This window comes from Lepus europaeus, chromosome 13 (genome assembly GCF_033115175.1).
Source record: "Lepus europaeus isolate LE1 chromosome 13, mLepTim1.pri, whole genome shotgun sequence".
NCBI classification, from domain to species: domain Eukaryota; kingdom Metazoa; phylum Chordata; class Mammalia; order Lagomorpha; family Leporidae; genus Lepus; species Lepus europaeus.
Window position 1 is genome coordinate 39,978,901 of NC_084839.1, and position 114,602 is coordinate 40,093,502.

Below are 114,602 nucleotides of genomic sequence, written 5' to 3' on the forward strand. Positions count from 1 at the left end.
ATTCCATTGTAACATGTATTTTTCTTAGCGCGGCCAGAGACAGGATGTTGCTCCTCTGGGTTCTCCACAGCCAAACAAATTCAGCTTGCCCTATTTCCAGAAAAGGGTGACAGTGAGTAAATGTTGGCGGAGCCTCGGAGGGCGGCGGCGGGCTCAGAAGGCCGCCTTTCATGAGTGACTGTATTCACTGAGCGCTCTTAGGCTGTATTTCTGACTCACAGACGGAAGTGATTCTATTTTGGCATTCTTTCTCTTTTTCTCCTGCTTGGTCTCTACCGACTTGCCGTGTTAAATTATGCAAGTGACTTAAACTCTGTTTATGTAACTCCTCATCTCTGTAAAATAAACTCCGTCCAGCTTGCTTGTTTGCCAGGGCTGTTTGGAGACAATTTTTCATATGCTACGCATCATCAGCTCCCACAGAAGGCAAAAGGAATTTGATGTGTGGGGGTAGTCTGGGATCCAGTCCAAAATTAGTGCTCATCTGGAAGAAATATGGACGCCTGATACTTAACTTGCTGGTCTTTTAGTGGTATCCACAGATGGCCTTTCCTAAAAGGGGCTTTGTAAATCTTTATCTCTTGTGCTTTTTTCTATAGAAGATAAAGTTAAACACACACACACACACACACGCACCCTTAGTGACTGCAGTGAGAAAGTCTTCTGATGTTCTTTATCTACCGTGAATCCAAGAAAGCAGTCGGACCTAGTTCTGTGACCTGGGGAAGGAGTCCCTATACCATCAGGATTCTCTGTCTTTCCCGTTTGAACCCCAAGACTGGCCTCTCAGACCTCAGCTCGGGCTGTGAATTCCAGTCGGACAGAAACGACTCCCAGCTCCTCGCGCAGTTGGCTCTGTGCGGGGCGCCCAGGAGGAGGCACAAAGAAAGGACGCGGATCCTTGCTCTCCCAGCGGTCCCGCAGAAGGAGTCGGGGCCCGAGGGGAAAACGGGGACGGGGTTTCTGCGGGGCAGGAGACGGGCGTCGTCACGTGCGGAAGACGACTTGGAGCTTTGTCTCAGAGGACAGTGAGGGCTTTCGCAGGTGGGGTTGGGAAACAGCCGGGAGACCCCGCCAGGCGACTCGCTCGCGGCGGGGAGCTGAACAGCTGCAGCCGCTGCGTGGGACGCGGGCGGCTGTGAGAACTGGACCTGAGACGGTGGGCTGCGGAAGGCCACCCACTGGAGGTCTTGGGCGGAGCGAACATCAAAACTTCTCTGCAGGACACAGCCTGGCAGGAGGATGGAAGATGCATGGGGAATTGGCGTCCAGGCAGCGAGACACAGCAGGAGGGCGCTCCCGCACTCCGCGCCTGCACGGAGCCAGAGCAAACGCAGCCGGCAAAGGCCACCGGGGAGACCCCTTGCAGGACAGAACCCCGTCTCCGGCAGAGACTGACTGGGTAGAGCCAAAGTTATAGCCACGCCCTCCAGTGACGCCAAGTGCCCGATCTCGACTTCCTATTGGCTACTCTGGCAGCCAGTCCTTGGAGGAGGCGGTGCCCTGCTCCCGCCGGCTCCGGGCTCCGAGCGAGGCGGGCGCAGGCTGAAATCCCGGGAGCTCCACGATCCAGGACGTCGTGCGCTGCCGTCGGGGGTCCGCTGCAGAGGTAGGCAGGTGGAGAGGGTTTCGAGCCCAGGGGAGAGCCCAGCGCCTCCGCCACTCCGGGGGTCCCTGCCCCTCGAGGGCGCGCCGTCCCGGCGGGCTCGCTGTGCAGAGGGGGCTGCGGGCCGAGCTGGCCGGCCGGGCAAAGGGGGCGGGACGGGCTGGCGCTGGACTCGGCCCGGCCGGGCCCCCGGGCTGCTGTGACATCTGGCTTGAGACCCGGGGGCCCGGCCTGGGGGATGCTGCGGCTCGGCCTCGGCCCTGCGGGAGCCCCGCGGTGCGCTCCCGGCCACCCCTCTCCGAACCTGAAGGGACCGCTTGCCACAAACTTGCCGGGGCGTCGAAACCGCGCCGTCCCCGAAGCTGTGGACCACCTGGAAAAGACGAAGCTGTGCGCCGCGCCGCGCCGCGCGGAGGGAGGCAGGTCCCGGGCGCGGGGCTACCTGCGTGCGGGTCGCGGCTGTGGCGCTGGAAGTGCGGGCTGCGTGCGGCCGGAGCGCGGGCGCTGGCCAGGTGGTGAGCACCGCCGTCGTGGGTGCTGACCTGGCCCGGCTAACCCTGAGCCTCCTCAGGGCGAGCCCGAGAGGATGGATTCTTTCATTTCTTTTTCTTTCCTTTTTGGGATTCGTTCAGAGAAAACAGGAAGTGAGAGATTCAGAGAGGAGAGTCTTCACTTCATTGTCAACAGTTTATTTTGTGTCGGTAAATGTTTCCAAAAGGCACGGGGCGGGGGGATTTGGGAAAGCGGTACATAACGTGACGATCTAGCTAGATATTTATTTAGTAATTGGCTGCAGCGCCTGAGGCTGTGCCGTTCTGTAAGGCCGGTGGGAGCGGACGGGGTGGTGAATAGTGTTCAGAATTAGAATTCGCGACTATTCGGCATGGGAGTCTATCACAACAGTTGTTTTATACTTGTTCACGCACTAGGATTACAGAGCGAAACGAGCAACTCAGGTGTCTGGACCTCAGCGCAGACCGTTAGCCAAGCAATCTTCAGTCTTGGATTTTGTAAATTATGACTCAATTAGTAAGGAATGTAGATGTTAAATGCCAATTTAATAATACTCCTGAGGCTGTGCTACTTCACTATAAAATAAATAATTTGGGTAACTAAAGAGATGAATAGGTATGTTTAGCTTTGGGTTTATTTATTGTGTTTTTTGTATCAGTACTCTAGGTAAGGTATATGTGTGATAATTCTCATATTTGAGGTTAACAGTTATCTCTCGATCCAGTTAATGATGAAATTCTTGGCAGGAATAACCACAAATAATGGATCAGTAAATTGTAATTGTGGTCCTAGCATACATCCTTTTAAACTGCTACTTTTTCCTTGTTCATTGTACATATCTGCTCTTTTTTACTGAGGTATAATTCACAAGCCATAAAACGTACCCTTTTAGGGTGTAGACTTCCGTGGTTGCTATGGTTTGAACATGATTTGACTCCTGAACCAAGAGTCAAAATACATCTCTTTTAAGTAACTTGTCTCAGGTGTTTCCTTGTAGTCACCAAGTGCTGGCTAGTGCAGTGGTGTATAGTATATTTCCAACGTTGTGTAATTCTAATTCTAGAGCATGTTCACACCCAGAAAAGAAACCTCCTACTTATCCATGGCCAATCCCCATCGCTGTTTCCTCGCAGACCTTGGCTGCCACTGAACCACTTTCTGTCTCTTTGGATTTCCCTATTCTGGATATTTCGTGTAAATAGAATCATACAATATGTGGCCTCTGTGTCTGGTTGCTTTCCCGTAACATGTTTTCAAAGTTTGTGCATTGTTATAGTATGTTAGAACTGTATTCCTTTTGTTATGGCTCGATATTATTCCATTGTATAGATACATTGCATTTTATTTACCTATCTGATGGTTGATATTTGGACTGTTTCCACTTTTTTGGCTACTATGGGTAATGATAATTGTGAACATTTGGGTACAAGTTTTGATGTGGACATATGTATTCAGTTCCCTTGGGTATATACTGAGCATTGGTATTGCTGGGTCACGTGGTAACTTTATGTTTGCACTTTTAAGGAACTGGTAAATTATTTACAAAGCAGCTCTACCATTTTCACATTCCCACCAGCAATGCTAAGAATTCCGACTTTTCCACAGCATCACCAACACTTGTTCTTATATTGCATATTGTTTTCATTTCATTATAGCCATCCTTTCCAGTGTGACATGGAATGTCATGACTTTGATTTGTATTTATCCTTACGAGTAATGATGCAAGCATCTTTTCATGTGCTTATTGGATATTTGTGTGTCTTCTTTGGAGAGCTGTCTATTTGGATACTTTGTCCACTTTTCAATTGGGTGATCTTTTTATTGTCGACTTATAAGAGACCCTTTAGTATTCTGGACACATTCCTTATCAGACATATGATTTGCCATTTTTCCCCCATGCTGTGGGTTTTTTTTTTTTTTCACTTTCTTGATAATGTTCTTTAAAGCACAACATTTTTTTTTTTTTTTTTTGGACAGGCAGAGTGGATAGTGAGAGAGAGACAGAGAGAAAGGTCTTCCTTTTTGCCGTTGGTTCACCCTCTAATGGCCGCTGTGGCCAGTGCATCAAAAGCACAACATTTTTTAACTTTGATAGAGTTCAATTTTTCTAGTTTTTCTTTGGTTATTTGTGCTTTAGCAAAGAAAGTATTGCCCCATGCAAGATCAAAGCATTTTAGAGCATTGGTTCTTATTCATCCATTTTGTATTAATGTTATGAAATATGAGTCTAAATTCATTTTTCTGCATGTGAATGTCCTAGTACCCCAGAAGCATTTGTTGAAAATACTATTCTTTCCTCCTTGAAAGGTCTTGGTACCTTTGCCAAAAATCAATTGACCCTATGATGTAATGGTTTATCTCTGGACTCAACTTTATTCTGTTGATCTATACTCATATGTCTGTCTTTTTCCAAGTTCCACATGGTCTTGATTCCTATGGCTTTGTAATAAGTTTTAAACTGGAACATTTGAATTCGCCTTCCTTTCAAGATTATTTTGGCTACTCTGGGTCCTTTGATTTCCAGATGTATTTTAGGATCAACTTGTCAATTTCTGCAAAAAATGCTGTGGAATTTTGATAAGGATTGTATTGAATGTGCACATCCATTTGCAAATATTGCCTTCTTCACAATACTAAGTCTTTCAATTCGTGAACTTGCAATTTCTCTCATTTATTTAAGTCTTCTTTAAAGTCTTTCAATGATGCTTTATAGTTGTCAGAGTACAGATTTTCTGATTCTTTTGTTAAAGTCTTTTGTTCATTTCAATGCTATTGTAAATGGAATATTTTCTTAATTTCACTTTTGAATTTTTCGTTGCTGGTGTATAGAAAGACTTTTTTTTTTTTTTGGAGTATTTATCTAATTTCCTGAGGCATTGCCAAATCCAATAGTTATAACAGTTTTTATGTGGATTCCTTAGAATTTTCTGTATACATGATGTGTATCATCTGCAAATAAATATGGTTTTATTTCTAACTTATTTTATTTTCTTATGCTAGAATCTCTAGTAATGTTGGATATAAGTGGTGCGAGCAGACATCCTTGTCTTGTTCTTGATTTTTTTAAAAAATATTTACTTATCTATTTTTTGAAAGGCAGAGTGTGTGTGTGTGTGTGTCTGTGTGGATGGGGAGACTTGGGGGAAGAGAGAAATTGCTTCTATTGGCTGGTTCACTCTTCAATAGCCGGGGCTGGTCCAGGCCAAAACCAGGAGCCAAGAACTTCATTTGAGTCTCCCACTTGGATAGCAGGAACTCAAGTACTTGGACCATCATCTGCTGCCTCCCAGGCACATAAGCAGGAAACTAGATTGGAATTGGAGTAGCCCGGATTCAAACCAGGCACTCCAGTATGAGATGTGATGTCCCAAGTGTTAGCTTAACCTGCTGTGCCACAGTGCTCACAACATTGTTCTTGACTTTAAGGGGAAAACTTTCAGTTACTTATCAATAAATATGATGCTAGTTGTTAGCTTTTTGTAAATATCCTTTATTAGGTTGAGGAAGTTCCCTTCTGTTGCTAATTTGTTGAATGATTTTATCATGAAGGGGTGTTGGATTTTGTTGAAGGGTTTTTGTGTCTTTTAAAATCATCATGTGGATTTTGTCCTTTATTCTACTCATTCATTTCACTACATTGCTTGATTTTCACTTGTTTAAAAATATGTACTCTTATTTTTAACACTGTAGACATTTTATAGTAGAATATAAGCAAGTTCTCTTGTTTACTTTTATTTACTTAAAAGACAGAGAAACAACACTATATATATACTGTAAGCAACAGAAGGAGTCTATTTCTTGTTGATATATATATATATTTGATATATATTTAGAGAGAGAAAGAAAGAAAGAAAAAGAGAGAAAGGGAAAAAGAGAGAGAAAGAAAGAAAAAGAGAGAGCGAGCGAGTGAGCGCTAAATCTTCTGTCTACTGGTTCACGCCCCAAATGCCTACAACAGCTGGGGCTGGGCCAGGCTGAAGCCAGGAACCTGGAACTTCATCCAGGTTTCCCATATTGAGTTTCCCACATCTATCCAAGCACTTGGGCCATCATCTGCTGCCTCCCCATCCAGGAAACTGGATGGGAAGCATAATAGCCAGGAACCAGTTTCTCTAGTATGGGATGCAGACATCCCAAGCAGCAACCTAACCTGCTGTGCCACAATGCTTGCCCTTTAAGTTATTTTAAATGTAGACCAAAAATTAACCAACAAGAAATAGACTCCTTCTGTTGCTTACAGTAGAATAGTGTCCCTACATTTCTATGCAAGGATATGAATGGTTCAAGACTTAAGGATGTCCATTTAGTCCTTTTCATTTTTATTCTTTCATTCATATATTATTTGCCTGTCCACTCTAAAGCTAGTCAGGTGAGAAAAGAAGTGGCAGTAGAGTTGAGAAAAAGTTAGTTATTGACAAACTGTGTTATCTGCTCCTGAATCACTGATGGTAAAGGCTAACACGGTTAAAGAAAACAAAGATAATACCAACAAGGCTAACAGTCTTGGAGAAAGACTCAGAAACAATGAGGTGAGAATTCATAAAAACAAGGAAAGGAGAAGAGAATGCTTTCCAGTTCTACAGTGATCAGTTTCTCTTAAATAATGGCTGGAATTTGAGGTCTCTGGAGCTGGAGACAGTTGGGGTGCTTTTAATACAAGTTGTAGGTTTCGCTTAAATTCTGGTTATAGTTCTTATTAAATTATTGAGTGATAATATCATTGTTAATGTGAAACTAGCATAAACACAAAACAGTAATTATGCTAGGAAAATAACATTTTAATGGGTTTTTAACAGTGCAAAGTTTTGAAATATTGGTGTAAACTTAGGGATGGGGTTATATGACACCAAACACTGGGAAAATAAAGGTGGTTATATTTTTATAAAACAAAAGAATAATACACTTAAACTGAAGCACCATCCTGGGGCTCTCAGAGTTTTGCTGTCACATGTTCTCCATAACTGAGGCATGGCTCCTACAGGAGTTTAACTCCGTGTGCAGATTTGATCAGTTCATAGCGAGGGCAAATCAGACACACATATCAGGCCATTGGTTAAAATAGCCTGATGAGGGGCCAGAGCTGTGGCACAGCGAGTTAAAGCTCCTGCCTGCAGTGCCAGCATCCCATATGGGCTCTGGTTTGGTACTGGCTGCTCCACTTCCAATCCAGCTGCCTGCTAATGTGCCTGGGAAGCAGCAGAGAATGGCCCAACTCCTTGGGCCCCTGCACCCACGTGAGAGATCTGGAAGAAGCCCCTAGCTTCTGGCTTCAGAACAGCTCAGCTCTGGCCATTTTGGCCATTTAGGGAGTTAACCAGCGGATGGAAGATCTCTCTCTCTCTCTGTCTCTACCTCTCTCTGTAACTCTTTCAAATAAATAAATCTTTTTTAAAAAATGTCCTGATGAAACATTAACAGTCACTAAAACTACTTGTATGAATCCCAGAGCCAGAATTAATTATGCTCCCCAAATAGAGTAACCCTTGAGAATTTCAAAACCAGTTTTCTTGCCTCTTCTTCCTTACAGCGTTTCTCTCTAGAATTAGTTTCTTCTAAAAGGAAAGTAAATAACTACGGAAATCACTGATTCCAGAATTATTTAATGGTGGTGATCTCAAATTTCATATTTATGTTTTTTCTCTTCTGACACCAAATAAAAATTATAGAAACTTGTTGGATCATAATAACTCACCAGTTATAAATGCCAGAGGACTTGAGAGACTTAGCCTGCACCTGGACAAATGTAGATTGACAGTGATACTTACACAAATCTCAACCATAGTTGCGGCACTGCTAATGCAGTTTCTTTAGGTTATTTTGTCATGCTACCAACTGAATCAAACTGTGATATTTCTGTAAATTTAAGAGTATGATAAAATTGTGAGTGAGTAGGTTTTCAAACTTTTCTGTTAAGAGTACTGTGTGTGCTATTGTCTGAAATTCTGTTGGAGACGGCAGTGTTTCATCTGATCCTCACAACATACCCATGTGGAAGAATGATCAGCATGCCTCATTTTTCTAGACTGAGTAAACTGAGGTATGAGCAGGTTAAGTGGCAGTTGAACCTCCAAACCTGCCCTTCTGTCTGTCATCAAATTTGTCCCATTAACTCTAACCAGTTCTGGAACGTACCTTAGAATTTAGCACTTGTATCTGAATACCAGTAGATGCTGACTAGGAGGTGTTCATTGGGTGATTTAATGAGTTATCTTACATGCTAATTCTGTCGTCCTGTTTTGAATGCTTCCTCTTTTTTTTTAGGACAAATATGGCAGAGCTTTCTGAACCAGAAGCACCGGTAGATTGGAAAGAGCGATGTGTGGCTCTGGAGTCCCAGCTCATGAAATTTAGAGTTCAAGCAAGCAAGATCCGAGAGCTCCTAGCAGAGAAGGTCAGCTGTTTTCCTAAACCTTTGTTATTCAGTGTCAGCTGCTTGGGGCCTCTTTCATTTATATTAGATAACCTCAGTACTATTGGGGTTAAGCATTTTTATAATAATGAATGTGACTTAACCTTTACCAAATGTTTGAAGCTATATTTGGCATATTCTTTTGCTAGTATTAGGATGGGTTAGACATGAAGACAAAGCACATTTATTTGTAAATGCTGGTAGAATATGTGAGAATTGTGTATGTTTGATGAATGTGGAGTTTATTCATTCCAAAGAGAAAAGCTATAATTTATTTGATTTACTAGAGAAATGTGACAGCATTTTGATCTAATAAATGTTTATGAAAACCATGTTTAAATGACTAAAGAAGAAAATGTCCTGTTGACAGTAAAATGTGTTTATATTGTACTTGAACATAGGTAACTGCTAAAGAATTTGTATTGACTATTTATTATTAAACTATCATTTGACTAGAGTTAAGCTTAATATAATTATATGCTTCTTTCAATAGTGCTAATCATGTAATTAGAATTTCATTTATGTCTTAAGAATTCTGTTTTGGCAAATATGTACAAAAATGAGTAGATCCATTCATTCATTCATTCACTCAACAAATATTCATTGAGGACTAATTATCTGCCAGACAGGGTTACCACAGCTACATACATGAGCAAGACAACCCACGTTCCTGTTTCCAGAAACCTGGATTTTAGATCTGTGTTGTTAGTATGATAGCTACTAGCCACATGGGGCTATTGAACATACCAAATGATGCTAGTCCAAAATCAGATGTGATGCAAATGTAAAACACACACCAAATCTGAAAAATTTAGTATGAAAGAATAAAGTATGTTAGAAAAAATGTTTACATTAATTATATGTGAAATATGTTGGGTATTGGATTAAGTAAACAATATTAAATTAATTTTACCTGTTTTATTTTAGTTTTAATATGCATTTTAGAAGATTTAAAATTATACATGTGGCACCTACTGTATTTCTGTTGAACAGCACTAGATGGATGAATGATAGGTATTAATACTCATTCAAGGCCGGCGCCGCGGCTCAATAGGCTAATCCTCTGCCTGCAGTGCCGGCACAACGGGTTCTAGTACCAGTTGGGGCGCCGGATTCTGTCCTGGTTGCTCCTCTTCCAGGCCAGCTCTCTGCTGTGGCCCGGGAGTGCAGTGGAGGATGGCCCAAGTGCTTGGGCCCTGCACCCACATGGGAGACCAGGAGAAGCACCTGGCTCCTGGCTTTGGATCAGTGCAGTGCAGTGGCCATTGGAGGGTGAACCAACGGCAAAAGGAAGACCTTTCTCTCTGTCTCTCTCTCTCACTGTCCACTCTGCCTGTCCAAAAAAAAAAAAAAAAAAAAAAAAAAAGTCATTCAGAACTGACTGGAAGAATTTATGGGTAGTTTTTAAAGCCCTAGTCTGCATAATTCTTTTGGAATAGAAACTGATTTAGGTATCACATTCCCAAAGAAAATCTCCAATCTTCCTTTTATTGCTAGCCAAGAATCTGTTTAGCACTGAAGTATTCTAATAAGATCCAATGAAATAGCTCAGTTTAAATCGTCATATAGATCATCTTAAATTTTTGTGGCCTCACATCTTTTAAGAGGAAAGACTAAAGTTATCCTACTCACTTTGGGTCAAGGATGACCTAGTCGTTGGTTTGCAGAATAAATCCCCAACATCAGTGTGCTTTATTTGTTGATATTACAACGAAATTATAACTTTAAAAAATCCCAGTTTAAATATTTTCACATTGGGGAAGCTAATTCTAGCTCAAAATTAATGATTCAGCATTTGTCTTTTGCTCTTCTGTCTATAGAAATAATTTCCTATATTTAACTGTGATTTATCTAATGTTTTCCACAACCCTGACCATGCCATACATTGACCTTATTTTCTGGTGGTTGTATCTGTGGACACGTCTCAGCTCTGCCTGCAGCGTCTCAGCAGCGGACACTGCTAACCACAGTCTCCTCACAGATTTCTTGACTTCCATACTCTGTTTTCTTATGGACAAGATCTACGTTAGCATATTTGGGTTCCAATTAGATGATCTTTAAATTCTCAATTTTATGGCAACATTGGTTCTGTTGTTCAGAAAGCATGTTGCAGCATGGTTTTATTTGCATGCCTATTTTATAAATCTTACAGAGCTTTCTCTGTAAGTAAAATTATAAATAACCTTTTGATCATTAATCTGTATGCTGTTAGATTTCATGTTTTCTATGTCAGCAAATGAGTATTGAGAGGCATATTATTTCAAAATTACTGTTTTGGTTGTGGTTGGGTCCTTCCTTCCTTCCCTTCTCTTCCCTTCCCTTCCCTTCCCTTCCCTTCCCTTCCCTTCCCTTCCCTTCCCTTCCCTTCCCTCCCCTCCCCTCCCCTCCCCTCCTCTCCCCTTCTTTCTTTCTTTTGCCTGTATTTTGTATCTGTAACTTAAATCTTTGGATAGATCTGAAAGATAGAATGACTCAGATATGTTTTGTGCATTGGAAAATGGATAAGCATGCCAAGTCACTCATGGTTGCCCAGTAAATGTGTTCAACACCAAAATGGGAATAAGGATTTTCACATTTTCTGTTATGGTCTATTATGAAATATTTTTTCAAGTTTGAAAGTTCTTTTTATGGCCGGCACCATGGCTCACTAGGCTAATCCTCTGCCTGCGGCGCTGGCACCCCGGGTTCTAGTCCCGGTTGGAGCGCCGGATTCTGTCCCTGTTGCTCCTCTTCCAGTCCAGCTCTCTGCTGTGGCCTGGGAAGGCAGTGGAGAATGGCCCACATACTTGGGCCCTGCACCTGCATGAGAGACCAGGAAGAAGCACCTGGCTCCTGGCTTCAGATTGGCGCAGCGTGCCGGCTGTAGCAGCCATTTGGGGGGTGAACCAATGGAAGGAAGACCTTCCTCTCTGTCTCTATCTCTCACTGTCTAACTCTGCCTGTCAAAAAAAAAAAAAAAAAAAGAACTTTTTGTTACTAACCCATGTTTTCCTGAACATATCTAATATTTGTTGATTTATAATCTGTTAAACACGTTATAGGTATACTTTATTTAATCTTGTAATGACCTGTGAAACAACAAATTTTATTGTTTCCACTTTATATATTAGGAAACTGATGTTTACTCTGCACCAGAAGCTCTTCTAAATGCTTTACAAATATATATGTATATATATATTATATATATATATAAACTTTATAACCTTTACAATAATCTTATAAGGTTAGTACTAATATTATCCATATTTACACAAGAGGAAATTTAAGCACAGAGGAGTTATTCAACTTGTCTGAGTTTGCACCAGAAACTGAGTGATGGAGTCAAGATTGGAACTCAGACATTCTATCTTTCAAGCCTCGGTGCTTAGCTGTCACCCTAAATGGCCTTGCTGATCTAGTTTTATTACCACCCTCCTTGCATTCTCTGACTTACCACCCACTCATCTATTCTGTCTTCTCTTCACCAATGAAACATGTAAATCCATCTCTGCTTGGGCTCAGTTCCCTGTATAACTCTGTGTAGTAATAATAATTTACATAACATTACATATTTTTGAAAGCAAACCCTATGGCATTGCTTCTGAGTGCCAATTCAAGTCAAATGTTACATTCCAGAAGCTAGTCTGGTCTCATCTACAATCTTTGATTTTGTGTTAGGACCAGTCTTCCCTAGGGCTTCTCCCTAATCATTCTTCATACCTTCCCCCAGATGGAAGCAGGCCCAAGGTTGAAGATTCTTGAGAGAATACGAACTTGGTTCCTCAGCTCTTTGCCAGGAATTTTGGCCAACGTCTCTTTCCTGGTTCCTAGTTCCGTTTTATTGGATCTGGTTATCGGCAGCTAATGCTAGCTGCCAGCTATGGTTGATATGTCTTTACAATCATTAGCTAGCTTAAATTCCATAATACCCTAATATGTAATCATTATCTCCAATCTAAAGATATTAATGTTAAGGCTGAGAGTATTTGGGTAGTATGCTCAATATCACACAGCTAACAAGTAGCAGAGCTGTCAACATACCTTACATCATTCAGATTTGTTGTGATATAGACACTAGAGTTCCTAGTGCATACAAGTAACTCATCATCATTTTCCTGTATCTTTCTTTTTTTTATAAGATTTATTTTATTTACTTGAAAGTCAAGAGTTACACAGAGAGAGGAGGAGAGGCAGAGAGAGAGAGGTCTTCCATCCTCTAGTTCACTCCCCAGATGGCTGCAATGGCTGGAGCTGTGCTGATCTGAAGCCAGGAGCCAGGAGCTTATTCCTGGTCTCCCACGAGAGTGCAAGGGGCCCAAGGACTTGGGCCTTCATCTACTGCTTTCCCAGGCCATAGCTGAGAGCTGGATCGGAAGTGGAGCAGCCAGGTCCCGAACCGGTGCCCGTATGGGATGCTGGCACAGCAGGCAGCAGCCCTACCTACTATACCACAGCGCTGGCCCCTCCTGTATCTTTCTGATACAGGACACATTGTATATGCCCACAAGGAGATGAGTTAAATCTAATTACACATAGATAGAAGGTATATTTCTAAATATTTTAGGAAAAATGTGTGAGATGATTGTGGAATGTTTTCATAAATAAAAATGGATTTCAATTACTTATACCTTATGTTTTCTGGATATAGAGTCAGAGAATACACAAATTTTTTTAAAAAAACTGTTTTTGCACCTTTTTTTTTTTTTTTTTTTTTTTTGCCATCTGCTTTCCAAGCAACTTAGAATACTGAAGCTTGTGAAGAAAAGGGCCTTATTGAAGTCCTGGGCAAGTGCTGCTGCAAGTGGGAGAGGTCGTTAGAGGAATTTAAGGAATGGTGTTGGAAATATCCTTAGCATGCCAAATATAAACTCTTCAGGGAAGCCGAGGTTTGAGTAGTTTTTCTGCTTTACGGTATTGCTAGCTAGCTTCTGAGTCAGGAAGGAAGAAGGGAAGGTTTCTTTTTAAGTTTAACTGAAATGTTATTTCCTATGGGTTAGATTTTTCAGTGAGGAGGAAAATATGAAAACTTTTCCCTTTGGGCAGTGGTATGTCCCACATCACCTACTGCTGCCTTTACCTGGTGCAGCGTTGCTGTCTGGGGTTTCCTGCTACTTGGCCTTTCTTTCATGCATATGATTCTCTTGAGGCAGTGCAGGATTGACTTACAGGATGAAGGAGTCCCTGGACAGCATAGCCTGAGCTGCTCTCACACATTAGGCCAGTATTAGCCTCATTAAATTTTAAATCCACTCCCCAAGATACTCTGTCGGTAACTTAATGGGAATGCTACATATACTAACAGATTTTCCAGGCTAACTTAAATGTCATTTTTTGGGTTATTAGTTTAATATATTATTTATTGTAACAAAATTTTAAAAATGCCTGTTGGTAGAATCTTTCATGGGATTTATAGAAGAGATTGCTGAGTGTGAAGGCTGTAAGTATTCTAACTAATCAGTTAAACAAGGATACGATGCCTATAATAATGAGAAAATCACTGGGTATTATGGACATTGGTGTTATAGTCCAGGTCAGTGGCATTTGGCACTGCTATTTACAGAGCACACTTTGCAGTATAAGTAAAGCATTAAATGAGGATTGGCTGCTTCGTTTTGGTACTGTGTAAGTGGCCATGGGGCAGTTGAACATAATAAGTTTCATTTTCGTATGGATTGATTGGGGAATTGACTCAAATTTACATTATAGTTCACACTGTAAAAGTAAAAACTTACACGAATATGTCCTGCATTGCTTTTCTGAGTATTTTACATAATGATTTTCCAGCTTGAATGCCTATAAAAATAATCATTTAAGATCATTGTACTACTTTCAGACTATTCTTATGTTTAAGCTGGCTTTAAAGTGTTCTAAGACTTTATTGGGTATGCTAATGTGTATTTTCATCAATGTGAAGTGGTCTGTATTTATGATCTGTCATATACATTGTGCAAATGTAGTGTGGTTTCTCTTTAGTTTATCCTTACTTTAAAATAATTTTTTGGAAAGAGTTAAAGCCTTGATTTATTCATTTTGCTCTTTCATTCATTTGTTCAAATGCATTTATTGAATTTCTGTTACATAGTATTCATTATGCCTGCTTCAACCATTTTTGTGTGAGTAAATAATACACCTAACACCTGGAGAGTGAGTACATAGCTTCTTCCTATCCAGTGGGAGAATTTTGTTAGAATTTAGCCTTGTCTGGTTATCTCCCCCTCTCTCTGTTTCTTTCTGTGATAGGCTTACTGAAAACATGCAACTTAAAATTCTTCCTATAAGGAATGTCAATATGATTTTTCAGTTAACAGTAAGATTCCTAGGCTGAAAGAATAGCAAACTAAAGACAGAAATAAAGACAAATGCTTTCCAGCTAAGAATTCTGTGGTTTTGTATTTTGGGACTGATTTTTATATGGTTCTGTGTAACTATAACTGTATGTTTAGTTTATAATAGTAGAGCAGCTATGGTTCAATGAAAAGAGTACTAGGGAATTTGAATCTGAAGACCGACTTCCCAGTTGTGCCACTGTCTAGGAGCACAAATCTGCACCAGGCATACTCATTCTTAACGTTAATTTCCTAATCTTTAGGTTGGGAATAACAATTTCTGTCTCATGATATGACTGTGAAATAATGTATTTGAAAGTTCCTGGTTCCTGGCCGGCGCCGCAGCTCACTAGGCTAATCCTCTGCCTTGCGGCGCCGGCACACCGGGTTCTAGTCCCGGTCGGGGCACCGATCCTGTCCCGGTTGCCCCTCTTCCAGGCCAGCTCTCTGCTGTGGCCAGGGAGTGCAGTGGAGGATGGCCCAAGTGTTTGGGCCCTGCACCCCATGGGAGACCAGGAGAAGCACCTGGCTCCTGCCATCGGATTAGCGCTGTGTGCCGGCCGCAGTGCGCCTACCGCGGCGGCCATTGGAGGGTGAACCAACGGCAAAAGGAAGACCTTTCTCTCTGTCTCTCTCTCACTGTCCACTCTGCCTGTCAAAAAAAAAAAAAAAAAAGTTCCTGGTTCCTAAACATTAGTTTGAATTTTTTTCAAAGTTTCCTTCTGTTCCCTGAATTATCTTTCTTTCCTTTGTGATTATTTTTCCATTTTAATTAATTATTGCAGGTCCTGAGCTTTTCTCAAATGTCTGATGATCTTTGGTGGTCTATTTGTACTCGTGTTTAAGAATGGGACATCTATAAAGTCGACTGGCAATTGTGTATAATTAGCCAGGGCTGGTCAACTGTTCACTTTGGCTTCAGGGTGAGTGCGTGGGAGACTGTCCTTTAGGTGGTGAGCTCATAAAACCCACAGTTGTTAAAGTAGTCCAAAAATGTATTCCATTTGGAAAGTGAAGAGTTTTTCGATTTTATAGCAGAAAGTAAACACTTTGCTGCTAGACAGTTGGCATGGGATAAAAAAGGTTTCAGGGAATTGGTTCACAGTAAGAGCTACATATTTTCCATTAATAACCACTATTTTCGGTTCAATACATTACAATCCCACTAGGTCTTTAATTATTATTTATTTATTTATTTTCTGTTATAATTTTATTTACTTACTATTTGGCCGGCGCCGTGGCTTAACAGGCTAATCCTCCGCCTTGTGGCGCCGGCACACCGGGTTCTAGTCCCGGTTGGGGCGCCGGATTCTATCCCGGTTGCCCCTCTTCCAGGCCAGCTCTCTGCTATGGCCCGGGAAGGCAGTGGAGGATGGCCCTGCACCTGCATGGGAGACCAGGAGAAGCACCTGGCTCCTGGCTTCGGATCAGCACGATGCGCTGGCTGCAGCGGCCATTGGAGGGTGAACCAGTGGCAAAAAGGAAGACCTTTCTCTCTGTCTCTCTCTCTCACTATCCACTCTGCCTGTCAAAGAAAAAAAAAATAATAATTTTATTTACTTACTATTTTCTTACTTATTGAGAGGCAGAGACAGACGGATGGATGGACAAACAGAACTCTTTCATCCATTGGTTCACTTTCCTAATACCAGTATAATCCAAACTTTATAGAAGGACGAATCAGATATTTGGAGAGTCCTCTTAAGAAAACCAATTTGTGAGGCTGGCAATGTGGTGCAGTGAGTTAAAGCCCCAGGCTGCAGTGCCAGCATCCAATATGGGCACTTTTTTTTTTTTTTTTTTTTTGACAGGCAGAGTGGACAGTGAGAGAGAGACAGAGAGAAAGGTCTTCCTTTGCCGTTGGTTCACCCTCCAATGGCCGCCGCGGTAGGCGCGGTGCGGCCGGCGCATCGCACTGATCAATATGGGCACTTTTTTGAGTACTGCCTGCTTTACTTCTGATCCAACTCCCTGCTGATGCTCCTGAGAAAGCAGAGGAAAATGGCCCAAGTGCCTGGACCCCTGCACCCATGTGGGAGACCCAGAAGAAACTTCTGGATCCTGGCTCTGGCTGGCCCAGCCCCGGCCATTTTGGCCATTTGGGGAGTGAACCAGCAGATAGAAGATCTCTCTCTCTCTCTCTTTGCCTCTCCCTCTCTCTGTAACTTTGCCTTTCAAATAAATAAAAATAAATCTTAAAAAAAAATTGAAGGGGGGCCGGCGCCATGGCTCACTTGGTTAATCTTCCACCTGTGGTGTCAGCATCCCATATGGGCACTGGTTCTAGTTCTGGTTGCTCCTCTTCCAGTCCAGCTCTCTGCTGTGGCTTGGGAGGGCAGTGAAGGATGGCCCAGGTGCTTGGGCCCCTACACCAGCATAGGAGACCAGGAAAAAACTCTTGGATCCTCGCTTAGGATGGGTGCAGCGTTGGCTGTGGCGGCCATTTGGGGAATGAACCAATGGAAGGAAGACTTTTCTCTCTGTCTCTCCCTCTCACTGTCTATAACTCTACCTGTCAAACAAACAAACAAAAAACTGAAGGGCTGGTGCTGTGGCATAGTGGGTAAAGCCATCGACTGTAGTGCTGGCATCCCATATAGGTGCCAGTTCGAGTCCCAGGTGCTCCACTTCTGATCCAGCTCTCTGCTATGGCCTGGGAAAGCAGTGGAAGATGGCCCAATTCCTTGGCCCCCTTCACCCACGTGGGAGACCCAGAAGAGGCTCCTGGCTCCTGGCTTCAGATCGGTGCAGCTCCAGCCATTGTGGCCAACTGGGGAGTGAACCAGCGGATGGAAGACCTCTCTGTCTCTCTCTGCCTCTCCTCTCTCTGTGTTACTCTGACTTTCAAATAAATAAATAAAGAAATAAATACACAAATCTTTAAAAAAATTGAAACCTGACAGCAAAAAAGATGAATAAAAAAAGCTATTTTCTTTTTTCAGTGACAATTTTTTTTAAGCAAAATTGTTTCTCCTGGCAATCTCAGTAACATGCAAAAGGGTAGGGCTCCAGAAGTGCAAAAAAATTCCCTTGAAAATAGAATCTAGTTATTTTATAGGGGTGACAGCTGTCAGGATATTGCCAGCAGTGGAAGAATGTGATATTACCACATGTCTGCCAGCTGGCTTTTGGGTTTAAGAAATATCCTAGAGACATCCAGGAGACATAATACTTGTGCAGTTGCTTCTATATGGTGACATAGTCTAAACACTAACTCAACAAAATGCTTTCCAATAACAATTACCTGCTCATTTAAACATTTGAAGTTTTTTTCACAAAAATTGAAGATGATGTAAAGTTCAGAGAATGCTCCTGAGAAACAGCTATTTACATTTCCAAGCATTTGAGACCTCTTCTAGAATCTAGATTCCTGCAATAAATGATATTTGTAGAAATGCTCTCCTGCGACTGGTGTTGTGGCATAGCAGGTAAAGTCAACGTCTGTGATGCAGCATCCCATATGGGTTCCGGTTCATGTCCCAGCTGCTCCATTTCCAGCCCCCTACTACTGGCCTGGGAAAGCAGTAGCAGATGGCCCAAGAGCTTGGGCCTCTGCCTCCATATGGGAGACCCAGATGAAGCTCTGGCTTTTGGCTTCTGCTTGGCCCAGCCAGCCCTGGCTGTTACAGCCATCTGGGGAGTGAATCAGTGGATGGGAGATCTCTCTGTCTCTTCCTCTCTCTGTGTAACTTTCAAATAAATTAATAAATCTTTTAAAAAAAATGCTTTTCTCTGGACAGGCAGTTGAATTGCCATAGGTAGTAACAGTGGATATTCTGTGCCTTTATCCAATATAAATATGTGAACCACATATATAATTAAAATTCTCTAACAGACACATTTATAAAATGAGTAATAGGTGAAACTAATTTTAATAGTATATTTAAGGCAACTTATTTTCATTATCATTTCAAGAGTCAATATGAAAAGTTACAGAGATTTTTGTGTTTTTGTACTGTTTTATGATAATATCTGCATTATTGAGAGAAGTGTGAATTTTACACTAGCTTGATTTGCACCAGCTGCATTTCAAGTGCCCTTTGACAGCCCAATTCTAGTATTTGTCAACCCCCAGGCTGTTTCTGAGTCACCTGGAGGTGAGAAAACCATGCATCAGTGAAACGATGTGCAAAATCTGTTAGCCAGTACAGGTCCTTCTTCAAAGCTTCCATCTTTTTGGGGAGTTAGTCCTTTAAAATTATAACCATATCTGCACAGCAGCCTTTTACTACTTGCCAAGGGTTACTAGGCATTGCTTCCTGAAGAAGCTGCATGATTGGCTTTGTATTACATACATCTGTTTCCTTCGTAATCCTCTGCATTTTCTGCAAAAATGCCTGCGTATTTCAGACAGTTTGAGAGTAACTTCAGGCTCACACTCTGATCTGCAGCACAGTATTTAGAGCTATGGAGAAGTCTGTTAAGGCTTCTCATCCCCTCCACACTTAAGACAATTCCTCCCTGCACAGCCACATATTTCAAGTCTCTGGTTGTATCATTGTGGCCCCGAGAAAAGTGCATGAAAATTTCAATGGCCCCAAGTGTAGTAGGAAGTGCAAGGAAGAACCTGTCTTTTCAAAGATGTAGCGTGAAGTTTCCTCATCTGTCATTTCCTCACTTGTCATTTCTTTCCGTATCCAACAACCTTTAGTACTGGAGAGCTGCGCTTGGTCCCAGTGTTTGGTCCAAGTCTCGTTCAGTGCAGTCCCACAGCGTTCATGTTCTGATTCTCCGAGGATGATATGGACAACAGAAGTCCTTTTCCTGAGCTCCATGCCTGCCTCTTCTGGAATGTGAGCTGGGCCAAGGCGCCGGTGCTCATGGTCTTGAGTTTGAGCTCTGTGTCCTTGTCAGTCTGGCCAAACACAGCTATCAAAACCCAGGACATAACCCCAGGCAAAACTGAGTTGCACCTCATGGATTGTGTATCCAGCACCTGTATACATCCTTTATGTTAAAGCATTGGCTGTGTTTTAGAGCTCACACATTTTACTTATATTATTCGTTTTAATGTTTGTGTGTGTGTGTTTAATCAAAGCCTCTTTTGTACTCTTCCCATCCATAAGAATATAAAGTGGCCCAGTTTTGATTTAAACATACCTTACTTGTGGAATTTATCAGACTACCCGATTTCTCTGATACCATTGTGAGCTTTTTTATCAATATGTCAAATATGACCCTTGAATTTTACATTTCTCTTAGATTTAATTTATTGTTGTTAATATGGGTTGATCAGTAATTTCTAGCTTCCAATCCAATGAAGACAAAACCTATGAATAAATATTCCTCTGTAATATATGATTACATTGTATTAAAATATCACAACTTTGGTGTTCTGTTTGATCAATTTTTATATATGCAAAGAGTCTTTAATGTGGTAATTGCATGTTACTTATATCTGACAAACTGCTTTAGGTATTCTTAAAGAAATAGATGACATTGTGAGATTTAAGTTTTCTCCAAAAGAGAAATACGAATTTTTACACTTTTTATGTTTCCTAACTTTACAGATGCAACAACTTGAGAGACAAGTTATTGATGCTGAACGTCAAGCAGAAAAAGCTTTTCAACAGGTAGAGTATATTTTTATTTCTGCCTCTATCCATTTAAAGGTTATTTTGTCCAAAAGAGTCATCAGTCCAACTCTACATCTCGTCATTTTGGTTGTTCTTGAACTTCATCCACAGAGAAAATGGAGAGTCTCACTTTGCTTTGCCCATTAGCAAATTTTCAAGGAGAAAAGGAGACTTCCAGTTAGGAAGTTTTATCTTCCGAGGAAATCGAATGATTTATGATAATCCTAATCATAATTGATATATGTAAAACTATGTTCATAGCAGCTTTATTTATAGTAATAAAGAGTTGGAAAAAATATGAGTGCCATTTTATAGTGGAATGAATAAAGAAAATATATCAACTCCATAAAATATCAAACAACCATTAAAGGTCTTTTTTCCAAGGATATATAATTAATATGTAAAAATTCTTAGTTATATTAGAAAAAAAATGTAAAGTTTTATACTTCATATGTTAACAGTTATAGGTGAGAAAAATTGAACATTAAAAAGTTAAAAAACAATGGAGCTGGTGCTGTGGCACAGCAGATTAAAGCCCCAGCCTGCAGCACAGGCATCCCATTACAGGCGCTGGTTCGAGTCCCAGCTGTTCCACTTCCAATCCAGCTCTCTGCTATGGCCTGGGAAAGCAGTGGAAGATGGCCCAAGTGCTTGGGACCCTGCACCCACATGGGAGACCCAGAAGCTCCTCTCTCCTGGCTCCAGATCAGCTCAGCTCTGGCCGTTGTGGCGATTTGGGGAGTAAACCAGTGGATGGAAGACCTTTCTCTCTTTCTGGCTGTATCTCTATCTGTAACTCTGCCTTTCAAATAGATAAATCTTAAAAAAAAAAGAAGTTAAAAAACAAAAGATAAAGCTGAGAGAAAACACCCCCAAATTGTAGTTCAAATTTGTTTGAACTGTAGAATAAGGAATCTTTTTCCTCTGTTTTCATACTGTCTGGGTTTTAAAAGTATGTATTTATTTATATTTGAAAGGCAGAGCGACAGAGAGCTGCCATCCACTGGTTCAGTCCCCAAAGCCTGCAGCAGCCTGGACTGGTTGAAGCCGTGAGGATGGAACTCAGTCCTAGTCTCCCTTGTGTGTGGCAGGGACCCAATTACTCAGGCCATCACCTGCTGCCTCCCAAGGTGGGCATTAGCAGGAAGTTAGAATTCAAAGTGGAGCTGAGAGTGAGACCCAGGCACTCCTGCATGGGATGCAGTTGTCACAAGTAGGATCGTAACTGCTACACCAAACACCTGCTTTTATTTTTATTTTAATTTTTAAAGATTTATTTATTTGAAAGGCAGAATTACACAGAGAGAGGGATATCCATCTGCTGGTTCATTCTTCAAATGGCTACCATGGCCAAGGCTGGGCCAGGCTGAAGCAAGGAGCCTGGAACTCCATCCTGGTCTCCTATGTGGGTGCAGGGGCTCAACCACTTGGGCCATCTTCCACTGCTTTCCCAGGTGCATTAGCAAGGAGTGGGATTGGAAGTAGAACAGCCAGGACTTGAACTGTGGCTCATATGGGATACCAGTGTCACAGGTGGCAGCTTAACCCATTATCCCAAAACACCAGCCTGGTTTGTTTATAAATGATGTTTTGGTAAATCACTTAACCCTTGCTGAGTCTTTTCAGCAGTAAAATTAATTCTTTAGATGGGTCCACCCAGCCTTGGAGTAATGATCCAAAAATCCATAGCTTCTCCTTTTGTAAAAAGATCTGTCATGGGGCCCGTGCTGTGGCATAGCGAGTGAGGCTGCCTCCTGCAGTGCTGGCATCTCAGATGGACACCGGTTTCAGTCCTGGCTGCTCCGCTTCCAATCCAGCTCTCTGCTATGGCCTGGGAAAGCGGTAGAAAATGGCCCATGTCCTTGGGCCCCTGCACCTGTGTGGGAGACCCAGAAGAAGCTCCTGGCTCCTGGCTTCAGATCGGTGCAGCTCTGGCCATTGTAGCCATCTGTGGAGTGAACCAGCCTCTGCCTCTCTGTAATTCTGCCTTTCAATAAATAGGTAAATCTTAAATAAATAAATAAATAAATAAAAATAAAAAAATAAAAAAAGATCTGTCACGTTCAGTTGAATCAAGAATTCCAAAAGCCTTACACAAAAAATTATTTCTTCCAAGAAGTGTGTATTAAATTTCTCCTACTTCCTCTACATTTGTCATGTTTCTTCCTTTAAACTGAGTACTAGCGTGGAATTTGGTTTAGCAGTTAAGCTGCCGGTTAGGACACCCTCATCCTGTATTAGAGTTCTTGTGTTAGAGTCTTCGTTCCACCTGTGATTCCAGCTTCCCGTTAATGCACACTCTGGGAGGCAGCAGGTAATGACTCAAGAAGCGGGGTCCCTGCCATCCACGTGGGAGACCTGGATTGGATTTCTAGCTCCTGACTTCAGTCTGGTCCAGCCCCAATTGTTTCAGGCATTTGGGAAGTGAATCAACAGATGGGAAATCTCTGTCTGCCTCCTTCTCGCTGCCTCTCAAACAAATAAAAATAAACACTACCAATTTTTTTTTTCCCTGAAAGATTTTACAGTAGATTGTTTGGGTGGCTAAATATTTTGAGATAAGCCCAGTGTAGCATAATTCTTGATTTTCATAATTGTAATTGAAAAAGAAATCTTAAAATCTTATTATGCAAAATTTCAACTGCTTATGAGTAGAAAAAATAGTCCACATGGACCTCCATCACCATCTCAGCAATTAGTCAGGTTAGGTCATAGTCAAGGTCTTATTCAACATGTCTATACCTCCACCCGCTTTTTCTCCCCAGTACTCCTCACACTAAATTATTTTGAAACAAATCCCAGACATATAATTTTGCTCATGAATGAAATTGATGAGTAAAATTACAGCAAGAAGTCTAAACATAGACTCTTTAAAAATCATTACAGCAACATCATCACACGAAAAATTACTAAAAATTCTTCAATATATCAAAAGTCTAGCCAAACTTCCCCAAATAGCTCATAATTGCCTCTGGTTTTTGTTTTTTACTTGAAGTGAAATTCACATGAGATAAAATTAACCATTATGGAGTGAACAGCTTGCAGTGTTGTGCATTCGCCACCTCTGTCTAGTTCTAGAGTTTCCATCAGCTCCATAAGGAAACCGTAACTCTATTTAAGCATTTAGTTCCCTCCCTCCCCGCAGCCCCGGGCAACCACTAATCTACTTTTTGTTCCTATGGATTTGCCTGTTCTGGACATTTCATACAAGTGGCTTCATACAATGTATGATCTTTTGTGTCTGACTTCTCTCATTTATCAGAAAGTTTTTAAAGTTCACCCTTGGTGTAGTGTGTATACCCACAGTATGTTTATCCATTCATCTATTGATGGACATTTGAATTGCTTCTGGTTTTGGGCTGTTGTGACTAGTGCTTCTATGAACATGCATGTACATGTATTTGAGTGCCTGTATTAAATTTTTTATTTTTATATATAATATAATTATGTATTTATAATATAAATATACTCACATATTTCTTTATATATGTTTTATATAAGTATATCTATATATAATGTATATTTATATTATAAGATACATTTATATTTGTGTTTAAGTTAGGGTCCAAACTAAATCAACATACTTCATTTGATTCTTAAACTTTTTTAATATTATATGGTTCCTTTCCATTTTTTTCTTTCAATTTATTTATAGAACAAGTTGTGGTAACTTGTGCTCCAAAGCTTTCCATGTTCTGGAGTTGTTTATTGCACCCCTATGGTTATTTAAGATGTTTGTTTCCCTATATATTTCCTGTACAATATAGTTAGAGCCTAAAATTTGGCATTTTCCCCTTTTCTCTCACTGTTTCTCTTTCTTTTTTGTTTTTAAGGTGACTTCTTATATGGTATTGTGCAATTCCGTCAGGTGGCATACAGCATCTGGATACCTCTTTTGTTGTATTGTTAGTCATTCATAATCTTGCTTAGACCAGTTATTTCACCAGGGAAGTCATTCCTTTTGTTAAAAAACAGACTTTTGGGGCTGTAGTTATGGTGTGTTGGATGAATCTTCCACCTGCAATGCTGGCGACCCATATGGGTGCATGTTTATGTCCACCTGCTCTACTTCTGATCTAGCTCCCTGCTAATGGCCTGGGAAAAGCAATGGAAGATAACCCAAGTGTTTGGGTCCCTACCACCCACATGGGAGACCTAGATGAAGCTCCTGGCTCCTGGCTTTGGCAAAATTGCACAGCAAGTGCAGGGTTCTCATATACCTTATCTCACCATGCACACTCTTAGACCTTCTCCACTGTCGACATTCCACAGCAGGGTGGTGCATTTATTACAACTGATGAGCCAAGATTGATGCATCATTATCACCTACCATCAAAGGATGTTTACATTGTTGTTCACTCTTGGTGTTTTGTATTCGGGTTTTGAAAAGTGTATAATGGCATAATAGTGGTTACTACAGTATCATATAGAATAGTTTCACTACTAAACGTCTCTCTGGGGACCGGCGCTGTGACACTGTAGGTTAATCCTCCATCTGCAGTGCTGGCAATGCATATGGGCACCGGTTCTAGTCCAGCTGTTCCTCTTCCGATCCAGCTTTCTGCGATGGCCTGGGAAACCAGTGGAAGATGGCCCAAGTGGTTGGACCCCTGCACCCGTGTGGGAGACCTGGAAGAAGCTCCTGGCTCCTGGCTTTGGATTGGCCCAGCTCCAGCCATTGTGGCCATCTGGGGAGTAACCCAGCAGATGGACATCCTTTCTCTGTTTCTCCCTCTCACTGTCTGTATCTCTACCTGTCAAATAAATAAATTTTTAAAAAAGGTAAGAAATAAAAGTCTCTCACACCCAAAGTCCCTAGGAACCATTGATATTTTTACTGTCTCCATAGCTTTGCCTTTTTCTGAATACCATATTGTTAGAATCATACAGTTTGTAGCCTTTTCAGATTTACTTTTTCTCTTCCTAGTAATATGTATTAAGATTCCTCTGTGACTTTTCATGGCTTGATAGTTCATTTGTTTTCAGTACTGAGCAAAACTTCATTGTGTAAATGTACCACAGTATGTTTAAGGTTATTAGTTTTTTGTTTTTTTTTTTTTTTATTTTTTTGACAGAGTGGATAGTGAGAGAGAGACAGAAAGGTCTTCCTTTTTGCCGCTGGTTCACCCTCCAATGGCCGCTGCGGCCAGCGCATCGTGCTGATCCAAAGCCAGGAGCCAGGTGCTCCCTCCTGGTCTCCCATGCAGGTGCAGGGCCCAAGGACCTGGGCCATCTTCCACTGCCTTCCCGGGCCATAGCAGAGAGCTGGCCTGGAAGAGGGGCAACCAGGATAGAATCCGGTGCCCCAACCGGGACTAGAACCTGGTGTGCCGGTGCCGCAAGGCGGAGGATTAGCCTGTTAAGCCATGGCGCTGGCCAAGGTTATTAGTTTTAAAAAAAGACTTATTTATTTAAAGATTTATAAAGACAGAGAGAGAGAGAGACATAGAGAAAGAGCTTCTATCTGCTGGTTCACTCTCCAAATGGCTGCAACAGCCAGCACTGGGCCAAACCAAAGCCAGGAGCCAGAAGCTTCTTCCAGTTCTCCCACATGGGTGGCAGGGGCCCAAGCATTTGGGCCATCGTCCACTGATTTCCAGTAGCAGGAAGCTAGATCAGAAGTGGAGCCGCTGGAACTCAAACTGGCACCCATATGGGATGCTGGTGTTGCAGGCAGTGGCTTTACCCACTATGCCACAATGCTGGCTTCTACCTTTTAAAAACCAAGATATAATGTAAATAATAGTAAAGTGTAGTGAACTTAGAAATCTTAGTATAAGTGTTTATAATTGACCCTGGAATGAGATATAGAGAACCATTTCATCCCACTGAAGATTCCCCTATTCTTCTCCCAAGTCAGTACCCCTGTCTTCACCAGTAGTAACCAATATCTTCACATCTTGATGTGTGAAGGTACTTCAACAGGTTTGTGGGAAATGGAATTAAAAGAGAAGTTTATTTTGGTGTAAAAAGTTGAATTCTGTGCATAGTTTTTTCTTTTTTTTTATAAAAAGGATTTATTTATTTATTTGAAAGGCAGAGTTACACACAGAGAGAGGTCTTCCATCCGCTAGTTCACTCCCCAGTTGACCACAATGGCTGGAGCTGTGCCGATCAGGAGCCAGGAGCCAGGAGCTTCTTCTGGGTCTCCCACACGGGTGCAGGGGTCCAAGGTCTTGCGCCATCTTCCACTGCTTTCTCAGGCCATAGCAGAGAGCTGGATTGGAAGCAGAGCAGCCGAAACTAGAACCATTGGCCATATGGGAAACCGGCACTGTAGGCTGCGGCTTTACCTGCTACGCTACAGCACCGGCCCCAGTTTTTTAATAGTTACATTTTATTAGCTTCTTGGAGACCCCATGTGTGTGGTTTCTCTGTATTCAGGTTCTTTTTTTCAATATCATATCTATGAAATTCGTCCATGTTATGTGTATATATCACTAGTTGGTTCCTTTTTATTGCTGAGTAGTATTTAATTAAGAATATAATAAGATTTTTATCCATTCACCTGTTGACGGACACATGATTAAATTTCAATTGTAGGCTCTTAGGAATAAATTGCTACAAACATCCATGTAGTTATAGTTTGGTATCTTATTTTTCTCAGGTATACACCAAAGGGTGGAATTATTGAGTCACAGGTTGGAAAACGTGTAATTTAGCAGATGTTGTCAAGAGGTTTTCCAGAGTAAATGTGCTGAGTTGCGTTACTACTGGCAGTGCGTGAGAATTCTAGTTGCTCCTGCACTTCGCCAATGCTTGGTATTATTCTTTTTCATTTTAGCCATTCTTGCTAAGTTAATGTGGAAAAGAACACTAATCTAAATTCTCATCATTGGTTTAATGGAGAAGTGTAACACAAAATGTACCATTTCTGGTTTGAATTTATCTTAGTAAGAGCTTCTTTTGACATTTTTTCAGTAATCCCTGCCTATAAAAAATAAGCAAGTTTTATTATTATTATTATTATTGTAAAATGTCACCAACGGGTCTACTAAGACAGGAGAAGATGCATGTAGAGTATAACATAAGAGAAGGCCAATCCAAGATAATTGTGGAAGTTGTACAGAAAACTGTGGACAAGGCAGATATCAAGGTGAATTCTAACCTGCCTCTTCTCCAGGGCTCCTAGAGTGTAGTTATTCCAATTAGCATTAGCAGTGTTCTCAACATAGAATTATAATCCAGAATTTAAGATGAACTGTTCATTTTTCCTTCTATTCCCACTCTTTCTCCTCCTTTTTTCCCTTCTCCCTCTTCCTTTATTCTTTGAGAGAGTTATGGGACCAAAGGTTGTTAAGATAAGTACTTTGTATACTGAAAGAGAAATAAAGATGAATTCATATTTCTCTGCTTAAAATTTTAACCAGATTTAAATCCAAAGTCTACCACTTATTTAACTGGAAAAGTTTCTTAACCTGAGTCTCGATTTTGTTGTTTATGAGAAATCTTAATACTTGCAGAGCTGGTTGCCTCTGTGTTATGTTAGAGGCTTGTGATACAGGGATTAAGAACAGGCCAAAAGGCCCAGTTCAAAGAAGATCTGCCTCCATCTCTTAGCACGTCTTTGACTTGGTCCTCAGCTCCCTATCTGTAAAATATAGTACGAGCTAATACCTATCTCATAGGATTCTCAGCACATTGATAGGTTACTTTGAGGGAAGTGCTTGGACTGCTGTATTCCCTGGCCCACACAAGTGCTCTGTAAGTGTTAGCTGTTAGGAAGATTGACTCCAGCGTAGGCCAAGTGCCTGGCGTACAGGCAGCCCTCACTAAGTTGTGGTGGTGGAGAACTACCATTAGGAATTGTAAGATCTATGCCTGTTTTTTAATATTCTTTGGCTGATAGTACCAGGTAGTGCTATCCCAGCGTAAAGCCATGACAGGGCAGTCATTACCAGTAAATCATGAACAGCTACTTAAATTCTGTGCCAGACTGGTATGCTTGTGTTGCTCTCTGTCATTCTATGCCAAGCGCCTCTCTTTTTCTGTCGTGATATGAAGAGCTGTCTGCATGCTCTGCACTGTGCAGCACACGTTTTGTTGTCTGCAAGTTTTAGAAGCAACCCAGTGCTACTTGTGATGACTCTTGTGAGGCAGAGAAACAGCAAACAGTGCCTTTAAGAAATGCTGACCTGCAAGTGTCTGAGTAGGTGACTACCACAATTTATTATACTAATCTGTACTGACTGAAGAGGGAGGGGTAATTTCCATTGTAGAAGGGTGCATTTTCATTCGACCTGCAGGGCTTGTTCACTTGCTTATATGTGGTCGGAGCTGAATTTAAAGTCCCCTCTGGGGGCCAGTTCTGTGGCACAGTGGGTTAAAGCCCTGGCCTGTATTGCCAGCATCCCATATGGTCACTGGTTCAAGTCCTGGCTACTCTACTTCCAAATCCAGCTCCCCGCCAATGTGCCTGGGAAAGCAGTGAAGGCTGGTCCAAGTCCTTGGGTCCTTGCACCCATGTGGGAGACCTGGAAGAAACTCCTGGCTCCTGGCTTTGGATCAGTTCAGCTCCGGCCATTGTGGGCATCTGGGGAGTAAACCAGCAGATGGAAGACACCCCCCCATCTTTACATCTCTCTCTAACTCTGTCTTTCAAATAAATAAAGTAAATCTTTAAAAAAAAATAAAGTTCTCTCTTCCCATGCTAATATGTGGACTAGTCTTCTTTTCTGTATTTCTGTAAAGTTAGTCGTTAGTATTGAAGTCAGTTTTGATTTCTAATAAATTGTTACTGCTCGTCATCCTAATTCCAGGCTTTGTAATGATTTTCTATATGAAGCCTGCCTTCATTACATGGAAAGCAAATTTACTTAGTGATTTTATATTTTCACCTTCACCAAGAAGGATCCTACTTCATACACAAAATACTTGAGTTTAGAATGTGATTAGATGGCTAGCGCTGTGGCTCACTAGGCTAATCCTGCACCTGTGGCACCAGCACCCTGGGTTCTAGTCCCAGTTGGGGCGCCCGTTCTGTCCCGGTTGCTTCTCTTCCAGTCCAGCTCTCTGCTGTGGCCCGGGAGTGCAGTGGAGGATGGCCCAAGTGCTTGGGCCCTGCACCCGCATGGGAGACCAGGAGGAAGCACAGGGCTCCTGGCTTCGGGTCGGTGCAGCGCACCAGCCGTAGCAGCCATTTGGGGGGTGAACCAATGGAAGGAAGACCTTTCTCTCTGTATCTCTCTCTCACTAACTCTGCCTGTCAAAAACAAAAACAAAAACAAAAACAAACAAACAAAAAAAAAACCACTGATTAGAGTGATTAACTGATTTGCAATAAATTTCAAGTAACTGGAAAGCAGTTTGGGATTCAAATACCCCTAATTATTCATTTCTTCATTTTAGTTGGGAGCAATCAGGAATCTTTGTCATGCCATTGCAACTTATATAGAAAAATAGAAACTTTCAACCCTCGCTCAAAAATAAGCGTATCTTGGTTACTTCTAGTAACCAAGGGAGGGAGGGATTAGGTTAGAAGTGGGAGGAAGGAAATAGCAATATGGATAATTACCATGGCAGTAATATTTGCAGTTCCTGCTTTCTCCAGTTCGGGCAGGATCATGAAGAATAGCACTGGAAGCGATGTCTGGGGCTTGGAGACCCTGACTTGCTGGAAGGACTCACAGGCCATAGAAAAGTTTCTATCCTCATGGTTGTGGTTGATTACAGTGAAAAGGCACATTAACATCAGCAAAGGCAAGAGGCACATAGGACAGTATCCAGGAGAAATCAGGAAGGAGCCTCCAGTTGTCTTCTTGCAGAAGAGTTGTAGGAGGCTCTGTTTACTCCTCCCATCAATGATGTGTGACAACACGTAGGACGTATTGCCAAGCATGGATGCTCACCAGGGCCATGGAATCCAGGATTTTTATTGGGGGCCAGAAATATAGGCCTGGAGTACCCACAAGGCTGACCTTAGTTACTCAGTCCCCGGACCCCCAGAAGTCAAACTGATCCAGCATGGCCCAGGGCCTCAGGTGAACAGAAACAAGTGTTCACCATAATCACTTTGTTAGTGTTAACTTTCTGGCGTGACTCAACACCTCAGGTGTCTATCAGGATATTCTAGTGGCTCAGTGGTGGTCTCTCAGGAGCAGTTCAAGATCCAGTCTTTTCTTTGGAATGTGCAGGATGCAAGCACCTCAACACTGCTGAGTTAACCTTTTGCTGAATAGGAACTTGGGAACCTCCGGATCAAGAAGGTTTTTGGGAAATGGCTGAGGAGTTTGCTGAGTGGGCAGGTGTAACGAGAAGGGCTCTCCCAGAAGTAAAGGGGAAAAGGAGGTGCAAAACATGAAGCATCCTCTCTGGAGGGGATCCGTGTATAGATAATTGCAAAAGTTTATTTAAGCCCATTTGAATTCACAGATGTTTGTTATTGGCCAATCTCTCAGGAGTTAAAATTCTTACATGGCGCAGGTTAAATGAATGGAAAAGGAACTGGGCTATTTTCCAAGTGGTTGTGGTGAGATATTTAAAAGGTTACTGGCTTTTCTGTAGGCCTCCTAGCTTTTCTGTAGACCTCTTATTCTTGCTAATTACCAAGGAAAACTGGTGAATCCTGTGGAACTTGGTCCTACCAGGAACAGTTAGTAAGTAGGTTGCCTGTGGCTACTTTCCCTAAGAGATTTTGTCACTTTCCCCAGTTTGGGATTCAAAATATTCTTTTTTTTTTTTTTTTTAAAGATTTATCAATTTATTTGAAAGTCGGAGTTACACAGAGAGAGGAGAGAGAGGTCTTCCATCTGCCGGTTCACTCCCCAAATGGCCGCAATGGCCGGAGCTGTGCTGATCCGAAGCCAGGAGCCAGGAGCTTCTTCTAGGTCTCCCACGTAGGTGCAGAGGCCCAAGGACTTGGGCCATCTTCCACTGCTTTCCCAGGCCATAGTGGAGAGCTAAATCTGAGGTAGAGCAGCCAGGTCTCGAACCATCGCCTGTAACGTGCTTCAGGCCAGGGCGTTATTGCACTGTGCCACAGCGCCTGCCCCAAAATATTCTTAACTCCTTTCTTCCTTTCAGTTGGGAACAATCAGGAATCTTTGTCATGCTATTGGAACTTATTTTTAGAAATAGAAACCTTTAACCAGCACTCAAAACACAGAGTCACATCTGGATTACCTGCAGTGGGGAAGGAGGGATGAGGTTAGAAATATTTTTCTTGCCTGGGAAATTCGTTTGTGCAAAAGTCATGGTCAAATGGAAAAAGGGTCAGATGGCAAAAATGCATTCAAAGATCTCTATAGCATTCATTCAGAGAGGGAGAACAACTTTCCAATTAAACACGTTTTTCAGGGAAAAAAAAGAATAGTTCCATATCATAGTTCTCTAGGATTATAGGCCTTTCCCAAAAAGTAACAGGACAATTTTATATGACAACCCAGTAGGGTGGCTTGTGGTGACTTCATAACAGGAGACTGCAGGTGTAGGTCTGGTAATATTTATTTCTGCTCTTATTCAGCTACATCTGTTTTCCTGAGGTTTATGTTCTGTTACTGTGTCCCCAAAGGAGAATGACTAAGTGGGACTTGGGCTTTGTTCTCTGCTAGCTTCCCCAGCTTCAGATGCCCCGTGTGCATCAGCTGACTCCAACTTCAGATGGCCTTTGCTATTTGTTCTCCGCTGTCGGTCCTGCTTGGGTTGTTTTCCATGACAGTATCTTTGTTGCAGATCTATGTCCATGAGCTAATGCAAAATGGATAGTGGAATACATTTTTCCTCCTTTTTTTGGGGGGGGGAGGGGGAATTTGCTTTTATTTTAGTAGTTTCCAGCTGTGTGAGTGGTATTTAAATAGAACCATTTTGGCTTCTGAGTTGAATTTGCATTTGTACAGTGAACCCACAGATGAAACCTGGAATTCATGGTTTAAAAAAAAAAAAAGTATAACCAAACTCACCTTTACAGCTTCCTTCTGAAAACCCCCTCATTAGTCAAATATTTTGAACTATAAGGGATTATTTTTCAGAGGTATTTTTAATAGTTAAATTTTTTCATCTTTAATTTCTCAAATGCTTTCATATTTTTTTCTTTGCCCCATAACCTAAACCATTACTAAAATTATATTCTTCCTATTTAGAGTTTTTGGAATAAAAGTCTCACTTTTTTTTTTTTTTTTTAAAGATTTGTTTATTTGAAAGTCAGTGTTGCAGAGAGAGAGAGAAAGACCTTCCATCCACTGGTTCACTCCCCAGGTAGTTGCAGTGGCAAGGCTGGGCCAGGCCAAAGCCAGGAGTCTGGGTCTCTCATGTGGGTGGCAGGGGCCCAGACACTTGGGCCATCTTTTTCTGCTTTTCCCAGGCTGTTAGCAAGGAATTGGATTGGAAGTAGAGCAGCTAGGACTGAACCAGCACCCATATGGGATGCTGGTGTCGCAGGCAGCAGCTTTACCTGCCATGCCACAGTGCTGGCCCCAAAGCCTAGTTGTACACAGACTCCATATTTTCTTACTGACGTTGACATCTCATGCCTTCCTAATTTGGTTCTTCTCATGAAGTCTCTGCTGAGGCTTCCAGTCCACTAGACCAGTTATAACCAAGGATCAGGTTTGTGATTTGAAGAAAGGTGAGAGAAAATTGAGAACTAAAAAATGGTAACAATATAATCTAAATTTCACTATGAATTGAGTGGACTTATAAGTCCACTTATAAGAAGTCCCTTCCAAGATTTTATATGCTCCAGTGTGCTTTGCAGAAGATAAGCAGAGCTTCTCCATCCTGGATATTAAAATTGAGACATCCCTCCACCTCCAGCCACACACCTGAGCTCTTTTACCCTGCTCTACTTTTTCCCATTACTCTTATCACCTGTGTAATGTCCTGTAGCATTTTTACGTGTTTATTATATTTGTAATCTCTTTCACTCGCTGGAATGTAATTTCTATGTGAGCAGAGATTATTGGGTTTGTAATTCATTGGTGCCTCCTTAAGGCCTGGAATAGGGCTGGCAATTGGCAGGTAGTCAGTGAATATTTGTGGAGTGAATGAATCAATGAGGCCTCATAGCACACACTGTCTTACTGCACCTAGACTCTCATTCTTCTTATTTTTTAATGAGTTTTATCCTTTGGGGCTTTCAGGTTCTTTTGTTTTCCTTTTCCTTTCCATTTCGTATGTGATTCTCTTCATCTAAGTTCAATTTTTTTTTCCCCCTGAAATGTGTTATTCTACCAGGTCATCTATTGTAAGTCTTATCTCACCACTCATCTTCTCTACTTTATATTCCTACTTTGTTTAAAATATGAAAAAAATAAAGATCTAAAGATTTCTGTTTCTATATTTGTATAAACACCTTGCATATTATTGTTGCTCTAATAAACATGTCCATTACTTTATATGATGCCAATATTCTGAGAGCCTCTTATGTACCCCATATGTTGCAAAGGTAAGACCATTTGGAGAAATAATCTTATTCGATCATTCTTAAATGCATTTTGCATCTTGTACTTTCCTTCTATTTTGATACCTTTTAGGAATCTGTATAATGTTAAAGTAAAATTCTAAATTTAATTCTATGATGTTAAATACTTTTATCCTCTGAACGTAGGTACAAGTTATGGAAGAGAAATTAAAAGCAGCTAATATTCAAACCAGTGAATCAGAGACAAGGCTATATAAAAAGTGTCAAGATCTGGAGTCTGTAATACAGGAAAAAGATGACATCATTCAAAACTTGGAACTGCAACTCGATGAGCAGGTTAGGAAGAATTTGATCATGAAAGAGTTCTGTGTGTATCCTTTGTGCATAATCACAAAGATTAAAAAGAGAGAGCATAAAGTTCTAAATTTATAGGAGAAATTCTTACTTATTTGGTCAACCCGTAGAATCGTATCATGCTAGTAAAATGGCATTTACTGGAAGTCTGGGGTGATTCCAAGGCAAAATGTGACAGTGCTCCTTAACATTCAAATTAGGTTTAAGTTAGAAACTTCTGGTTATCAGCAAGCATCTATGTCCATAAAATGTGGATGGCTGAATTTGCTTTAGATTGTGAGGGTGTTGGAGATGTTTATAGAACATTGTATTTTCAATATTTATGTTTGATGCTAATTCTTTTGCTGAGAAATGTCTACTCAGTTTTTAAGCTATTTGAGATCAAGTGTAGAATTTAGTTTATTTTACAGTTTTATTCGAAAGAAGTTGCATTGGGGTCATTAACGTAGTTAACATAATTTAATTATGACCACTATAAAATTGATTTGTTAAATAAGTTAAATAGTTTATTTTCAACGATTTTTTTTTCATTTTCCTGGGAGGGGGGTGTCAGTGTTTCTTTAGGTCAGTGCATTTCAGTTCTCTACCACCCCCAGTACTTCCTGCATTGTGATGTATATGGTAGTCACAATCTTAGTAGTATTATGCTCATAAGCAGATTTTAAGATGGTTAAATGTGAGCTAGTTTTTCATTTTTATTTTTGTCTGGATCTTTTTTTAAAAATTTTATTTATTTGAAAGAGTAACAGAGAGAGAGAGAAAGAGGGAGAGAGAGAGACAGAGAGATCTTCTGTCCACTGGCTCACTCCCAAAATGGTTGCAACAGCCAGATAAGGGCCTTGCAGAAGCCAGGAGCCAGTTCCCACGCACGTTAGTAGGAACCTGGATTAGAGTAGAGCAGCTAAAACTCAAACCAGCACTCCCATATAGGATGTTGGTGTCTCAGATGGCAACTTGACCTGCTGTGCTACAACACTGGCCCCTCCTGGATGTTTAAAGACCAGTATTTAAGGGGTCAAAAGTCATGCTCCTGAGGCGATTCTCAGTCTCCTCTCCCTAACCTGGCTACCCCTACTCAACTGTTCTGAACCCTAGACCATTTCTAGAAATGGTTTATTTTCTTGGTAAATTCAGTAGATTGATTTCAATGTCTGACCTTTAAGAAAAGGAGAATAATAGTTGTTAAAACTAGCAATTCTTGCATATGGCTGTATTATTTATATTGTATCTGCTGGATAATTTTTCTCTCTTTAAAATCCATTTGGTGGATTAAATCTATTAACTCGGGAACATTATAAGTGGATTTGCCTTATATACTTTTGATTTAACATTTCCAGACCACTGAATTTCTGTTTGAATTAAATTGCTAATGTTATTTCAGAAACAAATAAGAATACAAGAAGCTAAAATAATAGAAGAGAAAGCAGCTAAGATCAAAGAATGGGTAACAGTTAAGTTAAATGAGGTATTTATTGCTATCTTTTTCTTTTTTTCTTTACCTTTCATTTCTTTTGTAAAATCATCAGACTATGTGGTAGTTCTGACTGAAACACAAAATTCTGATTTGTTAGTGGTTCTGCTATCATTTTGTGTACTTGGGATAGTTAGCTTTCCTTTTAACACCTAGTGCATTTGAAAAATTAAAAATCCTGGTATACTCATGATGATCAGTATAAATAGTCTTTCTCAAATTAGTTACTTTTAGTACTAATTAGTTTTAAGTGATTACAGACTATATGTATAGTTCTTAATTTATCTGATATCTGAGGAGCTATTTTACTATTAATTTTTAGTAAATATAAACATTATATAGTAGATTAATCATTGGAATAGTTTGTTTAAATGTAATTTTAAAATGAGAAAGTCGGCTGGCGCCGTGGCTCAACAGGCTAATCCTCCGCCTTGCGGCGCCGGCACACCGGGTTCCAGTCCCGGTCGGGGCACCGATCCTGTCCCGGTTGCCCCTCTTCCAGGCCAGCTCTCTGCTGTGGCCAGGGAGTGCAGTGGAGGATGGCCCAAGTGTTTGGGCTCTGCACCCCATGGGAGACCAGGAGAAGCACCTGGCTCCTGCCATCGGAACAGCGCGGTGCGCCGGCCGCAGCGCGCTACCGCGGCGGCCATTAGAGGGTGAACCAACGGCAAAGGAAGACCTTTCTCTCTGTCTCTCTCTCTCTCTCACTGTCCACTCTGCCTGTCAAAAATTAAAAAAAAAAAAACAAAAACAAAAAAATGAGAAAGTCATTTAGAACTCTTAGTTATAAAAAATTAAATATTGATGTCAGTTATCTAAGTTGATCACCTATGCTGATAAATTCATCTGATATTTGCATATCATTTTTGTTTTGCTCTTGTATAGAAGAATTAGGATGGATATTATAATGTATTACATTTTAGAAATTCTGTCCCTGTGTAAAAGAATACCATTATGTTCTTTTAGCTGGAATTAGAGAATCAGAATCTTCGTTTGATCAACCAAAACCAAACTGAAGAGATAAGAACAATGCAGTTAAAACTACAAGGTACGAATATTTTGACTAAAATAGCTTGGGTTTATTTGGCTATATGGGATTTTACTATGTATTTCTGGTATTTTCAAGATACAATTATGGATGTATTACTATATTATTGTTATCTCCCAGCTGCTGGTTCACTTCCCAAATGGTTGCAATGGCCTAGGCAGAGCCAGGAAATCCATCTGTGTCTCCCATGTGGGTGGTAGGGGCCTAACTACTTGGGCTAGCTCTGTTGCTTTCCCAGGTGCATTTATAAGGAGTGGATCAGAAGCAGAGCAGCTTGGATTTTTACCAGAGTTCCAGTATGGAATACTGGCATTGCAGGCAATGACTTAACCCCCGGCACCACTATGCTGGCCCCCATGCTTTTGATTTTATAAGAAGCAATGTTGAAAGTCTTAGAAATAAATTAAACCATTCATTAGGTGCTGTTCTAATCACTCCACTAGGAATCTAATTTCTGTATCTGCATGTTTTTCCCTCTAAAGAAGTAACTAAAGTGGTCTACATTGTGGTCACCATAGACTGATCCCCTTCATGGGCCTTTTCACTAAGGAAAACCAGTATAAACAAAAGTCATCACAGCGATCATATGCTGTTGGCCCCAATGACAATCTAAATTTCCTCGGGTTGTTTTGGTAATCTAGACCTCAGTCCCATGTTTCTCACAGTTAGTGATATTACTGCATACATGTTATCAGTCTCCATGGATACTTACCAATATATGACTTTTCAAAAAAACTAACTCTAGTTATTTACAAACTGTTTTTGTATTTTTTGTTTTCTTTTGAGAGCTAATTACTGTAAAAGGGATTCAGTATTTTTCTCTCTGCAGTTAAAAATATTTTGAACACTAAAACTATATGAAATATGATGCTTGACATTGAAGGGGCCCTATTACTTTACATAAATAGACATGAACTTTAGGCTTTTTTCTGGCATAACGAGTGATATGATTTTACCATCAGTTTTTGTTTGCTTTGGTTCTATGTTTAAAAGACTGCTTTTTGTCAAATACATAAAAAAGACTGCTTTTATGAGTTGAAAGAAATATTAATTTTGAGTAATGGCCTTGCAGAAGTTCAAGGGAAGAAGTCGTCCACTGCTTCCACAACAAAGCTTTCGGAAGGCCAGCGCCTGAGCAGTTTGACCTTTGGGTGCTTTTCGTCCCGAGCAAGGAGTCCTCCTCAAGTCATAAAATCTGAGGAAATGAGCAAGATAGCATCTAAAGAACCTGAGTTCATTGAAGGGAAGGAGGTAGAAGGTACTTGTGGACTATAGGAATGTTTTGACATGTAGCATGCTTTTAAAAGGGAAAAAATAATTTGCTATGGTTAAACCAAATATAGTTTAAATTTCCTTTTTCCCAACAGTGTGATGTTGTATGAGAATGTTTTCTAAGCAGTAATATAGCATTTAACTGTGTCTGCTACTTTTGTGTTTTCTGAGAGTCTTTGCCACTGATGTATAGGAGAAACTGATTTTTCTCATCTTCATATGTTTTCCTGCAATAGGTGAAAGTGGTATTTTTTAAAGATTTATTTATGTATTTATTTGAAAGTCAGACTCACACACAGAGAGAAGGAGAGGCAGAGAGAAAGAGAGAGAGAGAGAGAGAGAGAGAGAGAGAGAGAGAGAGAGATCGTCCATCTGCTGGGTCACTCCCCAGATGCTGCAACGGCCAGAGCTGAGCCAATCTGAAGCCAGGAGCCAGGAGCTTTTTCCAGGTCTCCCATGTGGGTTCAGGGGTCCAAGGAGTTGGGCCATCTTCCACTGCTTTCCCAGGCCATAGCAGAGGCCTGGACTGGATTGGAAGTGGAGCAGCCAGGACTCAAATCGGTGCCCATATGGGATGCCGGCACTGCAGGCAGCAGCTTTACTTGCTACGCCACAGTGCTGGCCCCGAAAGTGATAATTTAAATTAAAATGTTTATGGTTCTACCTACAAGATACATGCCATAGCTGAGTTTCAGAACAAAAGTGGGCCGGCGCCGTGGCTTAACAGGCTAATCCTCCACCTTGCGGCGCCGGCACACCGGGTTCTAGTCCCGGTTGGGGCGCCGGATTCTATCCTGGTTGCCCCTCTTCCAGGCCAGCTCTCTGCTGTGGCCCGAGAGTGCAGTGGAGGATGGCCCAAGTGCTTGGACCCTGCACCTGCATGGGAGACCAGGAGAAGCACCTGGCTCCTGGCTTCGGATCAGCGAGATGCGCTGGCCGCAGCGACCACTGGGAGAAGCACCTGGCTCCTGGCTTCGGATCAGCGAGATGCGCTGGCCGCAGCGACCATTGGGAGAAGCACCTGGCTCCTGGCTTCGGATCAGCGAGATGCGCTGGCCGCAGCGGCCATTGGAGGGTGAATCAACGGCAAAAAGGAAGACCTTTCTCTCTGTCTTTCTCTCTCACTATCCACTCTGCCTGTCAAAAAAAAAAAAAAAAGTGTGAATCATCTATCTATTATTTATTTAGAATATAAAAGTTTACCTAATATTAAACATAAAATTGAATATGGCATAGAAACTTATAAGGAAAAGATATTAGGGGATAATTTAGTAACTGCTTTGATTTTTCCTTTATTGTTGAACAGGAAAGTATTTGCTTAGTCATGTAAGCTCTGGTCCTGTGTGCAGATTTCTATTCTTTTAGTTTCAAATGCTGTTTTGACCTTTCTTCTTTTAGTCTTAACCAGCTCTAAATTTTGATTTGTGGTATAGCTCTGACTTTACCACCTCCAATGCAATCTCTTTTGTTGACTTTCCCCAAATGTTTTAGAGGCTCTTGAGTTTTCCTTTTCTCTATTTTCAGTTCCAGCTTCCTTCCTCCCAAGGAGAAAAATTATAGCCCTCAAAGCTTGCTTTCTGTTATGTAGTTTTCTGAAAACTACATAACATTTCTCCAGTCAGAAGACTCCTTTGCTATTTGCTTTCATGCTATTCTTGCTTTTTGTTTTCTTTTTTGAGAAGCCATTTTCATTGTCTTCACACTTTCTTTTTTTTAACTTTTATTTAGTAAATATAAATTTCCAAAGTACAGTTTATGGATTATAGTGGCTTTTCCCCCCAATAACTTCCCTCCCACCTGCACCCCTCCCATCTCCCGCTCCCTCTCCCATTCCATTCACATCAAGATTGCTTTTCAATTATCTTTATATACAGAAGATCAATTTAGTATAAATTAAGTAAAGATTTCATCAGTTTGCACCCACACAGAACATAAAGTGTAAAATACTGTTTCAGTACTAGTTATAGCATTAATTCACATTGGACAACACATTTAGGACAGAGATCCCACATGAGGAGTAAGTACACAGTGACTCTTGTTGTTGACTTAACAATTTGACACTCTTGTTTATGGTGTCAGAAATCTCCCTAGGCTCTAGTCATGAGTTGCCAAGGCTATGGAAGCCTTTTGAGTTCGCCGACTTTTATCTTATTTAGACAAGGTCATAGTCAAAATGGAAGTTCTCTCCTCCCTTCAGAGAAAGGTACCTCCTTCTTTGATGGCCCATTCTTTCTACTGGGATCTCACTTGCAGAGATCTTTCATTTAGGTCCTCTTTTTTTTTTTTTTTTTCCCAGAGTGTCTTGGCTTTCCATGCCTAAAATACTCTCATGCCTTCACACTTTCTAATAAGCAGTTGAGTGCAGCTAAAGTTGCCTGAACTCAAGCGTTTGCTCACTTGCATGTATTTGGTTTTCTTAACTATGAAAATCATATCAATATTTTCATAGTTTCTTTACTTTTTTTTAAAGTTTTCTTGATTTATTCAAAAGGCAGAAAAAGAGAGAGAGGGAGAGAGAGGGAGAGAGAGAGATCTTCCATCCTCTGATTCACTTCTCAGATGGCTGCAATGACCAGAATGGGGCCAGGCAGAAGCCAGGAGCCTGGAGCTTCATCTGGGTCTCCCATGTGGGTGGCAGGGGCCCAGGCACTTGATCCATCTTCTGCTGCCTTCCTGGGCACATTAGCAGGGAGCTGTATTGGAAGTGGAGTGGCCGGGACACAAGCTGGTGCTCAGATGGGACACCAGTGGGTGTCACAGGCAGTGGTTTAACTTGCTATGCCACAATGCCAGCCCCTCATAGTTTCTTTTCTACTTTTTCAGTCTAAAGGTTTAAATAGTTGTTTATGAAGCCATTCTATTAATTATTTTAAAAACAAGCTATATCTAAATATAATGTTATTCTTATTTTGAAACACATTTTGTAGTTGTGATTAAACCAAAAGTACAGCAAAAAAAGCTTTTCTCTGTTTTCTTCATGAGTTTGCAAGATTCATATATTGAAGTTTGGGAAATTTGTTTCTTAAATTTTAGCTTTGTATTTATTGTGCTTCAATTTACTTTATGAATGTCATTTTCTTTGCTTCTAAATAGAATTAGTGGTTTTGTTGTTGTTGTTGTTGTTGTTGTTGGCTGCTTTCTCCAACAGTCAAAGTTGTCCTGTTTCACATTTTGCTTTCATATTATCTGATTATATTGTCAGGTTTTTTTACCATTTCTTTTTTGTAAAAAGCAATTGAATTTTGATACTATTCTTATATTGAAGTGCTAAAGCACTGTGTTTTTCATAAAGCTTATTGTATTCTGTCTTAAAAAGACTTAAAACTTAGAAAGGGTAATGTAAAGTTGAGTTTATTTCTATGAAGTTGTCAGTTTCTACAGCACAATTATCTAACGCTGAATGTACAGAAAAATTATATGATGAAAGACAACAAGCTGAAATGATATATCCTTTTCCTAGAAATGGAAATCCCAGAAAAGCCTATTGATAATCAAGTTCCAGAAGGCAACAGAGGCCAGAGAACACTGCATCAAACCCCTTGTGGTTCAGAGCAGAATCGGAAAACAAGGACAAGCTTTGCTGCTGATGGTGGCCTATCCCAGAATTCGGGGCCCCACGTGAGCGACTGGAGTTCTGATGAGGAAGACGGAAGCAAGGGGAGGTCCAAGTCCAGGTGCACGTCGACCCTGTCCAGTCACACGTCAGAGGAAGGGGCCCAGTGCAGCAGGATGGGGAGTGAGACGTACCTGACAGCGTCTGACGAGAGCAGTTCCGTATTTGAAGAGGAGACTTTCGGCATCAAGAGGCCAGAACACAGGAAGCTGTATTCTTGGCAACAGGAGGCCCAGTGGAAAGCTCAGAATAGTCATCTGGGAAAGAGAAATTCTGAATCAAGCAAAAGGGAGCAAGACAGCTCCTCAGATGAACTGAATAAAAAATTTCAATCTCAGAGACTGGATTATTCATCTTCGTCTAGTGAGGCCAACACCCCAAGCCCTATTTTGACTCCAGCTTTAACTCCAAAGCATCCTAACTCACTCCCTGGAAAAGGAACACAGTTGGTACCTTCATCCCACCTGCCACCCCCACGGTTAAGGCTTCCTAATGTTTTCAGTATAAGTGTAGCACTAGCCAAAAGGCACTTAAGCCAGCCTCAGTTAAGTTCCGACAGGATGTTTGGTACCAACAGAAATGCTATAAGCATGATACGTCCACTGAAACCGCAGGAAACTGATCTCGATCTAGTTGATGGTGACAGCACAGAAGTTTTAGAGCAAATGGATACCAGTTGTGATGATGGGTTGTTTTCCAACGACTCTCTGGAATCTCCGTGTTCAGATGATCAGGAAAGCTGTGACTCAGCCAAGAAAGCTGCAGGCAGCAAACCTCCGACCCCTCCCCTGCACCGCTTCCCCTCCTGGGTAATTATATCATTGTGGGTAACACCTGCACAGGAGTCTTCCCCCAGAACTATTCATTTTCACATTTCATCCTATTTTTCCCATTTCTTTCCAAATCTAGCTTTGTTCTGACGATTTCCAGTTTTCAAATACAGTCTCCTTATCCCACTGAGTTCTGAATCAATAGAGAAACACATGGATGGGAGATCACAATATTACCTTATTTACTGCTAACTCATTTTAGAGAATTGGTGGACAGATGAGCTTTTCAGCACCGAACTTCGGAATTAGCTAGATTTGTTCATGCAGGCCCAGGCAGCACTGGACTACCCCTGGCCTCTTCCAGGGAGGTGGGGCCCCTCTAAGACTTAACTACTTGGAGAAATAGAACAGGTGCTTGTTGAAGGCAGACACCTCTCAAGAAAGAGAGAGGAAGGTACTGGGCTCTGCATACCCAGATCCACCTGCTAAGCTTACCAGTCACAGTTTGCTACTGTCTTGGAGAAGAACAAGTGAATGGGTGAGAGAAACTGAAGTGTTCAGTTACTGGAGCTCCCTTTATTTGGAAAGAAACATCAGGGGTGGAGAAGAAGATCTGTTGCCTTAACAAAAGTATTTTCCTATGGATCTAGCATAGATTGAATCTTCTTCCATGGAAACACTGACCACTATGACAGTAATTAATCTATCAGTTGTGTGATTCTTAGGAATATCTGCATCACTGGAATGAAAAGATTCTTCCTGTATTGGACAAAGTAGAATGAACTGTTTTATAGATCAATTTTCCTTTTCCTAGTGGCATAATTTAACCTTTGGCCTCCAGAGAAACATCTGGATTACTGGACTTTTTATTACTATTTTTTTTTAATTTAGTGACCAAAGAAATTTTAAATTAATTAGGGCAGCTATATTTTCCTAATATAAATTCAGGCCCTAGAGATTTATCCGCATTTAATTGCTTTCAAGAAAACATTTTAATTCTGTATCCACATGAAACTGTCTAAAGTATATTGCTAAATTCTTGGATGGCACAAAAAAGTGGAAGTTAACGACATGTGGAGCCTCTGAAATCCCAAACATGTTACCCTTTAGGCAGTGGGATGTTGAAATTTTACTTCTTCTATTATGTTGACATTTTTCAGAGCTTTAGGTTAGGCTTTCAAGTTTATTTTATTTGATAAACCATTTTCCTACATTTTTTTCCTCCTTTCTCACATCTCTCTTGAAGCTATTCAGTCCTGAAAAAGCAGTACAAGGATTGCTTTTCAAAATCCTTCCAGGAGAGTGACCAAGTTTAAGGTCTTATTTCTGTGACTTCTGTGTGTGTTAGGTCATTTCTGCTTTCAAGGAAGAGATATGTTCTAGTTACTGTAATGAATTTATTTTAAGAATTTTTTTAAGTTTTTTTTTTTCTATTGATTTGAAAGGCAGAGTGACAGAGATGGAGATAAAGAGAGAGAAGAGATCTTTCATCTCTGGTTCACTCACCAAATAGCCATATTCAATAGGCTGAGCCAGACCAAAGCCAGGAGCCATGAACTCCATCCAGGTCTCCTATGTGGATGTCAAGGGCCCAAGTACTCAGGAAATATTCTATTGCTTTCTCAGGTGCATTAGCTGGGAGCTGGGTAGGAAGCAGAGCAGCTGGGACTCAAACCTGCACTCTGATATAGGGTGCCAATCTTGCAATAGATGGCTTAACTCACTATTCCACAATGCCAACTCCCTATTTTAAGGATTTTTAAGAGTTTAAAGCATTACCTTATTGAACTGGAATATCATTCAAAATATTATAGTCACTCCTACGGGACAGCAATGAGGATTCAGCAGCACCTCTGAAAGTCAGCTCCTTAGAAACAAGTGACACCCACCGCCCACGCTCCAGGGCTCTGCTGGTCATCTGTCAGTGATTCTGTCTACTACTCCCACCATGAACTACCCTCCCTGACCTTCTCATGGCTTCTCACTGCCCCACACACCTGCTGACTGCCTTATTTGTGGACGTCTGTCTGTTCTGCCCACTCTGCTGTTTTTCTGAATGTGTATGTGTGTGTGCATGTGTGTGTGTGTATCTCAAAATCACATGCTCAAAGAAACTGCATCTAATCCATGAAGTCAGCCACTCCTCAATCTAAAGATTTTGTGTCAGTTACCTCTCAGGCCATTGGCTAGCCTGAATAGGACAGCCTTAGTTGTCCCCTGTGCGCTGTACCATCACCTGAATCCATGTTCAACCCATTACAAAATTCAAGACAGACTGTCCCAGGGGCCCTGGGGACAGTGCTAACAGCCTTTCTGGTACCCTGATTTAGAAGAGAATAGGAAACAAAACAATCTACATTTGGAACAAGAATAATATTATAAATTCCAGTATAATTCTCAAATTCATTTATTATTTGGTTGAAATGTACATAAAAATAAAGAGGTGATAGCTTTGAATAATAATACTTCTATGATTCCTAACTTCAAATTTTTTTTTAACAAAATTCTTTTTTTTTTTATTGTTGACAGGCAGAGTGGACAGTGAGAGAGAGACAGAGAGAAAGGTCTTCCTTTTTGCCATTGGTTCACCCTCCAATGGCCGCCACGGTAGGCGTGCTGCGGCCGGCGCACCGCGCTGATCCTATGGCAGGAGCCAGGTGCTTCTCCTGGTCTCCCATGGGGTGCAGGGCCCAAGCACTTGGGCCATCCTCCACTGCACTCCCTGGCCACAGCAGAGAGCTGGCCTGGAAGAGGGGCAACCGGGACAGGATCAGTGCCCCGACCGGGACTAGAACCCGGTGTGCCGGCGCCGCAAGGTGGAGGATTAGCCTAGTGAGCCGCGGCGCTGGCCTTTTAACAAAATTCTAAAATGGCAGAATATTAGAGTGATGTTTAAGTATAGTCTGTGATTGTGAATAAGCTTCCTCTTTTTGCCTGTCTCTCCAAAAGAATGTAAAATACCAAGCAAAATTTTGTGAACAAAGATAAATAATGGAATATGGCTCTGCAGTATTTCTCACAATGGTACCTTTTAGTTGGCGCTGATGACAGTTTTAGTGTAATGCTATCCTCTAGTGAATAGTAAATGAAGAACAAATGGAAAACATGTGTATGGAAACTAATCATGTCTTTCCTTTAAATACCCTGTTCAACTCTCTCTTTTACATTAGGAAAGCAGAATTTATGCTGTAGCTAAATCAGGGATTCGAATGTCAGAGGCCTTCAATATGGAGAACATTAATAAAAGTAAGTGCTTCTGCATTTTATAACATAGATGAAACTTGACATAATGCTGGGTGATAACATAATACAAATACGTGATATGGTCACAGAAGACAAATTCTGTATGTTTCCATTTAAACAAGGTATCTGAAGTGGTCAGATTCATAGGAACAGAAAGGAGCATGGGGGTCTGGGGGAAGGCTGAGAAGGGAATTCGTTGTTTGATGGGCTTTAGAGTTTCAGATTTGCAAATTGGAAATGTTCTAGAGTCTGCTTGCAGCAGCGTGAATATAGCAGACACTACTGAACTGACAATTACAAATGGGAAGGTGTTAAATTTGACGTTATGTATTCTTTAACCACAATAAAAAAAATTCTAAAAATAGTGAATGATTTTGTATTGCTATTTTGGTAGCCAAGAACTTACTAAATGTTAAAAGTCATTGGTAATTATTTTTACATTGCTTCAATTTTAACATTGAATTTCATCTTACTTAGTGTAGGGGCACAAATTCATTCAGAGTAGAGTACTTCATGATTTTTTTTTTTTTACTGTAAAGAGGATTAAGTAGAAAAACTGTGGTGTTTTAGCTAGTTGAAATAATATAAATATTGAGATTTATGTCTTTTTTCCCCAGAGTTTAGAGCATATTTCCCTTTTTTCCAAAAAATCATTATAGAAGCAGTGTGTATCTGTAATTAAAAAGAAAAAAAACAACTATCTGGAAAAAAAGAGAAACTTTTCATTTCTTCTACTGGCCCTCTCCCTGTTCAGTTTATTCACATCTTAGAGATAGCCATTGGTGTTCTATTCCTTTCCAATGTTCTGCTATTCTTATGACTCAGACAGTCATATTCTAACCATTCAATCTCAGATGTCAAATCATTAATACAGCTAAGAATAGAGAACATGAGGGAGCTTCAGGAAGTTAATGAAAAATTCACGTTATCTTTTCACTCCATTTCCATGAACATTTTGAAGCCCCTCCTATCATCTTCCATAGTTACTGCTCATTGAGTCTGGTGGTAATGATTGTTTTAGCCTTAGTTCTGGGCAGTCTGAGCAAGTGTGCGCGGAGATGTCAAATAAATAAAAGCTCTGATTTGTGCTCTCACAGAGCTTACAGTCTAGTTGAAGAACTAGCACCCAAGAGGAAATAATGAACCATGAAAAAATGTGCATAAATAAGGCTCTAAGTGCCATAACTCATAGACTTTATAACTAGCAACCCCATGTGTTAACCCAACTTCCCTGTAATTGGAAATTACCCCCATTCATATTTATAAGAAGTAGACCAAAGTACTAGTTTGATGACTTTTCTAAAAATGTTTTCTGTTTCAGATTCTGTTGCAGTGCCTTCCTATACCATATCGGGACTTTATACATCTCTGATATACAGGAATATGACAACCCCAGTGTACACAACTTTGAAGGGGGTAACTCACCATTGTTACTGCTAAACATGTGGTTCTCTTTATCATAGATCAAAAAGACTGTTTATTCCAATGCCAGATTCCATTCTGAATGTTTTATACAAGAGTCTCCCTTTGCAGAGAGTTTTAGAAGCTCACATAAATACATCATGAAAAGAAGGAATGGAAAGATCTGGAGAAGATACATATTTTTATCAGAGTACTAGCAGTCTGAGTCTGTTTTTGTTGTGTCTCATGCTCTCACGGCTGTTAATTGTTTAAAGGAAGCATGTTGTTAATGGAACGAGAGCTCCTAAGTTAGAAAGATCTTTGTATTGGTGTCAGGCTTCCTTGGATTGTCAGATATTAACAATCTTATGTCTTCAGGAGTCTCTGATAATTGACAAATGCCCTACTAATTAGAACTGGGAGTTTAGCCACCTGACTTGATGAAGGCAAATTACTATGTTGTTGCATTCCTTTTAAAATGTCAAATGCCATAACTTAAAACATTCTGTATCCAAAGAGAGAGGTAACTATAGAGATGGATACAGAGCTGTTGTTCTGTGTTTCTTTAGAAGGCGACCCAAATCAGTAGTAGTCCTTTCCTGGATGACTCCTCTGGCTCAGAGGAAGAAGACAGCTCCAGATCCAGCTCCCGGACATCGGAGTCCGACACACGCAGTAGGTGTGGGCCGGGCAGCCCCAGAGCCATGAAACGAGGTGAGGGAAAATCACAGGCAAGCGAGACGACTCCTGACCATTCAGAATATGTACTGGGAATTTCAACCCCGTGATAGCTTTTAGTACTTTCATCGTAGTGGAAAGAGCACCAGTGTCTCTGCTACCCATGTGGGAGAGTTCCAGCTCCTGGCTTCCCCTAGTTCAACCCTGGCTGTTGCACACTTGGGGAGTGAACCAGTGAATGGAAGATCTCTCTCTCTCTCTCTCTTATATAAGATGAAAATAAATAAATAAATAAAAAGAAAATATATTGGAACAACATGTTTTAAAAAAAAGGACAAGCACTTTCCTAGGGTTGAGATGTTTATATTTCTTCCTTTTTTTTTTTTTAACTTTAGAGATGTTTATATTTCAGCCCTGATTCTCTTCTTAATTCTCTGTATTCTCTGTGATTCCTGATAAACCACATATTCTTTTTTTTTTTTAAGACTTATCTGTCAGAGAGAGATTACTTTGTTGTGGGAGTGAAGTGAAATAATTGACTAAAATGAGGAGTTTTCTTTTATAGCTTCTTTGTGGCATTTTGAATTATTTATGGGATAGAGTGACTTATCCAACAAAGTCATGGAAATTATGTCTTACAGAAAGTTATGCATGGATTTTTAAATATTTTTACACCAAAATGTAGTTATCTTTTATTTTTCCATGACCCATTTGAAATAGCCAAATATTTAAACTAAATTTGTTATACTGTAAAATGGCAGAAAATACACCTATAAATATGTTAGTTAATATGAGATTAAAGTGAAAAGTGACCCAAACTTTACTTTGGGCATTCCTATGAGTTTAAGTGGATTTTGAAGGAATTCTGTGCATAGATAGAGGTTACAGAGAAATCTAATCCCAATAAGTCTATGGTTTATAGAAGCTTTTGTTACAGCAAAAGTATATCTGGTATATCTGTTGATTTTCAAACTATGTTCCACAGAACCCTTAGGTACTCCCAAACCCTTCAGCTTAAACTGTACTATTCAGCTTTCATTAATTTTACATTGTTGACTTCCACTGGTCTCCGTACTCTCCCCTTGCCCACCTACAATCAGAATCAGGTCTTGTCACTTCTCTTGACACACTGCAATGGCTCACAGACGCCATAAGGAGCTTCATGGTTTTTTGGTCTTTGACTTCACCACCTCCTTCCTCTTCCTTTACTTGGCTCTGGCTCACTGAATCCTTGCTGTTCCTCAAACTTGCCAGGCATTCTTTTTCTTTAAGATTGTGCTTTTGCTTCCTTTACTTGGTTATCTTCCCCTGGGTGTCTGTGCTACTCCTAGAGTACTTTGTTCTAACAATGCTTTCTCTAAAGATCCACCAAGACTACACCATTCAAATGGAAGTCCTTGGCCCTTCTGTTGTCGGTTCTTTTTATCCTCTTTATGTTTTATCTTTCCCTAGAACTTACTGCCTGTGTCAACCATATCCCTCCATTAAAATCTATGTTCTAAGAGGCTGAGGTTTTTATGCTGTCGGCTCTATGCCTAGTACCTAAGAGTGCCTGGCACACTGGCCCTGGGACTGGGAGCCCACGGTTTGCACTCCAACATTGTGCTTTTCTGACTATTTGCATTAGGATAGATCTTTTCATCTCTAGGCCTTAGTCACCCTGGAGAATGAGAACATTAGTGAGGATAATCTCTAAGGTCCCTTGGAAATCTAAACTTGTGTTATTCTATGAAGAATAAAGATATTATCACAACCACTACTTATCTGAGTCAAGTAAAAAATAGGATGACAAGAGTGTGATTGCCCTTGTAGGTACTCTAAATATTAAAAACACTTTTTAAAAATCACTGGGAGGCCGGCACTGTGGTGTAGCAGATAAAGCCAGCACGTGCAGTTCCAGCATCCTTTATGGGTGCCAGTTCGAGTCCCAGATGCTCTGCTTCTGATCCAGCTCTCTGCTATGGCCAGGGAAGGCAGTAGAAGATGGCCCAAGTCCTTGCATGCATGTGGGAGACCTGGAAGAAGCTCCAGGCTCCTGGCATTAGATTGGCTCAGCTGCAGCTGTTGTGGCAGTTTGGGGAGTGAACCAGTGGATGGAAGTTCTCTCTCTCTCTCTCTCTCTCTCTCTGCCTCTGCCTCTGCCTCTCTGTTACTCTGCCTTTCAAATAAATAAATAAATTTTTTTAAAAAATTGCTGGGTATTGTAATGAATAATGGCCTAATTCCTTAATTTTATTGAGTATCTTCAAATATATTAAATAATGCTCCAAATGTGGCTTGCAACTCTAAGCAGTTTTCTGTAAAGGCGAGTGCATTATTGTGAGCAATCCATTGAATCTTACTTTACAGTTTCTGGCAAATGAAGTAGGTTGTTTATCTCTTTAAATATTATTACTGCCCCCCCCCTTTTAAAGATTATATTTATTTATTTGAAAGGCAGAGTTGCAGATAGAGAGAGGGAGAGACAGAGAGAAAAGTCCCCCATCTGCTGGATTGCTCCCCAAATGGCTACAACGGCCGGAGCTGAGCCTATCTGAAACCAGAAGCCAGGAGCTGCCTCTGGGTCTCCCATGTGGGTGCAGGGGCCCAAGCACTCGGGCCATCTTCTACTGCCTTCCCAGGTCATAACAGAGCTGGATTGGGAGAGGAGCGTCAGGGACATGAACCAGTGCCCATATGGGATGCCAGTGCCACAAGTGGAGGCCCACTACACCACAGAGCTGGCCTCTTATTGCATGCTTTTATGAGAGATTTTTACCGTCTATAAACTATTTAGTAGTATATTGAATGTACATGAAAAATACTGAAATCATGTGAGGTTTTTTGGTGAGATTACTTTAAAAGTGATTAATGGCGTGCATTTGCTATAGCAGTTAAGACGCCACTGGGACACCCACATCCCAGCTCAGAGTGCCTGAGTTTGAGTTCTGGCGCTGCTCCCCATTCCAGTTCCCTGCTAATATGCACCCTGCAGCAGATGATGGCCCAAGTACTTCAGTCCCTTCCACCCACGTGGGAGACCCAGATTGAGTTCCAGGCTCCTAACTTTAGCCTGGCCTCACCTGGGCAGTTGTGGGCATTTGGGTAGTGAGTCAGCACATGAAAGATTTCTGTCTCTGTGTCTGTCTCTCTGCCTTTTAAATAACATAAAAATTAATTTAGAAAATTTTAAGTGATTATAAAAATTAAGCTGCTTAAAATGTGATTGTGAAAATTCCATTCAACATTTGTTTTTCCTGTATATCAGCATGTAAAAACACATTTTTAATTCTTTACAAAAGGTATAGTAGTAGACTATTACATATATTTTATATGTGTAAAAATAGCTGAGGTTGTAATCACACCAAAATACTTTTTTGTGTTCCTTTGACTTCCTTGGAGAGTTGCTTATTCTGCTTAGTTTTTCTTTCTACTTTAAAAGTTCTTCAAGGCCAAGGGAATGTGATAAAGTCTAGTCTAAAGAGGCTTGTGCTCTAGGAGTAGTTGGGTTTCCTAGGAGAACTCAGAGCCGGCGTGTGGACCAGCTCTGGGCAAAACGCTGACTTGACTTGTCTCTGTTCCTGTAGGTGTGTCTCTGTCCTCTGTGGCTTCCGAAAGCGATTACGCTATTCCTCCTGACGCTTACTCCCCCGACACGGAGTGCTCACAGCCTGAGCAGAAGCTCCCCAAAACCTGCTCAGCCTCCAGTGATAACGGGAAAAATGTAAACACTGAATCGGGCTTTTAAAAAGTTAATGAATTCATTAGTTTGAGCCTCCAAAAGGCAACATAAGATATATATTTTTAATCATTTTTTTTTTTTTCCCATTAGGAACCACTGGAAAAATCTGGCTATTTATTAAAAATGAGTGGTAAAGTCAAGACTTGGAAGCGAAGATGGTTTGTTCTTAAAGGCGGTGAATTACTTTACTACAAATCTCCGGTGAGCAGAAAGTGCTTGCAATTTAGCACTGAATTGCTGAAGCTAAATCAATCTCCTGATTGCTTTTCTTCCCTGTAATGCAGTTAATGATGCAAAACATTTCTTAGTATTGCTGTTACACTACATCACTATTCTCTTGGTTGTCTTCTTTTCATACAGAGTGATGTAATAAGAAAACCCCAGGGACATATTGAACTTAGTGCATCCTGCAGTATTTTAAGAGGAGATAACAAACAAACAGTTCAGGTACTTTTTTTTCCCTTAATTTTCTTTGTATCATGCAAAACTATTCTTAATTAGCCAACCTAATGGGAATGAGATTGGTGATTCGAATTTCTTTATTCACTTTGGGATCAAGTTCATGTCTCAAAAGTATGTAAGACTTTTTAGTTAAAACTATAATATAAGCTAAATTTGTTTTGGATAACTCCCACTACATTTTCTTTACCTTTCCCCATTTATTCTCATCTTTCAGAATATTTAATCTCCCAGGTATTTTCAGCTTTCAGGCTATCAAGCTATTTTAGGGAAGGGTTAGCTGATAAATGGATCCCCCCAAAAATGCTAGTAATATAATGTACTACTAAATTCAAGAGTGTTTATATGTTAATGTAGAATCAGAAAAAGCCAGTTCTTACATGAACTTCAGATGCTATAACACCTAAATGGAAACAACACTGGTGAGCACAGGAGCTGATCTGCCAAGTCACACCATAGAGCACTTGCTGCCAGTTTCACCTACACATGAAGCCAATTTCTGTTTTTACTTTTTTTTTTTTTTGACAGGCAGAGTGGACAGTGAGAGAGAGAGACAGAGAGAAAGGTCTTCCTTTACCGTTGGTTCACCCTCCAATGGCCGCCGCGGCCAGCGCACCGCGCTGATCCGAAGCCAGGAGCCAGGTGCTTCTCCTGGTCTCCCATGTGGGTGCAGGGCCCAAGCACTTGGACCATCCTCCACTGCACTCCTTGGCCACAGCAGAGAGCTGGCCTGGAAGAGGGGCAACCGGGACAGAATCCAGTGCCCCGACCGGGACTAGAACCCGTTGTGCCGGCGTCGCATGGCAGAGGATTAGCCTATTGAGCCACAGCACCGGCCAAGTTTCTGTTACATCTAAAAAGTAGGCTGTGCCATGGCACAGCGAGTTAAGCCATGGCCTGCAGTGCCAACATCCCATATGGGTGCCTACTCAAGTCCCAGCTGCTTCACTTCAAATCCAGCCCTCTGCTAATGCGCCTGGGAAAGCAGCAGATGATGGCCCAAATCCCTGGGCCCCTGCACCAATGTCAGAGACCCAGAAAAAGCTCCTGACTTCTGGCTTTGGCCTGGCCCAGCTCCAGCTGTTGTGGCCATCTGGGGAGTGAACCAGCAAATGTCTCTCTGTAACTCTGCCTTTTGAATAAAATAAATAAATCTTTTTTTGTTTTCTTAAAAAAAAAAAAAAGGTTGTTGCCTTTGGGCCAGAGCTACCATCTTCTAGTACTTCATCAACATGGTAACACAAAAAGAAAGAGGAGAGGTGCCCTGGGTATGTGCTCCAAGCCTTTCAGAAACATGAAGTTTGTCCTATGACCACATACATGCCCACCTACAAGAAAGATGCTATTGTAGAAAGCAAGGCAAGGGTACTGTTCAAAAAGGAATGCCCCATAGATGTTACCCAGCATGCTGTTGGCATTGTTGTAAATAAATAAGGGCAATTCTTGCCAAGAGAATTAATGTGCATGATAAGCATATTAAGTGCTCTAAGACCCAGGATAGCTTCCTGAAATATGTGAAGGAAAATGATAAAACAGGAAGGAAACCAAAAACAAGGTCCCCAAGTTCCTACTGAAGTGCTGGTCTGATCCACCAGAGAAGCCCGTCTTGTCAGAACACTGGAAAGGAGCCCGAGCTGCTGGAACCCATGCCCTGTGACGTCACGGCACAATAAGTGTAATAAAAACTAAAAGGCCTCGGGACTGTAATATTAAAAAAAAAAAGAGGTGGGATATTGAGACAGTGTGATGTATGTAATTAAATTCAGACACTATGAAATGTTTTCAATAACCATTGTTTTCTTATCTTGCGTCTTTGGAAGCTGGAAGACAACTTTTGCCAGAAAGGTACATTATCAGTGTTTCCAATGGATTATATCTGAGGGCACCTCAGAAACATAGAAAGGACAATCAGGGAAAGCTTTCCTCGGAGCATGGCAGTTGAAAATCATTTATAAGCTTCTGAAATATTTGGGGAACTTGAAGTGTGGTTGATTTGAGACTGGAAAATTGCAAATTCATTTTATACAATCCCGTGTTATTTTCAAGAATTTCTCTTCTTACACAAGGATACTTCAAAAGGTTCATGGAAAGTAAAATTTAAAAATAAGTTTATTTTGGTGCAAAACAATGTTGAATTCTATATATATAAGGGATCTTCCAAAGGTTCTTGAGAAATGGCATATTATGAAAAAGTTCTGGGGCCAGCGCTGTGGCATAGTGGGTAAAGCTGCCACCTGCAGTGCTGGCATCCCAAATGGGTGCCGGTTCAAGTCATGCCTGCTCCACTTCCGATACAGCTCTCTGCTATGGCCTGGGAAAGCAATGGAAGATGGCCCAAGTTCTTGGGCCCCTGCACCTGCTTGGGAGACCTGGAAGAAGCTCCTGGCTCCTGGCATCAGAGTGGCCCTTTGCAGCCATCTGGGGAGTGAACCAGCAAATGGAAGACACCTCTCTCTCTCTGCTTCTCCTCTCTCTGTGTAACTCTGACTTTCAAATAAATAAATAAAATTTTTAAAAAAGAAAAGTTCTACATGGATTTCAAAAAATTTTGCACCAAGTAAACTGATCTTTTAATTTCACTTTTATACAAACTTTTGAAGTACCTTCATATGTAAGATATTCTAATTTATAGTAGAGTTCTTCATTACTAAATTTAAAAAAACTCTTCTTTTTAATTGCTAAAAGTGTGTTCTTTATTATAGTCTTCAGTTATTCTGCTTCTCATTTCAACAACCTAGAGCCTATAACACATTTAAGAAAGAAAAGGGAAATTTGACAAGTAAATAAAATATAAAATCATGACTACCAAGTTTAATGCTATGAAAAGTTTTAAAGTAACTTTATTTATCTTAACTGAAGTTTAGTTATTGAAATTCTCAAGAAATGGTTAAAATACTCTCAATTATTATGGAATCATTTATTTAGAACCCAGATTCAAGCTTTATCCTGTTTGTTTCCATGTTAAGTAATGATGTCTAAAGAATGGACAGGAAATGATGATAATCCTAAATCTTTATAATTTCTATTCCTATTCCTTTCTAACCCCATTCCAGTTGACTACTGAAAAGCACACGTACTATCTGACTGCTGATTCTCCCAATATATTGGAGGAATGGATTAAAGTGTTACAGAATGTTCTCCGAGTACAAGCTGCCAACCCACTTTTCCTACAGCCTGAAGGCAAACCAACTATGAAGGGATTGCTCACTAAGGTAGGAAGCTGTGTGTGTAGCAGCGTCCGAGGCAACTATGAGAAGTAGCCCCAGTGATCATGAAAGTGGGTGTCAGAAAGTATGCATGTTGAATATTTATGTCATCTTCTGGTAAGGAAGGATGTTTTAAAGTACAGTGCCTAAAATAAAACCCATGAAGATAAAAAATGACTTTGACCACAAAACATAATAATGTGAATGTTCTATCAAAAATTCTATCAGCAAACTTTTAAAAAGACAAATGAAAGAACTTTTAAAAGATATTTGCATTGTGTGTAAATTGGTTAGTATCTTTAATATTTAACAAGTTTTTCTAATAACTAAATAGAGGACGAATAAAAATGGGGAGAAAAGGAAGTGAGGACATGATGGGAAAGAAGAGAAGAAGAAACACAAGTGATCAATAAGCATGTGGGAAAATATTTTACTACCACTAATCATTTTAGGGATAGTTTGTAAAACTCTGATTAAAGGGAATACATTTTTGAGATTTTTGAAACCCAGTATTCATACAGATTAAGAAATTGCTGGTGAGAGTATTACCCTGGAAGGCAGTTGCCAAAGTACTAGTGGATATTTTTGAATGAACAAGTGAATGAATAACTAGCATATTCCATATATACATATCTTTGATCCAGCAGTCTTACTTCAAAAAGTTTATCCTTAGAAATGGTCTTAGGGGCCAGTGCTGTGGCACAGTAGGTTAATCCTCCGCCTGAGGCACCAGCATCCCATATAGGCACCGGTTCTAGTCCTGGCTGCCTCTCTTCCGATCCAGCTCTCTGCTATGCCCTGGGAAAGTAGAGAAGATGGCCCAAGTTCTTGGGCCTCTGCACCCGCATGGGAGACCAGGAAGAAGCACCTGACTCCTGGCTTCGGATTGGCACAGCTCTGGCCGTTGTGGCCATCTGGAGAGTGAACCAATGGAAGGAAGACCTTTCTCTCTGTCTCTCCCTCTCACTGTTTGTAACTCTGCCTCTCAAATAAATAAATAAAATATTTAAAAAGAAAAAAAGGAATGATCTTAATTTGCAGAAGCTTTTTTTTTTTTTAATATTTATTTGTTTAGGGGCCGGTACTGTGGCATTGCAGGTAAAGCCGTCACCTGCAGTGCCGTCATCCCATAGAGGTGCCAGTTCAAGTTCCGGCTGCTCCACTTCCGATCTAGCTCTCTGCTATGGCTTGGGAAAGCAGTAGAAGATGGCCCAAGCCCTTGGGCCCCTGCTCCTGCATGGAAGACCTGGAGGAAGCTCCTGGCTCCTGGTTTCGGATTGGCCCAGCTCCGGCCGTTGTGGCCATCTGGGGAGTGAACCAGGGAATGGAAGACTTCTCTCTCTGCCTCTCCTCCTCTCTGTAATTCTGACTTTCAAGCAAAATAAATAAATCTTTTTTAAGAAAGATTTTTAAAAGATTTTTTAAAAAAGATCTGTTTATTTGAAAGGCAGAGATACAGAGAAGGAGAGAGAGAGAGAGAGAGAGATCTTCCATCTGTTGATTCACTCCCCAGTGGCCTCAGTGGTGGCTGACAAGTCTTCCTTCTTCCAGGTCTCCATGTGGGTACAGGGGCCTAAACACTTGGGCCATTTTCTGCTGCTTGCCCAGGTACATCAACAGGGAGCTGGATCGGAAGTGGAGCAGCCAGGTTTCAAATCAGTGCCTATATGAAATGCTGGCACTTTAGGTGGAGTTTTAACCTTCTACAATGCAGTTCTGGCCCCAATTTGTAGAAGATCTAAGAATAAGGATGTCTGGGGGCTGGCGCTGTGATGCAGCATGTTAGGTCACCATCTGCAGCACCAGCATTCCATATGGGCTCCATTTCATGTCCTGGCTGCTTCTCTTCCAATCCAGCTCCCTGCTCATGTTCCTAGGAGGGCAGTGGAGGATGGCCCAAGTGCCAGGGTCCCTGCCACCCACATGAGAGACCCAGATGAAGGTCTTGGCTCCTGGTTTCAGCCTGGCCCAGCCACTTCAGGAATGAACCAGCAGATGGAAGATCCTCTCCTCTCCTCTCCTCTGCTCTCTCCTCTCTCCTCTCACCTCTCTCCTCTCTCCTCTCTCTCTCTCTCTGTCTCTCCCTCTCTTGCTGTAGCTCTAATTTTCAAATAAATAAATCTTAAAAAAAAAGAATGAAAATTTCTAGCACATCCTGCTTGGTTTTTCCCTATTTTACAAAATGAAGTATAATTAACATATTCTGCAATATGCAGATCTTACTTATAGAATTTGATGAATTGTGAAATAGTGTCATTCTATTAAGATATAGAAAATTTCCATTACCTCAGGAAGATTCTTTGCAGAGCATGTTTATTATAAAGAAAATTTGGACTCAATTTAGATTTAAAATAGGGAACGGTTTAAATAAATGTTTATACAATCATATCATGTGCAGCCTTTAAAATATTGTGAAAGAATAATACTATGGAAATATGTTATGGTGAAAGAGTACATTGTTACATTTTTATTCCATTGTTATTATATGTAGTCATAAAAATGTCAGAATAGAAAATACCAAGGTATATTAGTTATTTCTATTTTATTTTTGCCTAATTTTGTTTTCTGCCATTTTTTAGAATAAGTATTGATTTATACTTAATATTATTTTTTAAATTTAAAAAGTTCCCTTGATTGCTTTTAGAAGAATGCAATAAAATGTTTACACATACACACTCATCACTCATGTGCCCTGGCTATAGAAGAGGTGACTATTTTAGAAGTAAAGGAGCGAGGCTACCCTGTCATTTGTACTTCATGACTGTGTGGGAATGGAAGTGAGTGCTATTCAAATGGGTTTACAAAGACTGGCCAACCGCAGTGAAAGGAAGACAGAATTCACCAGTGTATTCAGTGAAGAGAAGTAGTCTGTTTTTTCTAAAATATTACATTCCTGTGAATGTTTTCTCAGTCACTGGTGGGTTAGAAGACTCACTGGTATTGTGCAACTGTGGTGTGTTTTTTTTTTCAGTGAGCACAGTGCTACATGAAATCACAGTCTTACTGTGATTCATAATGAATTTTCCTCTTCTTTCAAGGGCCATGTGTATCAAACCTTAAGAATTTAATATAATCACATCTAAGGGTTTGTTACTCCCCCACATTTAGTTTGTTTTTTTATTTGTTTTCATCTTTTTTACTTATCAACATAGCACTGTCAGTTTCTGCTCATATTCCATTTCTGCAACTCTCTGCTTGCCATTTCACACTTAGATTGTAAATGAGCTGATGTGGTTATGACTATCCATTAGGGTTGGTAGGATGCTTATTAGGTTTACTTCCTACTGTTTCTGAAGGCTTATCCCTCCATATTTTCATCATCAGAATTTATAAGATAAAACTTCCCTTGGTTATTCTGTGTGTCTTATTTCAAGCTCATATATAGACTAAAATTTGAGATAAAGTAGAAGGTGGATTTTTCTCAAGTTGTTGTCTTATTAGGTATAGAAATAGATAGGTATATGTTAAGAACTTGACTAATTTGTCTCTGGATACTCACTCTTGCAGTTTTTATGTTAATACTTAAGAAGAACTTTTTTTTAACGTAAGAATTCATTTCTTTAAAAAAGTTTATTGGAGTTGGTGTGGCTCAGTGGGTTAAGCCACTTGAAATGCACACATCCCATAACAGAAAGCCTGGGGTCAAGTCCCATTTTCACTTCCAATCAAGCTTCCTGCTAATGTACCTGGGAAGCAGCAGATGTTGGCCCAAGTCCTTGGGTCTTTGCCACCCATGTGGGAGAACCAAATGGAGTTCCTGGCTCCTGGCCTCAGCCTGGCCCAGCCCCAGTTGTTGTGGGCATTTGGGGAATGAAGGGAATGAACCAATGGAAGATTGATCTCTCTCTCTTTCTCTCTCTCCTCATTCCCTCTCCTCCCCCTCCTGCTTCCTCACCCTCTCTCCCTCTCTTTGTCCTGTCTTTCTGTGCCTCTCCCCCATTTCTCTGTCACTGTATTTCAAATAAATAAAAATAAACATTTAAAAATTTATTAAAAATGTATTGAGCATTACCAAGTGTGACACAATGGGCTGGAGATATTAAGATGGATTGACCACTCTCCCATTCCTCAGAGAGCCTCCAAATCCATTGCGTGAGAGAGAGAGAGACATCAGCTTGTTTATAATAATATGTGAAAAATGCAGTAATTGAGATATAGCATTAGGTCCAAGAGAAGCCATTTTAGCTGTGGGATCAGAAACCATGTCTTAGAGAAGCTTCCTTGTGCCAAGTCTTCAAGAAAGAGTAAGAGTTAGGTTTCTAAATGGGAAGAGGCAGGGAAGGTGCTCCAGACTAGGAGCCAGTATGAATACAGGCATGGAGTCTTGAGACAGTGCCACCTACACTGGGAACAAGTCTTGGGAGAAAAATCTGGAGGAGTGTGATCATGGAGAGCTAATTTTGCATTCCTCAGGACTTTGGTTTTCATTGTGACAGATACAGGACCCCTTTAGGCCCACAGGGGTGGGGAATATGTGACCCAGGATATAAATCATTTGGTGTGGCTCTGCAGGGCAACTGCAGGTGTGCCTTGAAATTTAATACATCTCTAACAGGCTGATTTTTAAGTTGGCCCACAAATAATGTTATAAATACCCAAATGGTCCTTGGCAGAAAAAAGGTTCTGCCAAGGTTTATAACAGGAGCATGGACATGCTTATGTTGTTTATTGCTTTCTCTGCTGAGGCAAAGATGAAGTTGTTAAGGGCAAGGTAAAGGTTCATGTGAAGGGCATGAGCCTGGGGTGGGGAAGTAGAAGAAATAGATTTCCTGAGTAAAGGATGGTGCCAGATAAGGGAGAGCTTAGAAGAGTTTAGGATGATTAACATTATTGTCAAATATGTCAATTTTTTTTTTGAGCTTCCTAGGGCATCTTCATCAAGAGAAGTCCAGCATCAGAGGGGCTGGGCTGTGGAGAAGCAAATGGTAATTGTCAGCATAGACATCTCAGTTAAAACCAAGCAGTTGAGAGAAATCACCCAGAAAATGTGTTAGGTGGGAATAGGGGGGGACCATTAATGGAACACTTGGGTTTCCAAACTGGAGGGAACATAAAGGGGTGTGTGAAGAGCCCCTGGGGTGATGCCATGGGAGGGGAATGTTCCTTCTGGAGGGGGTGATCTCAGTGTTATATTATTTCATAAAAACCCCCATAACTATCTCTGTATTTCCATATTCTGCACTGGATTATTTTAAAGCAACTAATGAGATTGTGTTGAGTGGGTTTGTTGAGAAGTGTAGTAATGTAAGGGTCTTGGAGCAAGAGTTATTTTCTGATCAAACACGAGTTTTCAGGCAATTGGAGAAGGACCAGAAGCTAGGAGGGAACTGATAAACTAATAAGATGGAAGGATCAGGGACTGAATGTTTTGAATGAAGTCGAAGAATAAGAGTGGTGTGAGTAAGAGAGAGGAAGGAGCTTGTGATCTGAGAATACACTGTAAAGTGAAAAAGTGGAGCAGTTCTCAGTGAAGAAGAAAGAGCTAAGTGTGACCCTAAGATGGGTGGCAAAATGGAGGGATCGGGGCTGGCATTGTGCTACAGCAGCTGAAGTCCATGCTTGCAATGTTGGCATCCCATATCAGAGGGCCAGTGTGAGCCAATCTGGCTTCCTGCCAATGCATCTTGGAAGGCAGCAGAAGATGGCCCAACTACCTGGGCCCCTGCCACAAGGATGAAGCTCCTGGCTCCTGTCTTCAGCCTGGCCCAGATGTGTCTTTTGTGGCCATTTGGGGAATGAACCAGCAGATGGAAAATTTCTCACTCTATCTCTCTCTTTTTCGGTGTCACTCTGCCTTTCAAACAAACAGAAAAATAAATGTGTTTTTTTTAAATGGAGGAATGATAAAGATTATTGGACATGAAGTGAGTGAGAATGTAGAGAGCGTTTGGCAGAGAAGCTAGAACAGGGGCTTGGGAGCCAGAATGCCTGGGCACAAGTCCTGTAACTACCCCTCACCACAGGCTCTGTGCCTTGGTCAAAGGGAGATAGATAATAACAGTGCCAATCTCACAGAGCGTTGGCAGGATTGAACAAATTATTTAAGCATGGAAAGTGCATTAGAACAGTGCCCAACACATAATAAACACCAAAACCAGCAGCTACTAGTATCATGAGAGTTTTCCTTAGATACTGAAGTCAGCAAGGTTGGAGGCAGGACTTGCAGAGAATGCTACAGGGATGAGAATACAGGCAAGGAGGGGAAATTGTGGGAGCTGATGTTTCATGTGACCTCAAAGGCTGACTGGCGTATGACACGCTATTTGTTTCCAATGTTTCCAGCAGGCTGATGTGATATACCTTTGCTGTGGATGTAAGGTTAAAAAAAATTCTTTCAACTATTTAGTTTGCCAAAGACTTGTGATTGCCTTTAAATCCTCATAAGAATTCTTCTAGCATAATTCATGTTGTTACAATGTTTTTAGAGTAAGTCGGCATTTTAAGAAATCCTAATATAATAAGATTTACATACAAAGATAGACTATTTTTAAAACACAGCTTTCACAGTGAGTTGGCAAAATTCTTCATTAATTTGCAGTTTTCAAAGGTAACCATGGTTATTTCTCACAGATAAATAGTTTCAAAAGTACACGGTCTGTAGTCAGATGCATTATAATGCAGTTTTGATGAGACTTGTTTTTGGAGTTTGTTCAAAGAAGAAGAATTAAAAAAAAATCCTGCATAACTCTATTTAAAACTGCCAGGATATTTGCCTATAAATATGTTTCCAAATTTAATTAAACTGAAACATGTCTTGCCAAATGAAACATTTTTTGTTTTTTGTTTTCTCCAGCAGCATTCTAAATCCATCAAACTGCTGATGGTGGAGTTACTTGTTTGCTTAAACTACAGCTCGAAAGCCCAAAGTCTGGCTGGGTATGTGGGTTTAAAAGAAAACATGTGTTTTACTTCTTATTATTCATAGTGAGGAAGGCAGCATTTATTGTGTAACTACTATTGTCCCTTACTCACACTTTCACCATTGGCCATCACAACAGCCCTGTGGGGTGTACAGCAATGTTACTGAAGAGGGGACAAGACTCAGTCAGTTGCCTCGGGACATCTATGGAATTCAAGCCATGGTCCATGAGACCTCAAAGTCCAGACCATTTCTTCTTTAGTGACTTGCCTACTGTAAAGTCCATTGTGACAATAATTTATAGTCTTCTCAATGTGTTACTGTCAGAATAGTCCATTTAAATATAAGTCATAGGGCGGGCATTGTGGGGCAGTGGATTAAGCTACCACTTGGGGTGCCTATATCCCCATAGAAGAGTCTGGTTTGATTCCTGGCAACTTTGTGCATCAAACCCAAGGCCCTGCTAACGCACAGTCTAGGAGGCCGCTGATGGTGACCTGAGTGATGGTGACCTGAGTACTTGGCTTCTTGCCAGCCACCCATGTGGGAAACTCAGATGGAGTTTCTGGCTCCTGGCTCAGCTCTGGCTGTAGTGGGCATTTGGGGAGTGAACCAGCAGACAGAAGGTCCACCTCTGTGTGTGTATGTGTGTGCTCGTCTCTTTTTGTCATTCTGCCTTTCAAAAAAATAAGTAAATCTTTTTGAAACATAAATAAATGGAAGTCATTACAAGAGCCTGGAATATCCTCTGTCCAATCTGCATCCCTATCCACCCTCTCCCTACCCACCCTCTCCCTCTCTACCCCTTCCCCCATCTCCTCTCCCCTCGCTTGCTCAGCCTCAGAAACTCAGGCTTCCTTGCTGTTCCTCAGACTCTCTCTGCCCATGGCTCAGTAGATGCACCTGCTCTTCCCCAGATGACCACACAGCTTCTGCACCTCCTTCAGGGCCTCACTCGATGTCAGCAAGGCCTTCCTGACCAGCTCCTCCTTCTCCAAGCACTTCCTTTCTACTCCTCCTTCATATTTCTCTTCGTAGCAACTGAATTTGGGACTGTGGCTAGTCTTGGTTTCCAAGCAGTAGAGCCTCAAGGCTGAAGATGGCAGGGTGGCTGCCAGGTGAATGGGAACATATAGGGCAAGCTCAACGTGGCACACCATGATCTAAGTTTGGGGTCATAGGACTTGTTTTCGACCTCACCCACTGGTAGGGATGCTTTTCTTTGTGTTTCCCAAGGCTTGAGGATGCTGAGGGGTTGTCTGGTGAAGATCTTCAGAGCCTCTACCTGGGCAAGACTGGCACAGGGAGAATCTCATGAAGCACCAATTGATAATAAATCTACAATACCCAATAAGTATTTTGGTAAAATGTCTTCCACAAGAATGCATATCAATGTAAGCTCTTGTGTTCTTGATGTAGTTATGTAGCACACGACTAATTTGGTCGTCTGTCTGTCTACAAGGCTGTGAACTCCTTGCAGAAGGAAATTGTATCTGGTTCAAATCTGTTGTCCCAGGACCTTGGTCAGTCTCTAACTGTTCAAAGTCAAGAGCTAGATTCAAATTCTGTCCTGGGCACTTAACACAGGGCCTGACACAGAGGTACTTGATGTATAGTACTAGCTTTTAATCATTATTTTGTTATTTTATATGATTACTTCTGGAGGTGGCATCAAACATTTTTGAGTGAATGAATCATTTCCATTTGGGAAATTGCTAGACTTCTTCGGGATTTAATCTCCTGACTTCTGACGTTAGGTTGTTAGAGAGCCATTGGGCTGTTAGAAGGCTATGAAATACACTTACTTGTGAAATTAGCACCTTTTTCTATTGATCTTTGACTCCTCAGTCCTAAGCATTGTATTTGACACCTAGTCATCACTCATTGAATAGTCATTGGTGAGCAACAAAGCAAAATATGCTGTGCTACTACTGTAACAGGTAAGTCTTACACAGCATTTGGACAGTCTAGTTGGAATATCACTTATGTCCTGGGCAAACTGTATACTTAGAGATTCAAATAGAGTATATAAGCTATTACTTAAAGGATCAAAGTTCTGAGCTACATTTATCTCATTGAAATGTGATTCCAGGTAAAACATGGCTACTCCAAGAGAGTGTGGTGTACTCTTATAGGAAAGACACTGTATTATTTTCGTAACCAGGAAGATAAGGTATGTATATATTCTTAATGAGCTAATTAGAGTAATTTTTGTTTGCTGTGCTTTAAAGTTTTTTCTTTCATTCCTCTGTTGCCAGATAAAAACGTTAGAATCTTAAACAAGGCTGGAATTTGATATTAAAAACTGTTACTATGGTAATAACATTCCTATCACCTACAGAGGTCTTGACTGTTAATTTACAATCCTTAACAACTTTTAATTAATGCATCTTCTAAGACCTAGAAGAGAAAAGGTTCTTCTATCTACAATTCCACCATCCTCTTCTCTTTTTTTTTTTTTTTTTTTTACAGGTAGAGTTATAGACAGTGAGAGAGAGAGACAGAGAGAAAGGTCTTCCTTCCGTTGGTTCACCCCCCAAAATGGCCACTACGGCTGGCATGCTGTGCTGACCGAAGCCAGGAGTGATTTTTTCCTGGTCTCCCATGCGGGTGCAGAGGCCCAAGGACTTGAGCCATCCTCCACTGCCCTCCCAGGCCACAGCAGAGAGCTGGACTGGAAGAGGAGCAACCAGGACTAGAACCCAGCAACCATATGGGATGCCAACGCCACAAGGCGGAGGATTAACCAAGTGAGCCACAGCGCTGGCCCCCCATCCTCTTCTCTTATTTCCCAGGTTTTGACAAACTTGATAAGGTTGGGAGAAGGGAATAGCAAGCTAGGAAGGAAAACCTGGGAAGGAACAAGAACCCTGTCCTGTCCCAGGTGTTCAGATGCCTCTCTAGCCCGCTGCCTGTTTAGATCCTGCTTTTTCGTTTTTAAACTAATCTCCTAGCCCAAAGAACTTGAATTATCATGACTTTCAGAGTAAAAAGGTGAAATATCTTTCAAAGTTGAGATGTCTGCCCAGTCGTCATGATGGGCACTCTGTGTCCCTTTCAGATTACTGAAACTACGTAAGTTGAGCCAACACGGGCTGTGCGTACTTTCATAAAACATGATGTCTGCTGAGTGGAATGGCAGCCCCGTAACTGATGACTGTGTGAATGAGATTAAACTTGGTCCTGTCACCTTGTGGGTCAGTTAGTATCTCTCCGTTCCCTCTTCACAGACCCTTCTCACTCTCTGGTCTGATCAACTGTATTTTAAAATGTATGTCAGTGTTCCCGGTATTGGCTGATGGGATGGGAGTGAACATAGTGCAGCCATTAAAAACAGTCCATCGGAAGGAAATGTGAGGAAACACCCAGGTACAAATGCAACCTGAATAAGCACACTAGACAACTGTATGTTCAGTCTAATCCTGATTTACCAGTTGGGAAAACCCAGGTGTGAAAGTTTTACTATAGAATTAGGACCATAGATAGCTTTTGGAAAAGTTCTGTAAGTTAGGTAATTTTTAGAGAAGTTGAGAGCAAGGTCAACACTGACGGCAGGTGGTCCTCAAGAGACCCTGGGAAGCCTCGGTGGATCTGGCATCAGCCCAGGCTTCTCTTTGCAGCTGGCTGAGGAGGACCATGACTTTTCTTTCACCCATAACTTCCAGATCTCATGCAGATCTTCCCATAGGCAAACTCTAAATTGAGCCATATACATGGAAGGAAGTTCTGGCAAACATAGTTCCCAACTTCTCTTCTGCAATTGCAGAAGGCTTTAGAAGAGAGTGGTTGGGAAATGCATTTATAACTCTTAAACTGACACATGGATGTGAAGGTATGCACAGAAGATTGAAAAGAACCATACAAATATTCCATGGTTATCTATGGTGATACAAGTTCAATATCCCTTATCTGAAATACTTGGGATCAGAAATGTTTCAGATTTTGGAGTTTTTCATATTTTGGAATATTTGCACAGCCTTTATGGGTTGAACATCCCTAATTAAAAATCTGAAATCTGAGATGCTCCAAAATCCAAAACTTTCCGAGTGTCAATACAACACTGAAAATGTTTCAGGTTTCAAAGCACTTTGGATTTCAGAATTTCAGATTGGGGTGCTCAACCAGTAGGATTATTGATGATTTTTCCTTCTTTTTAAATATCTTTCTGTATTTACTAATATTGAAACATAATTTAGTAAAAACGAATAGCATTGGCCATGAAAAAACAAATCAGAAGTGTAGATAAATGCTCTGAAATTCATTCTAATGACTGGAAAGTGCTGAGAAACTATGTGAATCAGGATAGACCTACTTACTTGTGCTATACTTGTTTCCAAAACAACTTGTTTTTAAACTGGATCAATATCTTTTTTATTAAATCAAAATATTAAAAGACTATGTATATTTGCTGTTTCTAGAGCCATGGTGAATCTTTAGGTCAAATGAATAACCACCATCATTAAATATTGGGATGAAACTTAGATTTTGCTAGGTTCCCTAAGTTCTGTGCCTAAAGCATACATTTAGGATAGTATTGTCATGAATTATCATAAGTAGAATTGGTTTTCTTCATCCTCCTGTTGTTGTTGTTGTTGTTGTTTTTTGACAGGCAAAGTGGACAGAGAGAGAGAGAGAGACAGAAAGAAAGCTCTCCCTTTTGCCGTTGGTTCACCCTCCAATGGCCGCCGCGGCCGGCGCACCGTGCTGATCTGAAGCCAGGAGCCAGGTGCTTCTCCTGGTCTCCCATGGGGTGCAGGGCCCAAGGACTTGGGCCATCCTCCACTGCATCCCCGGGCCACAGCAGAGAGCTGGCCTGGAAGAGGGGCAACCGGGACAGAATCCGACGCCCCGACCGGGACTAGAACCCGGTGTGCCGGCGCCGTATGGCGGAGGATTAGCCTGTTGAGCCACGGCACTGGCCTCATCCTCCTGTTTTTAAAAGCTTGCTTTTTATTTATTTGTGTGCCCTTTCTGCTGTTCATTTGCTTTTGTTTTATCACCTTTTTTTTTTTTTAACAAAAGTGTAGATCAGTTAATTCTGCATTTTCCCTGAGAAGTAAATTTTCTACCTTTTGCTCTGCACATAGTAACACTTATTAAGAAATTGTTATTAATGTAATGGGGAAAATCCATGTTTCCCATGAAAGGCAATACATTTAAGTGAATTAATTTTCAGTATTAACCAGCTATCAGACAGATAATTCTGCATTTTATAAAGACCTCACTAAGAAGCTGACACTGTAATTGAGTTCTGAGGAAAGAGGTCACAGGAAAGAAGCATACAGACTTCTCTAGTATGTTTGACATGCTGTAGGAGCCTTCATAAGGAGATGAAGACAGACATAGTTGAACACTTATACACTAGACTGGGCAAAGAGAAGTAAATGGTGAAAATGTGACCAGGCAAAGGGACTTAAGCTAGGGTAGTTCATTGGGCAGTGAAGTGACCAGGTAGATAGGGATTAGTTTAGCAAGGCTTGTTTTTTTTTTTTTTTTTTTTTTTTTTTTTTTTGACAGGCAGAGTGGAGATTGAGAGAGAGAGATAGAGAGAAAGGTCTTCCTTTTTGCCGTTGGTATCACCCTCCAATGGCCGCCGCACCGCACTGATCCGATGGCAGGAGCCAGGTGCTTCTCCTGGTCTCCCATGGGGTGCAGGGCCCAAGGACTTGGGCCATCCTCCACTGCACTCCCTGGCCACAGCAGAGAGCTGGCCTGGAAGAGGGGCAACCGGGACAGAATCCGGCGCCCCAACCAGGACTAGAACCCGGTGTGCCGGCGCCGCTAGGCGGAGGATTAGCCTAGTGAGCCGCGGCGCTGGCCAGTAAGGCTTGTTTGTACAAGTTTCCCTTGGCCTCAACTTCCTGTCCTTGTTGATAGGAAGCTTATTTTCTTTCTGGCACAGGAGAACATCTTGCCTGTAGGGTTTTATCTCTGGCTTTAGAAGGAAAAAGGGGAGGGTCAGAATAACCTTTTTGCACCTGGTTTTTAAAAAGTTTTTCCAGTGCCTTTAGCTCAAAATACTCCTTATGCTAAAATGATGTCTTTGGGGGGATGGGACATGGTGGCATATTCTGCTACTCTTCAGGCTTTTTTCCCTTAACAGTGACAGCTTTTTTTTTTTTTTTAATGTTTTGTATTTATTTGAGAGGCAGAAAGAGAAACAGCTAGCTCCCAGCTGCTGATGCATTCCTCAAATGCCTGGATTAGGAACTCAATCCAAGTCTGTCATATAGATGACAAAAATCCAATTAGTTGAGCCATCACCACTGCCTCCCAGGGTCTGCATTGGCAGGAAGCTGGGGTCAGGAATGGAACTGGGTATGGGACCCAGGTACTCTGATATGGAATTCAGGTGTCTTAACTGCTAAGCTGAATACTCCCCTGCCCCTAGGTTTTATTCTAAATGAGATGAGAAGCCATTGGTAGGTTTAGAGCTGAGCAGGGACATGATCTTACCTATGTCTAATAAGAATGTTCTGGTTTCTATTTAAGAATAGACTGAAGATGAAGTGAGCATTTGATTTAGCAGCTGATACTTGGGATATGCATATCCCATATCTGAGTGCCTGGGTTCAAGTCCCAGCTCTTCTCCAGAGTCCCAGCTTCCTGCTAATGCACACCCTGGGAGGCAGGTGAGGGCTTAAGTACTTGGGACCCTGTCTCAAGGGAGCATAGGATGGAGTTCTTGGCTCCTGGCTTTGGCCTGACCTAGCCCTGGCTGTTGTGGACATTTAGCGAGTGAGTTAACAGCTCAAAGATCTCTCTCTGTCTCTGTCTTTGTGCTTCTCAAATAAAATAAATAAATAAATAAATAAATAGTTTTTAAAATGAATAGACAGGCCGGCGCCGCGGCTCACTAGGCTAATCCTCCACCTTGCAGCACCGGCACACCAGGTTCTAGTCCCGGTCGGGGCACTGATCCTGTCCCGGTTGCCCCTCTTCCAGGCCAGCCCTCTGCTGTGGCCAGGGAGTGCAGTGGAGGATGGCCCAAGTGCTTGGGCCCTGCACCCCATGGGAGAAGCACCTGGCTCCTGCCATCGGATCAGCGCGGTGCGCCAGCCGCGGTGGCCATTGGAGGGTGAACCAACGGCAAAGGAAGACCTTTCTCTCTGTCTCTCTCTCACTGTCCACTCTGCCTGTCCAAAAAAAAAAAAAAAAAAAAAAAAAAAAAAGAATAGACAGATGGGAATAAGGCAGAGACTAGTTATGAGGCTCTTAGAATAATCCAGGCAAGAGATGATTGTGTAGTTTAGTAGTGGCAATGACTTATGGGAAGGAGAAGATTGTAGATATATTCTGAAAGTCTTGCTGACAAGATTTGTTGACTGAGAAAGTGTGAGATATGATAGAAGGAAAAGGACCCATGATGATGCCAAAGTTTTTGACCTGAACAGCTGGAAAGCTGAAGTTACCAGCAAACTGAGATGGGAAAGACTGGTAGGAGCAGGTGGTCAAGGAGGACTTGCCAAGTTTGAGTTCCTATTAGACCTCTCAGTAGAGGTAGTGAGTCTGGAATTGTAACCTTGAGAATAGCTAACACTTGCTGGCATGAAAGCCAGGCACTTAGATGAGATCACCCAGGGAGTGAATACAGATGGAAAAGGAGTCCAAGCCCTGGTCCCTGGAACTGAGCTTGACAGTGTAGGAGGGAGGGGCCGGTGCTGTGGCACAGGGGGCTAAGCCACCACCTACACCACTGGCATCCCCTCTGGGTGCCGGTTCAAGTCCCAGCTGCTCCACTTCCAATCCAGCTCCCTGCTAATGTGCCTGGAAAAGCAATGGAGGATGGCCCAAGTGTTTGGACCTCTGCACCCATGTGGGAGACCCAGGTTCCTGGTATTGGCCTGGCTCAGCTGTTGTGGCCATTTGCGGAGTGAACCAGAAGATGGAAGACCTCTCTCTCTCTCTAGTTCTGACTTTCAGATAAATAAATTAATCTTTGAAAAAAAGAGTGTATGAGGGTAAATGTCTTTGGAGATAGAACACTTTCTCAGAACTGTAATTGCCAACCTGGCCAAAAATCTGAAGCAAACTGTATTTTCCTGGAATAAATGTGCTTCATTAAAACAGAAGTTTTGGAAGAGATATGTTAAATATTCAATACAGCAGATACAGTTGTTATTGTCAATAATAGATTAGGTAAAATTTGATGTAAATTAACTTTAGGAAGTTTTTTCTACCTTTAAATTAAGATAGAAGAAATGACATTGTTTTGTGATACATTACACTTGTTAATAGCCTCAGAACACCCATTTACTGGAATTTGAAGTGATAGTTAATCTTTGCACCATCTAATTATGTTATTTCTCCCTCTGAACAAAGTTGAGACTATGTCTACCCTTGTCCACATTTGACTTTTTTTCCCTATGGAATTGATCAGTGATTTGATTATTTTGATTGCATTACTGCTAATACTTGACTGGGTAGTAGGTCATTTTAGTTCAGCTGAATAATCTGAACTAGTGTACAGAAGTAGCTTCTTGCTTTTTTTTTCCAGAAGTTAAATCCAGTGTTCCTAATATTCTTTTACATTACAATCAAGCTTTTTCAGTTGTTGTTTCTGCTTTTGCAACAATGTGGATAACCAAATTGCCTCCAAACATTGATTTTTTTAAAATAAAGTATACTTTATAAAATGAACATGGAAAATGTTGGTAGGGGGAGGAGTTGGCACAGTGGTTAAGCTGCTGCTTGGGATGCCTGTATGACCTGTGGGATTGCTTTGGTTAGAGTCCAAGCTCTGTTCTCCATACCAGCTTCCTGTCAGTGTGCACGCTGTGGGCAGCAGGTGATGCCTTAAGTAGCTGGGTCCCTGCCACTCACTTGGGATACCCAGATTGGATTCCTGGCCCCTGGCTGTAGTCTTGCTTATCCCTAGTTGTTGTAGGCATTTGGAAAGTGAACCAGCAGATGAGATCTCTCTCTCTCTCTGCCTTTTAAATAAGTAAAATAAATGAATTCTTTACAAATGTTAGTAGGAAAAGATTTAGAAAGTGCCTATCTTACAATTACTAACATTTGCTTCAGTTTCCTTTAGGTCAGATCAAACTCTGGGAGGCTAAAGTGGAAGAGGTTGACAGATCCTGCGATTCTGATGAAGATTACGAGGCCAGTGGGCGCAGTCTGTTATCCACACATCACACCATTGTAATCCACCCCAAAGATCAAGGTCCCACTTACCTCCTAATTGGATCCAAGCATGAAAAGGTATTTCCAGACTTCTTGGTTGATTCAGAATGACTTTTTAGACTAATATTACTCAGATATTGCTAGAAAATTTTTGAATTGATTTTATAAAAATGAAGATGAATATTTTGCTAAAGACTTTCATCTCTGTTTTCAGAGATTCTTTTTTTTTTTTTAAGATTTATTTATTTGAAAATCAGAGTTACACAGAGATAAAGAGACAGAGTGAGAGAAAGATGTTGCATTCACTGGTTCACTCCCCCAAATGGCCACAATAGCTGGGGCTGGGCCAGACCAAAGCCAGGAGTCAGGAGCTTCTTCCAGGTCTCCCAGCTGGGTGCAGGGGTCCTAGCGCTTGGGCATCTTCCACACTGCTTTCCCAGGCACATTAGCAAGGAGCTGGATCGGAAATGAAGCAGCTGGTCTCGAACTAGAGCCCATATGGAATTTCGGCGTCATAGGCAGTGGCTTTACCAGCTGCGCCATAGCACTGGCATCCAGTGACTCTTCACCTCCCTGGGAAAGGGTCTTGTCACTTTTCAATCCCGTTGGGAAAAGTGGTCTCAAGGCTGGAATTAGTATGTATAGTAATAAATGATAAAGGAGGCATCACAAATTGATGGGGAGTAGCAGATTATTCAAACATAGTATTGTGTGTTTATTATGTATTGAATATTAGCTACTTAGGAAGACATTAATTTTTCATCTCACACACATGGAAAAATAATTTCCAAGTGACTTTAAAGAGCTAAAAAATTCAATGAAATTATTTTTTAAGAAAATCTTTATATGATATATAAATAGAAAGTATTTTCTGAGGAAGAGAAGGCATTGTAAGAAATGCCACTTGCAAGGCCCACATCTCGTATTGGAGTGTATGGGTTTGAGTCACAGCTCTGCTCTTGATTCTAACAACCTGCTATGTGCACTCTGGGAGGCAGCAGGTCGTGGTTCAAGTACTTGGATCCCTGCTGCCTGCATGGGAGACCCAGATGGAGTTTGCAGCTCCCAGCTTTGGCTTGGCCCAGCCCTGGCTGTTGCAGGCATTTGGGGTAAACTGTATATCTCGGGGCCGACATTGTGGCGCAGGGAGTTAACACCCTCGCCTAAAGCGCCAGCATCCCATATGGGCACTGGTTCAAGACCCAGCTGCTCCACTTCTGATCCAGCACTCTGCTATGGCCTAGGAGGGCAGTGGAAGATGGCCAGATCCTTGGGCTCCTGCACCTGAGTGGGAGACCCAGAGGAAGCTCCTGGCTCCTGGCTTCCGATCGGTGCAGCTCTGGCCATTGTGGCTGGTTGGGGAGTGAGTCAGCGGATGGAAAACCTCTCTCTCTCTCTCTCTCTCTCTCTCTCTCTCTGCCTCTCCTCATTCTGTATAACTCTGACTTTCAAATAAATAAATCTTAAAAAAAAAAACCTGCATATCTCTCTCTGTCACTCTGTTTTCCAAATAAGACAAAAATAAATAAATAGGGGCTGGTATTGTGGCATAGTGAGTAAAGCCACTGCCTGTGACACCAACATATGGGCTCTGGTTCGAGTCCCATCTGCCCCACTTCCAATCCAGCTCTCTGCTAATGTTCCTGGGCAAGTAATGTAGTATGGCCTGAGTACTTGGACCCCTATCTGCAGGAGACCCAGAAAAAGCTCCTGGCTTCTGGCTTTGTCCTGGTCTAGCCCTGGCCTTTGTAGCCATCTGGGAAGCGATCCAGTGGATGGAAGATAACTCACTCTCTCTCCCTCTGTGTGTGTGTGTGTGTAACTCTGACTTTCAAATAAATAAATAAATCTTAAAAAAAAAAGAATAGAAGATGTTTTAAAAGAAAGAAATCACAATGGAAATGATTGGTATATTTGAGTATAAAATATTGAAATACTTCTTTATGGAAAATTAAATCCTAAACATAATTAAAAACTACAAAATACAAAATTTCATTGGATAGATATTATCTCTTTAACATACAAATAACTTATAAATTATTACAGTTAGTAATGATCCTTGTGTTTAATCATGTATATCAGGCACAAAGTGCTCAATCTCTTTATTCTTCTTCCTCATGAATACTCCCTGGGGGAAATGGTCTTACTCCCATTTACAGACAGAAAAACAGAAGCACATTCCTGTGTTCACACATCTCGCAAGCGGTAGAGCTGGTGTGTAGACTCATAGCTTTTACTCTGGAACCCATGTTCCCAAGCACTTCCTCTGCTGCCTCCTACCTGATTTGAAAAGAACTGAGTTTTCAACGGGAAAATGGGAGTTGTACCCAGGGAACAACTTACTGAGGAGATTTGATTACAGATAGTCTAACTAATGGTTAATTTATGCTTAATTAGATTCATTTGTAACAAAGAAATGCTAAGTCTCATTGGCAAAACTGGTATTGTCTCTCAACTTATCAAAGATTATATTAAAAAAATGTTAGTAAGACTTGATAAAGGAAGTTCGCTCATCCTTGGTAGAAATATAAGGTGGTATAAGTGCTCTGGAAAACACTTTGAATGTATGTTTCAAGAGTCCTAAAAGTGTTCATTTCCCAGTAATGACTCATAATTCTATTTCAAAGAATATATATCCTAAGTAAATGATCATAAATGCAGCCAAAGTTTTATGTATAAATTTGTTGAACATGATATTCTTTTAAAACTGATTTCAGGGCTGGCATCATGGTGTAGAGGGTTAAGCCTCCACCTGCAACACCAGCATCCCGTATGGGCTCTGGTTCAAATCCCAGCTACTCCGCTTCTGATCCAGCTCTCTGCTAATGGCCTGGGAAAAACAGTGAAAGATGACCCAAGTGTTTGGGCCCCACTACCCATGTGGGAGACCTGGAAGAAGCTCCTGGCTCTTGGCTTCAGCTTGGGCCCAACCCCAGCCATTGTGGCCATCTGTGGAGTGTACCAGCAGATGAAAGATCACTCTCTGTCTCTTCCTCTCTCTGTGTAACTCTGACTTTCAGATAAATAAATAAATATTTTTAAGAAAGTAATTTCATTTCTGAAATATTTCAAACATAAAATGTAGTGATTAATTAATCCCATATTAGTTGTGACAGTATTTTTATTTATTTGAGAGACAGAGAGAAAGACAGTTCACAATCATTGGTTTACTCCCCAAATGCCTGCGACAGCTAGGACATGATGAGCCAAAGCCAGGAGCTGGGAACTCAACCCAGGTCTCCCATGTGGGTGGCAAGAACCCAGTTACTTCAGCCACCACTGCTTCCTGAGGTCTATGGTCTACATTAGCAGGGAGCTGGGATCAGGAGCTGCAAGTGTGTTTCAGACTCTGACGTGGGGCACAGGCATCTTAACCTCATCTTACTAAGTTAAGTGTCCACCCCATGATAATGTTATTTTTGTTAGTGAGAAATTAGTAACCACTACTTGCTCAACAATAGGAAATTGATAAATAAATATGGTATGTCCATATAGTAGAATGTCCTATAGCCATTAAAATTTGTTTATAAGGAATTTCTACCAACAAAGCAGTACTTACTCCGTATTAGTAAAATTCAGAAATTTTATCTATTTTTAGAATAATGCCAAATATGTGAAATTTTAATTACATATATATTTTCATATAGAAAATAAAAAGTCAGGAATTACTTTTGGGAAGCAGAGAAATTTGGGTATTATTATCTTCTTTAAAATTTTTCACATTTTCTAAATATTCTGTATGTTATACTTTGGGAGTGAGATTTTAAAGTTGATAGAATTTATTGTATTTCTTAAAAGAACATTGAGGCCGGCGCCGTGGCTTAACAGGCTAATCCTCCACCTTGCAGCACCGGCACACCAGGTTCTAGTTCCGGTTGGGGTGCCGGATTCTATCCCGGTTGCCCCTCTTCCAGGCCAGCTCTCTGCTATGGCCCGGGAAGGCAGTGGAGGATGGCCCAAGTGCTTGGGCCCTGCACCCGCATGGGAGACCAGGAGAAGCACCTGGCTCCTGGCTTCGGATCAGCAAGATGCGCCAGCCACAGCGGCCATTGGAGGGTGAACCAACGGCAAAAAGGAAGACCTTTCTCTCTGTCTCTCTCTCTTTCACTATCCACTCTGCCTGTCAAAAAAAAAAAAAAAAAGAAAAGAAAAGAACATTGACTGGTTAAATTTATTCCAGTCCCTTAACATCATATTACTCTGCTTAATTTTGTCATGCTTTTCTAAAAAACATGTACAGAAAATCATAAAATTGTGAACAATGGGAAAAGTAATATGAGCACCTTTTGAGAGAACCTGCCTTAGAAACCTTTGACTAAATGGCTTTTAGTTATTATTTAAAAATTAAAATAAGTAGTTTCCTCTAAGACTCAAATATTTTCTGTTACTTTTACAGTTTTTCCTTAAGTAATCAAATCCATATCTCGAGTAACTTTTCTATTCATTTGTTCTGATTTTAAGGATACTTGGCTTTACCATCTGACTGTAGCAGCTGGAAGGAACAATGTGAACGTTGGATCAGAATTTGAACAACTTGTTTGCAAATTGCTGAATATAGAAGGGGAACCTTGTAAGTTCATACACCTGGGAGGATTTATGGTTTGTGAAATGGATCCCAAACCCCTTAGCCCAACAGAGTTTTCACTTTGTGGGTTCCTGTTTCCCTATAGTGTACCACCTGGTCACTGGCTTTACCTGCAGTGGCCAGAATTCTCACTGCAGGGCCACCATTATTCCCCAGTGAGCTGTGCCCTGGCACACCCTCCTGCCTTTGTTCACCTTGCTCCCTCTGTTCAGAATGCCTCCCTTCCTTCACCATCCTCACCAACAGGATGAAATCCTACCTAGGCATGGGAGAGTCCCCAGCCAGCCCACTTCCGCTCAGCATCTGCCTTGGTAAAAGGTGCTTGATCAATATTAAAATTATATCCCAACATACTTTGCCATTTGATTTTTCTAAAGTTTTCTTTGCCCCCAGAAATGATGTAAGTCAAAGATAGTATTCCTATTTGTTTTATTTTATTTTATTTGAAAGGTAGAAAGAGAGAGAGATCTCCTATTTGCTGGTTCAGTCTGCAGATGCCTGCAATGGCCAGGACTCAGCTGGGCCAAAACCAGGAGTCAGGAACTCAATCTGGGTACTCAATCCAGATCTCCTATATGGGAAGCAGGAACCCAGTTGCCTGAGCCATCACCACTAGCTCCCAGGGTCTGCATTACTGGGAAGCTGGAGTCAGGAGCTGGGGCCAGGTATCAAACCCAGGCACTCCAGTGTGGGAATGCGATCGTCTTTACTCTGGACAGAACACCTGTCCCCTCCCGCTGCTCCTTTAACTCTCTTAAGGTATTTGTAGCTTTGCATGTGAGTTAATTTTTAAGGGTTCCCCACTGAGAGTCTGAGTCCTATAATATAGTTTGCATACTAACAGAGACGTCATTTCATTTGCAGTGTCCACATAAGCACTTAGTAGCTGTTGATTTTAGGAATGATTTCAAATTCTTCTTTTACTTCGGATCTCCTTTTTTGATCTCTCTTGTACACCTTCCTTTGGCTCATCTCCTGTCCGCTCATCTCCCTACCCAAGTCTTTAGCACCTTAAACAATACAACAGTGCCCTGTAGGCTTGTTGTAGCCGAGTACATTAGGTACCAGCATTTTAGTGAACGTGATCCACAGTAGAACATGAGAATCCCAGTGGCCCAGCAGCTGGAATAAAGTGATGTTGTGAAAGTTTTCTCCTGACCTTTGTGACGCAAACGTTGAGAGCCAGACTGTTAGGAGCTCATTTCTACAGGATTAATGGAACGCCAAAATAAGTGATTTGTTCCGTTTTCTGTTCATATTTTCTTTTGTGCTTAGCCTCTCAGATCTGGAGACACCCCACTTTGTGTCACAGCAAAGAAGGAATCATTTCCCCTCTGACAACGCTGCCTTCTGAAGCTCTACAAACAGAAGCTATTAAATTATTTAAGGTAAGGTAGTTATGTGTTGTTAGATAGTTAATTTAATTGAAAAATAAAATAAAATAATACTTTGGCCTATAAAGTTTCACTCCAGGAAAATTGAATATGTGATGATGATGATGATTAAGAAATGTATTAAAATAAAAGTTGGTAAATCCAGTGTGTTTTCTGAGTGAGGATTTGTGATGTACTGAAATAAGCCATGTGTGGTTTGGGCAATCTGAAACCCTGGATAGCTGCAGAATGTTTTCCCCTTTAGCTCTCAAATGGGAAGATTGTTCACGTCACACCAGCTTCAGCTCTCTCCTGTCTCTCCAGGGCCACACTCATACTTAGTACCTCAACCACTATTAGAAAGTCCTGACCACTTGAAGTTACCATTCAGCTATACCACTCTTCATCCTCCCAACTCCCTCATCCGTCACCTTGTGGTGACACCTTAAATTCCATTAAGGATTTTGGTTCGCATTCACACTCTTTCTCTCTACCTGAAATCTTGCAAATGACTTTTATTATCACATTGCTCACAAATAACATGGCTTTAAGATTCCTGATCTTCTTAACTCTAGTGAGCTTCACCTCTGGTCCATTTCATTTTCCCATTCTCTGTGTACACATACCTTGACCTCACCATTCTTTCGAGGACGCTACCTCTGAAAGCTTAAGTCCTAATATCTCTTTCTTTAAGCATAACCTTAGCCTACAAGCTCTCTTATTTTCTTACTCTTTCATTTTTTGCCAATTCTAAGACCTTTGTGTACCATTTATTTTTTCTGAGATCATAATTTCCTTTTGCTTTTCTTCTTCCTTATCCAGTCTGGATTCCTGTACTCATTAATCCTCATTGTTCGTTGGGACCATACTTCCATGCACTTTTTTTTTAAATTTTAATAATTTATTTATTTGCAGGCATTTCATAAATATAACTTTAGGAACATAGTAATTCTTCCCACTGTACTGGCCCTCCCACCCATCTTCCTCTTCCCTCTCTATGCATTCTTTTTTTTTTTTAAGATTTATTTTATTTATTTGAAAGAGTTACAGAGATAGGTAGAGCCAGAGAGAGAGGTCTTCCATCTGTAGGTTTACTTCCCAAATAACCGCAACAACCAGAGCTGAGCTGCTCTGAAGCCTGAAGCCAGGAGCCAGGAGCTTCTTCCAGGTCTCCCATGTGGGTGCAGGGGCCCAAGGACTTGGGCCATCTTCCACTGCTGTCCCAGGCCAATATATATCCGTGGACCTGATCCCTCTACATCCTCCTCACTCCCTACTCAGTAACACCCCTCACAACGGAGACCTTCAGAATATGTTAGACACCGAGACCCCAAATCCCTTCTCCAACATTCTTTCCTTTGTTTTCTCCTGCATTCCTCCAATCTCAGAATGTCGTGCACCTTGTGGTCTGGGTTGTAGTCTACAAGAACTTACAGTTCCCCCTAGTCTCTAAGAGCCTCAGTTTCTTTAGGTTGCTTCTTATCTACATTCTTCCCATCTCAAAAAAATCATTTATTTTTTAGATATCTGTTAATATGAAATTATTCATTTAGGGAGGTGAATGATGTTTATATAAAAAACTTTTCATCAATTAGTTATCCATGCTGAAGTGTTTATTGATAAAGTACTTGATATACATTAAAATACTGCAAGAGCAAAAGTAGAGCAAATGGGTGGTAGTGAAGGAAACAAATTTGACAAAATGCTAATAATTATTGATTGGGAAATGGATCTGTATATACATGATCATTATACTAGACTCTCTACTTTTTTTTTTTTAAGATTTATTTGTTTGTTTGAAGGTCAGAGTTACAGAGAGAGAGAGGGAGAGACAGAAAGAGATCTTCCATCCTCTGATTCACTCCCCAAATGGCCACAACAGCCAGAGCTGGGCTAGCCTAAAGCCAGGAGCCAGGAGCTTCTTCCAGTTCTCCCATGTGGGTGGCAGGAGCCCAAGGACTTCCACTTCCATTTTCCAGGATTGGAAGTGGAGCAGCTGAAACTCGAACCAGCGCTGATATGAGATGCCAGTGTCATAGGCGGCTGCTTTACCTGCTATGCCATGACGCTAGCCCCTAGTCTCTCTACTTTTGTACATATTTAAAATTTTCTATTAAAAAAATCATCTGTGGAATACACAGTACCCAAAGACAAAAATCTGGATGAGTTAATCAACTTTAAATATTTATTTTTTATCATTTTATTTGAAAAACAGAGAGACAGGGAGATATCTTCTATCCACTGGTTCATTCTCCAAATGTCATCAACAGCTGGGACTGGGCCTGGCTGAAACCAGGAGCCAGGAACTCCATCTGGGTCTCCCATGGGGGTCCAGGACATCATCTACTGTCTTCCTGGGTGTACAGCAGCAGGGAGTTGAATTGAAAGTGGAGCTGCAGGTTGAATCAGGCACTCCATTATGGGATGCAGATGTCCCAAATGGCTGCCCCTCAATTGATCAATTTTATAAGAAGACAAATTACCAAAATTGATTCCATAAGAAAAGAAAAATTTTGAGAGGAACTGACCAAATTTTATGTGTAGATAGTTTCAGTGTTGTGTAAGTTGTTGTAATGCATCAAAATAGAAGAAAATTGTCCATATTTTGTTTGATTTTGGGAAACTGTAAATACATACATGTGTAAGGGTGGAGGTCTAAGATAGTCATCACTCATGTCCACAGCCATTAGCACATCACTTATTTTGTTTTATTTTCCCATCTCCACTTCTCTTTGGTGTTGGGTTATGTTGATGAAATTCTCAGTCTTCCTACCATCATATTTTCTTTGTGAAGTAAATATTACTTTGATATCAAATCCCAACAAATATTGTATAAAACAGAGCACATATGCAAAAACAAAATATTAGCAATCATAACCCAGCATCATATTAAAAGGGTACTAAATCATGACAAGGATGAATTTATTTTAGAAAATAAAGGATGATTAAATATTGGGAGACTTATTAATATTGTTTATTAATAGATAATCATCTGTTGATATTGAAAAAGCATTTGATAAATTCAATGTTCATGAAATAGCAGTGAACAGATACTTCCTTAAAATGGTAAAATGTGTGTGTCTAAGCTAAAAGCAAACATCATATTTCTAGAGAAAGCATATGTGTTATCAGGAGGTAGAGATCCCAGGGAGCCATTGGAGACTGGCTACCACACTTCATACGTTCCAGAAGCATGGGCATTGTAAGGAGAATAATGGGAAGCACCGAGAAGACCCACACTGAACTTTTAGAGATGAAAAGTACGATGACTTTTTAAATTGGATGTAACTAATGTGCATTTTGAAGCTCTATGATGAACTACTTAAATGTTGAGAATTGATATGTCTGTACATGACCTAGTCCCATTTTCATTATAAAATGACCCTATTTATCTCTGGAAGAATTTCTTGCTTTGAAACATACTTAGTTGACTATTATTGTAGCCACTCCGGATTTCTTTTGATTAATATTATATCTTTTTCCAATGTAAACAGAAACTGTTACTAAGCCAGAGTCAGTAGAATTCATGCAGAATAAGTGCAATGGTTTCTTACCTTGAGTATGTCTTTATGTGTGTTTAATTCAGACCTGCCAGCTTTTTATCAATGCAGCAGTTGACTCTCCTGCCATTGATTACCACATATCTCTAGCCCAGAGTGCTTTACAAATCTGCCTGACACATCCTGAGTTGCAGAATGAAATTTGCTGTCAGCTTATCAAACAGACAAGACGAAGACAGCCTCAGAACCAGCCAGGACCACTGCAGGTATGTATTGATGTATAACCGTGCATTTTAAAATGATGTTTTCCTGATTGTAAGGATGATATACATTCATACATTCAAAACAGACGTTTAGAAAATACAAAAGTGTAAAAGGAAAAACAGCTATTAATGTTTTGATCTATATCCTTTTGCTTTACTTATACGATTATGTGTAAATGAAGATGTGTGTATAGATATATGCACACTCTCAGTTTTTTATATCACTGCAGTTATAGTGTGCATATCACTCTTTATAAATTATATAAATATTCCGGCCGGCGCCGTGGCTCAGTAGGCTAATCCTCCGCCTTGAGGCGCCGGCACACCGGGTTCTAGTCCGGGTCGGGGCACCGATCCTGTCCCGGTTGCCCCTCTTCCAGGCCAGCTCTCTGCTGTGGCCAGGGAGTGCAGTGGAGGATGGCCCAAGTGCTTGGGCCCTGCACCCCATGGGAGACCAGGAGAAGCACCTGGCTCCTGCCATCGGATCAGCGCGGTGCACCGGCCGCAGCGCACCGCGCCGGCCATTGGAGGGTGAACCAACGGCAAAAAGGAAGACCTTTCTCTCTGTTTCCCTCTACTGTCCACTCTGCCTGTCAAAAATAAAAAAAAAATTATATAAATATTCATTTCCACTATATCCTTAAACATTCTTCTAAGCATTAATGATCTTATTAATATCAATTACTATACATTTATTTTTTACAGTTATCTTTCCTATAATGTTACCTCTATAATAGACATCTTTCTATCAAAATTTCATGTACAGATATAAAATCTAATGTACAGTAAATCCCTTTGAATACACTTCTAGAATTTTTCTGTATCTTCAACAATATTCAGTTCTAAATTCTCTCTAGGGGAAAGGTGGTAGTTTGTTATTGATTTGGGATACATTTCTTCAATAATTTATAAAACTGAGTATATTTTTCAGGTGTTCTGTAGTCATTTGTGTTTCCTCTCTTGTGAATGCCTATTTTCATCTTTGCAAATTGATCCCTGTTAACCTCCGAATAAAACAGAAATCTCTTACCCTAGCACACAGGACTTGGGATTGAATCTATATTTTGAGGGACTTGGAAACTCTTTTAAGAAAGAAAGTACAAGTTATATTGCTTTTGTACACTTTTGCCATGTTTATCACATGAACACAGTCAATAGGGCCCTCCTTCCCAGGGCCTGGTGGGGGCCTGTGCAAAAGAGGGGTTCTGCAACCCTTGCTTTGTGTCAAGAGCCCTTCCTACTCTGGCTCTACTGGGCTCCCCTATCTCTTCTTCCTGCCTCCAGCACACAGTGAACGAATAACCTCTCCCTGTTCTTCAATCACATCCTGCCTTTGCAACTTGTCTACCTTGTACCTGTCAGTATTTCTGTTACCTGGATGGCTCTTCTTCCTTCCCACCTGTAGAATTTACCACCCAGTCCAAGCAACATCTTCTGTGTGACTCCTTTCCTGACTTCTCCAGCATTCCCTCTGTTGGTTATACTTTTAAAAAATTAACACATGATATCACTATACTGTATTCTAATTTACTGTTTATTTATTTTTTAAAGATTTATTTATTTGAAAGACAGAGTTATAGAGAGAGGTAGAGACAGAGAGAGAGGTCCACTGGTCCATCCACTGGTTCACTCCCCAGATGGCTGCAACAGCCAGAGCTGCACCAATCCAAAGCCAGGAGCCAGGAGCTTCTTCTGAGTCTCCCACCTGGGTACAGGGGCCCAAGGACTTGGGCTATCTTCCACTGCTTTCCCAGGTCATGGCAGAGAGCTGGATCGGAAGAGGAGCAGCTGGGACTTGAACCGGCATCCATGTGGAATGCTGGCGCTTCAGGCCAGGACTTCAACCCACTGTGCCACAGCACCAGCCCCCTAATTTACTGTTTAAATACATAACTGTCTTCTACTATACTGGAGGCTCCTCAAGGTCAGGGACTGTGCCCATTCACCCCTCCGTTTCTATATAGTTCTACTCACTTAATGAAAAAAATATAGAAAAGAGAACATAGAACCAAGCAATGAAAAAATAAAAATCACATGTAATCCTGTTACTTAAACATAACTTCTGTTAGTATTTTTTATACTTGCCCTTCATGTGTGTCTATCTGTCTATATGTACGCATGTGTGGGTAGGTGAGTCTTGGTTAGGGTATATGGTTTTTTATTATTTTGCAACCAACCTGCCTTCCTCAAAGCTTTTAAATTTACATGAATGAGTAAATATGTAAATGAACAAAAAAAGGAATGCTGTCTTAGTCTTTGAGTGTGATGTCAAGAGATCTACATGTCCACTTTGCTTTTGTATCTCAGTAGCAGGCAACCATATCCACTACTAGATGGATGCATGAATCTGATCTAATAGTTGTTTATGTTTTTAATATGTGATGAGTGTTCTCAACAAATATACATTTATATAAATGTCTTGCTCCTTCCATATATACATGTGTGTGTGTGTATATATATATATATATGGAGCAAGACATTTTTGGTGAAGGGAGACCATCATCCACCACTGCTCTCCCAGCCTCCACCAGCCACACCTCTGACCATCGTGGGAGATCTAACCTGTGGTCCCTCTCTTTGCCCAGGGCTGGCAGCTCTTGGCGCTCTGTGTTGGGCTCTTCCTCCCCCATCATCCTTTCCTGTGGCTCCTCAGGCTCCATCTAAAGAGGAATGCAGATTCCAGGTGTGCAGAAAACTAGCCCGCTGAACCATTTCTGTGGCCTCTGAAAATCTACAATAAATCATAAGTATTTAATATCCTGCCAGGTACACTTTCAGAAGAATGTGTGACACAAATATGGATACAGGAAGTCTTTGGTTATCATTTAGGTAGAGCTTGGAATAGGTTTCCTTTGTTATGTTAATCTTTTGGACGATTGCAATAAAAGCCAAACTGACAAAGAATATTTTAAAGTGAAAAGTCTGTGTGTGTTTCCGGTATGAATGACTTAACATTAGTTGGTGTTCATTCAGTCAGAGGAACTGTTTCGTTTCCTTAGTTTTCCCGTTTACTATTTTCCTCCCTTTGAATTCTTTGGTGTGGAAAACTTCCCCTAATGGTCTTCCCTTCTTCTATAATTGGATGTATTTGAATTACATTCAGCATTTGTATTCCCTTGGAAAATCCACCTTTCTGAATGGCTTTCTTGCAATGGGGCTCAGGAGCATTCAGCCAAGGCTGATCCAGAATCATTTTGTCCTACCCGAGGCTAATGTTGGGCTGCTCAAATAGATCCTGTGACTCAAACACACACATACACAGTAAAACAAAAACAACTTGGAAGCAATAGGAAAACAGCCTGCAGCTCATTCTACATTTTGGGGCACTGTGATCAAGGTCATATGCTTTCAGTTGCTGTCACTGAGGGTGACCCTTTAGGATCTCCTTGAAGGCAATTGAATACAAATATATTTAGCAGTATTATCAATTTGACTTTATAAACAGAATAAAAATTATCTAGAATAAATGAGGTCAAATAAGACCTTTATCCAACTTTTACATTTCTTTATCTGGTGGTTTTAACATTCAATATTTTTTCACAAGTGTGTGTATATGGGGTAAAGAAGGAAAATACATTTTCATTTTTGTTTGAAAACATTTTCTCAGCTTGTTAGGCAGTCGGGTATTAATCTGCATGTTTAAAGGAGAACTCTGTTGCATCCTGTTTTCCTTTACCAGTCTCCATACAAGTATTTTCTTTCTGTTTCTTAATGGCATCACTATGTATTGACTGTATAATGACTGGTAATGCGACTCTAATACAATAAAGATCAAGAATACTTCATAGGGATGTTTCAGTCACTCAGTTGCTAAAGCAGACATTAAATTTGAGAAAAGTTACAGCAGTTTGGAATCATTCAGAAAGGAAAATTACTGCCAACATTAGCATCATTCATTGTAATAGTGTACCTCAAGGGGCCCTTTATAAATGGTTGCATATTTTAGATTGTCTCAATTAAATTTATTCTTCAAGTTTTATTTTAAGTTTTGTATTACAGGACTGAATTTGGAAAATATGCCATTTACTGCCAGCGATGTGTGGAAAGAACCCAGCAAAATGGTGATCGGGAAGCACGACCCTCAAGAATGGAAATTCTTTCAACCCTTCTTAGAAACCCTTATCATCATTCTTTGCCCTTCAGTATACCAGTGCACTTCATGAATGGGATATATCAGGTAGGCTAGCATTTGTACTGAAATAAAAACTTGCTCAGCCAAGAACCATATGTGTAGGCTCCATGGAACAGGCTGGTGAGACTGTCCGCCTCCCTTTGGCAGCAGCTAGCAGAGATAAACCTGCACCAGATCTAACAGATCATCTATTAGAACAGCTGAGTTTGAAGTAGTTTTGCTAAAAAAAAAAAAAAGAAAAGATTCACACTAAAAACAAATTCATATTGAACCAATTAAGGGATAGATTTCACTGCCATTATGATTCTGATGGAATAAACAAAAAACACTTTGGTTAAGGTTTTCACCATCAATGCAACTACTAGGTGAGTAAAATAGTTACTAACATCTGTGTGTACAATTTTATGATCATTTATAAATTTTTATTTATCTTTGTTTTATTTAGAAGGCAGAGAGAGATCTTCTGTCCACTAGTTCACTTCTGAAATGCCTGTAACAACAAAGGTTTGGCCAGGCTTTAGCCAGTAGCTCAGAAACCATCCATGTCTTCTTTGTAGGTGCCAGGCACCCAAGTACTTGAGCAATCACTTGCTACTTCCCATGGTGTACATTAGCAGGAAGCTAGAATTGGAAATACAGCCGGAGCTGGAACCCAGGCTCCTCTGTGGGATGCGGGCGTCCCTAGCCACATCCTAACTGCTATGCCAAACTCCGACCCCTTACTACCTTTTTAAATCTCCAAAGTGCAGAAATTATTTGGAAAAACTTTCCTGGACCCTCCCAACTCTCAGATCCAGGTGATTACTTCTTAACTGTTCCAAAGCTAGTAATTAGTCTTTGGAGCCAGCAGCCTTTTATCACAGAATTCAGTTACGTAAGGACACAGGCATTAAATACATAGAAATATTCCTTTATTTTAAATGCATTTCCTGTTTGTGTTTCCTTTCATTTGCTTAAACATTGCATATTGAATGGTAGTTCTTGGTTTGTTTCTAATGGGTACGATAATGTTTCTGCAAGTTGTCTGAAGCTGTCAAATGGTCTATTTTGAATTCCTGTCTGTTGGCTGAAGCTGAGATTTTTGAATTTTTACAGCAAGCGGCAAGTAATCTTGTCAATGTTCTCCAGTGAAGCTTTAGGGAAAAAAGCTAAAGCACCTAGAAAAATAAATGTTATCATTAATCATGCTTCAAATGTGCCCTGTCTCCTTACTGCAAACTCAGTTTGAAATTTGTACACTTTGTATTAAGAGAACTGCCTTGTTATTCCTGTCTAGGTAGTTGGGTTTGATGCATCCACCACAGTGGAAGAATTTCTGAATACATTGAACCAGGACACAGGAATGAGGAAGCCAGCACAGTCTGGATTTGCTTTGTTCACAGATGACCCTTCTGGCAGAGATTTAGAGCACTGTCTTCAAGGAAACATCAAGGTACAAGCAAGTCCTAGAAGGAACCAAAGCCAGCCACCAGCAAAAAGCCTACTCTTTACTCTTTGCAAGAGGCTTAGTTTAGGAATTTTTCAAAACAGAACAAAGCGAAATGTTATTTTAAACCTAACCTTGAAAATTGTTTAAAAAATTATCAGACTTTGGCCAGACAGTAAAATTCAGGGTTTTTGTTTGTTTGTTTGTTTGTTTTGTTTTAAGATTTGTTTGTTTATTTGAGAGGCAGAGTTACAGAGAAAAGGAGAGAGAGAGAGGTCTTCTATCTGTTGGTTCACTCCCCAGAAGGCCACAATGGCTGGAGCTGGGCCAGGCTGAAGCCAGGAGCTTCATCTGGGTCTCCCATGTAGGTACAGGGGCCCAAGCACTTGGGCCATCTTCTGCTGCTTTCCCAGGCCATTAGCAGGGTTCTGGATTAGAAGTGGAGCAACTGGGACTCAAACCAGCGCCCATATGGGATGCCAGCACCACAGTCAGAGGCTTAACCTACTACATCGCAGCACCGGCCCCAACAAGAAAATTCTCAATGCACAGTCTACACACACACATCTCCATGTGAAAGAGAGGAAAAAGATTGATAACCTCTGAATGCTAGAATAATAAAAGTGTAAAACCACTGATAAAATGATTTTCCATTTCTTTTCATTTATTCAACTCTTGTGTCCCAGGGGCTGTGCTGAACCCTATGGGGAATACAAGAAGGGTCAAAAATAGGTTTCTGTCCATGGTGAACTCATAATTTGCCTAGGAAAGAGCAGATTTACACAATGATAATCTTAAACTAGGGTGATAAATATTTTAAGAGTGTTGTGAACTTTGTACAGAGGGAGAGATTAAGTTCCACACTGTAAGTTTGGGAAGACCTGAGCTAGAATTTGAAGGATGAGTAGAAAGCGGACCTGTGGAACAAGCTTTTTTTAAAGTTTAGGAATACAGAATTATAGAAACACAAGGGACCTCAGACAAACAGTCCACTTTTCTTGCAAATGAGGAGATTGCCAAAATCAGACAACTAACTATTTCTGGCCCTAGGCCCTTTCTTTGTATTTCGGATTTCTTTGGTATAACTTGTTATTCCAATCTTTGTAAACTTAGAAGGTGGAAAAGTTAGTTCTTCAGTGATCAAATCATGAAAAAATCCTTGGAATCTTCTAGTTTCCAGTTTCATCCAGTCCTTCATTAAGATTCCTTTTTGAGTAAAAAATTCAAGGCCACAGTCCAAAGTTAATGTGTATTCAAAAGGGTAAGTTGGCCAAAGAGCAATGCATAATTAAATCCTAAACTCAGAATGGCGCAGAGGCTGGAAGCAAAAGGCTTGAGCAGATTTGACCTGATCACAGTAATTGAAAACGTCCGGTCTACAAATATACTTTTCAGAAAATCTTCATCTGAAATGTCCCATAAATCTCAGTTTTCCATTTCCCTTCTAGATTTGTGACATTATCTCTAAATGGGAGCAAGCTTCCAAAGAACAGCACCCTGGGAAATGTGAAGGTACAAGAACTGTGCGGCTGACTTACAAAAACAGGTGTGTAAGAGCCACGGCGCCGGCCGAAAAATTATATTTTATAAAAATGTATCTGCACAAAGATTAGAAAAAATAGCTGCTCTCTTAAGTTGGTTGATACAAGGATGAATTTTTCACTTTCAAAAGTCCATTTAACACTATTATTACATTTTTATAAGGACTGAATATGCAAATACTGTACTGTAGATCTGTAGTAAGAAGAAATAACCGTTTGCCCAAGTCTTTTAGATGTGATGTATTCATATGCATTCATTCTCATTCCTTCATGTTCTCTCTTTTCCTTTTTTTTTTTTTTTTTAGTTTTATTCATTTATTTGAAAGAGTTACAATGAGAGAAGGAGAGACAGAGAGAGAGAGATCTTCCATCTGCTGGTCCACTCCCCAGATGGCCACAATGACCAGGACTGGGCCAGGCCAAAAGCCAGGAGGCTGGAACTTCTTTCAGGTCTCCCATGTGTCAGGGACCCAAGCACTTGAGCCACCTTCTGTTGTTTTCCCAGGCCATTAGCAGGGAGCTGGATCAGAAGCAGAGCAGCAGGGACATGTCCCAGTGCCCATAAGGGATGGTAGCATAGCAGGCCACCTTACCTGCTATGTCACAACATCGGCCCCTCTCTCTTTTTTGTTGTTGTCTCTTAGTTTTATGCAGCCCCTTTGCTAGATGTTCTGGGAAAAATGGCAATAAACCTACAGGTAGAGCCAATCCATGACGTTTCAGATTTACAGTTTGTGAGGAAGGCAGTTGTTAATCATGTGCTTGCTCTAATGAACATGCGCTTACACATTAACTTCCCCAGAGGAAGGGTGTGAGCTCACCTACCCTGCAGATTTCAGAAGCTTCTATGAGGAATTGATGCTTCCCCAAGGTCAAGGAGGGCCTGGTGTTCAGAGGCCTGCAGAGGGAGGCTGCACAGCTTTTTAGGAAGTGAGAAGATGCCAGGAGAACTGGAGCCCATTCCTTCTCGGCAGATAAAATGTCAATGTACATTGGCTTTTGGTCAGAAACCAGATTTTCTTTCCTTCTTTTTAAACTTTCTTTTTGTTCATATGTTAATGGAAGATGGTACTTGGTGAGCACTGTTAACTGACCAGTTCACACTCACTGTACCAAAATAATGGTATTTTGCAGATTTGATTTTAGTTTTAGACCTTGTAAATTAAAAAATCTATAAAATGTGAGAATCAGGGGCTGGCGCTATGGCATAGTGGGCTAAGTCTCCATATAGGCACAGTATCCCAGCTGCTCTTCTTCAGATCCAGCTTTCTGCTATGGCCTGGGAAAGCAGTAGAGGATGGCCCAAATGCTTAGACCCCTGCACCTGTGTGGGAGACCTGGAAGAAGCTCCTGGCTCCTGGCTTCAGATCAGCCCAGCTCTGGCCATTGAGGCCATATGGGAGGTGAACCAGCGGATGGAAGACATTTCTCTCTGTCTCTCTCTCTCTCTCTCTGTGTTCATAACTCTACCACTCAAATAATAATTAAATAAATCTTTAAAAATAAATAAATAAATAAAATGTCAGCATCAGAACCTGGTGGAATTTCAGAGGCCTACTTTTGGAAGATGTTCATGAACTTAAAATTGGAATGTAAGAAATGAAACTGCTGTAGTACATATAGAATGTTATAGACTTTGATCCAGTTCAGTTCTTTTCCTGATCATCTATTCACAGAAAAACCCACAAAAGTGGGCAGACTATCTCAATATGTTTCAATATCTTCTTTACCACATTTTTAATATTAGTGAAAAGGTGGGAGGAAACTTACATGTTTATTTAAAGAGAATAGGGCAGGGTCGGCATTGTGGCATAGTAGATAAAGCCACTGCCTGCGATGCTGACATTCCTTGTGGGTGCCAGTTCAAGTCCTGGCTGTTCCACTTCAGATCTAGCTCCCAGCTAATGTGCCTGGGAAAGCAGCAGAAGAAAGTCCAAGTCCCTGGGCCCCTGTATTCAGGTGGGAGCCCTGGCTTCTGGCTCCTGGCTCCCGGCTCCTGGCTTTACCCTGGCATTTTGCCCTGCAAAATGTTGCAGCCATTTGAGGAGGGAACCAGTGGATGGACAATTCTGTCTCTCTCTCTCTCTCTCTCTCTCTGCCTCTCTTCTCTCTTTCTCTAACTCTGCTTTTCAAATAAATAATCTCTTAAAAAAATAAAAGGAAATGGGTAAATAGTTATGGTGCATTCCTCTTCCTCTCACATAGTCAGCAATTAAAGGGTTACCTATTGACTTCTTTGTTCTGAATCGATGGTGGTTGTGAAAAATTGGAGTTTCTTTGTTCAAGGGTTCATGAGTTGTGATGATTTCCCAGAGTTCTAAGTAATAAGAAGGTGACCATGAACCTTTGGTTGCTAAGATTTTAAAAATCATACATTTCCATGACAGACATGTGACCTAGTAAAGATGCCGGGTTGAGATGTCAAAATCCCAAATCAGACTGCCTGGGTTCAAGTCCCAGCTCCACTCCTGATTCCAGCTTCCTGCTAATGGACTCCTGGAGAGGCAGCAGGTGATGGCTCAAGAAGTTGCCTCACTGGCACCCACCTGGCCCAATCCCAGCAATTGAAGGCATTTGGGGAGTGAACCAGCAGATGAGAGCTCTGTGTCTCATCTTCCTCTCTCTGCCTTTCAAATAAATAAACAACACATTTTAAATTACAAATTCCTAAAGATCAGCAAGATTGCGTAGACATCTATGCATGGACATCTAATAGAGTACTCCTGGAATAACTGTTTCCATTGTTGGCAGCCTTCTCCTGGGGCCATTAGTGACTGGCAAGAACAGGAGGCTAAAAGCCTTGAATCTTTTAAATGGTTGTTGATCCAAAGCCAGGAGCAAGGAGCTTTTTCTGGGTCTCCCATATGGGTGCAGGGGTCCAAGGACTTGGGCCATCTTCTACTGCTTTCCCAGGCCATAGCAGAGAGCTGGATTGGAAGTGGAGCAGCCGAGACTCAAACTGGTGCCCCTATGGGATGCCGGCACTGGGGTGGCAGCTTTACCCACTACACCATAGTGCCAGCCCCCAGATAATTCCTTTTTAAAATATTTATGTGTGTATTTATTTGAGAGACAAAAAGAGAGCTCCCATCCACTAGTTCATTCCCCAATGCCTCCCACAGTCAGGGCTGGGCTGAGGCCCAAGCCAGGAATGGAAGTATTGCCTGTCAAGAGGGATATAAAAAGTGAATTTGGGGGGGCTGGTGTTGTGGCCTAAGCGGGTTAAGATACCGTTTGCTACACTGACATCCCATTGGGCATCAGTTTATGGCCTGGCCCTCCACTTCTGATCCAGCTCCCTGCTAATGTGCCAGGGAAAGCAGTGGAAGACAGCCCAAGTGCTTGGGCCCCTGCAGCCACGTGGTAGCCCCAGAAGTTCCTGACTCCTGACTTCAGCCTGGCCCAGCCCTGGCCAATGCCTTATTTGGGGAGTGAACCAACCAGTGGATGGTAGATCTCTCTGTCTCTGTCTCTCCTGCTCTTTCTGTAACTCTGCCTTTCAAATTCAAATAAATGAATAAATCTTTAAAAATAATGATAAATAAAATAATAATTTAAAAACCATAAAATAACTAAAAGAGATCTTCAGCCTCAACTCAAAAACAGTTCTTCCTCATTTTGCTGAGCAGGTTACAGAGAACAGTTCTCTGGGTTTATCTTTACTTTCTTCCTTCGTAAAAATTTCCCATGTAACAAAAAATTTCGTTTTTTACAGACTGTATTTCTCAATGCAAGCTCGTGGAGAGACTGACAGAGAAAAGCTGCTGTTAATGTATCAGACAAATGATCAAATAGTAAATGGACTTTTTCCTCTGAACAAGGATCTTGCGTTGGAAATGGCAGCTCTTTTAGCTCAGGTAACTTCCATGTTCTGTAGAAGAGTATAATGAATTGATAAGATGCTAATTTCCACACTGAATTAAATGTAGCAAAATAATATACTGCTAGTAATTCTTTAAATTCACTTTGCTATGACCAACACCTTACAAACTGTCATTGCAGAGTGGCTGTGAGTTGCTGACCATTGCAGTGGGGCGGGATGAGATGGAAGTCCAGGAAGAGAACCTCGCTGAGCGTGTACCACTAGGTGTTACAGCTAGTAAAGGAATCCCAGCTGTGGCCCGAGGATGCATGCTGAAAGTGCTCAGTAATCTCACAGGGCTCGATCTTTGGGAAGATTAGAATACTTTCTTTGACTTATCTATTGTATCCATTAGGGTTAAGTTCAGCCTGCTATAAACATATACATATACAAGTAAATAATGACTTAATCAAAATAGAAGTATACTTCTCTCTTTCACCCTTTCCCACCAGTCACCACGTCCTGCCAGTTGTTAACTCCATATTCTTTACTCTGTTCACTGCCCTCCAAACTGACTACCATTGCCATGGTCAGACCAATGCCACATCCTCCCAGGTCTCCTTCAGTCGGCTTCTAACCAGCATGCCCTTCTCTGGTCTGATCTCCCACAAATTTATTCTTCACAAAGACACTAGTGCAGTTTTTCTAGTTATTTGCTACTGCATAACAAATGACCCCACATCTCAGTCTCTTAAAACAGTAACTGAGGCCTGAATGTGAAAGGACAGCTTGTCTCTGCCTCCCATGGCATCAGCTGGCATAGCTGGAGGGCTGGAATCATGTGAAGGCTCAGTCTCTCACGTGTCTGCTGGGTGATGTTGACTGTTAGTTGGAAATTCTGCTGGGACTCTCAGTTGGAACACCTACACGTGCTCTCTCTATATCACTGCTTGTTCTTTCTCCCAGAATGGGGGCAAGAGCAACATCTTAAGGGAGAGACAAGAAGTGCACTTGAGCTGCTGGCATTTGACCTAGCAGTTAAGACACTGCTTATGACTTTATCTGAGGGGCCAGTGCTGTGGCACAGTGGTTAAAGCCGCCACCTGTAGTGCTGGCATCCCATGTGGGCACTGGTTCGAGTCCTGGCTGCTCCATTTCTGATCCAGCTCTCTGCTATGGCCTGGGAAAGCAGTAGAAGATGGCCCAAGTACTTGGGTCTCTGCACCCACAAGGGGGACCCAGATGAAGCTCTGGGATCCTGGCTTTGGATCGTCGCAGCTCCAGCTGTCGCAGCCACCTCAGGAGTGAACCAGCAGATGGAAAGATGGAAGACTAATTCTCTCTCTCTCTCTCTCTCTCTGCCTTTGCCTCTCTGTAGCTCTGCCTTTCACATAAATAAATAAATATTTAAAAAAAAAAAAAGACTTTATCTGAGTACCTGGATTGGAGTCCTGGCTCTTGATTTCAGCTCTTGCTAATGTAGACTGTGGGAGGCTGCTGTGATGGTTCAAGCAACTGGCTCAAGCTGCCACCCATGTGGGAAACCTGGATTGAGTTCCCAGCTCCTGGCTTCCGTGTGGCGATTTAGATCTAGATGATGGGGGAGCGCGCGCACTCTCTCTCTCTTTCTCTAACAGATAAATAAGTAAAGTTTTTTTAAAAAAGAAGTATCATTTTTGCATGAAGATTTGTTACAGCACCAGTAAGTGATATGTAGCAAAATTGTGAATGAGGCTGTCATAGCACTTTATGATCTGAGCTCCACCTGCTTTTCCTGCCTCAACACTCCCTACCCTGAAGTTGTGCTTCAGTAAAGTGTCAAGTATGGCTGTGTGCACAATTCCTTGACTCGCATATGGTTCACTTTGTCTTGCCTCTTATACTCTACTAATTTATTTCTATTCTTTAAAACAAAAAAAGATTTATTTATTTATTTATTTATTTGAAAGGCAGAATGACAGAGGTGAAGAGAAGGGTGGCGATCTTCCGTTCACTGGTTCCCTCTCCAGATGGCCACAATGGCCAGGGCTAGTCCAGGCTGAAGGCAGCAGCCCAGAACTTCATCTGGAGCTCCTCGTGGGTGGCAGGGCCAAAGTAGTGGAGCCATCCTCCACTGCTTTCCCAAGTACATTAGCAGGAAGCTGCTGTGCCACAAATGTGCCCTAGTATATCTTCATTGCTTGAAACATTTCTAACCCCACCCCTTCAACTGTTAGCTTCATTTTATCCTTTAGTTTTACTCACAGGTTTGCTGATTCCAGGAATGCTTCCTGAATCCTGCCTCTTAGGGTTTCTGTAATGACCTACATGTACCTATTGCTGTCCTCACCTCAATGGTTCATAATTATCTATTCATGTTCCCCCTTTGCCCTGCTGACTGTGGACTTTTGGAAGGCCAGGACTTGTTCTTTATTTATAGGACAGCCTTATAAATAGTTCATTTCCCATTAGTGTTCTTGGAGGAATGGTAGTTTAGTTCACTTTTACAATAATTTTATGTCACCTAAGGAAACTCTGATTGCAGGAAGCTGGGGCAGACGTTTGGCCTGGTGGTTCAGAAAGCAGTTAAGATGCCTGCATCCCCTCTCAGAGCACCTGAGTTTGAATCCCTGCTCAGGGGTCAAGTGATGGCTCGGGTGTTTGGGTCCCTGCTACCCATGTGGGAGAACTGGATTGGGTTCTAGGCTCTTGGCTTTGGCCGCAGTCCAGTCCTAGCTGCTGCAGGCATTTGGAGAGTGAACCAGTAAATAGTGATTTCAATTTCTCTATCAATAAAAGGGAAATTAAGTAACTTCTGTGATGTCTTTTCCTTAGAATAGCTTTTGTGAAGGTAAATGAAATATACTAAAGGAACCTAAGCTTTGAAGAATTATTATTTCTATTGTGGCATGTTTCATATAGAATATGTTGGGAATTATCTGAGTTGATTTTCAGTTAGTCTGTGCACATTTATTGTGTTCATTCTATGCCATGTGGTTTGTTGGACACTGAGAAGGGAGATGCTGAACTTGGACATACCATTAAAGACTTCCCTATGAGACAAGTTTGCCATGAGTAGTCTACAGCTTTTTTAACCATTATTTGGCCAGCTGCCACATCCCTGGAGGTTAAGTCTTGATCTCAGATTTCACAGACAGCTGTGGGAGTGCTACCTCTGGGAGGAAGGATTTCAGTATATTTGAAGAGACAGTGTATGGGCTTTATTTGGTGTAAGGAAATTAAAAAGGGTAGTTGACTAGGTAGGAGATGGGTACTGACGGATACAAGGGGAAATGAAGCATGGGAACTAAACAGCAAAGCCAAGACAAGCAGCCAAGAAACTGGATCAAAGAACCCAGAAAGTCCTAAGAATAGACTGTAAGCACAAAGGCTGGCTGAAGACTTACATAGTAACTGATCAGGTTATGAACTGGAAAAGAAGAATTCTGGGGGTCAGCATCACAGTTACCAGTTGGCTAATAGCTTACCTGGAGGCAGAGGCTGGAGATACCAGGGCCCTCTGTGAGACCATTCCAGACGTGGTAGAGTCTTCCTTCTGTTTGTTGGAGAGTACAATAGGAATGATGTGAATGTTCAGAAAGACATTCACCTGAGTGTCCCCCAAAGTTTCCTCTTCCTTAAACCCTTTTTGGTAGCCTATACAAGGTACTTAGCTCAGTTTATCACAAATATTTGTCTGTCTCAGTCTCCCTTACTTGATGGCAAACTCCGTGGAAGTAGGGACTATGGTCAACTATTTCCTTTCTCACACAATGCCTGACTTATAATATGGACTCAGTATTATTTTGAATGAATAGATGGACAGGTGAGTTGATAGTTGGTGGGTAGGTAATTGAATGTTCTGGTAGAGGATGGTATCTGTGTGGTTTGTTTGTAGAAATAACAGTTGTACATTCTAGGGGCCGGCGTTGTGGCGTAGCGAGGTAAGCTGTCGCCTGTAGCACTGGCATCCCATATGTGTGCCGGTTTGCGTTCCTGCTGCTCCACTTCAATCCAGCTCGCTGATAATGGCCTAGGAAAAGCAGTGGGAGATGGCCCTGCCACCCATTTGGGAGACCCAAAAGAAGCTCCTGGCTCTTGGCTTCAGGCAGGGCCATACTGTTGTGGCCATTTGGGGCGTGAACCAGCTGATGGAAGCTCTCTGTCTCTTCCTCTCTCTGTGTAACTCTGTCTTTCAAGTAAATAAAATAAATCTTAAAAAAAAAATAAAAGAGTTGAACATTCTTGTATCAAAAGAGAGAGAAGATTGAAGGAACTGAAAGAGTCAATACAATAGCATTTATGGAGAAAATCTAGGAAAAAAGTAATGAGAATATAGTTATATTGCATCTGTTACAATCCATAGAAACCATTAAAAAGTACAACTTTTCTGCCTTTTATTTGTAACTTCAAATTCACTTTATCATTAGCAATTAAAACGGTACCTTAAAATGAAAAATTGTCTTATGTTATAGACAATAGCAAAGTAGCGCTTTCAATGAATGCTGCTAGGTAGCATCAGTAACTTAGGGAGGTTAGTGTAGAAATGGAACAGAAATATTTCTAGACTTTTTAAGAATTAGAATTCTTCTTTCTCCCCCCCGCCCCGCCTCTCTGAAACTCTGCCTTTCATGTAAATAAATAAATCTTAAAAAAAGAATTAGAATTTAAATGAAATTTGGATTGAATAATAGTTCTTGTGTGTGAGTTTAAACTCCATAATCACACAGATTTAGGTATTAGATGATTACAAAGAATGTTTAGAAAAAGTAAAACTGATTTTCTTTTTAAAAGCTCTCATTGGCGCTAATATTTTCTCTTTTTTGGATTTCCAATTAGGTAGAGATTGGAGATTTTGAAAGGCCTTTCTCAACTCCAGCAGGACATGTTACTAACCAGTGCAAAACAAATCAAACCCTAAAACAAGTCATAGAGAAATTTTATCCTAAAAGATATAGGGATGGCTGCTCTGAAGAACAGTTAAGGTAAGGGAATATTTGTAACTATGTAGAGGGTGGTGTCACATTAATGTTTTTTAGTAATATTTTTCTTTTCAAATTTCTAAGGTGCAAAAATTGCAATTATTTTCTCAAGATTTTTAAATATTATTGAGCACCAAGAAGTTATAAATATTCTTATTTAAGACATATCCAAAAGCTTTAGAATCTATCTTTTTAAATTTTAATGAAAATAATCTACCTTAATTTAGGTCTACTTTTCATTTTAATCTACTTTTATTTCATTCTTGTCCAAATTAATCCAAATAATAAATGAGGGGGGTGAAATTGGACAGTAATGTCTATTATGAAGTATTTACCAAAATTTTTTTATCTCATGATATTCCATTGTCCACAAATTGAAATAAAAATAAACTCTCTTCTTAGTCTAGACTTTTAATATAGTTTTAATTAAACTCAGCTGGAATGGGCATTTGGTCTAGTGGTTAAGCTGCTGGTTTGGATGCCACTGTCCCATAGTGCCTGGGTTCAATTCCTGGCTCTACTTTTACTCCACCAGCAATGATGTTTCAAGTTCCTGTCACTCATATGGGAAACTGGGATTGTGGTCTAGGTAGGCTCCCAGCTTCAGCCGCGACCCAGCCCTGACTAGTTCAGGCAGCTGGGGAGTGCACCAGTGGATGGAAGCTTGCTCTCTGTCTCTCAGAATAATTAATTAATTCAATTTTTATGAATATTTACTTATTTGTTTATTTGAAGTGCAGAACAAGAGAGAGAGAGAGAGAGAGAGAGAGAGAAACCCACCTTCCATCTGCTGGTTCACTTCTCAAATGGCTGCAATAGCCAGGTCCAGCCAAGCTGAAGCCAGCACCCAGGAACTCCTTCCTGGTCTCTCCGTGGGTAGCAGGGGCCCGAGTACTTGAGCCATTTTGTGCTGCCTTCCAGGAAGCTGAATCTGAAGGAGAGTTGCCACCACCCCAAAATGGGATGCTGTTGTCACAAGCAACATCTTAACCTGCTGTGCCACAACACCAGCCCCAGTTAACTCTATTTTTTGGAGTTTCGATTTTAAAGTGCTATAAAGAAAAGCTGGTTAGTTTTAAAAAATAGAGGCAACTCCAATTTACCATGAGTTTTTCAAAACAGAAACATTAAACATCAGCCTTTTGTCATGTAGAATAATCGGTTGCCTTTGTGATTTGAAATTTCTCCCTGCATCCCACATCTCTTCAAGCCAGGAGTGGCGGTACCTAGAATTCTGCCATTAAGGATTCATCAGGGGTTCTACTTATTGTACTTTTCTTCAAAAATTAAAATAATACCTTGAGAAATTACCTTCTAAACTAATTTACACTAAGGCTTGATGTCAGCTGTTCAGATTGTTTAAATTTACCAGGGGGTGGGAGATGGACGTGTAAGGAATAGTCCCTAGGTCATGCTGAGAGCACTGATGGTCTGAGAATCTGGTGGAAGGAAGGCTCCAGAAAGGACAAAAGGTAGTCAAGGTTGAGATGAGAGCCACATCTGGGTTACGCCTGCCCTTCAACAGTTGTGTGCAGAACTGGCTCAAAGAGAACTCCATCTTGGGAGGATAATGTACTGCGTATGTTTTTGCTTTGGTTCCTTTCTTTCTTTCTTTTTTTTTTTTTTAGGCAACTTTGCCAGAGACTGTCCACTAGATGGGTGGCCCTCCGGGGACACAGTGCGGCTGACTGTGTGCGCATTTATTTGACCGTAGCCAGAAAATGGCCGTTCTTTGGTGCCAAGTTGTTTCTTGCAAAAGTAAGAATGAATGGGAGGGAGATGCAAAATAAGAACCTTAGTTTACATAATCGACCAGATTTGCCCCAAGATTTAGTGTATTTTGCTTTTTTAAAAACAGAGAAATTCCCAGGAATTTGAAGAAAACAGTAGAGGGACACTAGGGAAAGAGCAGGAAAGCGTCTCCATCTTTTCCCCTCTGCTCAACTTTCCCCAAACCCTAAACCACTGCTTAGACTCCTTGGGCTAATCACAGGTCTGTAACCACTTGAGTCCTGCTTTCTTCTCTTCATTCATTCATTCATTCATTCATTTACTAACTCACTCATTTGCTCATTTTCTTAAGATTGAGTTCTGTCTGCCGTTGAGCTAAGCTCTGAGGAATCCATAAACCCACAGTTTCAGATAGGTTGTACTGGTACTTGCGGGACTGCTTCACTTACTCTAGTCCAGGGTTGTAGCAGATCTGTAAACGAGCCGCTGTGTGGTAAACATGGTTAAGAGTGACACAGAGTGCTGCAGACACACTGAGAAAGCAGACACACCTGCTAAGGAGGGCCAGCTCTCTCCCCAGGGGAGAGACCACACTTTCTAATTCTTGTGTCTGTTCCACCAGGTCACTTTTTACTCTCTCAGAGTCTTAGTGCACATCCTGTCTTGTGCTATATTTCTCTGTGTTTTAGTCTCACTATGAAGTCGCATACTCCTTGAGAGTATAGACTCATTGACCCTAAAATCCTCCTCTGGTGCCCATCATAATGCTTTGCACATAATTATTATTGTAATAAATGTTTGCTGATAGTTGTGCAGCAACTATCGGTGAGCCTCTCTGGATCTCGGATTCCTCATCTGTTATGAACACAGATGGACCAGACAAATCAAATCTAACATACCTTCTAACTCGGAAGCTGAGTGACCCTTTTATTAGGCAAGAAATTATTTTTGCTATAGAACTGAAAGCTGTATGCTAGGTTAACAGAAAGATGGTAAGGTTAGTATTTTTAAACATGTGTAAAATCAATGTTATATTCAGGGAGCTGACATTAACTGTAGTTGACCGAAGTACTGTATACTAACTCTTCCTCCAAACAGAATCCTTTTTTTTTTTTTTTTTTTCAGGTATCTATCCTTCCTACATATCTCTCTGTATTCGCAGGAAACTGAACACACCCCTAGTTGAATACAAGTCCCAGCCAATCAAGAAAATCCAATTCCAATTCCTTTTCCTTTTATTGGTCTATGGGTACCTAGTTTGTTAATGGTGACAAGGAAAAGCCTTTTTAGAGGTTTTTATTAATATAAAGAGAACAGATTTCATAGATACAAATGGAGAAGATTTTCTCATATGACTCTGGTGTCCTTGGATGCAGAAAACTGATTATTTTACTCTGCTCATGGCAACCAGTGCAAAATGTTGCCTGTTGACTAGGGCCAGATGACATTTGTGGTATTTGACTGTGTAATTTTGCTGGTTGACAGATGTTCTATTATTACTGCCAGGTAAATTATTCCCATCATAAGAATTAGTATGCAAGGTTGTAGGGTACTGTTTCTCCCCTGACGCCAAGAAGGCTGCTCCTTTGAACTGGTCCAGAAGTAGACAACTGGCATACTGGGAAGAAGCCTTGAAAAGCTTGTAGTGACTTTCTGATAACAGACAAAATTTAATTCTCATGATAGCAGAGATTGAATGTAATTCAACTTATATAGTCAGTTTCTGTCTTTCTCTTCTCTGATAATATATTCTGTGCTTGCTGACATAACATGCTATTATTAAATAATGACTATTGGGTTTCATGTTTCACAACAGGTATTTTTCTTCCTTTATAACCCGTGGAGGTCAGGAGTTACCTCCTTTGTTTGCCTAAGGTGTCCCTCTGTGTGTGTGTGTTAAAATGGACACAACATAAAATTTACCACTTTAGCCATCTTAAAGTGTCCAGCTGTGTGGCATTAAGTACATTCACATTGTTGTGCTACTGTCATCACCAGCATCTTCTGTATGCATTAAAGCTAACTCGCCATTCTTTCCTATGCTCTAGCTCCTCACAATCACCATGCCACCTTCTGCCTCTGTAAATTTGACTACTCTCAGTGCCACATAGACTAGGAATCATACAATATTTGTTCTTGTGCTACTGGATTCTTTCAATTAGTATAACGGCTTCAAAGTTTATTCATGTTGTAGCAGGTGTCAAAATTACTTTCCTTTTTAAGGCTGAATATTTCATTGTATCTATGTCACATTTTGTTTATCCATTTATCTGCTCATGGGCACTTGAGTTGAATGCTTAATGCTTGCCTATCCTTTGTAAATAACCCTCAGTAGATAAACTGTAACCTAGTTTTTAATTTTGGGGATTCTGATAAGTTTTACTGTATAAAGATAGTACAAGGTTCATCCTAGTTCCATTGTAGTCTTGACTTTCTTTTATAAGATTTAAGAGAAATATTTTTTGTTAGAATTTTAGTTGTTAACAACAAAACAATCATTATGAAATGCTCAAAGATATTCAGGGATTTTCATTGGGTTTTAGCAGTGGGAGATCTTTAATATAATTTCATTGCTTTTGCAATAAAAATTTGGTAGAAATTTTTGTCATTATTACTGATCACATAGTTTTATATTTTCTTTTTATTCTATCTTTATACTAGACATTGAACTTCGGCTCTAATAAACTTTCAGGGGAAGTATACAATTGCAATAATCCTTTACACATCTTAAGGTTATCAATATATTTTTGTTTCATTAGGATTGTGGTTATCATAGAAACCCTGAAAGCTTGGTCAACTATTCACCTCATGAAACAAAAGCAAAATAACATATTAACATTATCATTCTCACATTGTAGAGGAGGAAATTGAGCCTAAAGAGAGACTTAATAGCTTGTGCAATGCGCACATAACCAAATGGCAGATTTGGGTCTCCAGCCCAGCTCTCCCAATATCAAACTCACTATATTTTCATTATACCACACAACCTTGCCCCTGAGAGAGACTTTTAATGATAAGTTGTTGTTGTATAATGGAAAATGTTACTTGGAATGTAGACTAAAATATTTCTGTAATTTTGCTTAGCATTTGTAATCAAGTGTATTTTTCACCTATCATAGCCCATAACTCCGTCGTCACTAGGAAGTACTTTCCTTTGGCTGGCTATACATGAGGATGGTTTAAGCATCTTGGAATACACCTCCATGGTAAGATTCAACCCTAAACTTTTGCGTTGAGTCAGTTGTTTCCATTGATCATTATATGGTAAACAGGAAGTAATGATATCTTTTTTTAAAAAAGATTTATTTATTTATTTTAAAGGCAGAGTAACAGAGAGAGGGAGAAGCAGAGAGAGAGGTCTTCCATCTGCTGGTTCACTCCCTAAGTGGCTGCAATGGTCAGAGCTGGGCTGATCATTACCAGCCCCAGTAATGATATCTTGATCTAATTTTCTCATACACATTTTTCCTAACATTACCAAATGAATAGTCATTTTACAAATACAACTGTGGTTATAGCTTAATCTTTTAAAATGAGATAAGGTGGATCATCTATTGTGTATAAGAAAAATATTGGGGTAGGCATTGTGGTGTAGAAGGTAAAGCCTCTGCCTGTGACACCAGCATCTCATGTGGGTGCCAGTTCAGGTCCTGGCTGCTCCACTGTGTGATCCAGCCCTCTGCTAATGGCCTGGGAAAAGCAGTGGAAGGTGGGCCTCTGCCACCTACATGGCAGACCCAGATGAAGTTCCCTACTCCTGGCTTCTGACTGGCCCAGCTCCAGTCATACTGCCATCTAGGGAGTGAACCAGCAGATGGAAGATCTCTCTCTCTCTCCTTATCTCTCTGTAACTCTAACTTCCACATAAATAACTAAATCTTTTTTAAAAATATTGAGTTACCATGATTAAATTGCAATTATAGTTTTTCTCCTGAGATGGCTGAGACAACCATTTTTTAGGTGTTAGGAAGATTGTTTCCAATATAAAGTAACATTTATTTATTTATTTATTTGACAGGTAGAGTTATAGACAGTGAGAGAGAGAGACAGAGAGAAAGGTCTTCCTTCCTCTGGTTCACTCCCCAAGTGGCCACTATGGCTGGCGCTGCGCCAATCCAAAGCCAGGAGCCAGGTGCTTTTTCCTGGGTCTCCCATGCGGGTGCAGGGGCCCAAGCACTTCGGCCATCCTCCACTGCACTCCCGGGCCACAGCAGAGAGTTGGACTGGAAGAGGGGCAGCTGGGACTGGAACCCGGCACCCATATGGGATGCCAGCACCACAGGCAGAGGATTAACCAAGTGAGCCATGGCGCCGACCCCTAAAGTAACAATATTTAATGTATCATTAAAATAGACTTTAGTTTGACTAAGACTTCTGTGACATAATTTCTATAATTTCCCATAATGCCACCAGTTCGCTTGAACATATATAATATCTTACCACATAATTAAAAGTACAATCAAACTATGGTTTCTACATGTTCATTTGTCTGAAACAGTATTTTCCAACTTATTTCATGTATGGGTTATATAGTAAAAAATTATTATTATTAATCTGCTGGGCAGGAATTGTTAAATTCATATGTATAATGTGCTTCTCTTATCTGTAGCTATAGACAGAGATGAGTAAAATTTTTTGGAAACAAAGCTATCCTTTGGTGTGAGTTATCATTTCCTCTTAGAATTGCTAAAAATACTTTTTCAAATGACTTTATGTTTTCTAAGTAGCTTTCTTGAATGGGTAACTTGTAGATAGATTATCAAACCGATGACTTCAAGTCCTTGAGTTGCCTTAGTTCTCTTCCCCCTTGTCCCAGGAGGCAACCATGCAGGCTGGGGAGCAGACGCAGAGGCACTTGGTGCTGGAATGATCTGCTCGGTCTTGCATTAGGTGTACAGATTTCTTTCCTTTTAGGCTATACGTTTCTTAGTCATACCTTAAAAATTGTTTTATAGACACAGTTGGAAAAAATATTTGTTGCATATATGACAAAACGTTGGTATTCTTGATATACACTGATTCTTATTCAGCACCAAGAAAGTTATGGGCATATCAGTACACAAATTAGCCAAGGCAATTCACAGGAGAAATAAAACAGTCAATAAATGTATTTGAAAATGTTACTCTCACTAGTAATTAATTAGTAAACCTAGAACAGCAAGATTCGACTTTTCTTGAGTCAGGCTGCGGTGATTTAAAAGAAGGAAGTGATTCCAGGTTAGCAAGGCTGCACTGCTGGGAAGGTAGATAGGTATAATCTTGAAGAGGAGATTTGAAAACATTTTCAAAAATTGCCCTAGGGTGGGCATTTGGTGCAGTGGTTAAGACTGCTTAGGAGGCCCGCATCCCATACTGGAGAGCTTGGATTGTAGTCCTCACTCCACTGCTGAGTGGACTTCCTGCTGATGCACACTCTGGGAGACTGCAGTTGACAACTTAAGTGCTTAGGTCTCTCCTCTACCACCCATGTGGGAGTCCAGGATGGAGTCCCAGCTTTTGGCTTTAGCCTATCCCAGCCCTGGCTAAAGCAGGAATTGGGGAAGTAGACCAGTGGATGAGAGATCTCTCTCTCTCTCTCTCTCTCTCTGTCTCCCTCCCTCGCTCTCTGCCAGCCTTTTTCTTTTTTTTTTTTCTTTTCTTAAGATTTTTATTTATTTATTTGGAAGAGTTACATAATAGGAGAAGCAGAGAGAGAGAGAGAGAGAGGTCTTCCATCCACTGGTTTACTCCCCAATTGGCTGCAATGGCTGGAGCTAAGATGATCTGAAGCTAGGAGCCAGGAGCTTCTTCTAGGTCTCCTATGTGGGGGCAGGGGCCCAGGGACTTGGGCCATCTTCTACTGCTTTCCCAGGCCATAGCAGAGAGCTGGATCAGAAGTGGAGCAGCTGGGACTCGAAACGGTGCCCATATGGGATGCTGGCACTGCAGGCAGCAACTCCACCCACTGCGCCACAGCGCTGGCCCCAATCTGCCTGCCTTTCAAATAATTTTTTTTAATTTTAAGTACTTAAAAATCGTCCCTATTCTTTGAACTAGCAATTCCTGTTGTTTGATTTTATAACCAAAACAATAATTAGTTATACGCCTTATGAAATAACTCCAGAAGCAATCACTGGAGTATTGCTAAAGTTAGTGAAAAATAAAAAATGATTTAAATATACTGTAATAAGAGATTGACTAAATAAGGAATTGCCTATAAAATCATTTAAAATGATATTATACAAGTACTTTAGTAAAAGATGAAAGATTTATACGATCTGAAGAGAAACCAGAGAATATACAAGTACTTTATTTTATTTTTTTTTGATAGGCAGAGTTAGACAGTGAGAGAGAGAGACAGAGAGAAAGGTCTTTCTTCCGTTGGTTCACCCCCCAAGTGGCCGCTGTGGCCGACGCACTGTGCCAGTCCGAAGCCTGGTCTCCCATGCGGGTGTAGGGCCCAAGGACCTGGGCCATCCTCCACTGCCCTCCCAGGCCACAGCAGAGAGCTGGACTGAAAGAGGAGCAACCTGGGACAGAATCCAGTGCCCCAACTGGGACTAGAACCCGGGTGCTGGCGCCACAGGCGGAGGATTAGCCTAGTGAGCCTCAGCCAAGTACTTTAGTTGTCATGGAAAGATGTCCACATTATGCTGTTAAGTTTTAAAAAAAAAAAAAAGGAGAAGGTGAAACAGTGTGCATGATACTGTAATTATATACATCAGAATTAATCTCTCAGAGTGAAACAAAACAGATTTGCTAATAGTTAACCATTTTGAACATAAAAAGTGTCATTTTCTTATGATTCAACCTAATGCATATAAGAGAGATTTCTGAAATGGCATACAAAAAATATTAACTGTTATTTGCTCCTGGATAGTGGAATATAAGTACTTTATAGTTTCTTCTTCTATTTTCTAATTTTTGTGGTAGTGAGTTATATTTGCTTCAGGATCAAAATGTACTTTAATTGTGAAGGTAGAGAATGCCTAAATAAAGTTTGTAACACTACTATCTATTTGAATCATAGATTTCATTTTAGAAAATAATTTTTGTGTTATACCACAATTAATATCAGTATTTTAATGGGATATATGTTATTAACAATTTCTTGTTTTCTTTGAAAATAAAGGGTATATAACATATTTACTTTTTCTTCTCTTTGAAGAGGTTAATAGTCAGCTATGTGTACAAGAGTCTAATGACCTTTGGAGGCTATCAGGATGATTTCATGGTAGTCATCAACAATACACATTCAAAGGACAAACCAACAGAGAAGTTACTTTTTGCCATGGCAAAGCCCAAGGTGAGTGGAAGCCTTTGTGCCAAATGTTTTATGCTAGATTTTTCTCATTGAAACATTTATGGAGCAAAGACTGTGCTCCAGGTGGGAGAAAGACAGTATTTATAATCAAACACCCATGGACGAGAACACTGGCTTACCTCATCTTTCGAAGCCTTGATTTCTTCAACTAAGAATGTGATGCCACCTATTTTTTTTTGTCTTGAGAGTTCAGTGAAGGACGTTTGTAAAGTATTTAGCATGGTGCCTGGCATACAGAAGGTTAAAAACAAATGGTCATGGTGTAAGTTAGATTGTCAGGTACTTTATACAAATTAACTTATTTACCTGGGGTTATTCACTTCATGGACTCACTACAGGAAGTAGCAGGATTTTATAATTAAGGCATACCAGTTCTTTTACTATCTTTAATAAACTATATAGTTGTAATGTCTGTAAGTAAAGACAGTAAATAAAAAGGTGACATTCCAATATGTGATTATAGCTTTAGTATAAAGAATGGAAAATCAATTTTCCTAAAACTTTAAACTGTCTTAAAATTGTCAACTAAAAGAGACTATACTTCTTCAGAATCTGAAGCTTTTTTAAAAAAATGGCAGACAGCTTTCTTAATTAAGTCTGGACTTAAGTAAAGCCCATCAGCCACTAATGCAGATCATGGCACATTCAGTACTTTAGCTTAAATAAAGAGTGGAAATGATATGCTGAATTGCTTACACATGGCTTTGAGACATTGATAGAGTTTTGCCAATGACTGTCACGTTTCCTAGTGTTGCCACTAAATTTCTGTATTTTTGAGTTCCACTCTACTGGCTTACGGAGAACGTGTTGGTGCTGTGATGGTGCGGCACGTGTAGCACTTTGCTGTCTGGGCTAAAGAGAAATGAGTGCTGGGAGCCCGGACACGTGCAAGGCAGGCTCGCCCATGGCCAACCCTTCACTGTCTTTCTGAAGTGATGAGAACTTCTCAGGAGCGTAACGATTGTTTTTCTTGTTTTAGATTCTTGAAATCACTCTTTTGATTGCCAGTTATATAAACAACTTTCATCAGCAAAAGGCAGCATTCCACCACCTCTCTGCTCCAGCTCTCCTCTCAGCCCGGACTGGGGGACCGCAAGCCAGGGCCATGGGAAGCCAGCCGCCTCTGACAAACAGTAGACCAACCAAAGGCCCCACCTTGCTCTGAAAGTGAAGATCTGGAATGTTCTCTCGTGCACTGTGTGGTGGCTGTGTCGGCTGCACACTAGGGCAGCATGGTGCCCCATCCTGGTATTCCTGACTGTAACAGTATTGGGGGTTACTCGCTTTTATTTGATTCTTAAATATGCAAATGAGTACTAGGCATGAAACAAACGTAAGATTTGCCAACATGGTAATTTTCTTAGAGCAAATGGGTTACAGTACATCTGTCCTTCTCCCTTCGACTTTCCCATCAGAAGCGTTGTGCACTACGGTTGTTCTTTCTTTTGTTTTGAATGTTCTGTAAATCTTCAGAAAGGGAGATACAAAACTCCAACTTGATAAACTAGTTGGCTGGAAATGCTGACTGCCAAAAATTAAGTACTGTAATTAAATGTGCTTTTACTGAGTAGTATGGAGTTTGGAAAAACTGGCATACACAATGTAAGAAACAGCTGCAGGGTGATGTGCAGGGGTAAAATTCTAGAGCAAGTGCAATAAATATTTTGGCTCCGTGAATTATTATGTGAGAAAACATGAGTTAGGTAACCAGAACCTCCTATGTGGTATTAAAAGTATCCCCTGTCACCTTTGCAGATCACTGGGGTGTAAAGTTTAAAATGAGGCAGCGATTCCTGACGTTTCTTGGCTGTCAGCGTAGCCCATGCGCTCTGGAATATTGCCCACTTTCATTGCATTTGCAGCTGGGTCATTTTGACCTTGCTGTGTGAAATCGGATCTTTGAAAACAAAGATAATCCCTAAAGCCTTGCCCTTCATACCATCCTTCCTAATTATAGCTTGAAAATACATTTCCAATAGTATTTTTAAAGCTAAAATAATTCTTTTGTCCAAAAAGAATTTTTTACTGCCAAGGAGGTAAAATTTTAGTTGAGAGAGCCTTGAAAAGTATTACTTTACTGAGTTGTGTAAGTGGTCTGTGTATCCCGGGATGTGTCAACACCGCGTCATTAGTATTCCTACGAAACGTGAACCTGTGATAAGACATGAAAATTATATCATAAAAATGTTTAATTTTAATAGCAATCACAAATACACTTAATTTTATTTATGTGTAGAATATTTGTATTTATTTTTGAATATATATTTATCACTTTGTGTGTCTTTTTTTTTAAACCAACCTGAGAAAAGTGTTAGCTGCTGAGTGGCTGTGTCGGCAGAGCCTTCCTGCTTCTCTCTCTGCTTTCTCCCTACGGCAGTGCACTGTTCTCACACGAAGCCTTTTTCACCGTTCCGTCCTGTTTGAGTATCCTTAGAAGGGACAGAGCCAAGAAATACATTGCATAAGTAATTCTGTGCTTTATTGGTAATAATTAAAAGAGGATTTTAAAGAGCTCCACCAAATACACGTCTATCGCCCATTTCCCCTGCATGTTTTGAGCCATAACCGCTCACTGAGTAAGCAAATTAGTTTTTGAGAATAAACCAGTTAGCAATTTGGGAAAACTCTCAGCAGCTTTTTGCCTAGCATACAGTACAGTTTCTAAATTCCCTGAAAAGCGTTTAATCACCCATGGTTGGTGAGCCAGAGGCTTGGCAGAGCTGTGACATATGTGTGAGGATCTTCTTCGCCAGCAATAGTTCATTCACTATTTGGTAAGCCCCCACCCCCACCCACAACCTTCTAATTTAAACAAGTACTGAAGGCTTAAACTGTAGTGCCATAGACTTGGCATTTATTTTTGATAGAGCAGAGATAAAATATTTTGATGGAAAGAAATCAATTTTCTGTAACTGATGATGTGAAAATTTTATTTTAAAATATTCAAAGTATGTTATTATGATTGGTTACAAGAGAATAATGTTAACATGTTTAATTGTCATATTTGTCTCCTATCATTTTCTTTCCTTTCAATCATAATAAATGATTTACAAAACCCATTTTGAGCGTTTTCTTTTGAATAATCTTCAAGAAACACATAATGTCTTCATTGTCAAAGCTGAGGTGTATGACTAGGGAGAATGGTGGTTATTACCTCCTTCAAGGCATTCATGCTTTGTCTTCAGTGTTACTTTGTTTTATCTGCATAAAAGAAAGCTATTTTGACAAATTGTAACTTTAGTACATATCTATGTACATATAGATATAGAATATGTAAATACATAGATAGAAATTCTGGTTCTCTTACTATTTCATCATAAGTCCCTTAAGGGAGCTTGTTTCATACAGGTGAATTGAAAGGATGACGTTCTAAAAATTTATTTTGAATGTTCTGGATGGTGTGTGTGTGTGTGACATGTGTGTGCATCCTTAAAGTCAAAGTCCATAGCTTGGAAATGAACTTAACTCTCAATTTAAAGAAGTTAGTCACAATGTAAAAAGAGTCTTTGTTTTAAAAATATGTTTACTAGTTGGTTGCTTGGCACTTTTTCCATAGAAATAAAGTGCATGGCAGTCAGTTTCCTAGAACAGTACATTTAGCCCCAACTGGCATCCTGAAGGAATAACCACCGTAAACGGCTGTTTTTAGAAGAAAGCTGTACGTGTCCCTGCGATGCCAGAACACTTTCCCCATCCCCCACACCCAGCTGCTGGGGAATTTGGCCTCCCTCACTGCTTGAGGGGGTGTGGGCTGTTTTCTGCCCAGGAGAGGCTCGGCGGTGTGTGTGTTGGGGGCCGGGGGAGGCAGCAGCTGGAGGAAGTGGGCGGGCAAGGGTCTCCCCAGCTGCTTCAGGCAGAAATTACATCTCCTGCACATTCGCCCCACGCCCTTTCCCTCAGAGAAGACAGCGACTCCACTGCCACAAGAGGACCTTTTATTTCCTTTTAAACTTCACGTTAAGATAAATCCATACATAATTATTTAGGGCACTGTAAAATTTGTCCACGTATCAGTGGGACCAAGACTCAGGCTTTTCTTGGACATTGATGTGGAAAAGTGGACCCTGTAAGGAGGAGTTGATGGCCTGGGAGGGAGGCTGAGGAGAGGAGACTTGCTGTAAACCGTGATTTTATTTGTTGAATTTAATTTTACCTAAATTAAACATGATCACAATGATTCAGGAGATACAACTACAATTAGCATCAACCGCAAACCTTCCTTGTGTGCTTTATAATTATTTTGTAGTCCAGTAATGGGCAAAGAACAAAACTTCTCTAAGGAAACATCTATTAAGAAGTAATATCAACATAAGACACAAATTTCTTTTTTAAACTTTTTGTATTCGAAGATTTATTTATTTATTTGAGAGGCAGAGTTACAGTCAGAGGGAGAGACAGAGAGAGGTCTAAAATGGCCAAAACAGCTGGAGCTGGACCAATCAGGAGCCAGGAACTTCCTCTGGATCTCCCACATAGGTGCAGGGGCCCAAGCATTTGGGCCATCCTCCACTGTCTTCCCAGGCCATTAGCAGGGGAAACTGGATCAGAAGTAGAACAGCTGGGATTCAAACCGGCACCCATATGGGATGGAGGCACTGCAGGAGAAGCTGCAGGACACAGTACCACAGCGCCAGTCCCAAGACACAAATTTCACAGCAGCACTTAAATACAGGGTACCTTCTAGCATTTTGCTAACATAATCTAATAAACAGTGTGTGTGTGTGCACGCGCATGTGTGTTGAGGGGTGGGGATGAAACTCTGAAAGTGCTGCTGGGTTATAGTATGGTTTCATTAAAGCCAGCTAGATCACTGGGACCCACATGAGAAACCGGGATTGAGCTCTTGGTTCCTGACTCTGGCCTGGCCAGCCCTGGCCACTGTGAGCATCTGGACGGTGAGCCAGTGCATGAGACATCCTCCCTCTCTCCCTCTCTCCCTCTCTCCCTCTCTCTCCTTCTCTCCCTCTCTCTCTCTCTCTCTCTCCCTCTCTCCCTCTCTCCCTTTCAAATAAATTCATCAATTTTTAAAACAGATGACGCTTCCTTAGCAGCTGCCATGACAAAAGAAGGCCAAGTCCCTCTCTCCCTATGTGGCTCCAGTGAATTCCCAGGAAAAGTCCCTAACAACTGAATGTTGGGTAATACCAGAGGAGATGACTTAGTCTGGAGTTCCTGGCAAGTCAAGTTTATAGGAGGTGTGTATCCTTAGAAAAACTTTCTAGTTAGCTTCTGGATTACCTGCAGATTATAGGATGTGCCCTCCCTTGCTTCTCCCCATCCCTGCCTGGGGATGAGTGAGTATTGTCCATACTGATGCCATGGCCGCACTGTTCTAGTGAAACATCTTTCCATAAGGTTATCATTGGCCTCTAACTGCCAACTCCAAGGACTCCAGATGGTCTAACTCTCTGCTGGATAATGTCTCAAAGTCATCATGACTTCTGTTTGTCAGAAGTTTACAGAACATCGGGAAAGAGAGAGAGAGAGAGAGAGAGAGAGAGAGAGAGAAAGAAATCTTCCATCTGCTGGTTTGCTCCCCAAATGGCCACAACAGCCCTGGGGCTGGGCCAGGCCAAACCCCGGAGCCTGGAACTCCATCTGGGTCTACCACATGGGCAGCAGGGACCCAAGCACTTGGGCTACCCTCTGCTGATTTTCCCAGGCCATTAGCAGGGAGCTGGATTGGAAGAGGAGCTGCTGGGACTCACCCAGTGCCCATATGGGATGCTGGCGTCCCAGGCAGCAGCCCTGCCGCTGTGCCACAATGCCGGCCTTGCCATGACTTCTGAGCCTGGATCTCCTACTCTGTGCTCCCAACAATGTGTTCATAGGAGTATCAATTCACCAGTCAGCCAAGAGAGAAACACTGACTTGTCTCCCTTTCCCCAAGGCCTCCCGCTCCACCATCTAAGAGCTGCATCAGACAGAACCCTTTCTGTTGTAAATTTCAAATTTCACCTTAAACTAACCTGGCCGAAAATGAGTAAGCTTACTGCCAGGATACTGAGATGTCTCCGCTACTCAAAGGAGGAGCTGGGCAGTGAAGCCACAAGAGATGGAGACACACGGGAGCCTCAGGGACAGCCTGAGCTGTAAGACCTGTGCCAGGGCTTTCTCTTTGGATCAGTGTGTGTTTGCCTCATGTTCTCCAACTACAGAAGGGCTGCTTCAGTTAGCAGAAAGATGTGAATTTCCTCCAGAGGGGTGGTGACTTGCTTTCCTGAATCCTAGTTGGAAGAATTCCAGGAAAGGATTCTTATTTCACCAGATCGAGTCAGGTGTTTAGTCAACCACCAGACTCACTCAACATTAGGAAAATGCCTCAATAAATTACAGAAAGTCTTTATAATGGAATGTTGTGCTTCCATGAATGTTCATAATGCATTTTTAAAAATTGATGGGGGACGGCCGGCGCCATAGCTCACTAGGCTAATCCTCCGCCTTGCAGCGCCGGCACACCGGGTTCTAGTCCTGGTCGGGGCGCCGGATTCTGTTCCGGTTGCCCCTCTTCCAGGCCAGCTCTCTGCTGTGGCCCGGGAGTGCAGTGGAGGATGGCCCAAGTGCTTGGGCCCTGCACCTGCATGGGAGACCAGGAGAAGCACCTGGCTTCTGGCTTCGGATCAGTGCGGTGCGCCGGCTGCAGCGGCCATTGGAGGGTGACCCAACAGCAAAGGAAGACCTTTTTCTCTGTCTCTCTCTCTCTCTCTCACTGTCCACTCTGCCTGTCAAAAAAATAATAAATTAATTAAATTTAAAAAATTGATGGGGGAGATGAATGTTAAATCAGGATATTAACTTCACAGTGCAATCTCAACTCTGTAAGGCAAATGATGGGGATGAAACACAGCTAAATGTGTAAATAGTCTACTTCTGGGGTATTCTGATTTTGCCCTCTTCTGTTTTGCTGCATATCTTTTTTTCTGTGATAAGCTTATGTAACTTGGAAAAGCAAGAGGAAAAAATGTCAAAAACTCTATCACTTTCACAGCTGTTAATAATAAACCCCATGTGGTCTTCTAGCCGCCAAAACATCCTCCACACAGCTGCAAAAAATTACCTCACTGCCATTCAGGTCTGGCCATGGCGTACTCCTATTTTTAAATTTTAATTGGCCTTTCATATTTAACACAGTGAAGTCAAACTACAGGGTCTTTCTTTCATGATAGCCCATCTTTCTGTCCAGTTTGCTCTCCCATCTTAGCTTCATTGTGTACATCATGTGTTCCCGCCCCAAATTATTAAGTTTCCCAAATTCATCTTGCAGGCATCTTTGTGCTTCTGCACTGTAGCTCCTCCCAGTCAACAAAAAGCATAAAAGCACCTCCTCCATCACCAGCTTTTTGAGTCTTCTGGGTAATCCAGTGTGGAAGCTCAAATCTTTAACCTTGTGAACAGTTTCCATCTTCCAGGGAAGGTCATTTTCTTTGCTCAAGTGGGCAGTCTCAGGAAGAACAGGGAAGAAAAGGGAACTCACTCACTCAGTGCAATCAATTCAATCAACCCTGAATCGATACTGGCAATCAAGACCCAGCCAGATGACAACCTTCCTTGTTAGCGCACTCCATCCTTCAGCTACCATCCCAGTGATCCACTTATAAAGACGTTCCCTGTGATTATCATCAATATTAACGGGGCTTCCTAACTTGCATGCAAAGGGATTCTGAAGCTCCAGAACCCTAATCATTAGTCTTACATCAATCTATAGGCTGGCTAACACCAGGGTAGAAATGCTGATTCAATGATGAGTGCATCAACTCCCTTTGAAATCGTTCTTTCTCCATTGAATTACATACCTGTTACATCCCTGCCTATGGACAACTACAGCCTTCACTCTCCACAGTGCACCTATGTGTTGTGGGACTTTATCCAAAGTGAATGCCTTTTCCTCAAATCAACATATGCTTCATTTGGGATGTGTTCCTTCTGTCTGTTTCTTTGTTTGAAGCTGTGTACCAGTGAAAATTAAAATTTAATTAATTAAAATTTGATAATCGCAAGTATTCAGTGCTTACAATGTGTTAAACACATGTATTATATATGTGTGCATATATATAATTTAAAGCTCATAACCTCTCCATGCTTTTCAGGATCAGAAAAATTTAGTCATATACTCAGTATGACAAGGTGGCAACTTAGCTTGTGTGACTGAGGCAGGATTTGAGTCTACGTCTATTTAATTTTTTTTTTTTTGACAGGCAGAGTGGACAGTGAGAGAGAGAGACAGAGAGAAAGGTCTTCCTTTTGCCGTTGGTTCACCCTCCAATGGCCGCCGAGGCTGGCGCGCTGCGGCCGGTGCACCGCGCTGATCCGATGGCAGGAGCCAGGTGCCTATCCTGGTCTCCCATGGGGTGCAGGGCCCAAGCACTTGGGCCATCCTCCACTGCACTCCTGGGCCACAGCAGAGAGCTGGCCTGGAAGAGGGGCAACCGGGACAGAATCCGGTGCCCTGACCGGGACTAGAACCCGGTGTGCCGGCGCCGCAAGGCGGAGGATTAGCCTAGTGAGCCGCGGCGCCGGCTTACGTCTATTTAATTTCAAAGCCCCTGTTCTTGAACATTACACCATAGAAACTGAAAGAGGGTTGTAGAGAAAGAATCTCCTTCAAATATTCAGGGCATCTTGGCTTAGAAAGCCTGAGTCTATTCGACATTCAAAACAAATCTGCATGGGGTGGGTGCTGTGGCATAGTAGACCAAACTCCGCCTGCAGCACTGGCATCCCATATGGGTGCCATTCAAGTCCCAGCCGTTTCTCTTCCAATCCAGCTCTCTGCTGTGGCCTGGGAAAACAGTAGAAGATGGCCCAAGTCCTTGGGACCCTGCACCCATGTAGGAAACCTGGAAGAAGCTCTTGGTTCCTTGGCATTGGATTGGCCCTGCTCCAGCCATTGGAGCCATATGGGTAATGAATGGGAGAATGGAAGACCTTTCTCTCTGTCTCTTCCTCTCTGTCTGTAACTCTGCCTCTCAAATAAATAAATAAAATCTTTTAAAAA

At 41.2% G+C, this 114,602-nt stretch overlaps 2 protein-coding genes across 5 annotated transcripts; one reads left to right on the forward strand and one right to left on the reverse strand.

The window, feature by feature from the left end:
• Window positions 1–1,522: 1,522 nt before the first annotated feature.
• On the forward strand, window positions 1,523–108,422 carry PLEKHH2 (pleckstrin homology, MyTH4 and FERM domain containing H2). 4 transcript variants are annotated; one of them, XM_062209350.1, is made up of 30 exons: window positions 1,523–1,609; window positions 8,381–8,510; window positions 20,344–20,406; window positions 33,953–34,102; window positions 35,502–35,585; window positions 36,558–36,639; window positions 37,712–37,897; window positions 41,372–42,333; window positions 45,465–45,540; window positions 46,859–46,953; window positions 47,508–47,652; window positions 51,183–51,319; window positions 51,428–51,538; window positions 51,698–51,784; window positions 54,850–55,008; window positions 63,954–64,034; window positions 70,889–71,068; window positions 75,452–75,560; window positions 76,851–76,963; window positions 80,535–80,714; window positions 83,297–83,394; window positions 84,711–84,888; window positions 86,120–86,275; window positions 87,718–87,815; window positions 91,526–91,667; window positions 96,431–96,576; window positions 98,202–98,331; window positions 101,424–101,510; window positions 105,452–105,589; window positions 106,587–108,422. In XM_062209350.1, exons 2-30 carry the CDS (start codon window positions 8,388–8,390, stop codon window positions 106,770–106,772), a joined length of 4,482 nt encoding a protein of 1,493 aa, XP_062065334.1. In that variant the 5' UTR covers window positions 1,523–1,609; window positions 8,381–8,387; the 3' UTR covers window positions 106,773–108,422. The 4 variants fall into 4 exon arrangements, with proteins under 4 accessions (XP_062065334.1, XP_062065335.1, XP_062065336.1 ...); XM_062209351.1 differs by lacking the exon at window positions 63,954–64,034; XM_062209352.1 differs by lacking the exons at window positions 96,431–96,576; window positions 98,202–98,331.
• On the reverse strand, window positions 19,018–19,751 carry C1GALT1C1L (C1GALT1 specific chaperone 1 like). Its single transcript, XM_062210100.1, is given in 4 exon segments — window positions 19,018–19,131; window positions 19,133–19,404; window positions 19,452–19,682; window positions 19,685–19,751. Coding segments are annotated over 4 exon segments (684 nt in total).
• Window positions 108,423–114,602: the final 6,180 nt, after the last annotated feature.

What these genes read in the sequence shown, in the direction of transcription:
- PLEKHH2 (XM_062209350.1), top strand. Translation starts at nt 8,388, where the DNA reads ATGGCAGAGCTTTCTGAACCAGAAGCACCGGTAGATTGGAAAGAGCGA. An exon ending in TTGGATCCAAGCATGAAAAG is followed by an intron (nt 71,069 to 75,451) that starts GTATTTCCAGAC and finishes TCTGATTTTAAG; the next exon opens with GATACTTGGCTTTACCATCT. An exon ending in TTGCCATGGCAAAGCCCAAG is followed by an intron (nt 105,590 to 106,586) that starts GTGAGTGGAAGC and finishes TTCTTGTTTTAG; the next exon opens with ATTCTTGAAATCACTCTTTT.